The sequence below is a fragment of the Pan paniscus genome, chromosome 9 (assembly GCF_029289425.2).
Source record: "Pan paniscus chromosome 9, NHGRI_mPanPan1-v2.0_pri, whole genome shotgun sequence".
Taxonomy (NCBI): Eukaryota; Metazoa; Chordata; class Mammalia; order Primates; family Hominidae; genus Pan; species Pan paniscus.
In genome coordinates, this window is record NC_073258.2 from 135054951 (window position 1) to 135196145 (window position 141195).

Below are 141195 nucleotides of genomic sequence, written 5' to 3' on the forward strand. Positions count from 1 at the left end.
CCCTAGTTCTGAACATCCCACAAGGTTAAGGGGAAATTTTTTTGAAAACACTCAGTTATGTATATTTTTCTCGCACAAATAAAAACGAAGGATACAAGGGTGGGCCAAGGAGTTCACGGTTTTCACAACCCATGTTAAGTTTTTGCTAACGTTTGAAGAAAAATGGAGATGCTGGTATTGCTTAAACCATTTGAGAATTCCCTTATATTTGATAGATTCTGCTACTGTTCAACGTGACCAGAAGTGAGAGGATGAATGTGGGGTGCATGTCTTTCGGATGGTCCCCTGCAGGCAAAGGGGCTAGCCTTTGACAATTTCTCCACACGCTTCGGGGCTAGCTGGTATATTCCAATTAAACCAACATGTTTCCATCACAGACTTCATAGCCATCAAGCAATCATAGCCTTACCCAATGGAGAAAAGGAGCGGGCTTGGAGCGCGTCCACGGGAGTGCGCCTCCCTCTGCGCGCCTCTGGGAATGTTTGCGGTGCTTAAGTCAGACCCGGATTGCTCCAAGCCCAGCTTATCCTCCCCAGTTCTGCCAGGGTTTTTTTCCTCTTGTTTGTTCGTTTGTTTTTGCCTCTCTTTGATTTAACTTTTGCTCCTTGACTAAATATATGCTTAACGCTAGACAAAGAACACTTCATACCCAAGTCTGTGTCTTTGTTCCAAGATCTGCAATTTCATTTGGTTCCTGTCGGCTTTACAAGTTCAAAACTATGCCCCCGTTTAGGAAATGAATTCAAAGCATGCGGCAAGGGAGACATTCGACAAACCCAGATGCTCTGGAAAACGTTGCCCTTCCTCGAGTTTCTTTCAGTAAAATCTGAATTTTGTTCCCGGGAGGAGTTGGGTTTGTGATTGCTACAGTGTAAGTTGCACCGAAATACTACATCATGTTCTTTGGGACATACATTCTGTTTCAGAATAAGAATGACATTCTTCCTTTCCTAAAATGTGAGAGTTTTATATGGACCTTTTTAAAATAAAAAATTGGAAGCCCTTGGAGTCAAGGCCAGAGTAAGACTCGCAGAAACCAAAGACAGAAAATATTTGGAACCCCCCTCCTCAGACATGAACCACACTGAAATGTGTCCAGATACAATTCTTCAAAATCCTGGCTTTTCACAGGATGATTTATTATTGAAAAAGTTCTTTGCTTCAGAATCTGAATTGTTTTAAAAGATTCTGTTGGTTGCCCCTGCTTTGCGCACGCCTTTTGTACGTTCTTCCTGATGTAGCGCTGCGAGGGGCGACTTTACCTCGGCGTTTGACAGGTACGCAGCATTCCCGCACCCGCCTGCGCCTCGCGAGCAGAAAGACGGCGGACTCTGCACCGCTCCACGACACTGGGGACCCGCCCCGGCCAGACCCCTCCCCTACCGAGACCTTGTCCCCGCCCCACCCCCCGACAGAGGCCCCGCCCCCGCCCCGCCAGCCCCGCCCCCGCCACCCCCCTCTCCTACCGAGACCTCGTCCCCGCCCACCAGCCCCGCCCCGCCCCCCCCCGACAGAGGCCCCGCCCCGGCCCCGGCCAGCCCCGCCCCCGCTTGCGCGAGGCCTAGGGCTGCAGGCGCGGAGCCGCGAGCCCCAGCCAATGAGCGCCGGCGGGCCGGTTGCCCAGGCGACCAGCGCGCGGCTCCGCCCCCCGCGCCGAGGCTCCCGCGCGCGGCTGAGTGCGGACTGGAGTGGGAACCCGGGTCCCCGCGCTTAGAGAACACGCGATGACCACGTGGAGCCTCCGGCGGAGGCCGGCCCGCACGCTGGGACTCCTGCTGCTGGTCGTCTTGGGCTTCCTGGTGCTCCGCAGGTGAGAGAGAGCTTCGCGCAGCACCTGCCGGACCCCACATTCCCCAGCCCTCCGCACCTCGGGTTCTCTCCTCCCGCGACCCGCGAATCCCGAGTTCCCGGGGGGAGCAGCCCCAGCTGCTTCTTTCTGGGAGCTCCCCAATACCCCCGAGTTCCCCTGCGGCTCCAGGCACTCTACTCCTGCCTCGCGATCCAGGCCTCTGGGCGACACCCGGCGTGCCCTCGGGAGCCGGCGTCTGTGCCCCGAGCCGCCCACCCCGCGGCGCCTGTGATGCCGGGCTCTGCCCCTCGTGGACGCCCGCAGCCCTCCAGCCGTCAGAGCCCTCTCAGACGCACCCCATCGCGGCCCCGTCCCCACTGCTCCGCGGAGAGCTCCCTCTGCTCTTCCCCCAGGCCCCCCTTTTCCTCCCGAGCCTCTGGGAGGCGCCTTATTCCGCAGAGGCCCGCGCTTCAGCCTGGCAGGTATGGTCTAGCCAGCTCGCCTGGCAGGGTCGTAAGAACAATGTCCGTGGGCCTCCAAGATTCCGGGCCATGATTTATTTGCACAGTTCTAGGACTGATAGGTCGTCCCTCTCCGCTTTCCCACCATTCACCTGTTACCAGCTCACCCTTTCCTCTCCCCCTTTTCCAAATGTTGTTTATGGCAAAGGAGTGGCTTCAGTGGTACTGTGATTTACCCACAGCCTGTGAAAAAGTTTTCTGGGTGCCCTAGCCCAGCATCTTTCTAAACTGTGCTTATTTTAAGGATTCTACAGCCCTGACCCTATCTTTCAGGTCAGCACTTTCCATATTCAAAACCTCCAGTGGGAAGCCGACCAGCAGTATCGAATGAACTGAACGGTTGGAACTGGTGGCAGGCCCTACGCCGCTCGGCTTTGTCATTTGCTTCTTTTTTACTTAGAGAAACTAAGTTCTTAGTTTCTCTGCACTTCCCCTGGGAGACAGGGAAGTTTTTGATGGAGATAAATATCTGGAAGTCCTTTGTGGCCAGAAGAACACACTGACAAACTCTATGTTTACACCTTGTCAAGACTGGATTCTTGTTTCTGAGATAGTGGGGACGTCATGATATTGTTTGGGAGAAGGACGGATTTTCTTCTCATTCTGGGGCCCAGAAAACTTCAGGCATTTAACTTCCCCGGTTGTTCCCAAGATGTTTTCTGTCCTGCCTAAGATCTCTAAGCCATTCCTCTCTGAAGATTGGCCCTGGCTCCTGTGGGATGCTCAGCTTTCCTGCCTGTGCAAGGCTTACGCAAACCCCAGAAGAATTACTCAGAGCAGCGGCAGCAGATCCTCCTGCATACAGCAGGGTAGCAAGGCGCACAAGCTGCCAAGAGAAAGGCTAGCGGCTGCAGGCCTGTTGTTGATCAGGGATATAGGAGTCCGTGCAGGGGACCCAGGCAGGTCACTATTTGGGGCAGCACTGTGGGCTTGAGATGGGCTGAGTGGCACACCCAAAAAGTCCCCAGGAAAAGGTATGCAAAGGAGGCTGAGGGTTTGCTATTGTTTGGTGGGACAGAGGTGAGGTGGCAGGGAGCTGACCTAGCTGGGAAGACGCCTGAGCTTCTTTGAGGTGAGGTAACTGTGTCCCCACCTAGGTGGGGTGACCGCACTAGGAGTCAGTCTTGGGCCATTGGAGCAGGTGGAATGGCAACAGAGAATAAAGAGCTGCAACCAAATTCTGTGAAAACAGTTTGACATGCCTGGGAAGGATGTTTTTCTTGCCTCTCCATCCTTCTAGCAGGTAGAACAGAAGCTCAAGGAGCTCTGAACCAAGTTCAGGGCCGTCTCTTCAGATCCTGTGGAATACGTGTCTTTTTGGCATCTTTTTGATTTTTTCACCCTCATGGGTACATTCTGCCAGTTCCTCCTGTCTGACTTGGGCTGGACACCAGTGAGTATGAGTTGCTGTAATATCTCTGGAGGCAGGAGGGGAACATCCTCTTTGTCTTTCCCTCTTCCTGTCTTGCCCCAGCTCTGACTGGGTCATTAACTGAGTGGGAGGTGGGGCCTCTCCCAGCTGTTACTGGGCAGTGTTGAGGTGGCCAGTGGAATATAGGTCACGTGGAAACTGGCCACCAAGTTCACTCTTTGTGGAGCCGAGCTGTCAGGAGCAGCCCCTTTCCTGTAGCAGAAGGCAGGTATTTGGACAGTGGCTGGCATGGGCTGGGGGATGTTTGGCTATAGCTTTTCTTTTTTTTCATCAACTTTTCCTTGGGCTGGTTCACGGTCAGTCATAGCTGGTGGGTTACATCATATCAAAAGACTAGGATGACCAGGTTGACTTTTGGGGAGGATTTCAGTCTTAGAATTTTTATTTTTATTTTTTTAAGCGTAAACAGTGGTCTTTCTTAAAAATTACCTTTATTGGAGTTTGTCATGCAACAAACTGCACATAGTTAACATGTACAATTTGATAAGCTTTGACATATATCTAAATCCAGCTGTGAATCTATCACCACAGTTAAGATTGTGAAAACAGCCACCAGCCCCCAAAGTTTCCATGTACCTCTCTGTCATCCCTCCCTCCTACTCCTCCCTGCTCCCCAGCCCCAAGCAACCACTGATCTGTTGCTTTCCGACACAATATATTGGTTTGCATTTTCTAGTGTTGTATAGAATTGTAATCTTAAAGCATGTTCTCCTTTTTGGTCTGGCTTCTTTCACTCAGAGTATTATTTTGAGGTCTGCGATGCATGTATCAGTGCGAACCGTGCCTTTGAGCCAGTTGCCTTTCATTCTCTTCCTATTCCCACTCCATGAACACAAGAATGCCTGCTTGATATTATCTAAAGGCATGGTTCTCATTCATGATTTTTTCCTTAATATAAATGAATCACCGAGCAAAAATACAGGCAACGCTGCATCTCTCATACCTGAAATTTTAGCTGGGAAAGTTGGGAGAGGGGAAAGCCTTCAGGTGGGCAGCCAGCATCATGCTCCTAAGAGGTAAGTTCATTTCTTCTCTGAGGTCCGTCTCACACACTGCCCTGCCCTGCTGTTTTCTTTATTCCAGACCCCAAATTCTTCCTATAGAAAGGAAAAGGAGGAGATGTATCAAACTCTTTCTCCTGAACAAGGTGGCTAACTTAGCAATGCAGGTCACTTTTTTATTTGATGTGAATCATGGCCAGTCTTGTCTTCCAAGGGTGTGTGGCCAAATCATGCCTCTCCTCTGGAGCTTCTGGGAGGTAATTGATTTTATGGGCCTTGCCTATTCTAGGACTCTTCTCTGCTTGAGGCCTGAGTCATATTTCATGGAATGTTCAAACTCTTTGAACAGTGTTCCTTTCATCTTGTAGTAGTAAAGTTTTCAGCATCGGGGAAGTGTCTCTTTCAGCAGGTGATCACCTGTTGGATACAGATGTTGAGGGATGTCTGAATCACCCTGTGCTAGGAAGATCGAGTTGGCTCTGGGATTCTTACAGGACCATGCTAGCCACCAGCAGAAGGAGACCAGAGTTGTCTTGGAGCAGCCATAGTATTGGTATAGGTGTGATTCAAGGGAGGGACTGGGCTACCAAGAAGATTGGGGACAAAGAGCCTGGGCTGCAGAAATAGCAGAAAGTTGACGAAAGGGTTCTTCCCACCTTAAGGTAAGGAAGTGGCAAGTGAAATAAAAACATGTAGTCCTTGATGAAGTGGTGCAGAGTTCCACGAGGTCATGTCAGACGCTCTTCTGGGAAGAATTCAGGAGATGCTGTAGCTTGCGGAGAAAGGTTTGAGAACATTTGGACCTGAAAAGGACTCTGGGGTCTAGGCACGTCCTCCCTCCCTCCCTCTCCACCATCACACAGCAGGGGCAGGGTTTTTTGGTGTCAATGTTGGGATATTTGCTGCTTCCTCTTCACTCAGTTTTAGCTTTTGCTTAAATCTATTGCTCTGGATATTAAAGACCGTATTGAAAAAGAGTTCTCATGTGTGGATGTCTCCTGGGATAGAAAGGCAGCAGGTGTTTTTAGAGGCTCCTGCTAATGAGGTAGATATTTCTTGACTCGTGTCTGCCTGTTAGAGACTCCTTGTTGATACTCACAGCTTCTGTTCTTTGACACTCAGCAAAACAGTCAGTGGGCTTGTTCCTTTCAAGCACAGATTGTATTTTTTTCCCTTAAGAAGTTATTTTGTGAGTAGGCAATTAATGAACATGGTAAGTATTCAGAGTGTGAAAGGGAATAAGGTGAAAAGAAACTCCCACTCCTGGCCCCTAGGCTAGGCACCCTTCCCTATCCCCTATTCATATCAGCTGTTATTACTGATAATGGCTTCTTTCAGAAATATTCTATGCATATACAAGAAGATAGCTACACATATTATCCCACTTGTCCATTAGACACATAATTTATTTAAACAGTCTTCTATTGATGGACATCGATTGTTTGCAATCTTTTAGCTACTGTAAACAAAGCTGCTGCAGATATCTGTTGGATGTAGTTCTATAAGTAGAATTGCTGACCGTAGGATAGATTCATTTTAAATCTTGATAGACATTTCCAAATAGTACATTTTATTTCTGTTGGATCAATGTAAAGGAGATTCTGAGCTGAACTCGATAGGGCCAAGTCGATTCTTGAGTCTTGTAAGAGCCAGTGCATCTCTTGTATATCTTCATAGATAAGTCCTATGTGGTGAATTAAAATAAAATTTAACATAATTATGTTTTTCCGTATTTGTGATATCATTTCATTTAGAGTCTCCAAGCATCTCGAAGATCAGGGGCTTGTTATCAAGAGTAGAGGCCTTGTGTTACCTAACAGAGCTTTCTCTCTGGGTGAGACACAGTCCTTTTCCTGTTGATGATGCTGTCAGTGGTCCCAAAGTACTGCAAAAGTACAGAGTCACAGAATGTTAGAACATTTTTTGTTGTTGTTATTGTTGTTATACGGTTGATTAGAGTGAGGGGTTTTTGTTACTTTACTATTGGATCTCAAGGTTTTGGTCTAGTAAACTCTTCTTCATGTACTCACTTCCTACAGTCTTTAGGAAATAACTGCTCTCTGAACCACCAATATTGCTTCCGGGTCAGAGCCTGGATGTGAGGCCAGGGTTCCTGCCTTACCTGGGAGCCTTTTCAGAGGAAAAAGCAGAGGAGCTAGGATGGCAGGAGTGCTGTGGACCTCTTGCTGGGGACCTCACATCTCTGCAAGATGCATATACTTGCCTTGGGTATGGTAGGCCCAAGCCCTTGGGCATATTTAATGCCTCTGCCAGCAAACAGGAGTCCAGCACCTTGGGCCCAGACAAAGGAGCACATATAGAAAGCTGGGCCCGAAACAGGGACCGACTTCCATTTCCCTGAGGCTGAAGTTCTTGGAGCCCGGGGATTGGTCCAAGGGGCAATATTTTGGAGTAGAGGCATTAAGGGCACCATCTGGGCCAAAGAGTGAATAGTTCCTTCTTCAGGCCCTCAAATTCTTTTGCTGAGGGTGGAGAGAACATGGCTGAAGGCTGCTGGGACCAAAATATCCCCAAACAGACAGTTTAGGGCAGCAGGATGTCCAAGGAAGTTGAGCCTCATGGGAGCCTAGAACCGAACCAGAATCCTGAGAGTGAGGAAGTCTGCACTGAAGACACATCCAAGTGAGGAATTCCCATGTGTCTGATGTCTTTGTGGGCAGCTGAACACACTTGCCATCACATGGTGGCCTCTGGCATGGCCACGTGGAGGAGGGTGGAGGTGAGTGTTTTCTTGGTCAGGATCTTCATGGGATGCCCTGGATTTGGATTCATTTGAACCTCTGTTTAGGGAGGCCCTAATAGGGCCACAGTGCACCTAAAAATTGAATTTGTAAGCTATCGTCTCAGATGAACAAGTATGTGAACACGTTATGTTATAGCATCAAAATAACCAGCCTTTGGGGCCGGCAAGGACTTATGTTCTGGGAATCAAAGGACAATGATTGCAGTTTCTGACTCAGATACCAGCTTGTGTACGCTGGTGGCCGGCTTCGGACTGCGTGAGTGCTGCCTGGTCTCCACCGGCGGTCATCGTACTCCGGATGTTCACAGCGCTCCGGATGTTCTGCTGTGCCCAGTTGCATGGATCCTGGCCTATCTGTGTCTGGTCATACTCTGCATGGCAGACCAGAAAGAGATGACTGTGACCCCAGTGAGGCCTCCCAGCCATACCATGACCCCGGTTCCTGATGAGTGTTTGCAGGATTGACGGGTGATGCAGGGATGCCCGCTGGCATGGCAGGATGCATTTCAAGCCTGGCACACTTCACTCAAGGAGATCCTTTCTGGTGGTGACAGGATCTGGCTCACCTCCCACCCAGCCGCCCTGCAAGATCCCCTCTGAAACTTGACAGCCAGTCCCATTCCCAGAAAGAGGTGGTGACCTTGCCACCTGCTCATCTGCCCTTTTCCATCCACTCACATCCGGGAGCACTTTTTACTACACCTGGAATCTCCTGCCTGCTGGGGCCTGCCCTGTACCCTTCATCCTCAGGACCCACCTCACCAGTCAAGGAAAAATTACTCCAGAGGGCTCCACCTCCCCCTGCTTCCTCACCACGGGGCACAGCAGAACTTGGTACCTGTGTCCTCTGCTTCAGGTTTCCATTGCAACCAATTTTTGTGTCTGCAGCTTGCACAGCCTTCGGCACGAATAGTGCATGCCCCTTTTCCACTTGCCAAAGCGAATTGGTGAGGATGGGCTGTAGAGGTCTTGTTAGGTTGTGTGCGGCCCCATCAGAAGTCCTGATGTGCCTGCCTTCCTCCAGGAACCTCACCTTGGACCATGACCACGGCCACCCTCTCCGTCCAGGTGGAGGAGCAGAGCCTGACTCTGAGCAGAGCAGACCTGGGCACTGAGCACTGAATTCAGGGTCTGCTGTCCAGACCCTTCTAAGGCGGAAAAATCGCTTTGGATAAATGAAGCCAAGATACACAGGCAACAGAAATTCTAGGAGAAAATGTTAACATAAGCTCCAGTTCAAAAGAAGGCAGGTGTTCCTGGTTTCATCAAATAAAGATCCATCATGGATGAACTGCTCCCCAAGAAAAGTGACAGAAACACGCTGGGCTTCCTTAGGATTTGGTTAGCTGCTTGGTATCAAGCCTAATTTAGGAGTAAACTCTTGCTGACCTTTAAACCAACCAACTCTAACCACACTGTTGATATTTCCTTTATTTTATTATTACTGAGTTACTCAGGAAATTATGGGGTTATTCTCCGTCTTATGATTATTAGTATTAATGATCATTATCAGTGTTAATAACCATTTACATGATGCTTCATTGTTATGAAGCTCTAACTCGCATGGTCTCATTTACTAGCAGTGAATTCCTTGGAGAAACCCAACACGTATCATCCTCATTTTCTTGGTGAATCCATCTCTTTTAATAAGGTATTGACAACTTCTCTAGTAACCTACCAGAAAATTCCCATGAAGAAACAGTTGAATTCACCAGAATTTGGAATTGGATAACAGCTAGATTGTTTTTTATTCTTGTTGTTTATTTCATTCCTCTTGATATGCACTGAGAAGAACATTTGATTCTAAAAATATAGAAAATGGTGTGTTATAAAGACACTAGCAAAGACAAGCTCTATCCAGGGAGGGAGTCTACGTAGTGTCCAAGGAGAAGACGCAGATTGGGCTTCTCGAGCTGTAACCTTGGGATTGGTTAGAATGCAGATTTTGATTCAGTAGGTCTCAAGTAAGGCTTAAGGTTTATGCATTTCTGACAAGCTGCGGATGAAGACCTGGAAATCTGGTTGGTGGATAGAAGTTGTTGAATTGGGATGCCTCTTCCCAGGTGTCTGCACTTTGAGTCAGGCGGCTTTGACCCTGAGGGAGTTCAGAGGTGTGGCTGTCTATAGAACACACCTGGAGAAGTCAGCCTAGAGGGAGGTTTCCTGATCCTTAGTCATCAGCTAATCAAGGGGAGAGGTTAAAGGTGTTGGTTACTAGCAGGGACTGTGTTGGAATGTCGGTCAGAGAGGCTTCTCCAACCCTGCCTACACCTCCGCATTTAGCAGGGTGGGGAGTGGAGGCTCTCGCACCCATAAATAGACGTTAGGATAAGTAATGTGTGCTTTAATAAGAATTGGAGATTGTGCTTTTGAAGTTCTGGCTGGAGAATAAGGTTTGGTAGCTGGTGGAATGATTGCTACGTTGTATTGTCACTGTCTTTAAAAACGGTGATATTTTGTGTGTGTGTGCATGTGTGTGTGTATTTTCACCACCAGGTTGTCAAAATGCCCCTGTTTTTAAGAAAATAATCTGTCCATCCAGTTCTTCCTCATTCTGGCCTGGGGTGAGCCCAGCATGTGCCTCTGAGGGAACCAGGGGGAGAACCTGTGTTGCGGCACGCAGTTGAGTCTGGTGAGTACCTGAGGCAGGGAGGGCTGAGCAGGTGGAAGGGTGTGTGCTTTGGAGCAGGTGTGGCCTGAGCAGTTGGGAGCCTGTAGCCAAAGCAAAGCGCCTGGTGAGCAGAGCAGGGGGCACCAAAGGAAGGCCTGGACGGTGGCCCAGAGGGGCTGAGGCCTTGTCTTAGCACTCCAGGGCTTCATCTGCAAGGATGTGGGCCAGCAGAGTTTCTGGGAGAGGGCGGATCGCACATATTTTCAGCTTTGCAGGCCACGCAGTCTATCGCAAGTACTCAACTGCAAAAAGCCATTCGTAGATGTCGTGGCTGTGTGCCAATACAATGATTTATGAACACTGAAGTTCATATAATTTTTTATGTGTCCCAAAATATTATGCTTTTGATTTTTTTCCAACCACTTAAAAATGTGAAAGCTATCCTCAGCTTGCAGGCTGCACAAAGACAGATGGCAGGCTGGATTTGACCCGGGGCCCAAGTTGGCCCACCTCTGGCCTACAGGCTGTGTCGGTCTAATAGGATCTCAGTGTACGGAATCTTTCACTGTCAAATTTTAGAAATTGTCATAAGATGGCTTGGCACAAAGTTTAGCACATAAGCTATCTACCACCATGGGGAGAATGGAGAAGTTGGGATTATTCCACATTAGGGACATAAAACCCACTCGTGGCTATTCTCTCTAAAGCTTTCTCTTTGGAGAAAAAAGTGTGGTGAATAGGTTCCCATAGCTCTCTAATACGCAAACACATGCTACAATAAATTGATTTCAGATAGAGATAAGACCCTTCGACTCACAGCAGAGAGTGTTGCGTTTCTCCGGGACCCTCGCAGCAGCCTTTCTGAGCAGTTGGGACAGGCATTAGCCCCGTTTTATAGAGGAAGAAGCTCCTGCCCACAGAACTGGTGTCACTAACCCAAGGCGACAGTTCTACCAAGCTGGGGGCCAGGATTCACATCCGGATCTTCCTATTCCGGCTAGCGTTTTTGCTGTCACTCTCTCATACAGTCCTTTGGAAGAACTGTGTCCTAAAATGTCATTTGCAAGCCATTTACTAGAACATGGAAGTTTTCTCTTTAGAGAAAGAAAAATGTGGTGAACAGATTCCCAGGTTGCCCAAGATGAGATGACCCTTTCATCTGTAACACAGCAGAACCGTAGTCCTGGAGCTTCGGTGTGAGTTCTAAGGCCCTGGGGCTGTGAGAAGTAGGAAGGAGTAGGTAAAAAAGCAAATTTATTTGCCTGAGAGTGGCCCCAGACAAAATTCCCAAGAGGCTGGCGATGTCCGAGCTGTCTTCTGTCCTGTGGGCACCCTGCCCCCTCCCCGTCTCTGGCCATCTGGGCCCTCTCGCTTGCTCTGTCCCTCTGTGACACTCAGCTGAGGGGCGTCTTGTGCAGTGGGGCCCGGCTGGCCACCGCCTGCTAGTGTCAGGGCAGGAGCGAGCGCCGGTGGGGACGAAGGCACAGCCCACACCCGCTCCTGCCCCAGACTCAGCCACCCAGCACCGGCCCCTGCCCCAGACTCAGCCACCCAGCACCGGCCCCTGCCCCAGACTCAGCCACCCAGCACCGGCCCCTGCCCCAGACTCAGCCACCCAGCACCGGCCCCTGCCCCAGACTCAGCCACCCAGCACCGGCCCCTGCCCCAGACTCAGCCACCCAGCACCGGCCCCTGCCCCAGACTCAGCCACCCAGCACCGGCCCCTGCCCCAGACTCAGCCACCCAGCACCGGCCCCTGCCCCAGACTCAGCCACCCAGCACCGGCCCCTGCCCCAGACTCAGCCACCCAGCACCGGCCCCTGCCCCAGACTCAGCCACCCAGCACCGGCCCCTGCCCCAGACTCAGCCACGCCCTTGTTTCATGCCTCCAGCTTTCCTGACCTTCCTGACTTGAAATGTGGGTCTCCCCAGCTTCTCGCACGGCTTTCGGGAGACAGGGTGGGAAGGAGACCCACCCGGCAGCACCGAGTCACTGGGACCCGGCTGAGGGGCTCCCTGGGGCCGACCCCGAGGGATGCCGAGAGGAGCTTTCTCGCGGACCGAAGCCTTCCACGGCCTTCCCGTGGGGGACTCTGCTCTAGCTGGGTCACCTCTTGGGGGGTGCGCGATCTTCAGAAAACAATGAAGACCTGGAATCGGGTGGATAGGTGGACGCCGCTAACGCGGACCCTCTTTCCCGGTCTCTGCTCCTCCAGTCGGGCGGCTGCGACCGTGCCGGGGCTCGGAGGTACCGTGTGAAGTCGCTGCCGCTGTCGCGTGTAGCCGCGTGGCCGCGGAGGTGGCCATGGTGAAGCCCGTGCAGCGCCCGCCCCGCCCCGCCCCGGCCCGGCCCGGCCCCAGCAGCCTCTCCCGTGGCGTGACGGCGGCCGTGTCTCCTTTCAGCCCGCCGGCCTTCATGCCGCGTGCTGTGCTTGTCTTGCTGCTGGCTGCAGCCGCGGGGCCCCGTGCTGAAGAAAGGCCCCTTCCCAGGTTGGGCTGAGGCGGAGGGGGGAGACTTCCCAGCCACCGGGACGCAGGCCCTCTCGAGAGAGAAATGCCGAGGACCTGCGAAGGAGCGAGGAAGCTCGTCCGTCTGCACCCTGGCCCCTGCGGCCCGGAGCCTCCAGGCTCCGGAATGTCTTTGTCTTTCCAGGCTGGACTGGAGCCCCCTGGTCCCTCTGCGGCTCCGCCATCGACAGCTGGGGCTGCAGGCCAAGGGCTGGAACTTCGTGCTGGAGGATTCCAGCTTCCGGATCTTCGGGGGCTCCATCCACTATTTCCGTGTGCCCAGGGAGTACTGGAGGGACCGCCTGCTGAAGATGAAGGCCTGTGGCTTGAACACCCTCACCACGTAGGTGCTGCCCCTGTGCCCCCGGAGCCTGGTTCCTAAGCAGGGCGCCTGGTGTCTGCATGCGAAAAAATATACGAGGAACCGGCCCAGGTCCTCTGCCCAGGGCGAGAGAGCCAGGGTCTCCCTCCTCCTCCCCACCACAGAGCTCCTGACTCATGGGTGCGAAGGGACATGAAATGGATGTGAGGTCTAGAGGAACCGAAGTAGCAATGTCGCACGAAAGAGTATAGGGAAGGCGGTGAGTGCAGATTGAGGAGGTGATTCAGTGCTAGCGAATCTTTTTGTGTTACAACCAGTCTTCCCGCTTGCAGTTTATACAGCCAGTGAACGGAGACTTCTTCAGGAGAGCTGCCTGAGAGGCTCTCTGGCCCCAGTTTTCAGCACTGCTCTTGAGCAGCGGTCCTAGAATGCTGTGGGTGCCATCCCAGCCTCTGCTGTGATGATTGGCACATGGTAGGCACGCAGTAAAGTGTCCAATTTGCAAATCATTTATAAAGTGTGCTCAGTTGTGAATAACCTGGATCTTTTCATGGGTTTCCCCCCAGATTGCCAACTGATACTTGACTCTAAGTCTATGAAATAAAGGGGGTGATCAGGCTGGATTATTCCATGTTTAGGCAAAAATATGTGATTACAAATCAAGGAGATGGCTTTTCATGGGTGGTTTATGAACTGATTTTGAAGACAGTTCCTTAAAGAGTTACAGAAACGTGCCGAGCCTTGACAACGTCCCCGAAAGGACTCCTGAAGGTTGTGGGAGCGCTGCAGGCTCAGCACTCTGACCCGCAGAAGCAGCACCGACGACACTTGCTGAAAGGCAGAGCTCGTGTGTCTGGGTTGGAAGCCAGGCAGGCTCTCCTCCTTCACCTGAGAATATTCTTTGTAGTGGGCAGACGCTCTGCGAAAGCCAGCGATGGGGTGGGGCCGGGAGAAGAGCAGCTGCCATCACTGTGTCATCCATGAGTCGTCCCTTCCGCCTCTCGAGTTGAGCCTGTCCATGAGCCTGCTCCATCCCTTGTCCTGTCTTTCGAGTTGGAAGCTTCATTCTGTTGCCCGTTTTGGAATTCCGGGGCTTCAGTAAATATAGGATGATCACCGAGCTTTCCCCTTACTCCTTGTAGCTGTTTTTTTGATAAAGTTACATTTTCTTCTCCAATGGGGCGTGGGCACGGTAAGCTAACTGGGGTCAGAGCGCCTGACCTTTTACTCAGCCGGTCTTATGCTTCATCCAAATCTTGTTGATGCAGAGGGAAGAGGGCTTGCCCTCGATTCTGGTCCCTAGATCAGTTCACTTAGTTCTTGGTTCCAGTCCTAAAATCATGAAGAAACATATCTTTAGCCATCATATCGGATTTTTGGGCTAAAGAAGGTACTGTGAGAGGTGAAGTGGAATGAATGACACGCTCTAGCCTATAATTATCATTTCCGTTGCAGCTATGTTCCGTGGAACCTGCATGAGCCAGAAAGAAGCAAATTTGACTTCTCTGGGAACCTGGACCTGGAGTATGTGGTGTTGCTGCTTCTGTGAACTGGCCAGGGGCAGGGCACAGAGGTGGTTACTTGGGGTGGATTAGCAACCAAAGAGAACCAGGGAGGGACCTGGGTCTGGAGTCCTGTTCCAGGACTGTGAGAGGCCCTGCACCCAGGACCCAGACGCTCCCCAACCATGACCTGTCACCCAGAGGGACTGGGCCTGCAGCCTCTGGGCCCCACCTCTCCAATGCAGCCCAGAGGGGCAGAAGACCCTGGGAGCCACCCGACTCTGCATGGGGTCCGGCTGCCTGGGCTGGGGCAGGGTGGCCCCTCTAGGCTAGCAAGGCTATTGGGTCAGGTTCACTGTTAAGGCCCCTGTGCCCTGGCTGTCACCCTTCCTCCTCAGGCCCCCGATGGGGCTGTGCAGAGGCTCTGAGGCTGGGAGCAGCTCAGGCCACCGACCTGGTGTGGGAGTCCCCACGCTTTGGGGGTGGGGCCGAGCCATCCCTTCGCCCCACCAGGCAGCTCCTCCACCCTGTGATGTGTGTGGCCCCCACCTGGCCTCATCTTGGGCGGTTGTGGGAGAGGCTGTTGATGTGGACCTCCCTAGGGCCTTCGTCCTGATGGCCGCAGAGATCGGGCTGTGGGTGATTCTGCGTCCAGGCCCCTACATCTGCAGTGAGATGGACCTCGGGGGCTTGCCCAGGTAAGCGGGGTTGTGAAGGGTCCTGTGTGCTGTGGCAAAAAGCTCACAGAAAGGTCTGGTTTTGTTTCTGTGTTCCAGTTCCCATTCTGTACTGAATTTCCTTTTCAGGAAAAGCAGCACCCAGAGGGGATCGCTTTCAGTGATGCTGCAGTGAGTGCCCTCACGTAGCCATGCATGGGCTGCTTGTGTGACAGGCAGCAGCAGGGCTGGCCCTCCTGGCATCTCATGCTTCAGGACTCTGCTGTGGAGCTGTGAGCCCTGGCAGGTCATTCACCTGCGTGTCTGCAGTATGGGAAAAGTCAGATCTTCCCTGTCTGTTTCTTTTTTTTTGAGACAGAGTCTTGCTCTGGCACTCAGGCTGGAGTGCAGTGGCGTGATCTTGGCTCACTGCAACCTCCGCCTCCCGGGTTCGAGCGATTCTCCTGCCTCAGCCTCCCGAGTAGCTAGGGTTACAGGTGTGTGCCACCAAGCCCAGCTAATTTTTGTATTTTTAGTAAAGACAGGGTTTCACCATGTTGGCCAGGCTGGTCTGGAACTCCTGACCTTGTGATCTGCCTACCTCGGCCTCTCAAAGTGCTGGGATTACAGGCATGAGCCACCGTGCCCGGCCTTCCCTATCTCTTTCTTAGGAATGTTACCAAGCATATTTTGAAAAGTCCAAGTATTTTGATAAAGTATAAGAGAAACAAATTCTTGTTATGGTTTTGTCTTCCTATCTCGGCCCACGTGTGTCATCTTCCCAGTGCTAGTCTTGGCTGAGGTTGGTGTTCTGTGGTTGGAGTGGAAATCTGGACAGGAATTAGCTGGGACTTCATTCATTCCTCATCCTCAACATTGTGGCCTTTAAGATTTTCTTGTTAACTGGCGTAACCTTTCTCAGCCTCCCATTGTACCAGGTGGTTAGACCCAGACTGCCTCAGGGAAGAGGCTGATCCTTGTCCCCAAGCCCTCTCCCCTCCCCTGGTCCCCGGGGAGCCCTGGGCTTGTTTTCCTCCTGGTTTCCAGCATGACCGGCCCTTCCCTTGGGGGCATAGCTTCTGTCTCCACTACCCAGGGCCACTTCTCAGGCACTGATCCATCCAGCCTGGTAAGCTCACCCTTGTCACGAACACAGCCAGGGCAGCCTCTCCTGTCCCTGAGGATTAGAAAGCTGTGTGCCACCGTCAGCGATTTCCTCGGCTCAGCCGGGGCCGGGCACAGGAGGACGAAGGGTTTAACAGTCTTAACTTAGAAGCAGTGGGGAGCTGTGGCACTCAGAGTCCCCGTTCTCACCCCGCCCATGTGGCACCTGGCCTTGCATGAGAGGGGCATGTGGGCACACCTGTGGAGGGGGCGTCCGAGCGGGAGTGAGAAGGCTAACCTGTCGGGTGGGGTTAGAATGTGGGGGTGTCGGTCTGGAGGAAACTGCTCTCTCCTCACCCCTTGTTTGACCCACAGAAATGGGATAATTTCCTGACCCTGTTTAGGACTTCCAGACCAGGGCAAGAGGAGCCTCAGAGCCTTTTGTTAGAAAATATAAGTGTCTTCTCAGAACCTGAAGTGAGAAGGAAGAGCCCTGACTCCAGCTTTGGAACCAATCCATGCTGCTGTGTTCCTCTGGGGAGTTTGGGATCATAGCAACAGGGTGGAGGGAGAATTCAACTCTTGCTCACCTGCTGCTCTGGGCTGAGCTCTGCACAGCCCACGCCACTGATGCCAAAGCGTTAGCCACGTTGGCAAGGATGGGGACTGCCTCCTGCTCAGCCCCTCGCAGTCTCTGTCAGGCTTGTTTTTTGGGGTGACACTAGAAGGTTGTGTCTCCTCCTTCCACAGCCTCAGTGATTCCTAACCCTTTTGACTTCACTTTTTGAAATGGGATCATAGAGCAAGTTGTTGAAAACTAGGCCTGGAGTCCTGTGAAAAGCTTTTCTCACTGCTGGCAGCCAGGCCCTGTAGCTGTGGAGCTGGAAATGAACTTCCACCAGGCTGTGTCCCTGGGGAGGGAAGCTGCAGGAGTGCGGGTGGGTGCTCGCCCCAGAATCGGTTTGCATTGTCTCCCCACTTCTGGGCTGTGGGGTGGAGGAGGGCACAGGTCATTCTGGAGCACTGGGGGGCCTCTCCCTTCTCACGCATCAACAGCCTGCTCACAGCAAACCCACTGTGACACTAACATCCTTCCTTTCCCCCGTTTATACTTCAAGCTGGCTACTCCAAGACCCTGGCATGAGGCTGAGGACAACTTACAAGGGCTTCACCGAAGCAGTGGACCTTTATTTTGACCACCTGATGTCCAGGGTGGTGCCACTCCAGGTACAAGCAAATGGGGTCTTCTTTGATCTTGGTCTGTCTTCCTCTAGGTCGTGGATCATCCTTGGTTAGTTCTCAGACCAAGGGTCCTCCAGTGTTTTGAACACACGAGCAGGCTCTTCCTCACCGCCGGAGACTCATAACTGAGGGGCTTGCAAGAGTTGTCTTTTGAAAGATCTGTGCATTTCAGTGTTGTCTCACTTGGGTGCATTACTGAAAGGACAGACAGATGTAAGGGCTCACATTGCCACATACAGCACTGGAGAGACAGGGATGCCATGATAGCCGGGAACACCCATCCACGGGCGTCTCCGTGGTTCCAGAGAGACAGGGATGAGGTGATAGCCACGAACACCCATCCACTGGCGTCTCCGTGGATCCAGAGAGACAGGGATGCTGTGATAGCCGGGAACACCCATCCACTGGCGTCTCCGTGGATCCAGAGAGACAGGGATGCTGTGATAGCTGGGAACACCCATCCACTGGTGTCTCCGTGGATCCAGAGACACAGGGATGCTGTGATAGCCAGGAACATCCATCCACTGGCGTCTCCGTGGATCCAGAGAGACAGGGATGCTGTGATAGCCGGGAACACCCATCCACTGGCGTCTCCATGGTTCCAGAGAGACAGGGATGCTGTGATAGCCGGGAACACCCATCCACTGGCGTCTCCGTGGTTCCAGAGAGACGGGGATGAGGTGATAGCCGGGAACACCCATCCACTGGCGTTTCCGTGGTTCCAGAGAGACGGGGATGAGGTGATAGCCGGGAACACCCATCCACTGGCGTCTCCGTGGTGCCACAGAGACTGGGATGAGGTGATAGCCGGGAACACCCATCCACTGGCGTCTACATGGTTCCAGAGAGACAGGAATGAGGTGATAGCCAGGAACACCCATCCACTGGCATCTCCATGGTTCCAGAGAGACAGGGATGCTGTGATAGCCAGGAACACCCATCCACTGGCGTCTCCGTGGTTCCACAGAGACAGGGATGAGGTGATAGCTGGGAACACCCATCCACTGGCATCTCCATGGCTCCAGAGGGACAGGGATGAGGTGATAGCCGGGAACACCCATCCACTGGCGTCTCCGTGGTTCCAGAGAGACAGGGATGAGGTGATAGCCGGGAACACCCATCTATCTACCAGTGTCCCAGTAGCACTGCAGCTCAGTTTTGCACAGGGTGGAGCACATATGGATTAACCTTTGCCTATAAGACTGCAGGACTTTTTATAAATTATAAAATTCCTGTCGCTGACTTTATGAGATACTTCCCTCTGCTACCAAAAAGGTGCTGCATGGTACACACTTACTATTCAAAACATGCGTTAAAGTACATTTTTGGGGAGGAAGTATCTTAATATTTTATATAATAATTGGAAGCTGTGGAAAGCAGGAATGGGAAAAATCAACCCAGTTGCTGTGTAAAACCAGAAAGAATGACATTGAGAAATTAGTACATCAATAAAAAATTAGTTCAAGTCAGTGGTATGGAATACTCACCACACATAAATCAAAGGGAACTGCCAGATGAAACACAGGATGCTCAGTTATATTTGAGTTTCAGATAAGCAAGGAATATTTTTTTAGTGTAAATATATTCCAAATATTGCATGGGTCATACTTACACTAAAAAATTATTTGTTGTGAATTGAAATTTAACTTTATGTCCGGTATTTTTGTTTACTAAATCCGGCAGCCTTAACCATGACAGAAGCAAGGAACTGGGAAGTCATTAGCCTAGATCTTGCCGGGAAGCTGGGGATCAGCAGGTTGTAGGAGTCGGGTGGGCAGCAGGATGGCCGTCCTGGGAGCAGGCTCAGAGGCACTTGCAGACGTGCAGCGGGTCACCAATGCATCTTTTTGAAATAAATGATAATGTAATTATTATTATTTCACATATTTAAATAATCCCATAGTTATTTAATGTTTGTGACTATGGGATAGTATACGTAACATAAACTTTGCCATTTTAACCATCTTGAAATGTACAGCTCAGCGGCATTGAGTCCACCCACACTGTTGGGTGCTCATCTCCACAGCCTTAGTTCAGGCTGCCACAACCAAACACCTAGACTGAGTGGCTTACAGACAAAGAAATTCATTTCTCCCAGTTTTGGAGAGTGGGAAGTCCAAGAACAAAGCACTGGCAGATTCGGTGTCTGGAAGGGCCCCCTTCCAGGGCATATACGGCCATCTTCTTGATGCAACCTTACATGGCAGAGAGCGTCAGAGAGCTCCCTGAGGTCCCTCTTATAAGAGCACTAGCCCTGTTGGCAAGGACTCTATGCTCATGACTAATCACCGCCCAAAAGTCCCACCTCTGAATACCGTCACAGTGGGGTTAGGATTTCAACATGTAAATTTTGGGAGAACACAGTCTACTGCAACCACTGTCTATCTCCAGTCCTTTTCTGTCTTCCCCAATGTAAACTCTGTGCCGTTAAACCCTCCATTCTTCCCTCTCTCAGCTCCTGACAGCCATTCTACTCTCTGTCTCCATGCATTTGATCATTTTAGCTACCAAATATAAGTGAAATCACATAGTATTGTGACTGGATTATTTCACTTAACAGCGCCCTCAAGGTTCATCTGTGTCATAGCCTGTGTCAGAATTTCCTTCCTTTTTAAGACTGAATTATGTTCCATTGCATGTATATAACACGTTTGTTTATCCTTCATCCATTGACGAACGTTTGAGTTGCTTCTGCCTTTTGGCCACTATAAATAAAGCTGCTGTGAGCATGGGTGTACGAATACCTTTCTGAGCCCCTGCTTTCGCTTCTTTTGGGTATATACCTAGAAGTGAAATTGCTGGATCAACTTGTCATTCTACATTCAGTTTTTTTTAGGAATTGCCATACCGTTTTCCACAGAAATTGCACCAAATTACATTCCCACCAGCAATACACAAGCATTGCAATTTCCCCACATCCTTGCCAACACTTGTTATTTCCTGTTTATCTGGGGAGAGCCATCAGTGGGTGTGAAGTGGTATCTCATGGTGGTTTTGATTTGCATTTCCCTGGTGATGTTGAGCATCTTTCATGTGCTGATTGGTCTTTTGCATATCTTGGAAGAAATGTTTATTCAAGTCTTCCGCTCATTTTTGAATCTAGTTGTTTGTTTTTATGTTGTTGATTATAGGAATTCTTTTTACTTTCTGGAGATCAATTCCTTAACAGGACCTGCCAGGACTGGGTCCTTCCCTTCAAGGCAGCAGGTTCCCTTTTGGCTCAGGGTATGTCTAGAAGTGTCTGGAAGCTAGGGCCTGGAACGAGGGCCTCTTGACTCTGCCGGCGCCCTTTCCTACTGTGGTTGAGCTGGATCCAAGATGCAAGACAAAGTCCTCTTTACTCTTTGCTCTCCTCTCCTTAAGCAGAAGGAAGGAGCCACTTTCGTTGCTGTGAGCTGCGCTACCTGGGCTTGGGGGAGGGATGTGCAAGAACTCCCTTAGCCATGCCAGCTGGTGGCTCCTTAGGCCATGCGCTGTGCTAGTACACTGGCTGTAAGCTCATCCTAGCTCCAGGAGTTGCGTAGGAATTGCGGTCTTTGTGTCCTAGACTGCCTTTCATGTTTACCTAGGACTCCAGAGCACTTCAGCCCATGGTGGTGAGGCTTCCCAAGAAACTCAAGTTCCAATCACTAGGGTGGGCAGTTCCTCTCTGGCTAGGGCTGGTCCAAATGCTCCCTCTACGTGGATGCTGGCTGAGCTCAGCATGGCTTTATCCTGTGCTGTGACAAGGCAGCACTGAGTTCAATGTAAAGTTCCCCAGTCACTGTGCTCTCCCTTCCCCAAATGCACAGATCCTCTCTCCTCACCACTTGGCTGCCGCTGGGAGATGGGAGAGGGTGGCATCGGTGGTGTAAGGCTGTCTCTCTTGCCTGCCTTAATGCGTCTTTTGGTGATATGAAGTTAAAACCAGGTACTGTGACGGGTCACTTGAGTTTCGGTTTTTGTGATGGTGCTTTTCTGCGTGCAGATCACTGTTAAAATTTCGTGTTCCAGCAGGACGGATGAACGGTGCAGGCTTCTATTCCTCCATCTTGCTCCACTGTCTTTTATTTTCTTTTAGTATTTTTTTTTTGTAATGTGCAATCAGTGTACAAATATTTCACCTCCTTGATTAAATGTATTCCCAAGTATTTTGTTGTTTTTGATGGTGTCGTAAATGGAATTGTCCCCTGATGGTGGATAAAAACAATGCATTTTTGCACATTGATTTTTTTTATCCTGCAAGCTTACTGAATTGTTAGCTGGATAGTTTTTTTTAGGGGTGTGGGGATGTGCACTGTTTTCTGCATTTAAGATCATGTTGTCTGTGAACAGAGATAACTTCTTCCTTTCCAACTTGGATGCCTTTATTTTTTTCTTGACTAATTGCTCTGGCAGGACTTCCAGTACCGTGTTGAATAGAAGTGCTGAAAGCACGAATGCTTGGTTTGTTCCTGATCGTAGAGGAAAAGTTTTCAGTCTTTCACCAGTGAATATGATGTTGACTGTGGGCTTTCTGTATGGGGCCTTTACTATGTTGAGTTAGTTTCCTTCTGTTCCTAGCTGACTGAGTGTTTTTTATCATGAAAGATTGTTGAATTTTGTCACTTTTTTTCTGCATCAATTGGGATCATCATGTGGTTTTTCCTCTTAATTTTGTTAATGCGGTATATTACATTGATTGATTTTTTTTCTTTCTTTTTTTTTTTTTTTTGAGATGGAGGTTCCCTCTTGTTGCTCAGGCTGGAGAGCAATGGCGCTATCTCAGCTCACTGCAACCTCCTCCTCCCAGGTTCAAGTGATTCTCCTGCCTCAGCCTCCTGAGTAGCTGGGGTTACAAGCACCTGCCACCATGCCCAGCTAATTTTGTATTTTCAGTAGAGATGGGGTTTTACCCTGTTGATCAGGCTGGTCTCAAACTTCTGACCTCAGGTGATCCACCTGCCTTAGCCTCCCAAAGTGCTGGGATTATAGGCGTGAGCCACCATGCCTGGCCTACACTGATTGCTTTTCACATGGCAAATCATCCTCGCATTACAGGAATAAATCCCATTTGATCATGGTTTATAATTCTTTTAATATGCTGCTGAATTAAGTTGGCTAACATGTTGTTGAGGGTTTTGGCATCAGTATTCATCAGGACTGTTAGTCTGTGTTTTCTTTTCTCATAGTGTCTTTTGTTTGTAATAAAAGAAAAAAGTGTCAACTTTTTTTGACACTTCTATATCCAGCAAAACTCAAAAATGAGGGAAAAATTAAGAAATTCCCAAAGAAAAGTGAAAAGAGTTTATTACTGCATTCTACCTTATAGAATAAGGTAGGAAGTGTTCCTTCCCTTTCAATTTTTGGGAAGGGTTTGAGGAAGATTGGCGTTAATTTTTCTTTAAATATTTGGTAGAATTCACCAGTGAAGCCATCTGGTCCTGGACTTTTCTTTGTTGGGAGGTTTTTAGTTACTGATTCAGTGTCCTTACTAGTTATAGGTCTGTTCAGATTTTATATTTCTTCATGATTTAGTTTTGGCATATTATATTATATATTTCTAGGAATTTGTGTGTTTCATCTAGGTTATTTAATATTTAATTTGTTGGCGTACAATTTGTTCATATTCCTCTTCTGTAATCGTTTTTATTTCTGTAAAATCAGCAGTAATAGCCTCATGTTGTTTCTGATTTTAGTTGAGTCATATCTTTTTTCTTAGTTTAGCTGCAGTTTGTCAGTTTTGTTGATCTTTTCAAATAACCAACTCTTGGTTTCATTAATTTTTCTTTATTGTTTTTCTATTCTCTCATTGTCTATCTCTGCTCTAATCTTTATTATTTCCTTACTTCTGCTACTTTTTAGTTTGTTTCCCTTTTTCTGGTTTCTTAAGGTATAAAGTTAAGTTGTTGGTTTGAGACCTTTTGTCTTTTAAATGTATTTATAGCTATAAAATCCCCCTCTTTGCACTGCTTTCACTGTAATTCATAATTTTATTTCCATTTTCATTTTTCTCAATATGTCTTCTTCTTTTTTTTTTTTTTTTTGAGATGGAGTCTCGCTCTTGTCGCCCAGGCAGGAGTGCAGTGGCATGATCTCGGCTCACTACAACGTCCGCCTCTCAGGTTCAAGTGATTCTCATTACTCAGCCTCCCAAGTAGCTGGGATTACAGGTGCCCGTGACCACGCCCGGCGATATTTGTATTTTTAGTAGAGACGGGGTTTCCCCTTGTTGGTCGGGCTGGTCTCGAACTCCCTATCTCAGGTGATCCACCCGCCTTGGCCTCCCAAAGTGCTGGGATTACAGGCGTGAGCCACTGCGCCTGGCCTCAATATATTTTCTAATTTCTCTTGTGATTTCCTCTTTGGACTATTGGTGAAGATTTTATTTCCACATACTTGAATTTTTCAGGACTTTTTTTGGTTATTGATTTCTAGTTTCATTCCATTGTGATTGGGAAAAATAAAACTTTGTAATATTTCAATTTTTTAAATTTATTAAAGCTTGAGGCTGGGTGTGGTGGCTCATGCCTGTAATCCTAGCACTTTGGGAGGCCGAGGCAAGAGGAACACTTGAGGCTGGGAGTTAGAGACCAGCTTGGCCAACATGTTGAAACCCGTTCTCTACTAAAAAATACAAAAATTAGCCAGGTGTGGTGATGGGCACCTGTAATCCCAGCTACTTGGGAGGCTGAGGCACAAGAATCACTTGAACCTGGGAGATGGAGGTTGCAGTGAGCCAAGATTGTGCCACTGCACTCCAGCCTGGGTGACAGAGCAAGACTCTGTTTTTTTAAAAAAAGAAAAATTTATTAAGGCTTGTTTTTTTGGCTTACTATATGGTTTATCCTGGAGAGTGTTTTATGTGCCCATGAGAAAAATGTGTATTGTGCTACTTTTGGGTGGAATGTTGTGTATATATATGTTTGGTCCAACTGGTCTATAATATTGTCCAGGTCCTCTATTTGGTTACTAATTTTCTGTCTGGTTATTCTATCCATTATTGATATTCAGATATTGAGTCTCCTACTATTATTGTCTATTTTTCCCTTTAATTTTGCCACTGTTTGGCTCATATACTTTGGAATTCTGGCATTTGGTGCATATATGTTTATAATTGTTGTATCCTTTTGGTGAATTGACCCTTTTATCATTATATATATTTTATCATATCTTTGTCTCTTGTAACAGTTTTTGATATAAAGTCTATTTTGTTTGATATTAGCAAAGCCACCCCTCCTCTTTTGATTACTGTTTGCATAAAATATCTTTTTCCAGCCTTTCACTTCCAACCAATAAATATCCTTAGATCTGAAGTGAGTGTCTTGTAGATAGTATATAGTTGGATATCGGTTTGTTAAAAATCCATTCTGCCAATGTATGTCTTTTGATTGGGGAGTTTAATGTGTTTACATTCAAAGTAATTACTGATAGAGAATCACTTGCTTTTGCCATTTTGTTGTTTTCTGTATGTCTTACAGCTTTTTGTCCCTCATTTCCTTTATGACTGCTTTACTTTGTATCTAGTTGATTTTTTATAGTGACACTTTTTTATAGCGATTCCCTTTACCTTGGGATAAGGTAAAGGATATATAATATCTTAAAGTTGTGACATTCTGTTTTAAATTGATACCAACCTAACTTCAACTGCACACAAAAACTCTACTCCTTTACAGTTCCGCCCTTCCACTTTATTTTATTGATGTCACAAATTATGTCTTCATATTGGGTGTACCCATTAACTTAAATTTATAATTATTTTATGTCTTTTAAAATCTTGTAGAAAATGAAAAGCCACATTGTAAAGAAAAATTATAATAATATTTTTATATTTTTTATGTGTCTATCTTTGCTGGAGAACTTTATATTTTCATATAGCTTCAAATTACTCTCTAGCATTTTTTCATTTCAACTTTAGGTGTTTTTTCTAGGGAAGGTCTAGTGGTAATGAACTCTCTTAGCTTTACTTTGGGAATTTCTTAATTTTTCCCTCATTTTTGAGTTTTGCTGGATATAGAAGTGTCAAAAAAAAGTTGACACTTTTTCCTTTCAGCACTTTGACTATATGATCTCATTGCCTTCTGGCCTGAAAATTTTCTGGCTGAGATATCCTTTATAGTCTTATTGAGGATCCCTTGCATGTGACCAAAACTTTTTCTGGCATTCAAGAATCTCTCTTTGTCTTCAATGGTTTGATTATAGAGTGTCCCTGAGAGGTTCTCTGGAATTTTTTGAGCTCCTTAGATTTATATAATCATGTCTTTCCTCAAATTAGAGAAGTTTTCAGCTATTATTTTGTAAAAATAATCTCACTGCCCTTTTATCTCTCTTTTTCTTCTAAGAATCCCATAATTCATATATTATTCTGCTTGAAGATGTTGTGTAAGTCCCTTAGGCTCTGTTCACTTTTCTTTATTCTTTTATCTCCTCAGACCTGATCATTTCTGATAACCTGTGTTTAAGTTTGCTTTTCTTTCTTCTACCTGTTTGAATCTGCCGTTGAACTCCTCTAGTGAATTTTTCAATTTATATATGGTGTATTTCAGCCCCAGAAATTCCTTTGGTTCTTTTAAAAATAATCTCTGTTTCTTTGTTGATATTCTCTTTTTCTTCATATATCATTTGCCTGGTTTCCTTTAGCTCCTTGAGCATATTTACAACAGCTGTTATAGATCTTGCTCTACTGAGTCTGGTGTGTGTGTTTCTTCCGATACTGTTTTTGGAGATTTATTTTGTTCCTTTGATGAGTCATACTTCCCTGTTTCTTTTTATGTTTGTGTTTTTTTGGTTGAACATTGGGCATTTGAAAAAACAAACACCTATTTCAGTTTTTGCATGTTTTCAGGGGAACCCTCACTAATTAGTGGGCCCCTAAGCCCGGAGATCAGCCCAGCATGAAGACTTAAGAGCTGATATTTTCTGGGCATGTGTTCTGTCTGTATCTGTGTGTGTGCTTCCCTCCCTACCTCCCCTCCCTGGTCGCTTTCAAGGGTCTTTAATTCCCAGAGTCTCACCCCAGCTTCTTCCTGTGGCCGTAGATGCTCTTCATTTTCTTTTGCTGTAATTCCTTTCCCCCAGGCATCCAAGGCTTTATAGTCCTCTGGCAGCTTTCATATGCTGCCATCTTTAGCTTCCAGCCTGAAGTCCAAACTGTGTTGACGATTCCTGTTTGAGCTCCATGTCAGACAAGACAGAAACCAGTACGTTGGGCAGAACAAGTTAGAACATCGTGAACAAGTTAGAACATTGTAAACAAGTTCCATTTCGCTTCTTCCCCATGAGGGAGCGGGGAGCTGGGACGCGTCCTCCTGACCACACCATGCTACACTGGGGTGGGGCAAGAACTTGTGAAAACATCATACAATTTTGTACCATTTTGCATATGACTTTTTGTTTTGATTTGGTGGTCACTTGTTTGGTTAGACACTTAAATGGTTTCCAGAGCTCCTATTAAGTTATTTTAGTCAGTCTGGAGTTGTTTTCTTGATGTTTTCATGGGAGAACAAGGGCCTAGTGCTTCCTCCGCTGTCTTATTGATACTAATTTTTTGAGATTTTAGTTTTCAGTGGGATCTTTTGCTAGTCACTGGTGATGGGCGTAGCAGGGTTGGATACTACAGTTCCCCTGCACACTCAGCTCCTGGTTGTCTGTCTTTTCTCCGCAGTACAAGCGTGGGGGACCTATCATCGCCGTGCAGGTGGAGAATGAATATGGTTCCTATAATAAAGACCCCGCATACATGCCCTACGTCAAGAAGGTAAGCATCCTCTTAGTGCGTTTCTTTAGATTCCCTCCTCTGGCGTGTGCTGTGGGCTGTGCTGTGACATGTGGGTCTATGCCCTACGTCAGGAAGGTAAGAATCCTCTTAGTGCGTTTCTTTAGATTCCCTCCTCTGGCGTGTGCTGTGGGCTGTGCTGTGACATGTGGGTCTATGCCTTACGTCAGGAAGGTAAGAATCCTCTTAGTGCGTTTCTTTAGATTCCTTCCTCTGGCGTGTGCTGTGGGCTGTGCTGTGACATGTGGGTCTATGCCCTACGTCAGGAAGGTAAGAATCCTCTTAGTGCGTTTCTTTAGATTCCCTCCTCTGGCGTGTGCTGTGGGCTGTGCTGTGACATGTGGGTCTATGCCCTACGTCAGGAAGGTAAGAATCCTCTTAGTGCGTTTCTTTAGATTCCCTCCTCTGGCGTGTGCTGTGGGCTGTGCTGTGACATGTGGGTCTAATATTTTTCTCATATTAATACATCCGTATTAATGCATCCTGCAACATCATGTATTAGTGAATTTTCTCTGTTGTTTTATTTCAACAGCGTTGTCACTTATTTACCCTTGATTGAGTTTCATCTGGGAATTTCAGTACACACCTGGTATTGCAGGGGCTGGGAATAAAGGCATTGGCTTAATTGCGTGGTGATGATTAGGAAGGCTTCCTGGAGAGGCGGCTCGAATTCTAAAGTCTAAAGCAGTGGTTCCCAGCCCAGGCTGCACACCGGCTCTATCTGGGGAGTTTTAAGAAATCCCTGTGCCCAGGCCATGTACCATACCAAGCAAAGAAGAATCCTTGGGGTTCTCAGACATCTGGTTTCAGTGTGTAGGGAAGGCTGAGAGCCACTGACTCAATGCATGACTGACCAGGGAAGGGCAGAGCCACACTTAAAATAACAGGCTACATTCAGATCTGCTTTCTGTCCCTTAGTAGCTGAGACCTTGAACAAATGCCTTGAGTTTTTTCTAAACCTCCTTTTTCTCTTCTATAAAGTGTGACTAATAGGAGTATTTACCTTTCCAAATTGTGAGTATGATGTGATATCCCGCAGCTCAGTACTGTTCTAGTAAGTTGTCAATAAATAAGACCTTGATGGAATCATTGGCATTTGCTGTGGAGTACCTTGGAGGTTCGGCCATGGTGTGAGCTGAGGAAGTGTAAGTGGCCGCAGTGACTCCACCTACCTGAAGGCCGGACGGCTTTGGGCCTTGATGCCTGGGCAGCATCCCTTCTGCTACGACGTGCAGAGCATTTTCCGTCTGGAAATTAATTCAGTCCCTCCACGTGGGAGACCGAGGCTCAATCCCTTCAACTTGTGGGTTCATGCGTACTCTTCCCCCTTCTCACCTGCAGAAAGCCCTCTTAGGAGGAAGCAAGGCCGTGTCCAGGAAGGGTGGCATTCCTCAAGCTGGAAAGGGGCAAGGTCCATCCTGATGGCCATGCCCAGCCACGGCCTGGAGTAGGGCACTCCTTCAGCTTCCTACAGAAAGATCCCATCGCAGCACGGGACTTGAAGCGTCTCCTGCGATACCCCATTCCCGCAGACTGTCTCTTGGCCCTGGGGCCTCTCAGCGGTTGTTGACTCAGTTACTCAGCTGCAGAGAAGGAGAGCCCCACGAGAGGAGAGTGCAGCTCCCTCAGGGACGTCCCGCTGCACTCATGCTTCCCTGGTGTCGGGGCGGAGGTGCCCATGTGTGACTCAGGTGGGCAAAGAGAAGCAGCAGCGCCCAGCCTCTGTGGTCCGGAAGCTCTTGGGAGAATTCACCAGCCTCTCTCTGAGGCTGCTGGGAGAGTGGTGTGAGAGAACAGGTGCCTGCCCCCAGCCTAGCTCTGCAGATCTCTGGTGCTCAGGCAGGAGCAATTATCCCCTCTGGGGTGGAGTCGGTAAATGAATGCCCAGGAAATGTTAAGTGTGTGTGTATGTGGTAGGGACCTAAGTAAATGCTTGCTAAATATCAGTGAATGATAGTGTGAGGTGGTAGATACAGGACTCTTGATTAATCCCACCTGGGCTCATGGATTGAACTCTGCAGCTCTCCTGTGCCTGAGACAACAGCCCCCTCTGCTCTTTCCTTCCCCGCGTGTGGGACTGGACATGAGCCTTATTCGCCCAGCAGATAATCTCGCTGCCTATCCACTTCCAAAAGATTTCAGCGGAAATAAACAGTCTTGGCATAATATCTGCAGGGAAGATTACGAGAAGACACCTCTGTTGGGATTTTTGATCCAAAATATCCTAGCACCTCAGCACAGAGCCTTTGGCTCTGGGTTCAGGCCCACGTTGCCATGGGCCCTGTAACCTGCGATGCTTGACTTCACCCCTCCGAGGCGCGTCTCTACTGTGAAGACATTAACTGCGAGGCTTGCATAGGACAGTCTGTGTATGAGCGAAAGGCCTGGCGCGGCAGTGACTGCTCTATGGATGTCAGGGGACACTCTGAGTGGTGATTGTCATCACTGCCCCTCAAGCACAGCGTTTCTTCCACTTCACTCTCTGCTTTACAGCTGGGAGGATGCTTCCTGCTGTTCTGGGCATGGGCAGTGCACCGTGGGCACGTGACAGGGCATGGTGGGCCCTCCTGGGCCTTGCCATCCCCCAAACCCACACCGGCCAGCGTGGGGAAGGGACAGGCCTGTTGCTTGTGCTGTGAGAGAAGGGAAGGATGTAGGTGTCGTCCTGGAGGCCTGACCTACTCGCTGGAGCCCAGCAGACAGTGGCGGGTGACACGCGGCAGCAGGCTTCCCTGAGCTGGCCTCAGTGTAGACTCGCCTAGGCATGCTAGCTGGCCCACCGGGCACCTTCCAGATCCGGAGCAACCAGGGGCTGCCCCAGCTTGCCAGCCCTGCCCCTGCTGTGATGGGAATTCATGCTGATTGGAGCTGTGCTGAGCATGGCCGGTGCAGATGGCAGGAGACTTTTCTGTTTTTGGCAGAGAAATAAACGCTTTATTTGGCATCTCTCCCTCTAGCTCTTCAGGCTACCCAACTGCAGCTGTGTGTCACTGCAGACGCTCTGAGGAGCCAGGGCAGACGAGGGCTTATCTCATTTCCCCCACAGGCACTGGAGGACCGTGGCATTGTGGAACTGCTCCTGACTTCAGACAACAAGGATGGGCTGAGCAAGGGGATTGTCCAGGGAGGTAACTGCACCTGTGTTGGGCCGTGGGGGCTGGCGGCGGCCCTGGGCTGGCTGTGCACGCTCCCCCTGTGGGACTGCGACCCAAGTAGGAGTTTCTCTGGTGCCTGTTACTCTCCCGTGCATATGGCACTGGGCTGCAGACACCCTTGGGTTCCATGAGTGGGGAGGGTCTGTGTGAGAGATTGTGGTGCGTGGCTGGCTGGGTGGCTGTTCTCCCGCCCTACTGGGCACTCGGGCTCCAAGGGCATTCTGCAGATGACTGCCTCACGTGCGGGCTTCCTGTTTTCAGAACATTGCAGCTCCGTTCTACCCAGCTGCATGGGCCCCGAACCTGGTAGTGACTGTGAGCTCCTTTGCAGTCCGCCTGGCACCTAAGCCATTGTTTGCTTTATCTCCCAGTGCTCCTGGAATCCCTACAGGCCTAAGCAGTTGCCTGCTAGCAGCACCCCTGGCCTGCATTGCTGCAGTAGCATTTTCACTGTTGACTCCATAATGTGTTCTCAGCATATCAGCCTCCGCGTGCCTCTGAAAATGTCGTCCAGATTACCCTATCCTGCTGAACGCCAGGCATCTCTGTCGCACTCAGAGTGAAGCGCAGGTTCTGGGAATGACCACGAAAGGCCTCTCCACTTGGCCTCCAGGACCCAGCTGAGCTCACCTCCTGCTCCTTCCCTTTGCTCACACCGTTTCACCCTCTTTACTGTTCCTCCAACATCCGGATCCCCAGCCTTGGGGGCTTTGCTCTTCTTCCAGAGAGCTACATGGCTGTTCTCCGAAGTTAGCGAGGCTTTCTGTAGCACCACACTTGAAATTGAACTTCCTCCTTCGTGGGGCTCACTCAATCCTTCTCCCTGCTTTCTTTTCGCCCTCTCACCTTCCGGGTAGTTGATTTATGTCATTCATCTGTTTCACCCAGCAGTACTCTTGGCGGGGCTTGGGCTTTGGCTGGTTCAGGCTGTGCTCAGGGGCCCAGGCGTGGTTTGTGGCCTTGGTGAGCATAGCGCCCTCCCATCGTTGCAGCGGGGCCCTTCCTGTGGCCTCCTGCACCCGTGCTTGTGTCTGCTCTGGCACATTCCACGCTTTCTTTTCTTTCTTTTGCATCTCCTTCCACAGACCGAGCTGCTGGAAGATCTCTCTATATCCCTGCACCAGCGCCTAGCTGGCACCCAGGGAGTGAAGGTCCATGAATGGCCAGGAAAAGGCTTTTGTCCCCAGGCAGAGTTAGTCAAGGACCCAGACCTCGTGTCTCCGGCATGGGGGGGACCAGCAGTGATTCCCACAGCTTCCACGCGGTGGCGCTGTCTCCCCACGGCTGCTTCCAAGGCCTGCTCCAGGCTGCGCAGGGCTGTGGCTGTGTAGGGAGACTCCTGATGCTGGAGCGCATTTTAGCGCTGGGCGGCCTCCCGGTTTCAGGCCTTGCAAGGAAGCCCGGTAGTCGTCACTGCTTTTCCCTGTGGCCCTCCCACCTCCAGGCACCCACCTGCGTGCCCCTGTTGCCACCTGCTGCCCGGAATAACTTCTTTTTTTTTTTTTAATTAAAAAAATTAAATGGTCTAAAAGTGAAATAATCGAAAATGTTGGTAGAGAAATACAGTGTTGCCTACTCTTCGTTACATTCTCCAGAAATGACCATTTTCAACTCTTTGACTTTTTCTTTGGATATTTTCCTTCTTATTTCCAAATACTGTGAACATACAGCCCTGCATCGTTTGCTTTAAAAGTTCTGCCTATTGGCCGGGCGGTGGCTCAGGCCTGTCATCCCGGCACTGTGGGAGGCCGAGGCGGGTGGATCACCTGAGGTCAGGAGTTCGAGACCAGCCTGCCCAACATGGCGAAACCCTGTCTCTACTGAAAATACAAAAAATTAGCCGGGTGTGGTGGCGGGCGCCTGTAGTCCCAGCTACTCGGGAGCTGAGGCAGGAGAATCCATGAACCCGGGTGGCGGAGTTTGCAGTGAGCCGAGATCGCGCCACTGCACTCCAGCCTGGACGACAGAGCAAGACTCCGTCTCATAAAAAACAAAAAACATTAGCCGAGCGTGGTGGCGGATGCCTGTAATCCCAGCTACTTGGGAGGCTGAGGCAGGAGAATTGCTTGAATGCGAGAGGCAGAGGTTGCAGTGAGCCCCGATGGTACCCCTGCACTCTAGCCTGGGTGACAAGAGCAAAATTCCGTTAAAAAAAAAAAAATTCTGCCTATTGACTTCTTGTTCCAGTAGGTGATGAGTGTTCTTTCCTGCCAGCATGGCTGTTCAGCCCTGATAGGTGCCAGCGTGGGCCTCGCGGATGTGTATGACAACGGTTCACTGCAGGCACCTGCCACGTGGGTGATGCCCTGCACAGTATCTGTGAATTCTCAGGGTGCCAGCCGGCTCTGCAGTGTGCCTAGTTTTCAGTGTAATTATTCTGTTTGTTTTTCTTTTCATTTCAATTCTCTTTCCTCCCCTCAACTCCCCTGGTGCCGCTTTCTCTTTTAAACAAATGCTTTGCCAGAGATGTCGCAGATGCCTGTCGCTGGTGTTCCTCAGGTCCTGTGCCTGTCCGATTCTGCCTGGGTCTGATCCGGCTCGTCTGGAGGCCTCGCTCTCATTGTTCTGGCCTGCATGGTGGGGGGTCTGCTGCTTGGCTGCATCCCGCGTGGAATCCTGCTTGCTGGAGTTCCAGGAAACAGGATGTTTCTTGGTGCTCGTGGCTTCCCGGCACCTGCTGTTGCTGCCTCGGCACAGGGGACTCCGGCTCCCGAGCGTTTCCTGGGTCTTCTTCCTCCTCGCCCCCTGCCAAGTTCCTCAGGGAGACCGCCCTCCCCTTCTAGTGCTGCTGCGCATCCGGGGAGCTGCCCAGTTGCGCTCACCATGGTGGGCCGTGCGGGCTGTGCGTGTCTTTCGTGGTGCTCCACCCTCTTGTCCTCGGGGCTTTCGGTCATCCTGGTGTTTGTGTATTGGGTGCTCCTATAGATTGTCCACGTCTTTTCTATTCTTTATCTCTGTGCCTTTCAGCTCTTCTTTCTGGGTGACTTCCTGAGCTTTTATCTTCCAGTCCTCCCGTCATTTCCTGGGTCACGTTTTTCTTAATGTATTTCTCTTCTCATAGCATACTTTAGAAATGGATACTACCTTCCTTCTTTCTCTCCGAGGGTAGTTTGCTTTTTACAAAAGCGCTGCCCGCGTTCCTTCCCCGGCGCTGCCCGCGTTCCTTCCCCGGCGCTGCCCGCGTTCCCTTCCTAGCACTGCCTGCGTGTTTTTCTGCTGGCTGTTCCCCTCCATCTCCTGCGCGAGGGGATGCTCTGGATCAGTCGCTACCCAGCAGCTTAGGAAAGAGGCTCTCGGCTGCCACTCGGAGCGCCGGGTGTGGGAGAGGCTGTTGACAGGAGTTCTTCCCCCTGGGATGACTGGGCCGTGGGGCTTTTTCAAGAAGGGACACTCACTTGTCGGAGTGTGGGGCTATGTCTGCCACTGTTGAGTGTTTCTGGAGAAGTCCTGGGTTCTTGCCGCAGCTGTTCTGGGCCAGGCCGGCGGTGGACAGGAATGTGCTGTGGAGACTGCCTGCCTTCCTCTTCCTGCCCTCCCCTCCACCTGCCACACACCCACTCCCGCAGCAGCTCGGGCCCAGGGTTCTCAGGCAGGATGGCCCCCGAGGAGGGGATGGGCCCAGGTGGGAATGAGGACAGGGCATCATCCCATCTCATGGTGATCAGGTCCTGGGGCTGGGAGTGGGGTGAGGCCTTGGGCTGGAGCTGGAGCCGACGGTCACCCCTTCCGCACTCCTAGACCATTTACTGTCCCTGTGTCCTTCGCAGTGTTCCAGGATTTGCCAGTGTCTCTTCTTGTTGCTGTTCCTCATGGCTGTCTACCTGTCCACTCTCCGCTTGTATTTGTGAGACGTATCAGGAAGGACAGGACAGAGATGCTTGTGTTCACTTAGCCCTGTGCATCCTGCAGACTTTGAGTTCAGCCTGCTCAGTTTCAGACTGTCCTCCTGTCTTCAAAGGGCTTCTGGCTTGAGGGGAGGGGTCTGGGTGGAGGGTCCCACCCAGTGGGCTGCTGGAGGGCAGGGACAAGGCAGAGCTATGGTATGGTGTCAGGGAGACCCAGGTGTGCAGCCCCGCTCTGCCACTACCTGAGGCCAATTATTGTGACCTAGAGGCAAGTTATTTCACCTCCCCGGAGCCCCAGCTGTCGCTTGCGTTTCTTCACTGGCAATCAGAGGCTTTCGTCCTGCAGCAGAGCATCAGGGTGGCCTGGCTTGCCAGGCTGGCTCAGCCTCTCTGGTGTGTGCCTAGGCTGTGCCTGTGAACTGACTGTTAGGCAGATAGCAGGCAGGTGAGGGGCCCCAGGATAAGGCTGTGCCACTGGGGTGGGCATGGGCATGGCCGGGTGTCAGCCAAACAGAGTGCACCTTTCTTGAGCATATGTTTCACTGATAGAAAGCCACTGAAAATAGCATTTTAAATTTTAAAAGAAACATGTTATGGGGTAGAATACAGAATTAGCCCTTATCAAGAAATCAGAGAGGAATCTTTGTTTACATGATTACCTTGGACCGGATGCTTGGGGTGCCAAGGAAGGATCAGGCTCTGGTTCGTACAAAAGAACAAGGAACAGAGTGCATGCTCGGCTTGTAGAAGTCACAGTTGATCGAGATCAGGTGCCCAGGGAGTGACTGCCTCTCAGCTCTGTGCTGCTGTGGCGGAGTCTCCAAGACAACAAGATAAGTCTCCTGGCATCCTGGCTGACTTATTTATTTATTTATTTATTTATTTATTTATTTATTTATTTTTGTGAGACACAGTCTCACTCTGTCGCCCAGGCTAGGGTGCAATGGCACAATCTCAGCTCACTGCAACTTCTGCCTCTTGGGTTCAAGTGATCCTCCCACCTCAGCCTCCCAAGTAGTTGGGATTACAGGCATGCACCACCAACCCTGGCTAATTTTTTTGTGTATTTTAGTAGAGAGGGGGTTTCACCATGCTGGCCAGGCTGGTCTCGAACTCCTGGCCTCAAGTGATCCACCTGCCTTAGCCTCCCAAAGTGTTGGGGTTACAGGTGTGAGCCACCGCGCCTGACTGTGGCTGACTTCTAACTGGAGGTGGGAAACGGTGTCAGGGCCGCTTACTTTATTGTGCTGGTGGATTGAGAAGGGTTTGGGGTCACCTAGAAGGCCCCTGGCTTTGAGACAGTGCTTTGTCTGTCTCTCTCCTCTTCCCTTTAACAGTGTTGGCCACCATCAACTTGCAGTCAACACACGAGCTGCAGCTACTGACCACCTTTCTCTTCAATGTCCAGGTAAGTCCAGCCCCAGGGAAGCTGCGGCCCGCCCTGCTCAGCGGCCTATGGGAATTCTGAATGCCTGTCAGCGTGCTCAGCTTCCCCAGCGCAGGGAGCTGGACTCAGGGCTGTTGGCCTCTGGCCCCCCGCCCATGCCACTGTGTGCCTGCAAGGCCCGCTGCCCAGAAACACCTCTGAGGGCTGCTGTGTAGGCTGATGCAGTGTGGACAATCACCCACTGCCCTGAGAGAGGGGCCCTTTTGGTGCACTCCTAGAGGACTCAACTTTTGTGGCCTCAGCTAGCTCCAGACTTGCTCCCAGGGATTGAGGGGGAAGAAAAAACTTCCCTGTCCTATACTACACAGGCATCCGACCTTAACCTGTGAGGCCCCTGCAATCCTGGAAAGATTATTGTCATCAGCAAGGCAGGAAGCCTGGTCCACTCCAGGTGCAGAGAGAGGGAGGAGTTTCCAGATGTCCCTCAATATCTGTCAGACTGATGGGCATTTACGCCACTCTGTAGTTCTGACTGGCCTCTTTCTCGAGCTCGCGTGCCCCTCCGAAGCAGGTGGATGGACAGGGCCACGCTGCAGCCCTCTGCAGACCTGAGAGGCCCCAGCTGTCCCCTGGCTCACTGAGGGGCGTGGATGCTCCAGACTGCCCCCGTGCTGCGTCGTCACACTGGTCCTGGGCCTGGAGTGGAGTTGTGCTTGGATGGACAGGCATGGATGGCTGTGGAGACGCTGGGCTGCTTTCCATTCCGGCTGATGGCCTTCCAGAGCAGGGGCTGTGTCCTCAGGCACATCTGCGTGGAGCCACCACAGCCGTGTGGGGCCGTGTGTGTGTTTGATGTGGCTTCTCCTGGAGTTCAGCTGCCAGAGTAGGCGAGGAGGCTCCCAGGAGGAGGTGGGAGGGCTGGCCCCGCTCCCAGGCAGGCTCCTGTGAGGCAGATCAGGCGCGATCCAGCTGGGTCTCTGCCTTCCTTTCTTGGCATTTCCTGAGTGCCTGCCCATGTGTGCAGTGGAGTGGGGGGTGCCTCTCATACTTGTGACTGAGATGACAGGGTCTCCTGCCCTGTGCTGTGTGACCTTGGGCGAGTTACTTAACCTCTCTGTGCATCTCTCTTCTTCTTCTAAGTGGGGATGATGAGAGTACATTGCCTTATGGTGTCAACTCACAGGGTTGTTTGAAGATTAAATGAGGTAATATTTGGAAAGTGCCTAGCACAGCAGCTGATACAGCAGAATGCCTTATGTTTAGCCTTCAAGGTCATCCTTAGAGAGGTAGCCATGCGCGAGCCTTCCCAGGCCAGCTGTCCTGCTAACAGAATGGCCCTGCTGAAGGGCTTTATGTGCGCAGTCCAGAGATGTCTGTTTTCCTGAAGGAAGGGGACTTGGACACCTCCCTGTTTAAATCAAGGGCTCTCTGAATGCACAGCGCAGGCCTCCAGGTGTGCTCCATGTGGCGATGTCTGATAGCGCCTCACTCGTCCTCTGTGTCCATGACCCGTGATGGACAGAACTATGCAAGTGTTTCTTGAGCACCTCCTACCTGCCAGGGACAGTGTGCTAAGGGTGTTATGTGCACTCTCTCATTTAATTCTCCCAATAGTCATATGAGCCAGTGAAGGAGACAGCTATAGAGTGTATAAGGCACCCTGTAAGTAGTGGCTTGGGGACTGCAGCACAGTCTCACTACAGAGCTCCAGCTCTTAGCCAGTTGTGCAGTGCAGTGGCCTGGCCCATGGGTGGACACCCACCTCCGCAGCTCTGGTACCCCCAAGCCAACAACCTTGCTTCTGGCATGGGAGATTTCTGACTTGTGGGACTTTGAATCTGCTTCTCCCTTTTTAGTGATTTAAACGTGGTATGGTATGTCTCCTTTTTGGAAGGTAGGTGGCTTGTAAAGAAAACCAAGCCGCCAGTCTTGCTAGAAGAATTCTTGTAACTACTTTGGCTTTAACCCGGGTATGGCTGGTACCTTCTACTCAATGGACCGTGAGTTTGTCCCATCCCCCTGGATCAGATTTTGTTGCTGTGTATGCGGTATCCCTCTAAACATAAGGCTATCACTGACCTAGAGATACTTGACAAGCTGTCACTGAATGAGTGAGGAAGGCTCTCTCACACAGAGCCTGAAATACTAGCGTGTTAGTCTTTACACCTCCCCCAGGTGCTCTGGGCTTCTGCAAACGTGGCAGAGTGGAGCATGGTCCCAGGAATGATCTTGGCCTCCTTGGGGCCGTCCTATGCCAAAGTCAGTATTCAGAAAGAAGATTTAAGATTTGTTGAGTGGCCCAGCCAAGGTATAAATCCAAACTGTCAGTGCAGAACCTGCACCATGAATAGCTGTGCTGTAAGGCCCTGATTTTCTGGTTCAGAAAATGCTGCAAACTGCGGTTTAAACTGAGTTGGACCTTGAAGAGGGCCCACTCTGCAGCGTCTGATTTTTCTGCTAATGGAGCCAGTACCCAGGGTGGCGGCGGGGGGGGGTCTGCATCCACAGTATCCCTCTCAGATATGGAGTTGTCCTGGGTAGAACATCCCCCTTCCCTGGAAGAGGACAGGCAAAGCTTGGCTTGATCCCGGACCAGTGTCTTCTTGCTAACACGTATGCAACATTAAAACCATCAGGGTTTGCCATATCGACTTTGGGAGCTTTATCTGCTCTATACCTGCAGGAGGCCACATGTGGCAGGAGAACTGGTGTGCAGGCGAATTTGGCCCTCACCTATGCCCCACCTCCAAAGACCTCTAAGGCAGTGGGTATGCAGCCAGGGAAGAGTAGAGAGGGCAGAGATCCTGGGGCTCCCCTCCACGAAGAGCTTCCCTCTTTTTTGTCTGGCCAGCCTGCTTGTCTAACTCTCATTTTGTGGTGTCCAGGGGACTCAGCCCAAGATGGTGATGGAGTACTGGACGGGGTGGTTTGACTCGTGGGGAGGCCCTCACAATATCTTGGATTCTTCTGGTGAGTGCTTGCGGTGACTACATCCAGAATGTGTGCTACTTAAGAAGTGAGGATGAGTTTCAGTCACCTGCTAACTAATGTAAGCCACAGGGGGTGCAAGGCTGCTGGGATTATCTGTGTGCAGAAGTTGGCTTTGGATATTCCTGAGTCATTTGTCTTGACACTTTGATGAATGGGAGGGCTTTTAACATTGCTTGTTTGTGTTTTTGTAATTAGAAGGGTAATGCATGCCTATTGCAAACATCCAGAAAATACAGAAAAAGTATAGAGAAGAAATAAAATTCCCAGAGCCCAGAGAAAACACTTAGCTGTTTACCATGCAGGCAGTTCTCTCTGTATCTCTGCCGACAGCTCTATACGCACACACAGATAGAGACAGATGCCGTCACACTCCGCTGCACGTCACCTGCTTGTGCCAGTTAATGCACATACAGACAGCTTTCTGTATGACCAAATACAGATTTACATGACTGTTTTAAAGAATGTGAAGAGCCCCATTCTAAACCACGCTTTGTGGACACAGTCTCTCGGGTTGTTTCTGGTGGTTCTGTTAAGTGCACGCCATCCCGGTGGCATCCCGGTGAGCATCCCGGTGGGCATCCCGGTGAGCATCCCGGTGAGCATCTTGGTGAGCATCCCGGTGGGCATCCCGGTGAGCATCTTGGTGGGCATCCCGGTGAGCATCCTGGTGAGCATCCCGGTGAGCATCCCGGTGAGCATCCCGGTGGGCATCCCGGTGGGCATCCCGGTGAGCATCCTGGTGAGCATCTTGGTGAGCATCCCGGTGAGCATCCCGGTGAGCATCCCGGTGGGCATCCCGGTGGGCATCCCGGTGAGCATCCTGGTGAGCATCTTGGTGAGCATCCCGGTGAGCATCTTGGTGAGCATCCCGGTGGGCATCCCGGTGGGCATCCCGGTGGGCATCCCGGTGAGCATCCCGGTGAGCATCCCGGTGGGCATCCCGGTGGGCATCCCGGTGAGCATCCTGGTGAGCATCTTGGTGAGCATCCCGGTGAGCATCTTGGTGGGCATCCCGGTGGGCATCCCGGTGGGCATCCCGGTGAGCATCCTGGTGAGCATCTTGGTGAGCATCCCGGTGGGCATCCCGGTGAGCATCCCGGTGGGCATCCCGGTGAGCATCCTGGTGAGCATCTTGGTGGGCATCCCGGTGAGCATCTTGGTGAGCATCCCGGTGAGCATCCCGGTGAGCATCCCGGTGAGCATCCCGGTGAGCATCCCGGTGAGCATCTTGGTGAGCATCCCGGTGAGCATCCCGGTGAGCATCCCGGTGGGCATCCCGGTGAGCATCCCGGTGGGCATCCCGGTGGGCATCCCGGTGAGCATCCCGGTGGGCATCCCGGTGAGCATCCCGGTGAGCATCCCGGTGAGCATCTTGGTGAGCATCCCGGTGAGCATCCCGGTGAGCATCTTGGTGAGCATCTTGGTGAGCATCCCGGTGAGCATCTTGGTGAGCATCCCGGTGAGCATCCCGGTGGGCATCCCGGTGGGCATCCCGGTGAGCATCCTGGTGAGCATCTTGGTGAGCATCCCGGTGAGCATCTTGGTGAGCATCTTGGTGAGCATCCCGGTGAGCATCTTGGTGAGCATCCCGGTGAGCATCCCGGTGAGCATCCCGGTGAGCATCTTGGTGAGCATCTTGGTGAGCATCCCGGTGAGCATCTTGGTGAGCATCCCGGTGAGCATCCCGGTGAGCATCCCGGTGAGCATCTTGGTGAGCATCTTGGTGAGCATCCCGGTGAGCATCTTGGTGAGCATCCCGGTGAGCATCTTGGTGAGCATCTTGGTGAGCATCTTGGTGAGCATCCCGGTGAGCATCTTGGTGAGCATCCCGGTGAGCATCTTGGTGAGCATCCCGGTGAGCATCCCGGTGAGCATCTTGGTGAGCATCTTGGTGAGCATCCCGGTGAGCATCTTGGTGAGCATCCCGGTGAGCATCTTGGTGAGCATCCCGGTGAGCATCCCGGTGAGCATCCCGGTGAGCATCTTGGTGAGCATCTTGGTGAGCATCCCGGTGAGCATCTTGGTGAGCATCTTGGTGAGCATCCCGGTGAGCATCCCGGTGGGCATCCCGGTGGGCATCCCGGTGAGCATCCTGGTGAGCATCTTGGTGAGCATCCCGGTGAGCATCTTGGTGAGCATCTTGGTGAGCATCCCGGTGAGCATCTTGGTGAGCATCCCGGTGAGCATCCCGGTGAGCATCCCGGTGAGCATCTTGGCGAGCATCTTGGTGAGCATCCCGGTGAGCATCTTGGTGAGCATCCCGGTGAGCATCCCGGTGAGCATCCCGGTGAGCATCTTGGTGAGCATCTTGGTGAGCATCCCGGTGAGCATCTTGGTGAGCATCCCGGTGAGCATCTTGGTGAGCATCTTGGTGAGCATCTTGGTGAGCATCCCGGTGAGCATCTTGGTGAGCATCCCGGTGAGCATCTTGGTGAGCATCCCGGTGAGCATCCCGGTGAGCATCTTGGTGAGCATCTTGGTGAGCATCCCGGTGAGCATCTTGGTGAGCATCCCGGTGAGCATCTTGGTGAGCATCCCGGTGAGCATCCCGGTGAGCATCCCGGTGAGCATCTTGGTGAGCATCTTGGTGAGCATCCCGGTGAGCATCTTGGTGAGCATCTTGGTGAGCATCCCGGTGAGCATCCCGGTGGGCATCCCGGTGGGCATCCCGGTGAGCATCCTGGTGAGCATCTTGGTGAGCATCCCGGTGAGCATCTTGGTGAGCATCTTGGTGAGCATCCCGGTGAGCATCTTGGTGAGCATCCCGGTGAGCATCCCGGTGAGCATCCCGGTGAGCATCTTGGTGAGCATCTTGGTGAGCATCCCGGTGAGCATCTTGGTGAGCATCCCGGTGAGCATCCCGGTGAGCATCTTGGTGAGCATCTTGGTGAGCATCCCGGTGAGCATCTTGGTGAGCATCCCGGTGAGCATCCCGGTGAGCATCCCGGTGGGCATCCCGGTGAGCATCCCGGTGAGCATCCCGGTGAGCATCTTGGTGAGCATCTTGGTGAGCATCCCGGTGAGCATCTTGGTGAGCATCCCGGTGAGCATCCCGGTGAGCATCCCGGTGAGCATCCCGGTGAGCATCTTGGTGAGCATCCCGGTGAGCATCTTGGTGAGCATCCCGGTGAGCATCCCGGTGAGCATCTTGGTGAGCATCTTGGTGAGCATCCCGGTGAGCATCTTGGTGAGCATCCCGGTGGGCATCCCGGTGAGCATCCCGGTGAGCATCCCGGTGGGCATCCCGGTGAGCATCCCGGTGAGCATCCCGGTGAGCATCTTGGTGAGCATCCCGGTGAGCATCCCGGTGAGCATCCCGGTGAGCATCTTGGTGAGCATCTTGGTGAGCATCCCGGTGAGCATCCCGGTGAGCATCCCGGTGGGCATCCCGGTGAGCATCCCGGTGGGCATCCCGGTGGGCATCCCGGTGAGCATCCCGGTGAGCATCTTGGTGAGCATCCCGGTGAGCATCTTGGTGAGCATCCCGGTGAGCATCCCGGTGGGCATCCCGGTGAGCATCCCAGTGGGCATCCCGGTGGGCATCCCGGTGGGCATCCTGGTGAGCATCTTGGTGAGCATCCCGGTGAGCATCCCGGTGGGCATCCCGGTGAGCATCCCGGTGAGCATCTTGGTGAGCATCCCGGTGAGCATCCCGGTGAGCATCCCGGTGAGCATCCCGGTGAGCATCTTGGTGAGCATCCCGGTGAGCATCCCGGTGGGCATCCCGGTGAGCATCCCGGTGGGCATCCCGGTGAGCATCCCGGTGGGCAACCCGGTGAGCATCTTGGTGAGCATCCCGGTGAGCATCTCGGTGGGCATCCCAGTGGGCATCCCGGTGGGCATCCCGGTGAGCATCCTGGTGAGCATCTTGGTGAGCATCCCAGTGAGCATCCCGGAGCCTGTGCTCTGCGCACCCGGCTTTCCCTGGGATGAGCGGCACAGGGGCTCCTCGGCGCCGTGTAGATGTGCATGCTCGCCCCTCAGCCCCCGGAAAGACGGCAGCTTCAGCCGCTGCTGCTGAATGGGTGCACCCATTTCCCACAGATTCAGCAACACCAAGTATTAAAATAGCTTTTAATATTTGTCTACTCAGTACATCATTGTTTAGTCTGCATTTCTTTGATTTATATTGATAAAATATATATTTATTAACCATGTTTTTCTCCTTTGCTATGATCTTGTTATGTCATGGTTCATTTCCTAACAAAGGTAGAATAGGAGGTGTCAGAGTTTTCTCTCTAAGGATGCATCCCATCTTTGTGCACTTGATACACCTGGTCAGGCAGACTCACATGGAGACTGTGCTGGCTGGAAGGCCCTGGCCGACCTGGGCTGCAGGTGGTCCACATGGAGCTCAGAGACTTGACCAGGATTGACGGACAACTGGAGGCTCGAGCTCTGGGGCCATGATTCTGGCTCACACTTCCTCCTCCACCCCTAATCTTCTGTGATTGGGGTTTTATGAGAGCTAGAAGGACAGAGTGACAAAGTCGGCCTTGAGGTTTTGAGGTGGGACTGGGAAAGAGGAGAGTAGTGAAGGGACCCCAGCTCATCTCAGACTTCAACTCACTCTGCACATCCCCTTTCTCCCTCCTCCGGCAGAGGTTTTGAAAACCGTGTCTGCCATTGTGGACGCCGGCTCCTCCATCAACCTCTACATGTTCCACGGAGGCACCAACTTTGGCTTCATGAATGGAGCCATGCACTTCCATGACTACAAGTCAGATGTCACCAGCTATGGCAAGTATTCATCAGCACTGCTCTCCCTGGTCTGCCCTGCATGGGCATGGCTGGGGCTTTCTATGGAGAGGCCCTCAGGGTCAACTTCTGGCACCTTCGTGTCTTTGGCAATAGAGTACCTGGAGAAGGTACTTGCCTGGACGGTCATGTTACACTCCCAGAGGAGGGAAGCCTCAAGGCAGGTGGTGTGCCTGTGAGCTGGTCACTCTACAGAGAGGCCTCTTTGGCAGAGGTTGGCCTGAGGAAGTGGAAGGAGACCGCCCTAGGGGGACAGGGAGGGATGGTGGCCTCCCCTCCCTGCCCAGGCCCTTGAGGAGGTGTGATCCTGCCTCCTTTAGGTTGAGAGTCCCAGAAAGTAGAAATTACACCTGCAGCTAGAAATTTAGGGCCATGCTGTGATCATGGACAGTTTGTGTTTTTTTGAATTTGTGAGAGAGTTATCACTCTGACACCCAGGCTGGAGTGTAGTAGTGTGATCATAGCTCACTGAAGCCTCAAATACCTGGGCTCAAGTGATCCTCCTGCTTCGGCCTCCTGAGTAGCTGGGACTACAGGTGTGCACCCCCACCCCTGGCTAATTTTTAAAATTTTTTATAGAGGTGGGGGTCTCGCTATGTTGCCCAGGCTGGTCTGGAACTCCTGGCCTCGAGCGATCCTCCTGCCTTGGCCTCCCAAAGTGCTGGGATTACAGGTGTGAGCCACTGCACAAGCGATCCTCCTGCCTTGGCGTCCCAAAGTGCTGGGATTGCAGGTGTGAGCTGCTGTACAAGCGATCCTCCTGCCTTGGCCTCCCAAAGTGCTGGGATTGCAGGTGTGAGCCGCTGCACAAGCGATCCTCCTGCCTTGGCCTCCCAAAGTGCTGGGATTACAGGTGTGAGCCGCTGCACAAGCGATCCTCCTGCCTTGGCCTCCCAAAGTGCTGGGATTACAGGTGTGAGCTGCTGCACAAGCGATCCTCCTGCCTTGGCCTCCCAAAGTGCTGGGATTACAGGTGTGAGCCGCTGCACAAGCGATCCTCCTGCCTTGGCCTCCCAAAGTGCTGGGATTACAGGTGTGAGCCGCTGCACAAGCGATCCTCCTGCCTTGGCCTCCCAAAGTGCTGGGATTACAGGTGTGAGCTGCTGCACAAGCGATCCTCCTGCCTTGGCCTCCCAAAGTGCTGGGATTACAGGTGTGAGCCGCTGCACAAGCGATCCTCCTGCCTTGGCGTCCCAAAGTGCTGGGATTGCAGGTGTGAGCCGCTGCACAAGCGATCCTCCTGCCTTGGCCTCCCAAAGTGCTGGGATTACAGGTGTGAGCCACTGCACAAGCGATCCTCCTGCCTTGGCCTCCCAAAGTGCTGGGATTGCAGGTGTGAGCTGCTGCACAAGCGATCCTCCTGCCTTGGCCTCCCAAAGTGCTGGGATTGCAGGTGTGAGCCGCTGCACCTGGCCTTATGGACGCTTGTTGTAGTTGCCTGGTCTTTCATGTTTACAGTATTTTGACTGAATGGCTCAAAAGTGTCTTGCCTCCCCAATGGCTGAGATGAAGACCTGTGGCCCTTCCGAGCTTCTCCCTGTTCTTCGTGCTACATGTGCTGTGCTGGGGACAGGAATGACCATGACAGGGCCCGGTGTCTTGCAGACTACGACGCTGTGCTGACAGAAGCCGGCGATTACACGGCCAAGTACATGAAGCTTCGAGACTTCTTCGGCTCCATCTCAGGTACCTAGCAGACAGCAGACTCAAGTTCCAACTCAGGCCCTCGCTTCTGCTCTCAGACCCCTAAAGAGTTACTTCCTTACTGTCCCACCTCGACCCCAGTTGATCTGTCTGCAAGAATGTCCTAGACAAGGACAGGGAGGTGTGTGAGGCTGTTTCCATCTTGCCGACTTCACCTGTTACAGGTGTTAACGCTCCTTATCTCCTGTGGAGGACGGGAGAACGCCCTGGCTTTCCCCCAGGCCTGGCCTTCCTCCCCGGCCTCAGCAGGTGCTGAGAGCTGGCCTGTTGTTCCTCTTGGTGCTGGGATGCAGGAGCACATTGGGTCTGTGGATGGGAGCCGGGTGGGGAGGACAAGCAGGCATTGACATTTGGGTCCGTTGGGGGTGACCCTGTTTTCTGTGTTGCAGGCATCCCTCTCCCTCCCCCACCTGACCTTCTTCCCAAGATGCCGTATGAGCCCGTAACGCCAGTCTTGTACCTGTCACTGTGGGACGCCCTCAAGTACCTGGGGGAGGTGAGTGCTGTGGGCAGTCATCGGGAGGTGAGTGAGTGCTGGGGGCAGTCGTTGGCGGGGAGGTGAGTGCTGGGGGCAGTCGTCGGCGGGAGGTGAGAGTCGTCGGGGCAGCAGGGCCTGGAGCCCCTCCAGACAGGGGGTGTGGGGGAGGCAGGCCAGCGCCTGGTGGCTCTGGGGTCTGCTCTCCGGCCTTGGAGCTCAGAGGGAAGAGGACAGACTCATGCTGGAGTGTGAAGTGGGAGAAACAAAGGTCCCTGAGGAACAGCGGCTGGCCCCGTGGGCCTTTCCTTCCTCCAGCCTCAGAGAGGAGAGTGAGGGGCAGAGGAACGGGCCGTCCCCTCCCCAAGAAGGGGGTGCCTCCTCCAGCGGACGGAGGCTGTGATGTGTATCCCCTGCCTGCGGACTGCACTCTGCTGGTGCACACCCCTTTGTCCCACCCCTCTTCCCCGTCACCCTGGAGAGTTGTATGTTTAGTGCAATGAGAAGTCAAAGTAGAAAACACCCGCCAAACCTCCGCTTCCACCCCATGTGCCAGCCCCCAGGCAGAGTCTGTCTGCAACCCCGCTCCTCCTGAGCCTGCCCACCCTCCATCTCTTCTGTACGCAGCCAATCAAGTCTGAAAAGCCCATCAACATGGAGAACCTGCCGGTCAATGGGGGAAATGGACAGTCCTTCGGGTACGTTCTCTATGAGACCGGCATCACCTCGCCTGGCATCCTCAGCGGCCGCGTGCATGATCGGGGGCAGGTAGGAGCCTCTCTTCTAAATTCCTGTGACCTTCTGGTGAGCAGCTCTGCAACAGGCGTCTCATGCCCTCCCCTCAGAATCAGCTCTTACCAGTGTGTGACGATGGCCCTTCCGAGTCAGCTCTGTGAGCCTTCAGGGGGCATTCATGTCTGCTGTGCCCACTGGCCCCTCGTCTGCCTACAGGCACGCGCGCTGCCCTTCTTGGCCTGGAGGAGGTCCTGCTTACCCTCCTCTTGTTGGTCATGGATGTTCCTGCCTGTTCTCTTTGGCAGGTGTTTGTGAACACTGTATCCATAGGATTCTTGGACTACAAGACAACGAAGATTGCTGTCCCCCTGATCCAGGTTCGTTGTTTTTGGGAGCTGGGTGATGGCTAGCCCCCGCTGCTTCGAGGAAGTCTGGGGGCAGTCACTGAGGAAGACCTGGGAGACCCATGGCTCCTTACCCACAAGCTGTAGGTGGAGAGGGCGAGTGTGGCTTTCTGCCCAGCTGGGAAGTGCACTCCCATCCCCAGAGCGCAGGGAAGAACTGGGGTCCACAAGCAAATTCTGAGGGGCAGCCGTGGCCTCTGACAGTCATCGTTAGCCCTGTGTTCCCGGCAGGGTTACACCGTGCTGAGGATCTTGGTGGAGAATCGTGGGCGAGTCAACTATGGGGAGAATATTGATGACCAGCGCAAAGGTGGGTCCCAGAATGTGTCAAAAGAAGAGTGGCCGTGCTGGACACACAGGTGGCTATTGCTTCTCTATGCTAGCAGGCCACCAGGCCATGGAGGCCTCTTGCAGGGAGGTGGAGGCTGGGTTGTCCCATACATGAGGCCACTTCTGAGTGGGCCAGAGAAACTCCGCTGGGCTGTGGCCCCTGTCCTGTTAGCACTGCACGCGTGCATCGTCTGCGTGCTCGTGATAAACACTGTGAACACTGAGCTGGCCTCTTGTCTCCCCTGGGCTGCAGTCGGTTTCTGCAAGGATGTCTGCTTCGGGGGGCGGCAGTGAGGAGCAATGAATGTGATTTCCAGGAATCCAAGGAAAGGCACAAGACCCCTGCCTTCTTGGGCCTCCACACTGAAGTTCTCTTCTTGATCCATCTTGGGAAACCCATAGCTTATCTCAGATGTTGGGGGAGGAGGATGCGGGACATACAGCAGACAAAACACCTGTTGGCAGCGCGCCCCTCTGGGAATAGGCCGCCAATTTGCTTTATGTTTCCTGGCCTGCTAAATCTTTTATGCTTTAATTTAGCCCTTCCTTTTTTTTTTTTTTTTTTTGAGACGGAGTCTCGCTCTTTCACCCAGGCCGGACTGCAGTGGTGCAATCTCAGCTCACTGCAAGCTCCACCTCCCGGGTTCATGCCATTCTCCTGCCTCAGCCTCCCGAGTAGCTGGGACTACAGGCGCCTGCCACCGTGCCCAAATTTAGCCCTTCCTTTTTAAAAAAAATCTAGCTAAATGTGGGTGGTTTCAGGTAAGTTATAAAAAAAGAACTCAGAACAAAATGAATGTGACTGTGGTGAGCAGCACCGGTGACCTCCCAGCTCTCTTACGGTGTCTGCGTTTGTGACGGAGGAAACTTGAAGAGCTCTTATTGGCCCACATTTCCTCCGAGAGCTGTCTGGTGGCCTGCCAGGAAAGCCACGTGGCCCAGACACTGGGGCCTGGATCCTGGGGATCAGGGCCCTTCTAGATGGGCCTCAGAGCGGCATCTAGCACCACCCAGGCCCACACTCCTTCACCCTCGACAGCTCCCTCTCTGGGCCTGTCCTCACTTCTGTTGTTCTCCTGGGAGTTGGAAGGAGCACCAGCCTGACCATTGTTCCTAACTTTGCTTCCCTGAGCCCTTGTCGAGGGTCCCCTGGGCCCACACTGTGGAGTCCTGTCCTCTGGATCACAGTTCAATGTTTATAAGTCACAGACCTCCCTTGAGAAATGCGTGTGCCCACATACACCCGCACCTGCCATTTCAGAGTCTGTAGGCCCTGCAAAGCCCCTCCACAGTCCTCGGCCTCCAAATTCCCAAGCTAGCCACTCAGCAGCTCTGCAATCTGAGACTGGCAGGGCTGGCCCAGCCCCAGGACACTGATGAGTGGCTCCTCAAGGGGACACATCTCTTCCCTGTTGGATGCCCGAGGGAGGGTGCCATCTGCTCACAGTCCAAACACTCCTAATGCATAGCTTTAATCCTAGGTGGCAGAGATGACTCTGGCTGAGTTATTAGGTCTGTGTAGCTTGGGCCCCACTGAAACTGACCCTGCAGCTAGGCCAGAACCCTCTCGGTCATCTGGAACTTCCTTCAGAGAGAGGCCAGAGGTTGTTCTCGCCCTGTAACACCTCAGCTCTATATCCTTCCCATGGCAAATCTTAGGGTCTTCCTCCTTCCTGTCCCCCACAGAATTGCTAGGGAGCTTTGCTTGCAAGCGAACGGCTTCCCAGGGAGCGTACACTTCAGTACCCCTCACCCCAGCTTCTCAGGGAGCGTACACTTTAGCACCCCTCACCCCAGCTTCCCAGGGCTTCCCCTCGTGGCCCCGGCCCAGCTGACTCGGCCCCTGCCTTTGGGCTACCCACGTGTCCTGCCTCCCTCCCACAGGCTTAATTGGAAATCTCTATCTGAATGATTCACCCCTGAAAAACTTCAGAATCTATAGCCTGGATATGAAGAAGAGCTTCTTTCAGAGGTGGGTCCCTGCCCAGCACCAGCGTGTGCACTCACAGGTATAGTGCTGTGTGGTGGGGCCCAGGGGTCCCTGGTGCACCGTGGCCTGGCCCGCACCCAGGTGTGAACGCCTCCAGGGGCCAGATGGGCTGGCCGAGGTGAGGGGTGGCACCCGCACTAGAAGCCGCATTTGCAGACTAGGAATTCCCAGCATCCTACCGTGCTGCCATTCTGTGTCCTGGTTAAGAGGCGGGGGGCCTTGGATGGGGAAACGGTGTCAGGGCCGTTTATTTTGCTTTATTGTGCTGGTGGATTGAGAAGGGCCTCCTCCCTCTCCTTCCCTGTGTCCTGTCCTTAGGTTCGGCCTGGACAAATGGAGTTCCCTCCCAGAAACACCCACATTGCCTGCTTTCTTCTTGGGTAGCTTGTCCATCAGCTCCACCCCTTGTGACACCTTTCTGAAGCTGGAGGTTGGTAACGCCCTTTTCCCTGCCAGTTTCTCCCACCTGCCTCCCGCCTTGGAGGGCTCTGAGCCAAAGCCACATGAGCTTGGCGAGAGTCGTTGGTGGCTTCTGTGCCCAGAGGGTCTGAAAGGGCCGCTGGGGCCTCCCTGGGCCAGAGGAGTGGGTTCCCAGCAGAAGAACCACCTCATGCACTAGGGGGACAGGAAATAGAGCATCCCACCTGCCCACCCTCATGGCTGTCCAGACACAGCTCGCTTTGGTCTCCTGGACCTGAGAGAAGCACGCATGTATGTCTCCCTCCACTTTTGCTGTGGCTCTCGTGGTAGATGAACACCCTTCCCCTCTGTTTCAAGGGCTGGGAGAAGGGGGTTGTATTCATCAATGGCCAGAACCTTGGACGTTACTGGAACATTGGACCCCAGAAGACGCTTTACCTCCCAGGTCCCTGGTTGAGCAGCGGAATCAACCAGGTGGGAGCTTCCAGCCCCTTCCTGTTCCCCATGACGCCCTGCCCACCTGCCGTCCCAGGGAGCCTTCGGTCAGGGTGGAGGGGCGTGTCAGCGGGTTCTTCCTCCGTCCTCCTCGCTGCAGACGAGTTGTTGGTCCCTGTCCCTTCCAGCCTGGTTCCCAAACCCTTTCCTTCTGACCCTGCCACCTCTCAGCACCTCCCCTGGCTCCAGGACAGACGTCAGCTGCCCTCCCAGCCGGGCCCTCTCTCCACAGGTCATCGTTTTTGAGGAGACGATGGCGGGCCCTGCATTACAGTTCACGGAAACCCCCAACCTGGGCAGGAACCAGTACATTAAGTGAGCGGTGGCACCCCCTCCTGCTGGTGCCAGTGGGAGACTGCCGCCTCCTCTTGACCTGAAGCCTGGTGGCTGCTGCCCCACCCCCTCACTGCAAAAGCATCTCCTTAAGTAGCAACCTCAGGGACTGGGGGCTACAGTCTGCCCCTATCTCAGCTCAAAACCCTAAGCCTGCAGGGAAAGGTGGGATGGCTCTGGGCCTGGCTTTGTTGATGATGGCTTTCCTACAGCCCTGCTCTTGTGCCGAGGCTGTCGGGCTGTCTCTAGGGTGGGAGCAGCTAATCACATCGCCCAGCCTTTGGCCCTCAGAAAAAGTGCTGAAACATGCCCCTGCACCGGACGTCACAGCCCTGCCAGCATCTGCTGGACTCAGGCGTGCTCTTTGCTGGTTCCTGGGAGGCTTGGCCACATCCCTCATGGCCCCATTTTATCCCCGAAATCCTGGGTGTGTCACCAGTGTAGAGGGTGGGGAAGGGGTGTCTCACCTGAGCTGACTTTGTTCTTCCTTCACAACCTTCTGAGCCTTCTTTGGGATTCTGGAAGGAACTCGGCGTGAGAAACATGTGACTTCCCCTTTCCCTTCCCACTCGCTGCTTCCCACAGGGTGACAGGCTGGGCTGGAGAAACAGAAATCCTCACCCTGCGTCTTCCCGAGTTAGCAAGTGTCTCTGGTGTTCAGTGAGGAGGACATGTGAGTCCTGGCAGAAGCCATGGCCCGTGTCTGCACATCCAGGGAGGAGGACAGAAGGCCCAGCTCACATGTGAGTCCTGGCAGAAGCCATGGCCCATGTCTGCACATCCAGGGAGGAGGACAGAAGGCCCAGCTCACATGTGAGTCCTGGCAGAAGCCATGGCCCATGTCTGCACATCCAGGGAGGAGGACAGAAGGCCCAGCTCAGTGGCCCCCGCCCCCCACCCCCCACGCCCGAGCAGCAGGGGCGGAGCAGCCCTCCTTCGAGGTGTGTCCATGTCCGCATTTGAGCCTTGTTCTGGGGCCCAACCCAACACCTGGCTTGGGCTCACTGTCCTGAGTTGCAGTAAAGCTATAGCCTTGAATCACACCCCCTCTGGTGATAGTCTCTGGTCATGTGTGCCACTCTTGCCAGAAGGGAAGGCTGTCTGAGAGCTTGGTTTTCTCGGTCAGGTTCCCATTGGGCCCCACTTGCCGCCTGGGGGTCCAGATGGGGACCGTCCCTGGGGTGGGTGGGCCATGATCCTGGCCTCATCTTCCCCTCCTGACCCCGACTTCCCTTCAAATGTCTCTGGATTGGAAGTGCCCTGGAGAGGACAGTTCAAATGCAAATTCATTCTCATGCTGGTGGGCGGGGGTAAGAATCTGCCAGGCAGTCAAGGGCGCTCCATATGAGTTAACTGCGGGGTTGAGTTTTGCTTCACAAACTACATCTGGCATCTACTGCCAAAACCAAATTATCTCCAGTAAGAGTCAGAAAGTCAAGTAGCACACACATCCCCGGCACAGCGAGAGCTCTGGGAGCCCCGTGAAGGTGGGCTGGGGGATGGTGAGCCGTGGAGCTCACTGAGGCCAGCAGGCTTGCTGCCCGTGTGTGGCTGCCCAGGGGGAGTGCAGGGGACATTCGTGGTGTGCAGCCCAGCAGCTGAGCCGGGTCAAGGGCTTATTAAATGGAGCTTATTAAAGGGAAGCTTGTCGACAGTGGCTTGGGAACAACATGGGGCAGAGTCCCTGGTTTTGCCCAAACTCACCAGTTCTTCTGGAACTGCCTTGGAACGACAAGCATGGGGCTAAGATGTGGATGAGACTCGGGCTACTTGGGTGTGGCCTGAACCACCTGCAGGGTCTTCTGCCCCGCTTTACCTGAGTGTGTGCTTCTGCAGAGCTGTGTATGAGCTGGTTCCGTCAGAAAGTGATGGAATGGAAGGGAGCCTTCCTGCAAATCCTCCTGTAAGGTGGAGAAGCCCCTTGGATCACACTTCCATGCAGACCTGAGCAGGACACACTCGTTTCCTCAGGTGAGGTCTTCCTACACCAGCTTCTTATTCTCGCCCTTCTTTTCTGCCAGTTAATCGCTCAGCTTCTCTATCAAAGTACCTCTTGGCAGAGCTTATTCTCCAGCGTTGACTGAAGATGTTTCCATTATCTTCCACACGGTATGGCCTCATCTAGGTCTCTTTGGAGGATCCCTCTTCATATCCAGCCTCTGAATGCTGGGGGTCTCTGGCCCACTCCTTGGGCTGTTTCTTTCCTCTGTCCACACTCACTGCATAGGGTCTCACCCGTGCACCTGTGGTTTGTAAACAGGTTGGACACCCGCGCCCGCCGATGCTGGCCTGCACCTGAGCTCCAGGTGTGTGGGGGCGCATTTTCTTCTGCATGTGTCTAACAGGCAACTGACACAGAGCTCCATTTCCCCACATTACCCCTCCTGCACGCAGCCCCGTATCTGGAAATGGCAGTGCTGTTCTGTGTCTCGGGCTATTTTGGACCCCTCTCTTTATCTCCCACATCCAATCCAGCAGCAGATCCTCCTGGCTCTGCCTCCTAAACTTGGCCAGAATTTGACTGCTTCTCTCTGCCCCAACCCCATGCCCCCACTCAGCCCACTGCATCTTGGCCTGGATGATTCCAGGAGCCACGTCTCCACCTGCCCTTGCCCTCTCCATTTATCCTCCGTGGAGGAGCAGGGCAGTTCTTCTTAGAGATGGATAGATTATGTTAGTCCTCCGTACTGGACCCCCTATTGCCTTCTGCTTTCACCTGGTGCCTGGGGACTCCCTTCTCCCATGCCCACCACATCCCTCACTGCTGTTGCCCCCAGCAGCCCCCGCCCAGTCAGTTGAGCCCGATGGCCTTCCTGCTGATCTGTAAGCAGGCTGAGCAATGCTTGTTCCACCTGGGGGAGAGTTCGTTCTTCTTGGACCCAGGGAGCTGCATGTCAGGGTGTTGCTGCTTTGCTCAAGTGTCACTTATCACGGAGGCCTTTGTGGCCACCCTACAGAGCACTGATCCCTCTCCACTGCTACCTCTGTCTCCCCGACTCACCCTCACCCTCCATACAACAGATTGCATCTGAAATAATATGCATTCATTATTGCCTGTCTCCTCTCGTCAGTGGGTCAGTTCTTTGAAAATGAGAGCCTTGTTTTCTCACTGCTGTGTGTCGGCTCCTAGAATGATGCCTGTTCATAACAGGCACCTGATAAATACTTGTTGGGTAGCTAAATTAATAAATGAGAACAAAATAAGGCAGGGCTGAAGAGGATTAGGACTGTTAAAAACTGTATTTGACTTTTAATTTTGAAAGCAAATTAAATACAGTTAAATTAAAACAGACCAGATGCAGCTGCCTGGGTGCCACCCTCACCCCAGCCTCTGTTCTTAGAACTCCTAGCCCCTGGCCTCACTCCTGTGTGGTGGGGCTTGCCAGCGAGGGAGCAGGGAACAGACTGGGTTTGGAAAACAATCGTCATCATGGACCCATTTCTGATTTATAACAAACTCATTCCCAATAAAGATGAAGGCTGCAGTCCACCAGGGTTATAATTATAAATAAATATACATGCAGCTAAAAGAGGATATTAGGTGAAAACAACTGACCTAGCATCTGCCCAAAGAAGTCCCCATTTTGTTGTTCATTATCAATGTCCTGAAAATGAACCCTAGCTTTTTGGCTAAGAAGGTGGCCTCAGACCAGCCAAGCTGACCTTGGCACTCGGCTAGCTTCTGTGAGGCAGTAGAGTGCCCACACATAAGTTCACCACCTGTGCCCACCTCCTCCCTTCTCTCCTATGCCACCCCACTTGCTTCCAAGGGCTTGGTTTCCAAAGTGACATCCAGGGTGTAAGAGGTTGGGGAAAACGTCCTGCAAGGTGGCTCAGGGATCTGATTCCATCAGATGGTCTCATGAATACTGTGGGAGATTAAATCCATCTCAAAATAGGCAACCAATGCTATATTCTGAATGTTAGGTCTCTGGACTGAGTCCCACCCGCCCACCCACTCAGGAGTGGGTTCTGAATGGCCCTCAGACCTCTCCTGGTGAGTCTTAATGGGGTGGGAGGCTGTTAGTTAAAAAATAAACACCTCTTCAGTAGGCTGGGGCCCTTTCCTTTTCCTCCACTTGGGGGGAAAATTGTGCTTCCAACTTGCAGGAGAATGAGCCAGATCACCACTAGAGAGCCCGGCCGGGCCAGGGGGTCAGAGCCCTTTCCAGCGGGCCCCAGAGGCCTGCGGAGGGCAGGAGTTTGAGGCACACTGTTCTTTCTCCAGGATGGAAAGTGGACAGCTGGACATGAGGTGGGCTAGCTCTGCATGCTCCTGACTTAGGGAGAAGTAACATTTTCTTGCCCTTTTTTGTGTTTAGAATAATTTCCAAAGCAGTGTGCTCAGGCCTCCCTCCTGCTCAGTGTCCCAGCAGCCCCTGCCCCCTCTTTCCTAGCCCCTCTGCTACTCCAGAGCCCCTCCTCCTCAGACCAGGGGCAGGAGGGAGTTAGGGAATGGCCTTGGCCTCCCTCCTCTTTCCAGGCTGCAGGAGGTCCCACCTTGCCCACCACCCACTGCCTTGCCCACTGCCCACCATGGGCTCACTCCACCCTGAGGTCTGTGGCTCTGAAGAGCTGCAGGAAAAGGCGCTTTCCCTCCCCAGTCCAGTCCAGGCGAGGGGCCTAGCAGCCGAGGTGGGCGGTGGGGAGGCAGTGTGTGGACAGTGGGGCTGTGGGGTTCTTAGTCCAGGTCAGGCAGTGACCTGTGCTGGCTCTAGAGCCCACCCCTTTGCCACTGCTGGAGGAGAAGGGGTAAAGGAAGAGGGGCCGGAGGAGGGGACTCTGCTCCTGCCACAGCCTGAGGTACAGGGGGTGCCTATTAGGCCCAGGCTCCCCCCATGCAGGGCTGGGTGCCTGTTGGGATCCAAGACAGCCTTATGCTCTGTAAACATGAACCAGAGGAGAGCCACAGAGGTATGTCTGATTTGGGGGCAGCTCTCGGGAAGAGCAAGGGCCCAGGAGAGGAGCAGAGCGCTCGTGATGCCCGTGGGCTGCTCTCTGGTCTTCAGAATTCCCTGGCTGGGTGTCCTGTGTGGTCGTGCTGAGCCCAGGGACAGGGAGCCAGGGAGGGCCATGCTCCACTTGACTGCAGGGTCTTCTTATCTCCCTCCCGCCCTGCATCACTGCAGGGCCGGTGTGGGCGCCCACTGCACCTGCTCCTGCAGCCCCGTCAGTGCGGGGAGCTCTGGGGAGGTGCGCTGGAGCACCGGCTTGGCTGGTGCTGGACACCCCACCCTGGCCATCAGGTCTCTCGGGCCCTGGTCACGCTGGATGGAGAGAACAACAGGTCTGGGATTTCTGTGCTTAAATTCTCTGTCCTTTGTTCTGGCATCAGGCTGGGCTCTCTCAGAAGCCCCCAGAATAGAAAGGAGGGTGATGGTGATTCCTTAGGAGTCGGCCTTGGAGGGACCATCAGCCGTGGGGAGAGGATGGAAGGCCAAGAACAGGGTCTGAGGAGGAGGCTCCTGTGAGGGGAGAGGAGGAATGAGTGAGGTGTCGGCTGAGGGTGGGGCCGGGGAGGGAACGGCCAGGCAGGGCCACCAGGACCTCTGCAAAGCCCAGGCCCCCAGGTCCTGTGGGGGCCTTTCTGAGGGGCGGGTGGGGAAGGTGCTTCCAGTGAGGGCAGTGAGGGCAGGAGGCAGAAGTGAGGCTCGGTATAGGTGCATTCTAAGTGGCGCTGGCCAAGGTGACTGAGTGACACCCTGTGGTCCTCTGCGGGCAAACACAATACAGAGGCTATTGCTTAGCTCCAGGGCAAGAGGACAAATGTCTGTCTCAGGTCTCAACCTCTGTTTGGCATAACCTAGAGTAGGGAGTCAGGAGTACCAGCTGCTTTTAAGAGACAGGATAAGATCACAGAAAAGCCCCTGAAAATGCCTGGCTTTGCCAACCACCCAGCACAATTCACTCGTGCCAGTGTGTCACCTTGGAATATTCATTTAGCTTCTCTCAACATCATTTCTTTGCTTCTGAAGTGTAGGTGGATCCTGTGGCCTACTTCCAGAGAGGGCTTTAAAGACTTGAATAAAAATAGCCACACTGATGAGATTTAAGTGCCATGAACTGTTATAGGTGCTCTCAGCAACCTACTTCACAGATGAAGAAACTGAGGCCCAGAAAAGTCAAGTCAGGTCAAACAGTGAAGAGCAGGGGTCCTGGGAGCTGAGGTGGGCTCTGGGTCCGTGCTGTCACTCTGCGCTACCTCTCACTATGACAGCCGTGGGCTCATTGCTGTGGAGCAGCGAGTCCATGAGTCCTCACCACGGCCACGTGGTGAAGGAATCCATAGGGGAAGAGGCAGACTTGGGGGGACAGACGCTGGCCAGCGAGAGTCTGAATGGCAGTGCCTTGTGGGGTGCAGGCATCACTGCCAGCAGAAAAATCAGCAAGGTGTTTGGAAGGTGACACCCTCTGAAGAGTCTGGTGGCAGAAGGACCCAGCTGCGTGGGTGAAAGTTAATGCCTGGATACTTTCAGGTGGCCCAGTGGGAAGGGGACTGTGGTGACGCCCTCCACTCCTGCCCACATCTGCCCTGTCCTCCACAGTGAAAGCCCAAGAGGAAAAGAATGAGACAGTTGATTCGGCCCAACTTGGTGCCGCCCTGCCCAGTGTGTGGCCCACCCTCGTCATGCCCATACCTGCATCCTGAGGCTCAGATCTCCACCGAGGGGTCAGTGAAGCCCTTCTTGCCCTCATTCACCAGCACTGGCTTCTCTGTCCGTGTGTGCCACACCAGGATCTGTGTGCCCAGAGATGCAAAACATGGTGGGACAGGCCCCTGACCTCACTCTGCTGCCTCCCTGCTCCCTCCCACACTGTGTAAACATTTCTCCTGCCCCTCCTTTTCCTTCGAGAGTTTTTCAATTGTTCCATCAAGATTTTCTCAATTGTTTTTTATTTATTTTCTGTGGCTCTCGACTACCCCCTCATTTTTGCTGTTTGTACATGTGATGCCTTCGGAATACCTGCTGGAAATGGGAAGTCTAGAACTACAGAAAAGAGAAGCCCCAAGACTTCCCAAGTGTGTGTGTGCATATGTATGCATGTTCGTGTGTATATGTGCATGTCTGTGCATGTTCACGTGCATATGTGTGTGCATCTGCATATGTGTGTGTGCACATGTGTGCACGCGTAGGCATGTGTGTGTGCATGAGTGCTCAGCAGGGAGGTCCTGGAGCACGGCTGTTCTGTGGGAGGTTATAACTCCCCAGTGGCCATTGCTGTCCCTTTCCCTGCCTGTCCGCAGTGTCGCTGCCTTACAGGTGATAAACTGCCTTCCTGGGAGGGGGTTTCAGAAAGCCCAGGCTATTCTGAGGCCTCTGTTTCCTTCTCCCGATCTGTAGGGAGGGTCTGGATGTACTTGAGACATTGCATCACAGCTGTCAGTTCTGCGGAGGGTCTCACCTTGGTGCAGTTGGCTGCCTTGGGCTCCAGGTCATTGAGGGTGACAAGTTCTCGAAGGAGGCTGCTTTCCTGGTAGCCTCCCTTCACACCTCGCAGCTTGAAGTAGGCCTGGCTTCGCTGCAGAATGAGCCGCAGGTTGATGGCAAATCCAGCCATGTCTATTGCAAATGGCCGGTGGGGGTCAAACACCGTCTTCCAGCCGACCACCTTCCCTGCCCCGTTCACCCGTGGGGCCTCGTACCGCAGGCCACCCACGAAGGCGACGGGCCACACGGACACCCTCCTGGTGCTGCGCATCTACAAGGGTGGGGTCCAGAGTCAGGGCGCCGGCGCTGCAGATGAGGACGGACGCGCGTGCCCAAGGGAGGCGACATCCTTCAGCCATCTCTATCTATGCCCATGGCCAGCCGCGGCCACCTAGGGGGTGTCCAGTACAGCCGTGCCCCCAGGACCCATCCCATGGGTTGGGCACCTGAGAAGAACCTGCCCTGGGCTGCCGGGGACACCTGACCTCTCAGACGGCCTGGTCTTCCCCTTCTCAACGTGGCCCTGCTGCTGTTTTCTCCCTTGTCTAAAACCTTTCAGTCTCCCCGCTCTAGAGTGTGAAATGACTCCCCTTCTCCCCCAGACTAACACAGCCCATATACTCAGGCGAGCTCCAGCTGTTCCACCTAAGAGGTTTCTGGTAGCCACGCAGAATGACCTACTCACAAACCCATTCAGGAGATACCTCTAGGGCCAGGAATATGGTTTAGGGGCTCCAGAGCCACCTGTCTTCCCCCTAACTTGTGGGGGATGCTTTAGCCCGCAGTTCCATCCCTTTCCCTGGCTCTCTGCTGCCTGCCCCGCTCCCAGCCCGGCTTCCCGGGTTCCCCCTGCGCGCGCCTCCACACCCACACCCCCTCCTCGGGAAGCCCCTCCACTCCCCGCAGCCGGAGGTCCCGCCGCTCACTGTCGGGCCCTCCCTCACCTCTTCGAAGAGCTCCAGGCTGTAGGTGTTGTCGTCGTCGGCGAAGTAGACCACGCCAGGCTGGCTGGAGTTGCGCGGGAAGGTCTCGCGCAGCCAGCGCAGGGCCAGGTTGCGCTGCATGGTGCCCCGCGGGATGCGTGGGTCGCGGGCGTCTCCGCGCAGCTTGTAGTTGCGGGGCGTCTCCACGTGCAGGTGCGTGTAGTTGAGGCCGGTGTCGCGCAGCAGGCGCGCGGTCAGCGGCGTCCGGCGCGGCGCATCCTCCACCACCAGCCAGTGGAGGTTGGGCACGTGCAGCAGCGTGTTGGCCATGCGCGTCAGCTCCGCCTTCTGCACCGGGCGGCTGTAGGTGGGCGTCACCACGTGGATGGTGGGCAGCGTGTCGGACCATGGCGGGGGCCGCGTGTACACGTACTCGGTGCGCACCACCTCCACGATGTCGCGGTCAGACATGCAGTACTCCCTGGGGTCGGCGCCGGGCGGCGTTTCGCGTCGGGGGTCACTGCCCTCATCTGCGGAGTTGGGAGACCGGCGATGTGGGAGGAGGGCGCTGGCTATGGCCCTAGATTCAGAGCGGGACGCCACCCACCCTGCCAGGGCACCCTTCTCCTCCCCCCCTGCAGGGGCTGCTCAGACCCCCGCCTTGCCTGACCTGTTAGCTCTAAGGTTGAAATCTGCAGCCCTGGACTCCTCTCTGGGAGGGTCCTAGTTCTGATGACACAGACATAACCTCTTCCTTCCCACCTTTGCAGCCCTCTAGCTATTTGAGCGCAGTTGCCCATATTCCAAGATTGCATCCTCAGTTCCTGAATGTGCCGACTTTCCTATGAAAAGGCGTCCCGACCCTCCCCTCCCTAGCCCTACTCATCTGGAGGGAGCTGGCCACACTGCCCTGTGCAGGGCTGGGCTAGCAGAGCACGTGGCACTGCCCCGCTGTGGTGTGGACGCCACAAAGCCCCAGGGCCACAGCACTGCGGCAGCAACCAGGGCCCACTGTGGGCCCGCAGGAGCCTGAGGCAGCTCCCGGAGTTCTCAAGCCCTCCAGTCAAGCGGGTCCTCTTCCCTCCTGGCCTTACGTAAGGCATTCTCTGAATCTCGGTGCAGAACTTCCTATTTAACCGCATTTTATTCTCGTGGGTTTTGCCCATAGTTGCCAAGGTATATGTAATCTAGCAGTCCTAGCAAGAGGAGAAATCAGGGCCATTGGGATTCTTGTTTTCCATGCGTCCCTCCTCTCCAAATTCTGTCCTTCCATCGGAAGGGCTCACGCACAAATGACGGTGTGGCCCTCCTGTCCTAGCTTACCGTCGGGTGGTAAAGGTAAGAAATCCCGATGCCTGGGCTGAGACCCTGCCCACTTCTGCCGTTACGAACCCTGTGCCCTTGAGCAAGCTGCTTAGCTTCTGGCGCCTCAATTTCAGCAACTGTAAAATGGAGCTAATAATAGCATCGAACTTATCGAGTTATTATGTGGATTAATGAGTCCACAAGGGCTGAGAGCACCGCCATGCACAGTTTCCTCTCTTGCGGAAGGGCAGTGGCCAACTCTGCTTCCTTCTGGCTTCAGGCAGTTGGTGGGGACAGAACCAGCAAGTCACACCAAAGGGGAGGACCCCGTGCATCAGCTCTTCTGCTGCCTCCCTCCGGCCACCACTGTCATCGGCAGCATGTGGGGTGTGTGGCATGCTAGCGTGGAGCTCATTTGAACGGACCCAGGAGACCTGCTCGTGGCTCTTCAGGAGTTCTCATGGGCAAATGGCACACGGCACACAGCAATTGCTGAGGGTCGGGGGAGGCAACCAGCACACAGGCAGTCGCTCAAAGGGGACTGCTTAGAGGAGTTTGGGGTCAAACTGTGAGAAGAGCAAGGTGGAAGAAAGCGGGATGGGTGTCTAGGGTTCTGACCTAGATAGAGGACTTAATTTATCCTATGGGCAGTCAAGTTTTGGAAACTGAGGCCTTGAGAGGAGGTTTGGAGCCACTTTGTCCACCTCTCTGCCACCCAAATCATCCCAAGGCCGCAGAGGACCTGTGCCCTTGGACAGTCCCCATACATTAGGGCACGGCTACTGCCTGTGCTCCTGGGCTTTGCCCTTCCCGTTGGCTTCAGGGCGTCTGCAATTTTGGGTCCTAAAGGCCTCCTGGTGACCCTAACTTCACTCAGCTGCTGCTTTCATTCGCTTGCTCTTGGCATGCTCTGGGGAGACAGAATGCCAAGTCCCCAGCCTCAGGCAGCACCATCAGTGCTTAGCAAACAGCCTGACGTCTCCAGCGCTGGAGCTCTGCCAAGAACGCAATCGACACGATATCATGTCGCTTTATATATAGTAGTTTTAACCCCTCTGGAGTGACGTATTTGCAAGATAACAATGATTCTAAACTGACAAGCGCAGAGAAGAGGCCCTAGAGTCGGGAGGAGAGGATGATGTCAGGAAGACAGGTGCCAAGTGCCAGCCATGGGCAGTGGGCTGCCGCAATGTTGAGCTTGGCCCTTCCTCATGGAAGCTTCAGGAACAGCTAGGGGTTTGCAGGACTTGGTATTTGACTGTGAGGAGCAGCACGACTTCAGGCTGTGATTTTTGGACACTGCCTGCATCTTGGGGTTACAGGCACTCACCACCTCTCTCTGCATGGGCTTGGTGCTGCCTTCTTGTTTATCGCACTGCCAGGTATTATCATGCACGCTGCAGACGAACAGCTGCCTGGCCCCACGTGAGCCTGTGCATGTAAGTGGGGGAGGGGGCAGAAAAGAGCACGAGACAAAGTGCTGAATTGCTGGGGCAGCCAGCTGTGGGGTGCGTGGCAGGTTTGGGTGTGAGAGGGAAAGGTGACCCAGGACCCAGAGCCAGGGGGAAAGGAGTTCTACCCCTAGTTCTTCCACTAGTTCTTCACGGGACTTTTCCTCTCTCCAGCCCTATTTCCACCAGGTAGCACTAGATCAGGGTTTCCTACACAGGAAAAGAAGAGAGGCAAACAATATACTCTCTCTGAAAGGGTTTAAAACACACTGCAGGCCAGAAATCCTATTCCTCCCCCACCATCCACTTCAGAATGGTCGCTTTCCTTGCATGTCATGAAATGGCATGTGAAGTTGTACATGCGTGTCTTTCTGTGTATGTGTGTGTATTAATGATGTTTGTTTTTTAAGTTTTTCTGTATTTTAAGATGCGTCGACATCTTGGGGGACTTGCAGATATGGGGAGGGACTGCCCCTCCCGGGACTAGCTAATTCCTAGTGATGGTATACACCTTGCCTGCAAACACACTTTTCATATGCAAACTACCTGATCTAGAGCTCATACCCACCACCACCTTTATGGAGCTCTCCCACCCAAGCCAATCTTCCGCTGCCCTAAACCACCCCAGGGCGATACTAGACAATTAGAAACCACACCCATATCCTAAACCCACTGACTTTCTTCAGACTATGCAATTCTGGGCCAGCTCAGCTGCTGACAGTGCTTCGCCCTTCCCTTCCTATGAAAACCACTTTCCTTCCTACCAAAACCACACTAAAGACTCCCACTCCCTCCACTTCCCGCCTCCCACTCCCTTCACTTCCCACCTCTGACCTCAGCACTTCCCCAGGGGGCATGGTGTGCCCCCTCCTCTTGGGTGCTGAGAGTAACAAGCTCTTCTCTCAAGGCAGCTGTCTTGGTGTCTGCCAACCTACCATCCCGGGCGTCTTAAAACTGTGTGGGTAGCTTCCATTAGCTTCCCATTCCCAAAGGGGTGCAAGACTCATGAAGGGGCCTAGATGATCCCGTGGTTCCTCCTAGCTGCTAAGTGAGTGCAAGCAAGAACCCTGCGTGTCAGCTGTGGTCACTGTCACTACCAAGGCCCAGCTGGGCAGGCAGGGCATGCGTGCGTGCTCACCCTTATGTACCGCGAGCAGGGGTGCGAGGGTGCTCTGGTGCCAGACGGTGATGAGCAGAGTCCAGGGCAGCACGATGAGGACGATTGCTAGGATGTCCCGTCTCTTCGGCATCTCCAAGGCTGGCTGCACCCACGGCTCCTCATTACCTGAGTGGCGGTAAGTTCAGGAGAGGGGCGGCCACGGGCGGCGGCAGCACAGGGGAGAAAAGAACAGGCATGGGCCGGGCCGGCCAGGCATGGAGAGGACAGAGCAGCTGAATGTTGGCTAGCAGGTCTTACCAGCACTCACAACCCACCCATTGCGGAAGCAGGTTTGGAGAGTCCGGCCCAACTGGAGTCTGAGAAGGGGTCGCTGTCCAGGGGCAGGGGTCAGGAACCCTGGGGGGTGGACACCTGCAAGAGAGAGCAGAAGCGGATAGCCAGAGACCCAGGTATAGGAATGGATGCCAGCAAGGCTGGGCCCTGCTCTAGGACACACAGCATCGGGGGTTCCACAATGGAGCCTCAACTGTCCATCACCTGAGGACCTCTTTTGTCTGCCTGTTTGAGTGGAATGGGCTCTGTCCTTCCCACAGGCACAGGGCCATGGCGCTGCTCCATTTATGAAAGTCAGTAGGGTGCAGGGGTCAGAAGCACAGACTGCAGAGACACCAGGTTTAAATCCCAACTGTGCCACCCACAGGCTGTAAGACCTTTGCCAAGTCATTTCTGTTCTCCATGCCACAGTTTTCCCATCTATAAAATGGGGCACTGTGGATCCCTACCTCATAAGGTCATTCTCAGAATTAAACAGGGTAACTCCCGTGCAGCCCTAAAATGCCAGCTACTTATCAAAGCCTGGATAAAGGGGTGAGAGGTTTTATTTTTTTCTCTCTCTCTTTTTTCTTTTTTTTAACCATATATGGACAATGAATTATTATATTAAAAATAATTTCAACATTTTAGATTTGGGGAGCACATGTGCAGGTTTGTTACGGGGCATATTGCATGTGATGCTGAGATTTGGAGTATGATGAATCCCGCTGCCCAGGTATGAGCATAGTACCCAACAGGGCGTTTTTCAGCCGTTCTTCCTTTGAGAGTCCTCAGTGTGTATTCTTCTCATGTTTACAGTCATGAGTACCCAGTGTTTAGCTCTCACTCATAAGTGAGAACACACCGTGTTTGGTTTTCTGTTCCTGTGTCAATTTGCTCAGGATAATGGCCTCCAGCTGCACTCATGCTGCTGCAAAGGCCATGATTTTGTCCTTTTTTATGGCTGTGTAGTATTCCTTGCTGTATATGCACCATGTTTTCTTTATCCAATTCACCACTGATGGGCACCTAGATTGATTCCATGCCTTTGCTATTGGGAATAGTGCTGCGATGAACATACAGGTGCAGGTGTTTTTTTTTTGTGAAACACTTTATTTTCCTTTGGATACATACCCAGTAATGGGACTGCTGGCTAGAATGGCAGCTCTGTTTTAAGTTCTTGAGAGATCTCCAAATTGCTTTCCATAGTGGCTGAACTAATTTACATTCCCACCAACAGAGTATACGTGTTGCCTTTTCTCTGCAGCCTCACCAGCATCTAATATTTTTTGGCTTTTTAGTAATAGCCATTCTGACTGGTGTGAGATAGTATCTCACTGTGGTTTCAATTTGCATTTTGGTGACAGTCTTTTGAGGACAAAGAAGAGATGTTTCTGGGATGGGCCCTGGGGGGAAGTACGAGAGTGCCTTCCTCTTCCGTGTCAATAGGACGTCCTTGTGGAGCGCCGCTCTGTGCAGGACAGAGCACCAGGTGCTGGGCTGGGCAGCAGCAAGAAGAGGGGTCCCCGCAGGGGCTGCCACACTGACGGGAGACAGTCCTCCAAAATGACAACAGCAGGGGGCCCAAGTGAGGAGAATGAGCCACTGGGATTCCTCAGTCCTGCAGAGGGTCCACTGGTAGCATCTCTGGGAACCGTTCTCTCACATGGCAAGGACACTGGGCGAAGAGACCTCCTGACCGCCTTGGAAACTGTCATATCCTCTTCTCCTCCCTTTTCACTTCTGTGCTGAGCACCATGCATGATGCAGCAGGGACCCGCGGGGGTGGTGGGGAGGGCAGGCAGCCTCGGGCAGCCCAGCCAGCCTCGCCGTGCCCACCCGTCCCAGTGCCCAGTGTTGGATACGGACAGTACCTCACCTGGGGGCCATGCTGCCTGCTCCTGCCCCAGCTCACGTGTGCTCACCATTTCAGGCAGAGTCGAGCGCTATGGCCGAGGAAGGTTTTTAGCCCCTGAGTTTCCAAAATAGTGTGTTTTCCTCTCCTCACCGGGTCCTCTCTCCAAATAGTTCTGACGCCTGTGGAAGACCGGGATTTGTCTTCCATTAAGGAGCACTGTGGTTTCCCGGGACGGCCGGCATCCCCTCCATTAAGGAGCACTGTGGTTTCCCGGGACGGCCGGCATCCCCTCCATTAAGGAGCACTGTGGTTTCCCGGGACGGCCGGCATCCCCTCCATTAAGGAGCACTGTGGTTTCCCGGGACGGCCGGCATCCTCTCCATTAAGGAGCACTGTGGTTTCCCGAGATGGCTGGCATCCCCTCCATTAAGGAGCACTGTGGTTTCCCGGGACGGCCGGCATCCCCTGCCCACACCCCGCCATCAGAGGCCCACTCTATCCAGAGAGTCTCCCCCACCCATTCCCTGGGGAGTGGAAGACCCACTGGGGTTCAACGTCACAGGCACGTAGGAGATAGTGGACATTCTAGGCCGTGTGTGTCTGTGTCCGCCCCTAAACTCCTCTTTGCTGGCCCAGTGAGGGACAGAGCCTAGAACCCCACACGGGATGCCTGCTGGGTCTTGTGGTCTGAGATGCAAGTGACTTCATGCCACATCCCCCAGATTTAGCCTGTCCCTCCACACCCAGGCCACTGCTGGGGCTGCATGGGGTTGTGTGTCAAGACACGTTTTGGTTCTTTGGCCAAGACATGTTTGGATCTTAGGCCACATCTGATGAAGGATGGGGAGGCTGGGCCTGGCTGGGGCTTCAAAAATGTCCAGGAAGATTTCTTCTGTGTTCTCAGAGACTCTCGAAGGAGCTTTCTCAAGTGCTCCTGGTTTTGGTGCAGGTTCTAATACCAGGATGGAGAAAGCCAAGGAGAGAAGATGAGTGTCATGCCAGCTCAGTCCCTGTGGGCCACTACCTTTCTTTTGGGGCAGCCTCTCAGCCCCCGCCCACTCTGGCACCTGCTCAGCCTCCCTTGTGCCCGCTTGCACTGTTGTTTATACAAACTTCCCTATAGCATGAGAGATGTCCGAAGATGAGGCTCAGCTCTTCACATGCACCTGCTCCTGCAACATCACAGCAGCCCTGTGCAGCAGGCATGGCTGTGGTCCCTGTGGGTTCATCGAGGCCAGAGAAGGGGAGTAACTTGCCTGAGGTCAACCATTAGGAAATGGTGGAGCCGGAATTGAGTCCAGGCCATCTGGCTCTATGCTGTCATCGGGGGCATAGGATAAGAGGTCCCAGGCCTCCAAGCCTCTCGAACCTGGGCAAGGCGCAGGGTGGGTAAGGGGCACACACAGGCCAAATGCTTCCTCTGGCCTGGACCACAGCCACCGTCCTCTGCAATGGCTGCCCCCACTGCAGGGCCCTAGCACCTGCTTGGAGGCTGGGGCAGGAAGGAGAGAGGGGAGGACGGGGCCTGCGGGCAAGGGTGCCGTGGGGTGCCTTGTGCTCCCATCCAGTCTTTTTGGTCAAAACATCTATGAGAGAAAAGGGAGGGGGAGAGAGGGAGAAAACCTCTAAAAATAAACTCAGCAATAAACCCAGTTGTGCATTAATTACTCTGGAAGCCATTATGGCTTGAAAACCCCATAACTTTAATGGAGGCTATTATAAGCATAGTAGCAAAATCGTGGAGCTAATTACCAGGCGGTTATCAAGCAGAACACAGAGAGCCCCCAGCCTGGAGAACGCCAGCTGGCCGGCAGGGGGCAGGTCGTGGGACGTGATGCCTGGGCTGGGCAGGGGCCTGGGGCCAGGCAGCGGGGTGGGCTGCACCTGCCCCCAGCTCTGGGCCCCAGTCTGAGACGGGGCTGCAAGGTTGGCCAGCACTGGTCCCCTCTCGCAGCCTGCTGCTTCTGCCTGGGGCTTGGAGGAGGGCGGTGTTTGTCTGTGGTCGCAGGCTGTCTCTAACAAGGACCCCAGAATGGCTTCTAGGCCCTTGGGTCGGGCAGAAGAATCAGCACAAAGGTGCAGGAGTGGCTTGGCCACACCCAGGAGAGCCCGGGAGATGGAGGCAAGCACGGGGAAGAATGGGGTGCTGGAGGAGGAGATGGGTGGAGGCACGAGGGGGACTTCGTGGAGAGGCAGGACGCGGCGTGGGCGGTGTGCGTGAGTGTAGGGCCCAGGCCTGCCATGGTCACAACTCCCATCCTGACACTTGCACCATATCTGTGACCAACCTCAGATCTCAGGCGTCTCGGCAAGTAGAGACACAAAAGGTTGTGCCCTGCCCTCCCCGGGTGCCCTCAGAGCCTCAGAGGGAAGCAAGCACTGCCCTGTGGGAGAGTGGAGGGTGGTTCCCAGATGGGGAGCAGAAGCTGGGGCAGCACATGGGAGTGGGAGGGTGGCGGCCTGGACGTGTCCGGCAGGTGCTCCACGGGGACCCGGGTCATGCTGATTGCCCTCCTTGACCTCGTCTTTACAATAGGGAGGTTGAGCTGGAAGTTTCAACGATCCTGCCATTTTAGCAACTGGAGGTTACCATAGGGCTCTGCGAAGATGAAGGGATGTCCTAGGTGAGGAAAGTGTAGCTCAGTGGGCACCTAGGGCCCGAGGCGAGGCAAGAGCGCCAACAAAACAGCCTCCGTGCAACTGAGTCCTGACTTAAGGGCCAGCACCCATGCAACTGAGTCCTGACTTAAGGGCCCGTGGAACTGAGCCCTGACTTAAGGGCCAGCACCCGTGCAACTGAGTCCTGACTTAAGGGCCCGTGGAACTGAGTCCTGACTTAAGGGCCAGCACCCGTGGAACTGAGTCCTGACTTAAGGGCCAGTATGCCTATGGAGATCGGCCATGCTGGGAACACCTCTCTGCAGGAATTTGTGGCATTTGGTTTTGTTTTGAGAGACAGGGTCTCACTCTGTCACCCAGGCTGGAGTACAGTGCCATGATCACAGCTCACTGCAGGCTTGAGTTCCGGAACTCAAGTGATCCTCCTGCCTTAGCCTCCCAAGTAGCTGGGACCACAGGTGCCTGCCACCATGTCCAGCTAATTTAAAATTCTTTTTTGTAGAGACAGGGTGTCACTATGCTGTCCAGCTGGTCTCAACCTACTGGGCTCAACAGATCCTCCTACTTTGGCTTCCCAAAGTGCTGAGGTGACAGGTATGAGCCATGGCACCTCCAGAGAGGAATTTGTCTATGGGTTTTAGGGTGCTGTGGGCTGTGAATAAGGACTAGGGGGTGTCTGAGACTCAGATGGGAAGGCTCTGATTGACCCAGGCTGGGGCAGAACATGTGAGGCTGGAGCATGTGCAGGGGTGGTTCAAGGCTGGCCGATTGTAAATGCATGGAAAGGTTTTCTTCTGAGCCTGCAGGTGTTCAAACGAAGGCCTCAGCAATGCCTCAGTCCCTGAGGAGAGGAGCTTATTTAATTTCACTCAACAAATATTAATTGAGCGTCTGTAGCAGGCAAAGCACTGTGTTGGATTCTGTGGGCAATCCAGCAGTATGGGTGGGGAAGCTTTGCTCAGTCTGGAGGGGAAGAGACGACACAGCTCGCTCCAGTGCAGGTGACGTGTGAACGCAAAACGTTCCCAAAGGCCTGCATGCGTGTGCGTGGTAGGTTACAAACAAGCTCAGACACTGTCCGAGGTACTCATCCCTGGAGGACGATAAAGGCCTTTTTACCCAGTAAGATGGGAACAGTAGTTAAGTGGTTAATCAAAAAAGTCCATTAAGGCGAAGAATCTTTCCAAATGATACATACATGCCATACATTTCAATGTAAGTAACTCGCAGAGCCAGTTGTCCGATAGATGATGTTTCCCCAGGACTGCACAATGCATGCTAATTTTTCCCAAATCCGAACGACCCATCCTTGCTGGCTCTCAGCACTTCCGCTCAGCCGACACGGGGTCAGGGAGGTCTGTGCTGACCGTCTGACATCAGCCACGTCGCAGCGTCCCGCTGCGATCTCGTTTTGATTTCTTTAAAGTGATTCAAGAGCTGAGGAGCACTTGGTGAGCAGTCTGAGTGTAGCACCCTTTAGAATATGTAGAATGTGACTTTTCCCTGCCAGCCTTTACCTAATTTGGAGAACTTTTTTCTGGACTCACCTTATGAAATTTTCATAGAAACAACACATTTACTTCAACACGCTATTTCAACAGTTTACATGACATTCTGTGATGACAGTAGCAAGCGAGACGGTGAGTGCTGCGAACAGGCTGGGAACCGGCGTCACTGACTCTTGAGGGCGTGGGCTCAGTGGTGACAGCAGAGGGAGCCCCAGGCATCACCAGGCACCAGTCAGTGTGCTGTGCGGACCGGATGCAGAACACCAACCGGCTGGTTAAGACAGCTGCTGTTCATATCATCTCTGTCACCCAGGAACCCGAGTGCCCCCAAAGAGAGGGAGGGACAGGCTTTGCCCCACAGATCTCCAGGTGCCCCGAATGGGATCAGCGGATTAGTATTGATTCTGCAGGCGCTGCTCAGGAAACGCCTGATGCCACAGCTAATCAGCTCCCAGCCCAGTCAATCCATACTTCATTAACCTAACCCCGGCCCTCCCGCCCCCAGCACCACCGCCTCCCGGGCCCACCACAGCCCTGCTGGGGGGCAGGACACAGGCACTGACCTCACACCATATAGGAGCCACTTTCCCAGGCCCCTGCTCCTCCTTTGCCCTGGTCACCGACTGCAGAGGGCTGGGGAGGGGCCCCATAGCAGATTCCACTCTGCATCTTACATTGAAACAGTAAGACTGCCTTTTCCATAAAGCCCAGTCCCTCGATGGTCAGAGCGGCCACGGCATGAGGCAGACACACAGATCTCGCCCCATTTTGCATGTGAGGACACCGAAGCTCAGACAGCCTGAGTGATCGGCCCAAGGTCACTGCGTTAGGTGTCAGCAGAGCTGCTCAAACTCAGGCCTTGGCCTCTGTGTCCAGTGCCACCCGTGCCCACACCACGTCCCCCTGCAGACCCTCCCCTGGCCCACCCTCGTGCCCACCCACTGGGCAACCCTGCTCCAGGGCCAGAGCCCCCTGACCTTTCATCCCCTGCATGGCCTACCTCAGTGGTCAGGCCGAGTGCCCCCAGGAAGGCACTGCTGCTCTCCCCCCACCCTGCCCTCGCCATGCTCATGGAGGAAGAGTGGCAGGCTTGGGCCCTGGGATGTCTGCACTCTGCTTCCCAGCCTGGGTCACCGCGGGCTCACACTTGGGACCGCTGATGGAAGGGCAGCGTGAATTCCAGAGCTCAAACCATCTTGTTCCCTTCTAACTGGGAAAACCCAGCCAAGGACTTGGGCAGAAGGAAGTATTAGTTTTGTTCTGATTTGGTGCAGAGACTACTTTCACGCTTTGGTTTTCTTCCAGCATCAGAAATGTAATTCACTGACTTTTTTTAGGTAGTTCCTTTGTTTTTCTTTTTTTCAGAAATAGTCTTTGGCTTTGATTTTGATTATGATTCAGTAAAAAATGGAAATTGGGGTTTGGCTTAGTACAGTACTCTGCAAGTCAAAGTCCATTCTGGCTGACTGCAGGAATCTCAACCGAATACACTGTTGGCCCCGGCTGGTGTCACTGAAGTTCCCTGAATCATGTAGCTAGTGGTCTTCAGGCAGCAGTTCATCCACTCACCCCAGAGCCTCCATGCAGGACCCTGAAGCAAGAATTGGGGCTTCACCGTGTGGCGACATCACATGCTGCTGCTCTCTGCTGGGGCACGCCCGGGGGCGGGTGGGGAAGCGGGGATGGGCACACAGATGCTCTGCAGGGGGACGGACAGCCGGAGAGGGAGCGGCAGCTGGAGAGAAGGCTAGCTGAAGGAAGCAAACCTGATAAAGGATTGTGGGACGCTGGACAATGGTGAGCCAGGCCCGTGGAAGACCCCAGAGAGGAGCCATCCCACAGCAGGTCATGATGGGTGATGGGGGTGGGGGTGCTTCTGCTTGGCCGAGTGGAGGAAGGGGTTCGGCAGGAACGTGCTAACCATGACCGGACGATGGTGCACAGAGCACCACTTGGCCACTTGACCCCAGCCTGCGTGATAGGGATTACTGAGGGTCATGCTATCTTTGGGATTTGTGGGACTGGCAAGTAGTCCTTGTACAGAACCCTGGAGCCCAGCCTGGGATTGGGGGAGAAGTCTGGTATTGAAAGGTGCTCACTCCCCAACCTCCTTTGCCCTCCCTCCTTGCTACCTTTCCATCCTTGCCCTAGGCCCATTCTAAAAGCCAGGCCCACTTTTGGAAGGAAATGTACCCACTCCCAAGACAAGTATATTCATTTCCTATCCTATTGCTATCTAACCAATTCCTACACACTTGGCAGAGGACAGCCCCCATTGGCTCTCTTCAGTTCCTACGGGTCAGGAGTCCAGGGTCTCAGAAGGCTGCAAAGTATTGGCAGGGCTGTGTTCTCATCTGGAGGGCTGACTGAGGAAGACTCTGCTTCCAAGCTCACTTGGGTGGTGGTGGGACTGCGGGCCATGGCTTCCTGCTGGCTGTTAGCTGGGACTGCCCTCAGCTCCTGGGAGCTGCTTGCAGATCCTTGCCACATCGGTTTCTCCAACATGGCCACTTACTTCGTCAAGCCAGCAAGGAAGGGATCTAGAGCCAATCTGCCAGCAGATGGAATCTTACAGAGCACAGTGTAATCCTAGGAGTGATGGCCCAATGCTTTTGCATGGTCTGCTGGCTAGGAGCTGGTCACGAATGCCATCCACACCAAAGGTGAGGACTGCACGAAGGCATGGGCACCGGGGGGTGGGGCTTCCAAGGATACCTGAGAGTCTGTCCCCCACACCAAGGTAGATGGGCCATGTCTGGCCCTCAGCTCCTCAGACCCTGCCTAGTCCCATAGCTACTGAGGGTGACGGCAGAACCCAGCCACAGTCATAGCCTTCTGCCACCCCCCTGCCACCACCTCTTTGCTCTCCTCTGTCCTGGAAGAGCCACGCATGGAGGAGCCGTGCGATGCAGAAAGGTTCTGAACCCCGCAGCCAGATGACCCTGTGCACCTGCCAGCCTCTTTCTGCCTCTGCTACGGGATTCTGGTGAGGTAACCTCTCTGGGCCTTCATTTTCCCATCTGTAAAACGGGAATAAAAATACTGCTGCTACCACTAGGCTGTCAGGATAACTAGAAAAAAAAAAATCAGGCAAACCGTCTGCCACATAGTTGGGCCAATAAAGAGCAGCTGCTGTCACTGCTGACCTTGCAGCCTGGAAGGGCCAGGGAACAGGTCTGCTCGGCCTGGCTTCCTGCTGCCTCCTTCCAACCAAACTCCAGGCTGCTTGCTGGAGGGCAGATGGAAGCCACGGACCTGAAAGCCCCATGTCACCCCAAAGAAGAGGCAGGTGGAGAGAAGAGGGTCTGGGATCGTCAGAGGAGAAAACACCAGCACGAGGCCCCTGATGGCGTCCTTTGATTTCCCTTGGCCTCAGCTTCCCCATCTCTCGCACGGAGCTGCTACATCTCTTGTTGTCTGGCACGTCCCATTGTGACCTAACACACAACCTCAGATCCAACCACCATCTTTCCTCTGGAAGCAGCTCTCATCCAAGCCCCCTTCTTTCTGTCATGGTCCCGGCATGAAAACCTCAGGGCTGCCCTTGACTCCACCTTCTCCCTGCATCAGCAGGGCCTCAGCTCCTTCCACTGCTGCCCCGGCCTAGGGCTCCATCCCCTGATCCTGGGCCAGGTCAAGTTTTTACCCGCAATGGCCCTTATGGTGATCTCTCTGACACCTGCCTTTCCTCCTCAATTCAGAGTCCACACACTGTCAGACTCTCCAACCCCAGCCTGCGACCTGCTCAGATCCTCCTGTGCACTCCTGACTGCAACGTACCCAGCCTGGCACTCAGGGATGCCTGCCCTGCGCCTGCCCACCACTCCCACCACGTCCCTTCTGTTCTCTCCTGTTCCCTCCTGTTCCCTGGCCACCTCTGCCCCGCCAGCTTCCATCCCTGAAATTCCAACATGGCACGCTTTTCCTCGTCCTGTGGTGAGATGCAACGTGGCCCATGCCAGAGGGCAGTGCCCCATTCCCACCCAGAGGGTAGTGCCTCATTCCCATGCCAGAGGGCAGTGCCCCATTCCCACCCAGAGCCGCGGGGGGACCAGAGCCAGGGAGAGGGTTCTCAAGTTGAGTCAAGATGCCCAAGCGCAAACCAGGCCTGGCCATTGCAAACCAGCACCCGTCTCGTTTCCTTCCAGCTGTCAACTGCTCCCTTGCCTGGGCCTCCATGCCCTGCCTGCTCCTCTCTGCCAGGCCTCGGCCAGGGTACAGTGCATGTGGGGGTGTACCTGGGCCTGAGTGGCAGTTAGGGGGCCCCACAGTGAGGAACAGCAAGCATTGGTTTGGTCCTGGTGTCCCCTCCCCCTTGCCCAGCACTCTCTCGAGGCTGATGATTTGGGGAGATGCCAGTCTGACCACAGCGACGCAGGTGTCTGCTCCCTGCCTGCTCCCTGTCCTCCTCAATGCGTTGCTTGGAATTCGACTCAAGAAAACCCCTGGGGTTGAGTATTCTGTTCTGACAGGGCATCGAGGCTGTGCTGGCCACCACAGAACTGCCCGCCTGAGTGACTTCACAGGGCAGCTGGCCTGCTGCTTGACACCCATGTGCATGCGTGTGTGCATGTGTGATCATGGCCGGCACCCCGTGAGTCAGCACACGTGTGTTCACAGGCACGTGTCTGCACGCTCTTAGCTGGGTATCGGTGTTGCTCTGTGCCCTGTTGACAAATCCACAATTGGGTCCCTGTTCAAATAAAAGAGTAGCTCATGTGCCTGTCCTTGGCACCCAATGGCTTCGGATCCTGGAACATAGATGGGGTGATGCCAAGAGGCCAATTCTACTTTCTCTGCAGCACTGGGGTTTGCGGGGGCTGCTGCCCCTAAAAACTACTAAATACAACAGCTCACACACAATACTGATTTATGGCTTCCAAAATGATTGCACATTGGTTATCTCATTTAATGTTTAAACCCTTGTAATCCCAAAGGTTTGTTCATGTTTTACAGATGAAGAAACTGAGGCATGAGGGGGTTGAGTGACTGTCTCAAGTGTCCCAGGTCCAGGTAGAAAGCAGCCATCCCCTTGCACTCCTCTGGGCAGCAGTGGCCAGGCAGGGGTCCTTGCCGTGCCTCTGTCCCACCTCTCCTGGCCCTGGGTCCACTGCTGGCTCCCTCCCGGGCCCTCTCCTGCCTATGGCCAGCTGGCCCCCGGCCTCTGGGGACATACGGGTTTCTTCCTAGCTGTGTGCTCCGGGCAGGCCTCTGTGCTGCAGCTGCACACCCGGCTGGCAGCTGAGACTTCCCTGCCCTTGTTCATCAGAGCTAGTGTGACCTTACACTTCCTGATACAAACCAGGATGCTTTTGAAAAGGCGATGAGCTGATATGATAATGGATCAACAGCAGGTCTGTTCTGGGTGCGGTGGGTGGTGGGTTCTCCAACCAGAGCCCACTGCTACCTGCGTGCAGACTGGATGGTTTCTCTGCTTTGCTCCCTCCCCACGGGGGGCTCACTGCAGCCTTCATGAGCTGGTGACCCCAGAATGGCTCCTCTCGCCTGTATGATGGGAGCAAAGGGGTTCTCACTTGCTCCTGTTCAGAGGTTTCCCCACATCCCTGCCCGCCTTCAGCCTCACCTCACCCGCTGGAGACAGGTGGGGTAGAATCAGCCGTGCACATCATTCCAGCTCTATGAATAGACCACGCCAGGATTTGGGTCCTGCCCTTGGACCCTGGTTCCAGCAAAATGCTCTTAACACACCAACCAACCTGCTCCCGTTCTGAGAGACTCCCCAGCCAGCCAGCAATGTATGCACCCTAGGAGAGGCCTGTGGTTTGCTCAGGACACCCATGGGTGGAATGCTGCCTCCAGTGGGCACACACCCACCACAGGGCGCCTGCTCAGTGGGGACCAGGCCTGTAGGGCCCCAGAGTGTGAGGCACATTCTGCTACCCAGTGAACGGCAGGGTCCAGGGGCAAAAGCCGTCGAAGCTGCTGCTGCTAATAGCACTGACCTCCCCTTTTGCCAGGCTGCCCAGCAGTGGCAGAGGGCAGTCCAGAACCCAGAAAGGCTGGGATGCCCTAGAATCCTGGACCCTGGAAGCTAGGAGGGCTGTGACCCTCGCCTCATCTGACCCTCTCTACAGAGGAGGCCCAGCCCAAGGTTGCGCTGCTTGGGATGCTGAGTGCTGGTTGCAGCAAGGGTCTCTCGTGATGGGCTGGATGAGTGTGTCCATCCACAGCATGGAGCCTGGCACAGGTCATGGTGACTGACTTGGTACCTGCTGGAGCCCAGCACAGCTTGGACATAAGCAAGCCAGGTGACCAGGTGGGTCTGGCCCTGGAACTGAGTGTCCAAGGCTTGGGTTAGCTGAAACAGCCCTGCAGAACCTCTCAGGCTGTGAGCAAGGTGGGGACATCCCAGAGGGAGGATGTGAGCAGCCAACTGCCCCACAGTACTGCCTTCCTGCTGTCATGCTGCCCTAGGCTGCTCAGTTTCCCTTGGCGCTGTTGTCTCTGTGGTTCTGGGTGAGGTGCTGGCGAGGGGAGACTCTCCTGGGCTCTGTGCCTTTGGCATTCCCTCTCCCACTCTGAAGCCTTCCCTGGCTCTGGCCCTGCCCCGGTCTGCTCACTCAAGGTGCACACACTGTGGGACTTCCTGCCTTGGGCCCTGCCTTTTGCTTGCCGGTTTTCACATTTGCACCCTAGCCCCGAGCCAGAAGCTCCTCCGGGGGCGCCTGGTCTTACTCACCTCTGCATTCCCACACCAGGGCCCAGAGCCCAACCCAAAGCAGGAGCTATGCCAATATCCCTGTGACTCAGTTTCCTCACCTTTAACTCTCACAGGGCTACTTTCAGATCAAATGAGGGAATCAACGGAAAACACCTAGCATAAGGCCTGGCACACAATTGGCACTATGAATGTTAGATCATATAGAACACAGTGGTGAATACAAACCACCACCTCCACCTTGTTTTAAGATTCAGCGGATGGCTAGCCATGTGCAGAAGAATGAAACTGGACCTCTGCCTCTCACCATATGTGAAAATGAACTCAAGATGGACCAAAGATTTAAATGTTGTAAGACTTCAAACTATCTAAGAATCCTACAAGAAAACCTAAGGAACACCATTTTGGACATCAGCCTTGGGAAAATTCTTATGGCTAAGTCCTCAAAACCAACTGCAAAATACAAACAAAAATCAATAAGTAGGACCTAATTAAACTAAAGAGCTTTCGTGCAGCAAAAGAAGCTCTTAACAGAGTGAACGGACAACCTACAGATCTGCATCCAACAAAGGTCTAATATCCAGAACCTACCAGGAATTTAGACCATTTAAATGCAAAGAACAAACACCCGCATTAAAAAGTGGGCAAAACACATGAACAGACACTTCTCAAATGAAGACGTACAAGTGGCCAACAAATATGAAAAAATGCTCAAGATTACTGATCATTAGAGAGATGCAAATCAAAGTCACGAGACACCATCTCACACCAGTCCGAATGGCTATTACTAAAAAGCCAAAAAACAACAGATGCTGGCCAGGCTGTGGAGAAAAGGGAACACTCGTACATTGTTGGTGGGAATGTAGATGAGTTCAGCCACTGTGGAATGCAGTTTGGAGGTTTTCAAAGAACTTAAAACATTTGACCCAGCAATCCCATTATTGAGTGTCTACACAAAGGAATATAAGTCGTTTTACTGTGAAGACACATACACTCATATGTTCATCGCAGCACTATTCATAACAGGGAACTGATGGAATCAAGCTTGGTGCCCATCAGCAGTAGACTGGATGACGAAGACGTGGTACACATACACCACAGAATACTACGTAGCCATAAAGAAGAATTAAATAATGCTTTTTTTGCAGCAACATGGTTGCAGCTGGAGGCCATTATCCTAAGTGAAGTAACACAGGAACAGAAAACCAAATACTGCTCACTTATAAATGGCAGCTAAACGTTGGGTACTCTTGGACATAGAGATGGGAACAATAGACACTGTGGAGTCCTAGAGGGAGGAAGAAGCGGGGGGAAGGGTTGAAAAACTGCCTACTGGTTACCATACTCAGTACCTGGGTAAGAGGATCGGTTATGCCTCAAATCTCAGCATCACATAGTATACCCGGGTAACAAACCTGCACATGTACCACTGAATCTAAAATAAATGCTGAAATTATAAAAAATAAAAAAAAGTAAAACTCAGCTGAATCCAAGTGCCTGGAAGAGGAAGGGCAGAGGAAGGAGGCACCTTGGCTCCTTCCTCATGGCTCAGTGGCGACCAGCCTTCGGGCAGCCTTTCCAGCACATTCCTCTCTCCCCAGCACGAGGCGGTGCTGTGGCTTGGGCTCAGTGGAAACTGGGCACACCAGCATGCAGTTGTGACAAAAGGGTGTGGCCCGGGGCGGGGGGTGGGGGGGCAGCCTGACCACTGTCGGGAGGCGGGGCCCCTGGAACCTGGCGCTGTGGCCCGGCTCCCCCTGTTCCTGCTTGGAGGACGTGCCCCTGCACAGGTGGGCCAGGCGACAAGGCACTTTCTCATGCCTTTTCCTGCTGTAGCCTCGGTGCAGCCACCTGAGATGAGGTGGGCACCCATCCAGTCACCCTGCTTCTTCAGGTGGGGAGACTGAGGTTTGGAACTGACACACTGAGCTAGAGTCAAGTCGCGGGGATGCCCCAGTGTGCGGTTGCTGCTTCCCTCCCGTCACCCTGCCCAGTCTGGTCCTGTGTCTCTGCCCAGCTTCCCAGAAAGGCACTCAGGAAGGACCGGTGATTTCAGAGATTCCCCATCCCTCTTCTCTTCTCCTGCCTCCAGAGCTGTCAGAGAACTGACTTGTCCATGGGGCTCTAGGGCCAGTGAGCCCTGGGCACTGTCACTCCCTGCCCCGTCTCCCCAGGATGCAGGCTCAGGCTCCTGGAGAACTTTCCTTTCACCACCTCCTACTTCCAGGGCTCCCCCACCTCCCTCTGTTACACCTGCCCTGCCCCTAAGGTCCCTCCCTCCTCTGGGGTGTCAGCTAACCCCACTGTCTGAAGAAGAAACAATTAACATAAAATGTTGACCTGGGTCAGGCACAGTGACTCATGCCTGTAACCCCAGCACATTGGGAGGCTGAGGTGCGTGGATCGCTTGAGGTCAGGAGTTGGAGACCAGCCTGGCCAACATGGGGAAACCCTGTCTCTACTGAAAATACAAAAATTAGCCAGGTGTGGTGGCAGGTGCCTATAATCCCAGCTATTGGGGAGGCTGAGGCAGGAGAATAACTTGAGCCCGGGAGGTGGAGTTTGCAGCGAGCTGAGATTGCATCACTGCACTCCAGCCTGGGCAACAGAGCGAGACTCCGTTTCAAAAAAAAAAAAAGTCGAAGGGGCTTGGGTAGGGGACTTGCCCCCTGAGCACATGTGTGAACCAGAGTGGGCAGTGTGTGCCCTACACAGCAGAGGGGGTGTGGATGCGATGATCCCGCCGTCCTCAGTCTCAGTGCCCCCGACAGTAGAGTGTGCTGATACTATCTCTGGGTTTCCCAGGCCACCTATCACACAGCGAGCACCAGGGCGGCTACGGATCCACGGTCCACCACCGACATGTAGCCCAAGGCACAGGCTCAAGACGGGCCTCCACATACCTGGGGGAGGGGATCTCCAGGCTCTCCTGGGCTCCTATCCCCAGGTAGACTCTAGGAGTACCCGGCCGATTTCTTTCTCGGGGTCCCGGGAAGGCAGCAGGGATGAGAGCAGGAGGCTGGCATCCCTTCACACCGGTACGTTTGCCTGGGACATGCTTCCCTCCCTCATAGTCCCTCCACTTGCTGAGTTGCTTGGCCCCCAGGACCAGGCCAGGTGCACTCAGCCCAGGGGCTTCACACTCAGGGCTGGGCACCACAGGGTGCCTGGGCAGCCCTGGATGCAGGAAGGGAGCCCCAGAGGCCAGACCAGATGCCAGGTAGAATGGGGTGCCTCCTTCTTGATGCTCCCATGACACTGTGACATAGCTTCCCTCTGGGCAGAAGTATTTGCTGGGTGGCCCCTCTGCTCAGACATCTCCTGAGTGGGAAGGGCAAGTGGGGAGAATTGCCATTTATTGAGCTTTTGCTCCATAGCCTGGCATCAAATAACCTGTCAACCAGATGACTGGATAAAGAAAATAAAGAAAATGTGGAATACACATGCAATGGAATATTATTCAGCCTTAAAAAGGGAGAACATTTTAACACATGCCCTGACATGGACGAACCTTGAGGACACTATGCTAAGTGAAATAAGCCAGTCTTAAAAGGACAAATATCAAAGGATTCAATTTCTATGAGGTATCCAGAGTAGTAAAATTCACAGAGACAGAAACTAGGATGGTGGCTTGTGGGGGCTGGGATGTTGTGGAGAATGGGAGTCATTTAATGGGTACAGAGTTTCTTTCTTTATATATATATATATTTATTATACGTTAAGTTCTAGGGTACATGTGCACAACGTGCAGGTTTGTTACATATGGATACACGTGCCATGTTGGTGCGCTGCACCCATTAACTCGTCATTTAGCATTAGCTATATCTCCTAATTCTATCCCTCCCCTCTCCCCCCATCCCACGACAGGCCCCGGTGTGTGATGTTCCCCTTCCTGTGTCCAAGTGTTCTCATTGTTCAATTCCCAGCTATGAGTGAGAACATGCGGTGTTTGGTTTTTTGTCCTTGCGACAGTTTGCTGAGAATGATGGTTTCCAGAATGCGTACAGAGTTTCCAATGGCCGAGATGAGACAGATCTGGAGATCTGTTTCACAACAATGTAAATATACTCAGCACTGCTGAACTGTGCACTTGAAAATGGCTAAGATGGTAAGTCTTATGTTATGTGTTTTTTTTAATCACAATGAAAACGAGTCTGTCATTCATCCAGAACATCTGTTTAGACACAGTCAAGGACGGCACACTCCTCGGGGCCTGCACCCTGGGCTTCAGTGAGCATTCACGGCTGGGTTGGGTGTCTGTGTGTGATCTCAAGCATGCACCTTCCTGGGAATCACGGGGTGACAGGCACCAGGTATGCCTGCGGGAGGCCCCCCTCCAAGGCTCCAGGTGCCTCGGAAGAGTGTGCACGCCCCACTGACAGCCTGCAACCGCCTCGCTGTCCTCAGGCCTGGGGAGCCGCAGAGACACAGTGCTGGAGCACTTGTTCTGAGAGAGAGATTTATGTGTGGGAGAAGCAGCTAATATCGACAGGCAATGAGTTAGGAGAGTAATACTTCAGCTACCATGCAGAAACTCTCTGACCGTGAGGAAAGCAGCTCGCCCGGAGGCTGTACTTCAGCCCAGGCAGGCTGGCAGAGCTGGGCCGGGCCTGTGTCGGTCAGCTGCAGTGTGGGTGCAACTGGCCGGTCCCTTGGCCTCTCTGGGCTCAGTGTCCTCCCCGTGCCACGAGCGGCCGTCTCTCCCACTCTGTGGTCTGTGGATGAGGGAAGAGGAGGGAAGGAGAAGGGCTGGGGCAGGCAATCTGGGTTGGGGGGGTGATGATATTGTTGATATGCACCTACGGCCTGCCAGCAACACCACGGGGGTGGCATTTGCCACAGCCCTGCCTCACAGGGACCCAGCACCGGCACTCCTTGGGGGTCAGGACTTATCTTCAAGGGTGTCAGAGCAGTGGTGACCTCCTTAGGCTTCGGAAGATGCCCCCAAGGGGACACCCCATCAGCTACGGGGACCCAGAGGGCTTCAGGTCCGGGCTAGGTAGGCACCGGGCAGCCCCAAACCCAGGTCTGAAGCCACGGAGGGTCCACGGATGGTCACCCACCTGGTGAGGTCCCGTGGTCAGGGTGCGTAGACACACTCTGGCAGGCTAGCAATTCACGGGTTTCATTAGTTTGTCTGTATTTTTAATTTGCTGCCTGTGGCCTGAAGGAGCTGACCTTCCCCAGGGCTCTGTCAGGGATAGTTGAGGTTGGTTTTCCTGGGTCCAGCCATCTGAGGGAGAAGAGAGGAGGTGAGGGGCCCTGGGAGTCTCAGCGTTGTGCCCCGACCCCGGGGGTGGCAGCCCCCAGCCCCACACATCTGCCTGCCAGTAGTACCAACAATCTGCCCGGGAGGGCACTGGGGCATGCAGCCTCTGCCTTGTGTGAAATTGCTCTGTGGCCCCTAGACAGGAGCAGGGCTGCTCTGGGTGTCTGTCCCCTCATCTGTGAAAAGAAGGGAGTAGCCCAGGGTTGCACAATCCAACTTCTGGGAGAAGGCTGGCAGCCAGGTAGCCTGGGGTGTCCGGCACCAGCCTGGCTACCAATGGCCAGCTCCTGCCCCTCAGGCCAGCCCTCACCTTCCACCCCTGGTGGCTTGGTGGGCAGGGTCCCTCCCTCTGGCCTCCGGCTTGGGTCGCTCTGTGGAAGTGATTTTTCCAGGTGAGGAAACGCTCATGCAGCCCTGTCCCTCCTGTCTTAGACGAGGAAACTGAGGCCCCACCAGTGTCTGTGGCACAGTGAGTTGCAGATGCAGCTGGGACCAGCACCCGGGGGGCTCGTGGCAGCACAGTTGGCCTCTGAGACCTGCAGGCTCTGCTCCCTCCACTAAGCCCACAGCAGCCTCTGGGCTCTCGCCCTCCAGACCAGGGAGGGGTGAGCCCAGGCAGGGGCCTCTCACATCCCTTCTCCATCCCTGCTCGGCATGGTGCTGGCTGGTGGCAGCTAACCATGCCTCCTTTGCTGCTCTTATTCTGAAAGTGTGGGGGCTTAGCAGATGCTTTTTAGTGACAAAACAGAATTTCAGTGGCACTCACCTCCAAAAAGCATCAGCCCCTCTATCTGGCTGCGTCTGCACAAAGCGAGGTTGCTTTCCTCATCTCATTCTAGCTCCCTGGGCTTCAGTGAGCACTCAGTCAGGAATAATCCCATCCTAGGGGAGGAGGTGGAGGCTCAGGAAGGGTCACAGAGGTAGCCAGGACTTGTGTTGATTGGGTGGGTGGGGGGCGGCCTGGCAGAGTGGGCTTTTCAATAAGCCTTTAAGTGAATTGTTAAATAAATGAATAATAAAAACGGCTTTCTATTTTCAAATAAAAAATAAAAAAGCTCTTGCTGTTGCATGCTCTGAGTGATTAGCATGATTAACTGTAATGACTCATTTCCTCCTCAGAAACATCCTATTATTACCCTCATTTTAAAAGCGAGAAGTCTGAGGCACAGAGAGGTTAAGCAACGTCCTGAGGCCACACAGCTACTAAGTGGCAGAACTAGGACCTGAATCCAGCCAGTAGGACCTGGCACTTAGCCACCCTGCCAAAACACCTGTGCAGGCTCAGGTCCACAACACTCTGCCCACTAGAACTTTCCGTGCCCAAAACACCTGTGCAGGCTCAGGTCCACAACACTCTGCCCACTAGAACTTTCCGTGCCCAAAACACCTGTGCAGGCTCCGGTCCACAACACTCTGCCCACTAGAACTTTCCGTGCCCAAAACACCTGTGCAGGCTCCGGTCCACAACACTCTGCCCACTAGAACTTTCCGTGCTGCCAGGAACGTTCTGTATCTGTGCCGCCCAAGATGGCAGCCTCTAGCCACATGTGGCTGTTGCCCACTTGAAATGTGGCTGGTGTGACTGAGGAGCTGCTCAGGGTGGGGACGGATGCAGCCCCCCCATGCCCAGTGTGGGGCTCTAACAGTTTCTGAACAATGCACAAATGAGTAGCCCAGAGTTCAAAGAGAGACTCATGGCCTGAGAGGCCAGACTGCTCACCTGCCACAGACAGAGGAAGCAAGACGGGCAGAAGGGAAGGAGAGGACCCCGGCCCACATAGCCAACCAGAGAGGACGGGCAGAGCCAGGCCTCCAACTACAGTGCCACTGGCACTCCCCACGCCGTGCCGTCATGTCTCCACTTCCCCGTCCCTCTAGGTCTTCTTCCTGTGAGCAGAGAGCTGGCTCACATTTCCCACGTATGAGAACAGAGAGCTCCTGCCATGGCTCAGAAGACAGAGCCGTGGAATCCACAGCCCCCTGGGCAAGGTTAGTCCTCAAATCCAGTCAACTCTTGATCCAGACTCATACTCTCCACTTTTGCGCTTATCAGAGGCAAAGCCTTAATCCCTGCCAGGCACTTGGCGCGGAGGCTGCCTCCTGCCCTGCTGTCAGCTGGTGTGTGCACAGGGAGCGCAGGCTCATTTTAATATTGGCTGGAGCTAAACCTCATTAGAAAAGTAAATTTGCTGTAGCTGCAAAAAAAAAAAAAAAAAAAAGCAACCCACATAACCCTTCCAAAGCTAAACAGAAAACACTAGATTTGGACTTTTGGATTATTTGATGTTTCATGTTCCCAGCACCTGGTGCAGAGCCTCCAACACCGTAAGTGCTTGGTCAGTGTTGGTGCAAGAGAACTGAATTTTGGGGGCTCTCTGACCACCCTGTCACCTTTCAGCATGGATAAGAAGGGCTCACAGATCTGAAATTTTTGTGTCAAGATTTATTTTTTTTAGACAACCATTTGCTGATAAATTGGAAGGATTACATTTAACAATAATTAGACACGAAAGTATTATTTTGTGTTTGGCAAGGACGAACTCTGAGCCAAGGCAGGCTCTGGGTTCTTTGGGTTGGGATAAGGAAGGGTGGGTCCAGCCCAGTGCCTGGAGGTGTGAGGACTCAGGCGGGTGAGGAGGGAGGTGGGACAGCCTGCACTGATTCCAGTGGGGTGAGGAGGGAGGTGGGACAGCCTGCACCGACTCCAGTGGGGTGAGGAGGGAGGTGGGACAGCCTGCACCGATTCCAGTGGGGTGAGGAGGGAGGTGGGACAGCCTGCACCGATTCCAGTGGGGTGAGGAGGGAGGTGGGACAGCCTGCACCGATTCCAGTGGGGTGAGGAGGGAGGTGGGACAGCCTGCACCGATTCCAGTGGGGTGAGGAGGGAGGTGGGACAGCCTGCACCGATTCCAGTGGGGTGAGGAGGGAGGTGGGACAGCCTGCACCGATTCCAGTGGGGTGAGGAGGGAGGTGCGACAGCCTGCACCGATTCCAGTGGGGTGAGGAGGGAGGTGGGACAGCCTGCACCGATTCCAGTGGGGTGAGGAGGGAGGTGGGACAGCCTGCACCGATTCCAGTGGGGTGAGGAGGGAGGTGGGACAGCCTGCACCGATTCCAGTGGGGTGAGGAGGGAGGTGGGACAGCCTGCACCGATTCCAGTTGGGTGAGGAGGGAGGTGGGACAGCCTGCACCGACTCCAGTGGGGTGAGGAGGGAGGTGGGACAGCCTGCACCGACTCCAGTGGGGTGAGGAGGGAGGTGGGACAGCCTGCACCGACTCCAGTGGGGTGAGGAGGGAGGTGGGACAGCCTGCACCGATTCCAGTGGGATTGGCTCCAGGGCTGGCCTGACACTGCTACTCCAAATTCTAGAGCCATCCTCATCCTGGAAGGAAGGGGGTGAGGGTGTATAAAATAAATAGATTAAATTAAAATTCATCTAGTATTTCTTCTAAAAACTGGTGAGATGACAGTTTCCCAATTTATAGACTGCCAGGAAGCCAGGGCTTAGAGAGCTCTGTTTTTTTCAAAGTCTACTCGGCTAGCCACAGATGGAGCTGAGACTGGACCTCAGACAGCCTGGCCAAGGGCCTGTCCCCACTGCACTTCTTCCATGTCCCCTGGCTAGTCTTCAGTAGGGTCCCCAAAGGTCTTTTTGCCTGGGGACCTGGGGAGGGGGTGCATGACTTCTCTTCTTCTCCTGAGTGCCAGGTTTCCCCAGACCCCACATCCTTCCCCACTGCCCTGCATTCCAGGACCAGGAGGGCTGGGGCAGGGCCAGAAGATGGAGAGGAGCCCTTAGCACTGTGAGATGCTGAGGGGTGAAGGGTGTCCCTGAAAGTCCCTGCAAGCTCTTGATGTGCTTGACCTCATAGCCTGGCCTCCCTCTGCCTTTGGGCTTCTGTCTAAAAGACCCTCACATTCATGAGAGCCACAGGAGAGCAACTTCCTCAGTAGAATGTCCAACTGCTCTAGTGAGGGGCCTCCTGCAGGGGTGGACAATTGCTGAGGTCGATGTAGGGGAACAGGGGGAGGCCCCCAGCCTGCCCCAACTCACCACTCGGCCCGCCCTGACTTCTGCCTGTGTGCCTCCCTCTGCTGTCCGCCAGTGCGCCTCCGTGCCTTTGTCTCTTGTCTCACTGCCTCTTTCTCTGCCTGAGTCAGGCTCTCTCTCGGATTCCTCCTCCTCCTGAGCCCGTTCCTCTCCTCCTCTCCATTCTCATCAGAGAGGAACACTCATCCCTCTCTTCCAGACACAATGGAGCACCATGCTCCTGTCCACTCAGCCTTTCGGTTGGTGCATCCTCTTCCCCATCTCACACTCCCAGCTCCCGGCTGGCCTCATCACCCTGTGCTCCACAACTAGGAAAAGTATATCTGACTTGGTCCCCTTATCCCCGAGAAACCACTAAGAGAACCTTCAGGTCTCCCGAGAAGCCGAAGCTGAGGAACTGGGCTTGCCCCAGGGCATCCTCCTGTGAAGCTCCTTGGTCTCCGCCACGGGCTCCAATCCTGTTGCTGGAGCTTATCTCCTCAGTGATTTACCTGCCCCCTGCTTCTGGTGGAACAGTGAGTACCTGCCCAACCAGAAACCTACACACACATATTCAACACAGCGCCTGCAAGCTTCCAGCTCACCTGGACCTGGAGTGATCCCCAAGCATCCTGGAGTCAGGCACAGAAACAGGAACAGCGAGCTCCTGGCTCCAGTGCTGAATGGGGCACAGATGCATTAACTCTCCCAGTCCCATTAACCTTAGCAAGTATTTCTGCTTCCATGAAAAGGGGAAGAGGGAAAATGTCTCTAAGCTCTGGAACCTTCGGCAGTGCTGGGCATGCACTGGGCAGAGTGAGAAGTCTGTCTGAAGACCCTGGGAAACAGTCTTCACCCCATGGGAAGAAAGGGAAGGCTTGATGTTTGGTCCAGTAAGGCCATTAATGGTCACCAACTGAGCAGACTCTGGGAGGAAATGTCTCAGTCTCTGCAGTGGCTACCAGCAGAGGTAGGGCGACATAAGCACAGAAGACAAATCTTAGAAAACCCTAGAACAACAGTCCTGTGCAGCCACATGCCCCACAGCCCTAGTAACTTAGGGAGTGATGTGCCTCCCATTTCCACACAAACACATCCAGGCATTGCACAGTGCTAGGCCCTACGACGTCCGTACCCCAACATTTTCAACAGTGCATGCTACACAGCCCAAGCTCTAGGCCCCATTGGGCACCCCACCTACGCAGGTGCCCATGCACTGGGCTAGCAACTGTCAGTAAAGGTCCCCTTCCTGTATGTCCAGAGTCCTTCAGCTCCAGCTTCTACAAGAATCCATGCAGCTAGGCCTGGCTGGGGGAGGAAGGGGACAGGGAAGTTGGCCAAGGCTCCCATGTGTGTGCATGTGGGGGTGGTTCTTGACCTTAGCTGCTTGGTATGGGGCTGTCACCTCCTTACCCTGGCACTGTCGGACCTGGTGGCTTCCTTCTCTATTTCCTGCCTCAACTCTCAGCCTCCTTTTTCTGGAAGTTGTGTGCTCTGACTTTGGAGGGATTGGGACCTCAGACCTGAGCCCAGTGCAGAAGGGAGGGTGGTGAACTGGTCGCGCCTCCTTCCTCCTTGCTACACCGAAGGTCCCAAGGGCCCTTTGCCACCCTTGCTACCCCTGGGTCCCTCAGCGTGCCCCGCAGAACTCGGGCCCCCTCAAGAGAGTTAACTTGGCAGTGCCCAGGAGCCAGAGAGAGATCCAGAGAGGGCTGTTGGGCAGCAGGGGTGGGGAGGTGGGGGACGACTGACCCCTGACTCCTCATCCGGCCACCAGAAACCACCTGCTGAGGGGGCCAGGAACTGACGACTGAGAGCCCAGGCCAATTGTTAGAAGCTGCTGAGAACCAGCTCTTCCCCTAATCCCGGTCGACGAGGGCAGGCTGTGCCGGGTTTTGTTTCGCAGCCCCTCAGCAGCAGCGCCTCCCAGCCCGAGCTCGGTTCTCGGCCCCCTTTCCAGCTGCCCCCAGCGCGCGCAGCGCACACACACACCCCAGCGCGCGCCCGGGAGGACATGGCGTGGGCACCGATGGGGACGCAGAAAGGGGCTCTGTGCGCGGCGGGGCGCCCGCGGGGGCGCGGGGAGCACTGACCTGCGGCGACGAGTCCGGAGCGTCTCTGGTGCGGTCCATCGCGGGCAACGGCCCCTACGCCCCGGCCCCGGCGCCCCTAGACTGCTGCCCTGGGCCGCGTGCGGCTCCCTCCCCGGGGACTGTCGGGCTCCGGGCCCCCGGGGGCCACTTCATAGCCGCGGGGTCCGCGCGCCCGCCCGCCCGCCCGCCCGCAGCCCCGCCCGGCCCCGCCGCCCCGGCCCGGCTCGTTCTGGGCTCAGCGAGGCGGCGGCCGAAGGCTGGGAGCGCGCGGGAGGGAGGGCGCGGGCAGGGAGGCAGGGGGCGGGGGGCGGGGAGCGGGAAGGGGGAGCGGGGAGGGCGCCGCGGGGAGCAGGCGCGGGGGGCGAGAGGGGCGAGGGGGGCGCGCGGCCGGAGCCGAGCCGACCGGGCCGGCGCAGAGTCCCCGAGGTGGCGGCGGATGTGCCGGTGCCGCCGCGGCTCTGCCAGCGCCTCCCGCCCCGCCCCCACCCGCTCTCCGCCCCCGCCCCGCCCCCGCCCCGAGCCCGCGCCAGCGCCGGCGGGACCCGAGCTGCTAATGGTCGGTACCAACCTCGCCAGCCTAGGCGGGGGCGCGAGGAGGGAGGCCGGCGAGGGGACCCCCCCCCCCAGGGATTGGTATCACCTCCCCACCGCCCCCCACCCTCCCCCGGCACCGTCCCCCGCGGAGGCGGCTCCTGCTTCAGGCGCCGGAGCAGGGGTGGCGGGCAGGGGCCGAGCGCACCCCCAGATCTCGGCTCTCGAGAGTTAAAGCTCGGCCCCCGCCTGCACCCCCATTCCACCCCGCCTCCATCCTGGCTGCTCCTGGCGCCCAGCTTGGCAGCTTCTCTCAAAGGGTGATTGTTTCCGGCCGGGCTGCTGCAGGAGGGTGGGGGGGACGGCGCTCTGGGACCGAGAGGCCGAGCTGGGAAGCCGGTGGGGGATGCGGCTCCTTCCTTGGCTTCAGGCACCCCGGATGGGAGGTGGCTGGTGGGGGCGGACGGTGCCGTGCCGGGATACGGGGTGCAGGTGTGGGGTGGTCGCGGGGGTCCTCAGGAGGCGGCCGTGGGGCGGCCCCACCTGTGGGCTCTGCTGCCCCGTGGAAGGGCACCTCGAGCGGCCGCGCGTCAGCCTCACCCCAACCTCCCCTTCCGGGCCGGTGCACCCGGCGTTCCAGAGAGAGGGCCGGGAGGCCTGCGTGGGCGGACGGGCGCGGGGAGGCCGGGGGCAGCGGGATCTCCAGGAATTTCCCGGGCCTCTGCCGCGGTGTGTTGGTCGGCGGGGGACGGAGGCCAGTGAGTGGGCGCGCACTTGGACGTATGTGGGTGCACCGGTAGGGTGGCCCGAAGCCCTCTGTGGAGCTATATATTCCAGATACTCCTTCAGCTTGTCGGAGACTTTGAAGCCATCCTTGCACTCGTTTTAGAGGTTGGCATCTCCCGGTGCTCTTGGACACCTGTATTCAGGCCACACCCGCTGTGTCCTCTTCACAGCCCCAGGAGAAGGCCACCTCCCATGGCGGGGTTCGCGGCGGGACCAGGGACTGTCGGTACTTTCTCTAGGGTCTCCCTCCTTCCCGGGAAACCAGTTCCAGCCCCACTGCTAGGCACTGCTTAACCAGAGCTGTGCCCCCGTACTATGGGCTGGGGCTGAGGACCACGGGCCTCTTTTCCATCAGCTTTTCTGCCCTGTTAGGACCAAGCCGGGCCCTGCTCTCCCCACTGAGGATGTGCAGGTGGGGAGGGGGCAGAGACTCCAGAATCAGCCACTTTGGTCAAGATTTTGAGGGGAGGAAGGCACCTCACCGTCCGTATCATGCCACAGACATGTGAAAGTGTCCTTAATGACTGTCTCTAGGGATAACTGCTCCTCCTTGTCGTGCGCTCTTTCATTGTTGTGCTTAACAGCCCCCTTTGCTGGCAAGAAACTTCCTCTGAATCTAACCTGAGTACCTCCTGCTGCAGTACAGGAGCATTTCCCCCTTCTCTTAATGAGTGGAATCCCAGCCAGCCCTGCTCCGCCTTCTTCTGCCCCTACTACAACCCTCTCTTTTAGACTCTGCTAAGAGGCCTTTCCTAAGTCGGTGTTCTCTGGTATTTTCCTAGTCTCCATACTCTGCTTCTCCTTAGACTCCACACCAGCTGAAGGGAGGGGAAGGGCAGGTGCAGAAGCAGGATGGGCGGGGGTACCAGAGAGCACCAAGGAGGGGCCAGGCCGTCCAGGAGGGCACATTGCCTCCCTCCTCTGCTAAGCCAGCCAGCCGCAGTCACACAATCACCAAATGGGAGGACAGAAATGACCGTGAAGACTGTCTCGTTCCACACCCTCATTTTACCAACAGGGAAACACACCCACGAGGGGTGATCTCAAGAGAGCTCAGGGACATGGCGACGAGGAGGCCTGGGTTTCAGGCCGATTCTGAAGGCACTAGCAAAAGACTTCCCCTCAGGGCTGGTTTCAGTAATGAAACAGAGGGTTGGACTAAGTGGGCTGTGGTCCGACTTGTCCTGCTGGGCTGTGGCTCGGAGATGCTGTCTGCAGGGGTTCTCGGCTTTACCTCAGCATTCTGGCAGGAACAATTGTGATAATAAAGCCGCTTTCAAGGGACCTGTCTTGCATCTTAGTTCCAGGCTCTGTTTACAGAATTTTTAGTATTAATTTTTAGAGCCAATTTAAAACAATAATAGGAGATTAAAATTAGCATGATAAGGCTCAGTGAAGAGACAACAGCCTGCCATTCGTTTTGGTGGGAAGTTTTGGCAACATCCCAAGTGTATGGACACACACAAATGTACTGACATCTACGCGGGCACAAAACATGCTCATAGAGGCAGCTACACATGCAGATTCACCCACATGAACACACACACACACTCTGAAATACATCATGTGCACATGTAAACGCTTGCACACGGATGTACCTGAAGCACCTGCACCCACACAGACACACGTGTACACACACCATCCCCCGGGTCAGCCACACTCCCACCCCTGTCTTCCTGCTTGGCCTCTGCAGGACTGTGGAAATCCTTCCCTCCCATGTCTGGACTTGGTGCATCCTCACAGCTTGCCCCTTGCTCCAAACATCTGGAGCACCTCTAAGGTCTCCCTGAATGATTGATCTTCCCCTCCCCCTGCCTTCCCTGCCAGTAGTGAGCCCCTCTTCTCAGAGGCCCCCAAAGCCTAGCACCAGCACGTTTAGTATGCAAAGCCCGGGTTTGTCCTCTGGGACAAACCGTTATGTGTTTATTGTGTAGTTAAGCAGGACGGGAGCCCTGCCCCCGCTCTGATCCTGGCCCACTTCCCATAATCTGAATCCCAGAAGAGTCCTGTAAAACCGTCATCTGCAATGCAAAACCTGCAAAACATCTGGGATGGTCTGTAGGTTTTCTCCAAATCACCTGTGCCCTAATTTAATATGAATAACAATTAGTTTACTCTTATCAGTTAATTGTTCCCCTCGTGGGTTCTGTCTGCCCTGACCTCTCTTTCAGCAGGAGCTGTGGTCTGCTCCAGACTCCTAATGATACTGCCTTTTCAGCCGAGCCGTCCTTCTTAGCTACCACCCAAGACAGGCAACGCAGCTGCGCTGCTTGCCGCCCTGGCCTGTGGGGCCCAGGCCCTCACCCCACCCGTCTCAGCCAGTCTGATTGTTGGGGGCCATCCAATCTCTCCTTGCCTTCACCAGGAATCTATAGCAGTGATTTTGCTGGTGTGAGTGGAAAGGTCCCAGTGGGATTCTTCAGTGAGGAATCCCACCCCACAAGGTGCCCGTCCTCTCCCGTCATTGCCCTGGCAAGGGTGACAGCACATGCACATGCGTGGGCACACCCAGATGCCGCCAGAGAGCAGGGGGAGTGAGAGGAGGAAGAGCTGCCCTCTGCCTCGGCAGGCAGGGTGAGCTCCCCAGGGACCCAGCCATGCTATCAGGCGTGTCTGAACTGTTCCCACAGTGGCTCCTGGACGGATGTGTGTGGATGTGCTGTTTTGGGTGGTGGAGTTCATGGCCCAGATAGAGAAAGAGGAGGAGACCTTTTAACTCTTCCCTTTCATTAGGTTTCTAGTCTGAGCTTTGGATCTTGAACACCCTTGTTTGTCCATAAAAAATTGAAAATGGTCATGTGGTCAACAGGTTTCCCTCTGCCCTCCCCTGTTCTCAGAAGCCAGGCCGGCATCTTTCCTGAGCTGGTGCAAAAAGGCTGGCTCCTGCTTCTCTCCAGTCTCTGCCTCCAGGGAAAGGGCGCAGTTACATGGCTTTAGAACACTTCAGTCATGTCATTTTCTTTTGCCTTCTTTCCTCTGTGGCTGAGGGAGGGATGAGAGGTGATAGGAGCAGAGCCCTCAGACTTAGGGGAGCATCTCTGAGGCTAACCTGGGACCGTTCTTTGTACTCTTGCAGAAGTGAAAATAACCCAGATTGCCTCTTGACCTCCCCACTATCCCCTAACTACTCTGCAGAGCCCACACCTCCAAAGTCTCACTGAAGCCTTTCCCAACCTGAGCTCCGTGGCTTGTGCTGTCTCCTATAGCCCTCCCGACCCTCAGGCACCTCTGGCAGTGAACTGCTCTTCCCCTCAGTCCCACAGCACTTTATCCGGACACATCTGGAGGCTCTTACCCATCTGTGCATGCTTTCCTGTGTTCAGCTAATATTTACTGAGCTCCAGTCATATGCCAGGCACTGTGCTGGGCACCAGAGACATAGCAGTAAACAACAGCAATCAGGAGTGTTAACTTCAATTAGGCCATTTATATGTATGCAGCAGGTTAGGTTCCAAGTCTTCACGCCCGTTAGCTAATTTCATATGTAAGGTGTTATTTACAAGGTACTGTTTGTGACAAGTTTCGATTATAGTTTCCATTTATAGGTCAGGAATCTGGGGCGTAGTATTTAGGTAATTTAATTAAGGTCACATGCCTAGTAAGTGACATAGCCAGCATTTGAGGCAGGCAGCCTAGTTCCAGGACTCAGGCTCATCGTCAGAGCACAACTCAGGGATTATATGCTAGTGGTCCATAGATGGACAAATGCACAGAACAAACAGAGGTGAAGGAGATACAGGAAGGGAAGAAATAGGGTCAAGAGCTGGAGAGAGTCCTGGGAGGGTAGGATCAGGGAGAGGCTCTTTGAAGAGGCCATGTTTGAGCCAAAACCCGGGGGAATATTGGCCCAGCAAGGAGGACAGCGATAGGCGACCTGAGGGGTTTGCGGGAGGCTTGGTGTGCTTGAGGAACACGTGCAGCAAGTGAGGCTGGAGAGTGGAGAGCGAGGAGAGAGCCATGGGGAGCGGAAAGGACACTCTCTGCTTGGAGTTTGAGGATTCATGTGCGTGAGTGACCTCCTGCACTAGTGTCTTCCAGAGAGTGGCTGTTCAATAAATATGACGGATGGAGTCGTCTAATTTCCTGCCCAAACTCCCCTCCGTGGCTTGGGTGATGGGCAGACATCCTAGACCTTTGGGTATGTATTAGTAGAGCATCTGCAGAAAGGACTCCTTACCCTTTCCTTTTGGGATTTGGAAGAAAGAAAAAAGGTGCTAGGGGTCCTGCCACATGGATGTGCTGATTCCATTCATTCATTCATCCAGATTCTGAGCAGCTCCTATGGCCAGGAATTTTGATAGGTGTGGGAAAGACAGAAATGAAGGGCCAGCTCCTGCTTATGGTCCCATGGTTTTCTCCAGCCTGAGGTTTCAGTGTTTCGCTTCTACTGTCTGCCCTTCCCCATGTGCCTACCATGGATTCTTCTGCAGGGGAGAAGAGCTGGGCAGAAGGCTGAGCAGTTGAGGAGCCACACTGAGACCTGGGCAGGGGCTGCTGCAAATGTCAAAAACTGGGAGAGGCAGAGGGGTCTCCTGTGGGCAGCAGCCTTCAGAACCTTTTTGTGATCACCCAAGGGGTTGGGGTACAGCGACTTTTTGGATGGAAGAGGAAGAGAAGACCATAACACTTGTTGGTGAATTCAGACTTAGAACAGTGGTTTTTGTTCAGGCATGTTCTGAAAGAAAGGCTGCATACTGAAAGGTTTGAGAAGTGTAATTCAACATATTGGAAGATCTCGCTCCTCCATTTCAAGATGACTCAGGCCGGTGACTTTCTTTCTGTTCCCCTGGAGCCAACAGGGTGGCAAAGTTGGGAAGAAAGATACTTGGAATTACTGGACATTGATGTCCTTTGCCCAACCTGCATGTGGTCTGAACTATGTGTTATGCCAGATAGGAAAAGAGATAACTCACATCAAATACTTCCTGGCAGATTCCTGGCTGATTGTGGGAAGCTGGTGGGACTGAAGAACATTTCCCTGTTGGCTTTATGAGACAAGAAAGAGTCTGGCAGGATTTCTGGGAAGTGAGAAAGAGGAAATATGGACCCGTGAATAGAAGGCATGTTGAGTGTTAGGGACAAAGCTCCTCCCTCCTTAGATATTGAGAAAACACGATGGAGCTAGGCCACTGGAAACCCTGGGTACTGCTCTCATCAAAACATGAAACGGTTGGTCCTTCACTGAGATCCCAAAGATCGAAGTCCTGGGCCTACTGCCCAGACAATTAGCTCCCAAGCCTCTGTGGCTGCACCCATGCCTGGAGCTGGAAAAACTGCTTTTTATCTGATTATGACTTCCTGGCTGAAAACACTCAGGGGCTCTGTAGGGAACTGGTGATCTGTCCTCCCATAGCCTAGTGATAGATTAAGGGTCTAGGGAGTTAGGGAGAGCTTTAATAGGGCCCCCTGGGTTTGAGCACACATCTGACAGTTGTAATCCTCCAGCTATGTTTTCTGCAAACGGATGGTCATTTTGGGCCTTCTGGTCTCTAATCCCTCATTCAGCAAAGCAAACACCCTAAATCCTCAATAATGTAGGTTTTACAGTCTCATATATACATATCCATGTTTCAGCACCGAGGCCAGCTCCACTCATGAGTGGCATATGTTCCCGCATCTGGATGTAAGCAGTATCAGGACTCTGGAAGCCGAACTTGGGTTTGGCAGGAAGGCATTGCATTGTGGAAGCCAGGTGACATCCACACGGAGCCCTTTTTCCAGGCATTGTCATTGTGTTTCTTTGAAAGAGGCAGGACCTTCTTTAAAGTGACAGCTAGATAAGGCATGTGAGTGGAAACGGTACTATTTGGGGAAGGACTGGAGAAGGTTAAGAGGACTCATGTTCCCAAGGAGGGGTCTGAGCTGGATCTGGGATGGCAAATCAGTTTTATCCTGGATGCAGATTTCAGTAAACTAGTTGTAGCTGGGTGAAATGTACTGAAGCTACATCTGTGGTAAGGAGCACAGGGCACCATGACCAATTAGTGATGTCTGCCTTGAGTGGGTGGCAGGGTAATCACACACACACACACACACACACAGAGAGAGAGAGAGAGAGAGAGAGAGAGAGCAGGGGGGCCATTTCTGGTTGCTAGGTGATATTTAAGATCCTTTTAACTTGTCATATTATATATCTGTAAAAATCAATAGTTCTATATGTTCTCATCTTTCAGTTCCTCCATTTTTTGTTTGCTCACTTAACCACCATTTACTGGGTGCCGCTAGATGCTGGTTACTGGGCAGTACTTCTTACTTACCCTCGATGAGCTTACAGTCTAATAGGGAGAAGGGACAATGGAAGAGTTACAATGCAGGGGGATAAAGACAGTGTTCTATGGGGCTGATGGCAAGTTCCTGGTGTAGAGAAGGTATGATGGAGTCCTGGTTCCTGATCTTCAAATCATGGTGCAGGTGCAGTTGTCTCTGTGTGATGGTGGCCCAACTGGCAGAACTGAAAGCCGATTTCCATGAGTCAGTTCTGATGTGCAGTGAGGAGGTCCCCGGCTCCAGGCCACCAGTTGTTTGATAAACCTATGCAAGGCTTTGTTAAGTGACATTTGCCTGTTGATGTAGCTGGGACAATCACACAGTCCTCTCCTAGGCCTGGCCTGGTGTGGCCAGCCACAGACCACCTGGAGATGTCCACACTTGCTAGGTAGGAAGGCCCAGCAGAGCCTCAGTGTGAAACCACCGTGAGAGCTGCAGTGTTGTTTTGCCAGGGAACTGGAATGTCCACATTCTAGACTAAAGATTAGGGGCAGGATGGGAGTGTCCTGGCAGTGAAAGCACCTGGGAAGACCACTAGAGATGCTTCTGGAAACCTAGCGTGGGTGACTTCTAGGAGTCTCCAGGACAACCCACTTCTAATGACCTGTAAAACCACCATTATTATTGTAAATCTCAGCAGATTGATTTGTGATAAACCAGGCTTGAGAAACCTTAGGCAGTGGGAAAGTAGATATTTTAACTTTACAACTGGACATATTGAGGATCCCGGAGGAACGAAAGTGGCCAGGCCACATCTTAGGGCCTAGCCCTCCAGCTCCTTCCTCCACAGGCCTGGAGAGCCAGGACATGACAGCATCAGGGGGCCTCCCAAGGCTGACACTGAAACCCCATCCATTCATGCCAGTGGTGAATGGTGAATCTCTCTGCCTCTTTTGAAGATCTCACAATTAAACAGGCAGAGGAATGTATTTCATAAAATATGCACACTGTTTTCTTTGTACAAAAGCATTTTAATGTCTCTTAGCTCGTAGCCAAGATGAGCAATAGGAGGAACAATCTTTCACTGCACATGAAAATCAGTCACCAGGCAGTGGTGCCTTTGTGGAGGGATGCCTGTCATCACCGCCATCATCCCCATCACCATCCTCACCGCCGTCATCATCCCCACCACCATCCTCACCGCCGTCATTCTTACTTGCCTGTCATCACCGCCGTCATCCCCACCACCATCCTCACTGCCGTCATTCTTGCCTGTCATGACCACCGTCATCCCCACCACCATCCTCACCACTGTCATTCTTACTTTTTATGGTCAGGGCATAGTTTCACTTCAGTTCTTTGGACGTTCAGACTGTGTCTTGTTCATTAGATCGGTTGCTTTGCCTGGCACAATGTCTGCCACACGCCTGATGCCTAATGAACATTGGCTATTGTAAATGTTTATTAAAAGTCAATGAATTATGTTCTTTTTTGTCACGGAGTATAATACCATGAGATGAGGAGCAGTAGGTGCCATCATCTCCCAATCGTGTATAAGGAATCGGAGACAGACACATGTCTGGTGCACTCAGGGGCATTGACATGGGCCCTGTCTTGTGGTCTGACTTGGTAGAGATATATTATCCTGCTCTGGTCATGCTTTCCCCCAGCAGCAGAATCTGGCCCTTGTCCTCCCTGCCTCTCCCTCTGGTGCTGGCCTGGGTGCCTCTCCACCCTGCAGCTCCCGCGTTCTATCAGACCAACCTCACTCCCATGGATAGTGGCTCCTTGTCAGTGCAAGAGTCAGAGGAGCAAATTCTTCATTATTGCATGGAGCTGACAGGCAAGAACAATTGGACTAAATTGATTGTATTTTCCAAATCATCGCCCGGCTTCTAATTCTATCTGTGAGATGGACTAATGTGAACGAGAATTAGCTTCTAAATTGAGAATCCAGGCCCTTGACCAGGAAGAGAGAAGGGGCCCTCCTGCAGTCCAAAAGGAATGAGGTTTCCAGGCTTGTAGTAGATGCAGAGGCCTTTTTTGGAAATGGTCTCTGTGTGACAAGGGAATAATGTGGTCTCTGTGGGGCCTGTCACTCTCCTCTGCTGTACTCTGCCCTCCCACAATGGCATCCATGCTTGGTGATGCCATCTCAAAACCAGCGAAGATGACCAGTGGACATGAGTTCTGGCTCCCTTCCGCCCTGGAGGAAACTGAGGCAATGGCAGAGTCAGAATTTAAAAATCTTATACCCTCAAGTTAGAAGGAAGCCTGCAGGCGAAGGCATCCACACTCCTACAGAATACTCTGTTCTGTATGACGTCCTTGAGAAGTGGCCATTCTGCTTCTGCTTGAACCTGATGGCAGAGGACCTTACTGCCTTCTAGACAACCCATCCCATGTTTGGTCTGCTCTTTTTGGTGAAAAGTTCTTTCTCTTTTTCAAAACTGAAACCTGCCTCCCTTTGATACTTTGGGCTGTGTCCTCTTGAGCAGTGCCTCTCAAACTGTAAAGCACTTAGGAATCTTCTGATTCTGACTAGAGTCTGAATAAAGTGTAGATTCTGATTCTGGAGGCCCCGGAGGCTGCATTTCTGAAGAGTGCTCAGGTAATGCAGATGCCTCTGGTCCACAAAGCTCACTTGGAGTGACCAAGCTTCCTGGGCACCAGACAGGATCTAAGTGTGAAAGCAGCATCATGTCCACCCTTTGATTTCTCTTTACCAAGATAAGAGTCCTACATTCCATTAAATTCATAGTAAAGAAGTCGTATAAATTCATTGGATGTCAATTCTGGGTGAAATCTTCTCCAGAAGGAATCTTGTCTGTAATTTGATTTATTTTACAAAAGAGGAAATGCAGGCCCAAGAAGGCCCAGAGAGTTGCCTAAGGTCATGAAGCTGGTAGAGCTGAGAATAGCTAGAGTTAGGGTTTGCTGACCTAGGATCTTCTCTTAAACAGTGCCACCTTTGGATATTGGCAGCAGGAGCAGCAGAAGAGAGAGTAATTGACTGCAGTCCCCCTGCTGCTGTGTGAGGCAGGAGCACAGTGGGGCGGTCCTCTCCTGCCAGGGAAAGGGGGATGGTGTCAGACAGATGGGTGAGAGGAAGGAGGTATCCATCAGAAGAGAGTGGGATGCCCATGGGGAGTGGGACAGGGAAGATGCAAGGCTACTAGGGACTCCTGCTGAATAGGAAGAGTAAACGAAACTTCAGGGAAGAAAGTAGGGGTTTGATCCTTCACATGAATCAGAGGGAATGGGCAGCTATCCCTTCCATCCCCACAGTACTCGGCCCTTATCCTGTCTACCCCTGGCCCTGTGTGCAGAATTCCCTGTTGAGTTCCATGTTTTCATACCTGCATCTTGAGGGCCATGTTTTGTTCACCACTGTTTCCCAAGCACCTAACCCAGGGCCTGGCCTTCAGTAGGTACTTAATACATATTTGTTGAGTGCAGGAGTGCCTAAATAAATCATTAGAAGTAGGCAGTCAAAATCCAGGACTGTACAGCCTAATTAAGAAAATCTGATTACTGTATACATAGCAAATGCCTTAATGGGAAAATGTGGTAATTAGACCTGGGATAACCAAGACTTGGGTTTTGGATGTGCATGGTGAGGGAAGTCAAGGACTCAAGGGCAAGGCCTAGGTTTGTGCACTGGAGAAGGAGGGGAATAGTGGGAGGAATAATCAGATTTCCTAGGAAAACCCAAGGGTTCTGTTTTGGATGTTAAGTTTGAGACGAATATTAGCTAATTCAGGGAAGATTCTAAGTAACAGTTGGATACAGCTGGTCTCCCTGGACCCAGAGAAGCTGCGGGAGGTGCTACGGGTGGGCTGAATCCCTCCCCACCGCCGAAGCTGAGAGAATGCTGCGGAGGCTACCAAGGCGTAGAAGCAGAGTGGCTTCATCCTGGAGTCCCTGTGGAGGGCGGGTGGCTTCCCACGAGGACTCACAGCAATCACAGTTCGCTGCTGCTCGAGGGAATTCAACAGCCTGCCAGGGCCCAGAAGGTAAATGTGGGGCATCTAAGGAAAATAAAACACACCAATGGGGACCTTCAGCAGGACAGAGGAGAGCGGCTGTGGGGACCTTCAGCAGGACAGAGGAGAGTGGCTGTGGGGACCTTCAGCAGGACAGAGGAGAGCGGCTGTGGGGACCTTCAGCAGGACAGAGGAGAGCGGCTGTGGGGACCTTCAGCAGGACAGAGGAGAGCGGCTGTGGGGACCTTCACCAGGACAGAGGAGAGCGGCTGTGGGGACCTTCAGCAGGACAGAGGAGAGCGGCTGTGGGGACCTTCAGCAGGACAGAGGAGAGCGGCTGTGGGGACCTTCAGCAGGACAGAGGAGAGCAGCTGGAACACAAGAGTAGGTGGCTCTACTCGAGGACACAGAGAACAAACTCTAACTGTAGTGATTATGAAACTAGAGCACGAGGGAGGTTAAACCACAGCACAGTGAAGACTTTCTGGAAGACAAAGTCCTGCTTTCCAAGTTGGAAAATTCAGTAGCTATGTTAAAGGAGATGGCAAGTACAGAGAAGTAAATCAGTGCCTTAGAAGATCACGTGGAAGACAAATCTCAAATATGCAGCAAAAATGAAGAGTTGGAAATTAGGAGGAGAAATAAGATACTTGGAGGACAGATTCTGGAGGTTTCATATGTAAATAGTAGAGGCATTCCAGAACGAGAAAAGTGAACAGATGGAGAAGCAATAAATAAAGAAATAATACAGGAAAATCTTTTTGGGTTTGCCAAATACTTGTGTCTGAAGGTTGAGAAAGCTCACTGAGTTCTAGGTGAGACTGACATAAACATACCGCAGAGGCGCAGATTGGAAAATGCACAAAGCATGCCTTCATCCTCTCTGGTCTCCCTGTATCCTGGAGACGAGTGTCTTTATCTAGGTATGTCAAAACTCTTAATACAGGTTGGAGAGGAGCTTGGGGAGAGGTTCCATGGGTCCCATCACTGGGGTGATGGGATGATGGGGGACAGGAGGGGCTTCAGACCACAAGCTGCCAGGAGTGACTGGATGCGGGTTGATATCCATCCATCTGTCCACAGAAACACACAAAAAGCCAAATCTCAAATGCACGTTGGAGAGGAAGATGTGTTAGGAGCCAGTGTCTCGGTTCAAGCTCAGTCTCGGAGGACTGGGAGCCATGGGCTTATTCCAGACACCCGGGCCTCTTCAGCAGAGGGCAAATTTGCTTCCAGGTGCATGGCTGCCAGTGGTCCTGAGTGGCCCAGTAACACATCACAGCACTGCGGGCAATGGGGCTTAAGAGCTGAGCCAGGATTCCACGTGCCGGCCCATCGCGGTTAATGTATCAGGACAGAGACGCCACAGCATCAGTTTGTGTCTTTCCTAATATCAAGGTACCAGGCAGAGCTCTTTGGAACAAAATACATGGGGATCACAACAAATTTATCAGACAGAGCAGGGCCTTTACCAAAAGCTCTAGTACTGCGGACATCCTGAGAGTGATGTAGCTGCTGACTACCCGGGATCTGTGTGTTCCTGCAGCCCAGAATGATTGACGGTTTCAGGAGCAGGAGTGTAATGTTAACTGGGGACAGATAGAGTTGGGTGCTATGGTGAAAGGATCCCTTGGCTGGGCATTCAGAAGTATCACTGTGGTCTCTCCAGCAGGAAGACTTGTGTTGACCCAAGGGTGGCCTTCTGCTGTGCTTTTCACTGAGCTGAGAGCATCAGGGCAGGTTGGGTGAGTAAATGAATACTGACACGCAGTAGTACGCAATCTGGCCACACAACGCAGACTTGGACAGCCTGACAGAACAGAGAGGTCATCTGATCTACCACCCTCCTCCACCTCTTGGACTCACGTACAGGGTTCGCAGGCATGTTGGCTAATGTACATATCAGCCCCTACAGTTTAGAAATCACTATCAAGAACATTATCTATTACATCCTTGCATTACTTCCATGAGAGAGTAGGGGTGGGGATTACTGTGCACCCATTTTATAGATGGGATAATTGGGAATTGAGAATCTTTTGCTGATAAAGGAAATAAGAAACTGTAAGGATGAGTGGGCCCCAGTTCTTCACTCCTCTGTGTGTTGGTCCACATCCTTTGACTCTGCGACTGACTGTGCAACTTCCTTTGGACATTGCATGGGTGGAAGTGACCACGAGCCTGTTCTAACATCAGGCCCCAAGGCCTCCTGGGTTTCCACCTTGTCTTCCTCCACCTTTGCTGTGGGAAGAGTTGTTGTGCCCTCAGCCTGGGACCCAGAATAAATACACGTGGAGCAGCCCCCAGCCTCCTGGCAATCCAGGGTCTACAGCTGGAAACTGAGCTGCCTCTGCTTCCCTGCTGATCTGTGAGAACAAACGACTATTGTTTTACACTATTGAGAGTTTCTGAGTTTATTTTTGTTATGCAGAATTTTTATAGCAATAGTTAACTGAGGCTCTTAGAGACAACATGTCACCTCACCCCTTGTGTGCAAAGGAATCACCTGAGGTACCTACTAAAACGCTGACTCATTGGGCCCTAGTGGGTTCTGATCGCTAACTCTGGAGAGGGATCTGGAATCCTATTTTGTGTTGCTCATCTGTGGTTCTTTGAGGTTGTTTGCCTCCCACACCGAAGGGGAAGACCTGTGTTATTTGTCTCACATTCACCAGTGGCTGGTGGGTATGTGGCGCACTTTCAAGAGCAGGACATTTGGCAGTCAGAGTCGAAATATTTCCCCCGTGGCCAGGCTGCAACAGGTGGAGAATGAGTGCGGTGGGGGATTGCGAGTGCGTATAGCCTGAGTATTGAAACTTGGGACCCTCTATGTGCCGTGAAGGGCACAGCTCTAATCTCACAGATTGTTCCGAGAACTTGGTTGATGCTGTTCTCTCAACTGCTTGCAGCTGCCGCTTCCCGGAGTGTGCCACCCCTCCCTGCACACACACACGCCCGCCCGCTCGTGCATACACACACAGGCAAGATGGCACTTTTCTTTCTGCAAAGATCAAATTGGCCTCCTTGTTGCCGGCTCAAAGCAGCTGTTTATTTGTTGTTTTCGTGTTTTCAACTGTTGTGATGAGCTTTGCTTCCTTCTCCTTTAACTGAATTACGTGTCATTTAGCTCTTCAGCGCAAGCCACAGATTGAGCTGGAACCTTCTGTCATGTGGGGCTTCAGATTTCTCCTCCTCCTACAACCCAATTAGATCAGCACAGCCATCAGGCACTGGGGCCCTGAGGCTCCTCACATGGTGTTTCTTTGGCTAGGCCTGTTGTCCTCCCTCCTCCCTGGGAGCTCAGCTTTGCAGGGAGGACCAGGCAGGAAGCTGAGGTTGCCGACAGAAGCATATTCTCTCTCCCAAACTTGTCCTCAGACCCACAGCCTGTGGGTGGTGAGGAATTCAAGAACCTAGATCTGATTTGCCTTAGTTTATAGGTCCAGTGGTGACATTTAGTTGGACCATGTTAGTGTTTAGTTGGGTAAGTGAGAAGGAGAAACGAAACAGGATTGCCAAAGACATGGTGAGGATACATACATGGCTGGAGGCAGCGACATGGACCAAATGTTTTCAGAACCTTTCTTTTACGTCTTGGGACCCAAGTTCCATCAACACCAAGTTGGAGGGGCCAGAGAAGCTAGCCATGGGCACGTGTTCATTTTCCTGCTGCTGAGCCTTGGACTTCACACCTGCCATTGAGTCCTATTTCTGTCTCTCAGCAGGACTATACCTAGACCATCAGTTGGGTGTGGAGAAATCAATATTGCTTTTATAAGTGATTGGCTTGCTGTGTGACCATTGGCAATCATTAACCCTCTCTGAGCCGGAATCTTTTTAACTCTGAAATGAGGTGGGTGGGCTGGATGAGCTAGGTCTAAGATTCTTGCTGCCTCTAAATGCCTGTGATTTGCATGCATGGCTGTGTCTAAACGTAGTTACTTCTTAGTTATTCTGCAGTGAACTAGTTTAGCATCACTGTGATAAAGAACCTTGATCCTAAGGTAAATGAGGCATAGTGCTGGGCTTGATAACATTCAAAGGGAACTGGGCAGACTCTGGAACCAACATCCTTAGACCTCAGATTTATTTGGCAGCTGGTGTGCCTGGGGACTGTGGGGTCGGGAGACTGGGAATTGCAGGGAGGGCATCAGGGCAGGTTTCAGCAGCAGGGAAGCCAGCCAGATGGATTGCCAATGCTGGGGAAAGTTGGGGTAGGCTAAAATCTTGGCAGGTGGGGACTGCTTGGTGCAGAGGCACCCAGGAGAAGGTCAGCCTGGCAGGCAGCGGTTGCAGGAAGGCCAGGCAGCTGTGAAACAGGACCTGCCATAGGGACTGAAGTTTCCTAGTCTGTGGAAAGGTCACAGTAAACGTGAGGAAATGAGTGCTGAGCAGCGAACAGAGACGGGGCTCCCATGGGAGGATGAGCATGAGCTGCCACAGGTCCACAGTGTCCATAGTGCATTGGGCCTGCAGGTCCCCCTATCCCCACCATCCCAGCCTCTCATGAGGCGAGAGCATCTTTAGGTGTGGGGACCTCACACTCTCCAAGGCAAACATTTTGATGGCAAGGCCCAGGTACCTTCCCTTTCGTGGGTGTCTGTCGGCCTGGGGTCCCCCGGGCGAGGCAGGACTGGTCCTCCCTAGCATGCTGGGTTAGGTCTGCAGGGGCATTGGACATTCTCCTCCCTGGCCTCCCCTGCACCCAGCACTTCAACAGGGGCAGGGAAGTGTCCTGCTAGGAGCCAGAAGCTCACTGCACTCTGCTGAGCCCCACCTAGGTAAATTGCAGCTCCTCACAGCAGGATTAACTGATGCAGGAAGATCATATACTTTTCCTTCTTAATGAAAACTCTGTGAAGAAATAAACCCCAAACAGAATTCTGAATAGAGCAGTGCTATTTCTTAGAAGCAGAAGCCAGTGCTTTCTCTTTGTAGCAGGAAAGGAAGGAGGTACATCCAGGCCGCTGTCCGTGGTGCCCCTCCATTCCCTGGGACTCATGTGGAGCTCAAATGCTCAGGACAGCCTCTCCGAGGGCCTTCAGTGGGTCAAACTCATGTCCAGCCAACTGAGAGGGACCTGAGGGAGATGAGAAAGCAAATTTCTTCTCTCTGTGGAGCCCCTGGAGCAGGGGTAAGGGGCTGCGAAGGAGCCTGTACCCTTGTGGCCCACTGCTGTAGGTGGGGTTGCACGGTTGCTGAGACCCCAACTGGTGGTGAGGACCTGGGGTTCCTCGCAGAATGTTAACCGGCGACACTTCATCAGTTTTGCTGAGGGTCGGTTTACAGCCTGAATCAGAGCACCAGGAAGTTCACTGTCTGCCTCCGCCCTGCTCCACAGAGATGCCTTTTCCTCTTGGTGGAGCTACAGGTGCTGCATATAAAAGGCTCTGTTGATTTCTCATGATTGTATTCATTTCAATAAAATGGATTCCTTAGACAGGACACCATTTTCCAAACTTTGGTCTAGAAAACATGGTCACCATAAGTAGAACTCAAAATTCAGGAATTTTCTGGCCCAAGCAGGGCCTTGGCCCTCCCAAGGTGAGGTGGGTGCCCCTAGGTTCGCCCCTCCTGCTCCCTCCTGCTCCGTTTTCACTCCCAAAGCGAGTCCCAGCCACTCTACCTAGGTCCTCAGCACATGGACATCCAGTGGAGCTTGGGTTTGCTGGAATTTGTTTTCAAGGTGAGTGTCTACTATGAGCCAGGCACTGGAGGCCCAAACAAGAGCAAGATTCAGTCCCTGCCCCCCAGGAGCTCACTGTCATGTACGGAAGAGGACTAGAAATGGAGAGATCATGCAATGTGGCAAATTTGCAGAGAGGCTTCTGAGCACCTGGAGCTGAGTCTTCAAGGAGCAGCTATACTGGAGGGGGCCTGGGCACAAGAGTCCTATGCAGGGGGAATGACAGATGCAAGACCCATAGACCCAAGGGGCATGTCATCTACATTTAACTTATTTTCAGAGAGTCAGGGAGTGCATCTTCCACCTCTGATCCTATTTTCCTAGAAAATAACATTGCAGTGAAAAAAAACCATCCCACAAGAGTCCCCTGGTTCCAGCCCAGAGGCGGCTGCCCAGCTGTGAGAGGCAAAGCCAAACCAGAAAATAGCTCGTCTGCCTGCTGCCCAGTGATGGAGAGCACCCCGGGGAAGGTTAGCACGGGAGCATCATCATTAGATCAGCAGACAGTGGCTCCGCTCCCAGGCCCAGGCAGCCTGCTGGATCCGCTCTAATGATGGGAATTGGGCAACTAATTACCATGAAGTCACCCCGTATGCAGCCACACGGCAACTGCAGGCCCCGTGGAATCAGTAGACAGGTTCTCCTCTCCTCTGTTCTTTAACAATGACAGTCTTCGCTTGCCTTTTCACGACACTTTGCAGTTGATAAAGAACGTTCATGACCGCCGATTTCTTATTTGCTGTGGGTATTATTTTTCTCATTCACTGGTGAAAAAAGGAAGGTTCAAGAGGGGATCAAATTTACATTGTTAGGAGATGGGGGAGCTGGGATTCGACATTGTTTTTGGACCACATCTCTTTCTGGTTTATCTCTGTGTCTGGCTTGGAAAAAAAGAAAGGAAGAAAATTACACGTATTGACTACCTTCCATGTGTGAGGCACTTTACCTCTGTGAACTCATTTAATTAATAACACCCATTTTATAAGTGAAGAAACTGAGGCTCAGGGAAGACAAACGATGTGCTCAGTGTTGCACAGCTGGTGAGTGGTGAGTGGAGACTGGGCTTCAGGGCTGTCCGACTGCACCTTTCCTCTTCCTATGACATCTCCACCCAGCTCTCCGCCTGTGGGTTGAGATTCTATGGAGCTCTCTTAGGTCTGTGCAATTGAGCCTTGCAGGGGGGTCTGTGATTTTATTTCCTTCATCCAGCACCATACTTGGTGGGCCCTCTGCAATGTCTTGTCTGCTTGGGTGCATGGTGGTCTCAGAATTAGAATTCACCTCTGCAGCAGCGAGGACCCTTTTTCTGGACATCCCCGTGGGTCTGCTGCTAGGATTTGTCAGGGCGTGCAGGCTCACCTGAAAGGCCACTGGCCTCCCTGCAGTGTCCATGGCTAGGGCCCTTGTTATCCAGCCTTGATCCCAAAGACCCGTAGCCAGCAGGAGACCCTTTAGACTCCCCCGTCTTTCTCCAGCTTGTACTTCAGTATTGGGAAAAAGCACCAGGAAGCCGATTCAATGTCTTAACAAGTGTCTCATCTCCTGCAAGTCTGGGATATTCGGTTTGACCTTAGAGCCACAGATAGTAATGCAGAACTCAGATTGTATATTATATAATTGGAGTTATACAATTGGGCCAGTAAATGAGGCCTCCCAGAATTTGTTAGTCAGTAAGCAAATGCAGACATGATAGTTTGCAAATTGGCTGGTAAAAACCCAGAGAAAAAAGGAATTTCGGGACCACCTGGTTTAAACTCTTCACTTGGCAAATGCGAAACTGAGGCCCGGAGAGGGGAGGGGGTGCTTCTGCATGTGCCGGTGACACACAGGCAGGCTGAGATTAGGGCTCATGTGTATGGGTGTCTTTCTTTCTTTATTTGAAAAAATTATGCCATAATGTTGCTACTGTCTACATCTTGCTTCTCATCTTCATTTTGGCCCAATTTACCAAATTAATTCAGATCAAAATGTTCATTCAGATTGTAAATTAGCTGAATAATTGCTGTATGGATCTCATCCTCACAGCTCTGTCAGAGAATCCCACAGCTTCAGAGAGCCCTCAAAGCCAGCATGGGCATACTCTGCCTCCAGGGGTAAAAGCCCTGCTGGGAAGGAAAGGCCGAGTGCTCCCCCATTACCCACACATCCCACCCAAACACCACCCAGCACATGCAGGGAGAGCCTGAATAACAGTGGGAAAGGAGAAAACTGGAGATCGTGAAGATGTTGATTCTTCCAACATTAACTTAGAAGTTTAACTTTTCCTTAAACTGTTTTTTTTTTTTTTTTAGGAGGACAAAAAGATTTGAAAAAATAAATGTTAAGTTTATCTAAAAAATATATACGTGAAAATAGCTAAAAATTATGACAGAGGAGTTGAATGAGGGGGCTTGCTTAAACATATGTCAGAACATATCATAAATCATTACTGACCATGACAGTGTGGCTGTTCAGAGAGGTGAGAGATCTATTGAGGGTCACCCAAACAACCATCCTTTATACAGGCAGAATGGCAACTCAGTGGGAGGGAGGGGCCCCTGAATATGTACCACAGGGAAAAATGGCTTTTTCTTTGCGAATAGAAAATTTTAGGACCCTGATTCATACCACAAAGCAAAAGGGACATAGGGGAGAAAAAACATATTAAAATTAGAGGTGAGAATTTAAGTCAATGCTTGCCTCTAGGTGTAAAGGACATTCTAGGCACGAACATGATGGAATTAGTGATGGTGAGCATATTTTTAGCATATTTTTTTCATATGCTTGTTGGCTGTGTGTATGGCTTCTTTTGAGAAGTGTCTGTTCAGGTCCTTTGCCCATTTTTTAATGGGGTTGCTTGTTTTTTGCTTGTTAATTTGTTTAAGTTCCTTATGGCTTCTGGATATTTATTTACAACAGATTTGGCTATATATTTTTTTAAAAACATCAGTACATCAAAAGGCTCCTACAATGAAAAGGCAAAGATTACAACTATCAAAGAAAAATAATAAATTATGAGAACGGTTCTTACTTATATTCATAAGAAAAACATTAAGGGCCTGCTATAGTTTGGGTGTTTGACTGCTCCAAATCTCATGGTGAAATTTAATCTGTACTGTGGTGGTCTTGGGAGGTGGGGCCCAGTGAAAGGTGTTTGAGTCAGGAGGGCAGATTCCTCATAAATAGATTATAGCTCTCCCTGGGTCAAGTGAGTCATCCCTCTGTTAGTTCCTAGCAGAGCTGGTTGTTAAGAAGAGCGTGGTATCTTTGCTGTCTCTTTTGCCTCCTCTCTCTCCATGTGATCCCTGCACTCCAGTTCCCCTTCACCTCTGCCATGAGTGGAAGCAGCCTGAGGCCGTCTCCAGATGCCCGATCTTCCAGCCAGCAGAATCCTAAGCCAAATAAACCTATTGTATTTTCAAATTACCCAGTCTCAGGTATTCCTTTATAGCAACAAAAATGGACTAGGACAGACCTCAGTAGGAAAATGGACAGAAGATTATATATATACAATTTGAAATGCCAAGGACTAAGAAACATAGTAAAAATGTAAATTCTTTCCAGAAACAAATGTGTTAACAATGAGAAACTATTTTTATGTACAATATTAGCAAAGATTTAAAAGATGTACTTTTAATTGGTTTCAAGTGTTGAGGATTACTAGTAGTCTTCTCAAATGGCAATTGCTGATGGAAGAATAAATCATTGCCTTTAACTGAAACATTATGAACACACATGTTGAAGCTTTTATACATGTTCAATTTGATTAAATAATTCTCCTTTCTTTTTGAGATTCATCCACAAGAATGTTTACCACAGTGTTATTTATAATGGCCATATGTTGAAAACAATCCAAATGTCCATGCCTTCTTTAAATAATTTATTCAATAAATACCAAGATCTGTTATGTTCTAAACACTGCATTAGACACTGGGGACACATTGGTGAATAAAATGTATGTGGTTCCTGCTGTTCGTGGAATTCATCGTTTAGTGGGAAATACAAGCAGCAAATGAATCAACAAACAACAATTGTCCAAAAATTATGGTTGAACAATGGTATTATTGTTCAGTATGTTTCGTCATGTTATATCCTTCTAATAAAATACTATGGGACCATTAAAAGTGATGTCCATAAAGAATGACATCTGTCCATCCATCTATCCCTTCATCCATCCAACAAATGTTTATTGAATACTTAATACACAGCAAGAACTAGGGCAGGCACAGAGGATGCAATTGTCACCACAAACACAGCCCTCACATAAGCAGGAAACCATGATCCTGTTGCTAAGGACTGTGATGGAAGTGACAGATTTAATCCAAGAATAAACTCCTAACTCTGTGGTCACAGTCCCAGGTGTCCTAAACTTTGGCTCTCGTTGACCTTGTCCTCTTTTGGAATATGCTCCCCTTTCCACAGGTTACTCCTTACGACCTCCCCTTCTTCATGTAGTCTTTCCTGATCACCCCAATTCAAACAGGCGTTCTTCTCCAAATTTTCTGGCATTTACCAACTGAAACACTCATTTGACATTTATCACATTTTGTCCTTTATGGCCAGTTATTTGTTACTGTGTTTGCAATGCCCTTGCCAATGTGATGATAATACTGTCCTCTTTCCATAGAACACTCTCTTCTCCCCTTTCCAGCTGTCCAACTCCTACTGAACACTCCCAGGCGCAGCTCAGTAGTCACGCCCTTCCCTGGGCACCCACAATGGTTTTTGTGTATCATAATTTGAGTCAATCAACCAGAATGTATTCCCTATAAGGCTAGAAAATCTATCTGCCTTGTCTTAGCATCTCTGGAGGTGTCTAGCTCAGTGTTGGGGTCAAATAGGTGAGGCCATCAAATATGGAGTCAATGAATGAATAAGGAATGAATTGAGGGCATTTTGAGGATGTCTTTAATGTGTTATAGATTACAGGTTGGCCATGTTATGCTTTCTTTTCATATTGCATACAGAGTACTATGCACATAGCAGGTGCCTAATAAATATAAATTGCTTTATTAATTGTGGTATATGTAATGATAACTTTATTAACATTATTGTTCAATACTGCCATCCCTGCAAGTAATCTGTCACAAAGAAGCAGGGGCTTGGTCCATTTCCCTCTCACCCTTAGAGAGGAGAACTTCCTTCTGGGGCCGTGTCTGTCCAGAGAAGACCCTTGTCTGCATCTGGGGGCAGGGCCCCTTACTTTTGTGCAGACTCAGTCCCCAGGCGGGCGCCTTCATGACACACCTCACAGGAGGCATGACTCCCACCCAGGGCGTCACTCCGTGTGGCAGCCGCAGGTGGCAGGGGCAGACGCCTGAGTCTTCCTACCGTCTGTGCACCTGGATGGCACGTGTACCTGTGGCCCGTGGAGATATATTGGAGCAGCAGTCAAATACCTGAATAGTCCTAGAGGGTGGAGAGCCCATTACTAATGGAGAATGCCTATTTTCCCATCCGACTTACCTGCTAAGACAGGAGTCTGAGCTCAGGACCTAGTATCAACCTAGGTGGTTTCTACCGACTCTTTAGCAGGAAGCAACGGCTCCTACTTCCCTCCTCCTGCAGAGCGGCGTGGTCTGCACCCCAAAGTACCTCCTCCAAGCATCTCAGCAAGGAGAGAAAAAAGGCACAACAAAACAATACCCAAAGATCCAGTTTAGCAGAGCCGCGCTGTCCAACTGGCTGTATATATCCTGACTATTTCGGTCCCTTGTCTTTTCCCCCTGAGTAAAGCTGTTCTTTTGATCCCAGCAACTCTGAGAGCAGCATGGCACTGAGATAACTTTTTATAAAAGTTGCTGGGGCATCATAGCCACAGAGAGGTCCAGCCTCTAAGACAGCGATCCTGCTGAGAGAACGTCTCCCAGGCTTTCTCTTCCATCCCTGGTGCATGGGGCTTGGCTCTTGCGCCTGGTCAGAGGCAGTGTGTGAGGTGGGTACAGGTGCCCAGGGTTCCCAGGGTGGTCCCTGGGTGGGACCTGGCTGGTGGTCTCAGCCCATTCTGCTCCTGGGAAGGGTTTGGGTCATGCAAAAAAATCCTGTTGGTTGGGGGCGGGGGGTGGGCACCGTGGCTCATACCTGTAATCCCAGCACTTTGGGAGGCCGAGGTGGGTGTATCACCTGAGGTCAGGAGTTTGAAACCAGCCTGGCCAACATGGCAAAGCCCCATCTCTACTAAAAATACAAAAATTAGCTGGGCACGGTGGTGGGTGCCTGTAATCCCAGCTACTTGGGAGGCTGAGGCAGGAGAATCACTTGAACCCAGGAGGTGGACGTTGCAGTGAGCTGAGATCGCACCATTGCACTCCAGCCCAGGCAACAGAGCAAGACTCTGTCTCAAAAACAACAATAACAACAACAACAAACAAAACAAAAAAACCCTGGGGATATATCTGGGGGCCACCAGAAAGGGGCTCAGGGTAAAGGAATGAGGAGATGGAGTGGGAGATTGCAGTGCCTGGGTGATGGGAGAGAGCAGGGGAGGGCGGGTCGGGGGAACCACTGCTGATTTCATAGGGAAGCAGCTGGGATGGGGCAGAGGAGCGAGAACTAGGATTGTCCCATATACAATACAATTGCATATTGGACATACAACCCAGACAATTCCTTCTTCTATCAAATCCACCATCCTGGAGAGTAAAGCTGAAAAGCTGATGACATAAAGTCTGCCTGGGATCAGGCATGATTCTGGGTGCCCAAATGGAGCACAGATCCCTTCCTTCCCAGGGTTCCAGGCTGGCTCCTCAGCCAGGCTCATGGTGTAGGGAGCTGGTCTTTCTTGGCCCTCACTGGGACCTGGCTGTCCATGAGTGGGCGGAATTCTGAAGCCTAACTCTTCTGGATGCTTTTGGCTACATCCTCTGTTCCTGGGCCATGCCCTTCCTTCAAAGCCTTCAACCTCACACAGATCTGGGCTAGAACACAGGCTTGCCCCATATGTCTTGGCAGCTCACCGAACCTTTCTGAGCTTTTATTCTCTTACCTATTTAATGAGAGTGGTGTGTGAGGGTCCACCAGGTAATCTGAGTGACGCCCCTCGCTGCCTCTGTCCCCTGGGGGTCATTCTGCCCAAAGGGGTGCATAGCGTCAGGACCACCAACTCCTCCCAGAGCACTGAGGTCCCTGCTGCCCAGTTAGTGGGTCCCAGGGAAGCCACGTGGCATTTGGAGTGGCATTCCAATCTTGCACTTTGAGGGCCCCCTCTGTGGTTCTGAGAGGAGGAAACAGCTCTAACCTTGGAGATCCCGACTGTGCTGGGCCCTGGGTTGTGAGGCAAATGGAGGGCAGAGGCCCTGGGGGAGGACACGTCCCTCACCACAGTCACTCCCCAGTGCAGCAGTCAGGGTATTTCCCAGGGTGCACCGGGCCAAGGGGCCGGACTCTGAAGTCCATGGGGTTAAGGTCTCCCCGCCAGCCAGGTGACGGCAGCCTCCTCGCCTTGCCCAGACAAGAAAGCCTCGATCTCATCTCACTCTGAACTTTTCCCAAGGCTTTTGCTGTGCTTTGCTGTAGCTCCAAAGCCGCATTAGTGAGCACCATGCTCCTTTATAAATGGTCTGTGACCCCAGAGGTCTGCTCGCTGAGGGAGCTGTCTATTTCGGGGATTGTGGGTGGAGGGGGCATCTCATAGGCTTCTGGAAAATTCCTGATGGGATTGTGTCTGTGTTCTGTCTCAAGCCTCCAATCAACAGATCAGACAGCTTGTACTCACAGGCCAAGGACACGTGGAAAGAGACTCAATTTTCTAGATGGGTGGTAACAGGCATGATCTTCTGTCCTCTGGGTCCCCACAAGCCTGGATGAACTCAAGATCTGACTCAGTGGCACAGTGAGGAGACCTTTGAGGCCTCAGTGACCATCCTTGGACTTCACCTCTCACGGCTTTCAGGCAGAGAGGCCCTCCCATGCCCACAACAGGCCGAGCCCAGCCTTCCTCGGGGCTTGCCTCCAGGCCTGACTTTTTTACTCCCCTAAGTGGTAAGTAGCTTGGTGATGGTGGATGAGAAAGAAACAGAGAAAAAACATGCCTCACAGGCAGAACGGCCATAGTTCTCAAAAGACCAAAGTCACAAGGGCCTGTGGGTGCCTGCACGGCTGCCCAGAGGGAGGGTGACGCCAGCCACAGGCCCATTGCCTTTGTAGGCCAGGGTCCTGCAGTGCTGGCCCGCAACGCTTGATGGGAGGGGGCGGCTCTGTCTGCGTGTGAAAAGCCCAGGGTGGCTGTAGCTTGCAGTGGATGGCAATTCTCAGTTTGCCCGTTACTCACCAGACAAATCTCCCTCTGGCCCCTTTTCCTTTCTGTCTTCAGTGGGGGTTGGGAGGCGGCAGCCCCAAAGACCTCTCCTTACCACCTTGTCTTTCCCATGGAGGTTCCCATGCAACACTTGTCCCTGTCCCTGAAATTTCAGACTTCTTTCCACAGCGCAAAGCCTCGGGCCTTGAGAAACTGCAGTGAGCAAGGGGAGCCCCACCCCCAAGCTAAGGCAAGAATGCTGGCTCTTCCATCACTCCTAAGTTCCAGGCTGACCTCTTCCTGCAACTCAACACATTCAAAATGAAACCCAGCATCTTTAGCTCACCCTCCTTCCCCACTGCCCCTGCCAGGGCCATGGCCACACTGACCCACGCCCCCCGGTCACACCTCCAGGCCTGGCAGTGATATTGCCTGGACTCCTTGAGAATTGCAACCAGATCAATCTTCCCAGAGCTCCGCTTTGATAATATCGCTTTTATAGACACATGAAAGGAAGCATTTAGGCAGTCAGTCATGCTAAATCTTAACCACCTTTACAGATTTTTTAGTGCAGCCCATCAAAATTGTCACCAGTCCTGAAGGTCCCACACTTATGGTGTCCATGATAACACCTCCTATGCCAGAGGCAGCAGCACTTGGAGGTGGTGCAGAGCTGGCACTGCAGGAGCTGTCCTCGCCAGGCCTGATCTTACAGCCAGGGCTGCTTCTCCTGGTTCCGCACAAAGCCCATGGTGACCTCCTGCACCTCCCACTCCAGAGGCGTAACTGAGCAGTCTGTCTGGGCACCATCAGCACTCCTCTGCGAGGTGACAGATCACAGCTCTAAAGATGTTGGGCCGTTGGGCATTACCTTTCCAGTCGCTGGGTGCAAAGGGGCCTGGGAGTCCTTGGCAGGGGCTGGCATGGGCAGGCTGGTCGGGCTTCAGCAGCAGCTGTGGGCCAAACAGCATGGGAACAGTTGTACCAAGGCAGAGATTGGACTAGAGGGGAACAGGAACAGGACCAACAGTTTTGATTCACGGGCGTTGCGTTCCAGGTGGTTGTTTTCTGTGAAAGCCCCATTGATGTCACAATCACGTATAGTAATAATTAAAAAGACAGCACTTGTAAAGACACAGAGACAGTGATGAATAAACACAATTTGATGAGTTTTGTGGAGCTGGACTCCCTGAGTTCAAAACCCAGCTTCAACACTTACTGGCTGTATGACAGCCCGACCTCATCTCCATTTCCCCGGGAAGCCTTCCCTGCCTGCCTTAGTGTGCTGTCAGCTTGGTGTCTTCTGGTCTCCCAGGACTGACCTGTTGGGCCGTGCACTTGGTGTTTTGTGTATGGCTTCTGTGGTTGCGTATACACTCACGTGCATAAGACGTGTTTTCCCAACTAGTTTGTCATCTCTGAGCGCACAGACTTGATTTAAATTTCTTCTTGACCCTGCAGTGCTCCCGGGAATCCTGTCTGCTTGTTGCGATTTACTCCCGTGGCCTGTGCTAGCTGCCTGCTTGGCCGTTGGGACTGAAGGGATGCTCATCCACTTGGCACACTGACCGCAAGCCTGGCACCGGCCTTGCCTTTGTTCTCCCACGAGTCCTCTTGAAGGCAACCCACTTGTGGTAGGAGGCGTAGAGTCCAGCAGGGCTCTTGCCCCTTTTGCCCTCCTGAATCATGGAGGAAGAGCTCGGTTCCTCGTCCATAGAGAGGGAAAAACAAATGAGCAGTTACCTTGGGCAGAGTCCACAGTCCAGCCTGCTTGGCTGCCCGGGGGGAGATGCCGACTGCAGAAGGCATGAGCCCTTCCAGGTGTGGACTCGGCCCCTGGGCAGTGCGACCTGTGGCCTCCTTACCAATGAAGAGGAGTGGAAAAGATGCTCTCTCTGCTGCTCACGGCAGCCTCAGCCCACACAGGCTGCTGGCATTTCTGTGCTATTAAATAATTAACTTGGTACTACATGGAGTGAAACACGCATTGGTCTGGTAAAAGGCCTCAATTAATTGCTTTCATGTTAGCTGTGTACTGTGTCTCCAGGAGGAGATAAGAGGTGGGAATGTGGGTTTTGAAGCCAAGCTGAGAGACACCCTCACAAAAGGTGACAAGTACCCCTCTTCCCATGTAGCTGGGTCTGTTCACTGACGCAGTGCAGAGGTGGCAGCCGTTGCCAGCTCTGGCTCTGGTTGTCTTTTGGGGAGTAGGGAGGGGGACGTGGGACCCAACTCCCTGTTGATGGATGGTGTATGACTGGCTGCCTTGGATGGGCCGACCCAGGCTGTGACAGGTGGTGGCAACATTGGGCTGCTTTTCTGCCACTGCTCTTGGAAAATGCTCTGAGTCATCACATGCCTGCCTTCTGCGCCTTCTGGAGGCGGCCTTTGCTGACTGCATGTGGCTGTGAAGGCTGGGGACATTCAGGGCGCCTGCAATGCCACCTAACACACACAGTGATTGGGAGGCGTGTCTCATGGTAGCTTGCACTGTGTGGATTGGTGCCCACCCCACCATGCTGCCCTCATGTGGTGTAGTGTCCACCTCCCCACAGGATGTCCCGTCCTCAAGGGCAGAGACTGCTTGATTCTTGTGTTTCCTGCCCCAGCTCAGGGTCCAGGGCCCCTGCCGCTCGCCAGGACTGTGCCGAGCTCCTGCAGGTGGGGGTGCAGCGGCCCTGAGAGTAAGCGCTTAACAATGACTTCAAATAAATGATGGACGTTCTCAGATGTGCCTGAGTGCCCCTTTGGTTTTAGGGACCATTGTGGGCAGTGGAGTTACAGTTAGACCAAGACAGACCAAAGCTCCCTCATAGAGCTTAGATTTTGGTGAGAGGAGATGTGCAGTAAACAAATACAAAAGGAAGAGACATAGGATCCTAGGTGGTGATCAGGAAAGGACAATAGAACCAGAGGGCAGGAAATGCCAGGGCATGGGGGATGGGAAGGAGCCGCTGTTTCTTTTTAATATTTAATTTTTGTGGGTACATAGTAGGTATAGATATTTACGGGGTGTGTGGGGTATTTTGATACTGGCATACAATGAGTAATAATCACATCAGGGTGAGGGGGGTGTCCATCCCCCCCAAGCATCTATCATGTATGGACTGATAGATGGGTGGATCTATCTATCCATCCATCCATCCACTCATCCATCCATCCATCCATCCATCCATCCATCCATCCACTCATCCATCCATCCATCCATCCATCCACTCATCCATCCATCCATCCATCCATCCATCCATCCATCCATCCACTCATCCATCCATCCACCCATCCATCCATCCGTCCATCCATCCATCCACTCATCCATCCATCCATCCATCCATCCATCCATCCACTCATCCATCCATCCATCCATCCATCCATCCATCCAGCCACCCATCCATCCATCCATCCATCCATCCATCCATCCATCCATCCACTCATCCATCCATCCATCCATCCATCCATCCATCCATCCACTCATCCATCCATCCACCCATCCATCCATCCATCCATCCATCCACTCATCCATCCATCCATCCATCCACCCATACATCCATCCATCCACTCATCCATCCATCCATCCATCCATCCATCCATCCATCCATCCTTCCTTCCTTCCAATATTTACTGAGCCCCCACTACACGCCAGGAGGTGTTCTTAACACCAGGGACACAGCCTTGAACAATGCAGTTATAGTTTCTGTTCTCAAGGGGATAGCATTCTAGTGATTTGATTCAGTGATATGAACCAGAATTTAAGTTAAATATTTTGGATGTTGATTACCTCAGAAAATGAAAATATCAAGTCTACAAGGAGCCTTAAAGATCATTTAGTAAAACCCCTTTGTTTTACAAGTGAGGACTCTGAGGGCAGAAAAGAAACACTGGGTGGCCAGGGTTCCCCTGGCTGGACAGTGGCCCAAACAAGATGCAGCCCAAGTCTCTGGCTGGAGCATTTCCCATCGTGTGGGGCAGCCCCCACAACCTGTGATTTCCGGGTTTACATTTGGCATCTGTGGATGGGTGCTTTATAAGGCTGATGTGTACACACTGAGGTCACAGTTGGAAAAGGGAATACAGAGACATTTCAGGTGGCTGAAATATGGGTGAGAGGGAGCACTTCTAAAATAGAAACCCTGTATATGGGAGGGACACGTGGTCATGTCTCAGGGAGGGGTGTCTGCAAAAGCCTGGGAGCATTGTCCCAAGGGGGAACAGCAGATAGGTACAAGCAACTGGCTCTGCAACGTTCACCAGGCTCCTAGGCAAGGCCAACAAACCCTACATGCCTCTGTCCCCACCCAGGCCTGCTGGCTTACACCGCCCATGACTGTGCCTCAGGGTCATGCCTCTGCAGCCCCCTGCTTTTCCCGCAGTGCGGCTCCCACCCGGGGGGCTGCTCCTCACACGCAGGCTCTCCTGGGAAGGCTGTTGAATCGCAGCTGTCCTGGCTCTGCACATGCACATCATCTTTTATTCATTTCTCTCTGATTCCACAGAGCTTCCCAAGCTTGCTGCTTTTTCATGTCATGGCATGCACAGAAAACAATATTCCAGGGTTGCACTGCAGCAAAGTGGAGGGGACCTGGGGTTCTGTGTGGGACCCGGTCAAAATATTCATTACATTTTTTTACATTAAAAGGTTGGTGAAAAATGTTAAAGCACACAGTTTAAAAAAGATATTAAAAATAAATTTGTGTGAGAGTTCTAGAAATCTATAAAAGTATTTAAATGAGAAAATTGAGGGCTTTCCTGAGCATAACCTTTTTCAAGTACCCGTTTTGATGCTTAAAAAATGCCTACAATGCAATTTATGCCTCAGACTTAGTGATAATTTGTTCAATTTCCTGATAGGCACCATTGACTAGAAACTTTGTTCACACAAGTGGGTGAGAAATTTTTGAAACCATTTTTTTAAACAAACATTCAGAGATTTATGACAGTTGAATTTATATTTAAGGTCTCAAACAGTTCTTCCTTTTCTTTGGCCAAGAAAAGTAATGTCGAAATTTCTTGTAATGGATTTCTTATTGGTCTTTTTTATATTAAGTATTTTGAAATAGTGAATGCATGTGCACTGTGAGGGCAGTTAGTGTGCTCCCTGCTGCCAGCTCAGACACCACCAAAGGGCACATCAGACAGACACAAGCAGGCAGATGGACCCAGGGTGTGGGTAGGGAGACTAGGGCCTCTGTATACAGCTGCACCTGCCAGAAGCCCCTGTCAGCCCCACTCACAGGCTGGGCCCTTGGGTGCTGGCACAGACTCCTATGTTGACCAGGGGCCCAGCTGCTGGAGAGGTGTGGTGGCGGCGGAGCACCCCCTTGGCCGCACATGTTGTGCTGGTGGGCCCGTTGTGCCGCAGTGTGCTGAGCCACCCTGAGATGCCACAGCGGGGCCGCTAGAGCTGCAGGTGCTGACCAGGTCCTCTGTCCTCAGGGCTGGTGGCTGACAGTGCTCTGGCCCTCTGATCTGCCCCAGCTCCCCGCTGGGAAGCTTTCCTTAGCATATCGCTCACAGGGGTCTCCACAGCCTCCCCAGGTTGCTGAACCCTCTAGCACTTCCCCACCTGCTGCATCTTTCAGCAGATGACGTTTTTCTGCTGGTCATCTGCAGAAGTTGAGATTATTCAGTAGAACCTCCATTTCTCTTCTTTTATATCTCAAATTCTCTATTCCTCACTTCCCTCCCCTCTCTTTCTTTCCTTCCATTTTCATTTGCAGGTATTTGCGCACCACCCTGTATTTGGTGGTGGGTGTGGGTGTTGTGGATGAAGAACAGGACAGATCTCTTCTGCTGGGGACTGCCAAGCCTGCTGTGGGAGGCAGCTGGGACTCAGCAGACTCCCCTTATGTAGGTCCTCTCTCTCCAGCACTTCCCACACATCACTCCCCCACATCTCCCCTCTGACACACTCCCCGGATCCCTGTTGTCTATACAATCTCTGTTGCCCCCTTTTATTACTTTGCTGCTGCTCCCTCTAATTCACTGCCTGGGTTCCTAGTGCTCCCTGTGGTCCTTCTTGCCCCCTCAGCCTTCAACTTTTCACCATCTGGGTCCTGCACTCCCCACAAAACAGAAATTGCCTTCTCAAAGGTCACCAGAGACAGAAACGCCAAGTCTACTGCATGTCATTGGCCCTCCTCTCCCTCAGCCTCTCTGTGAGATCGCACCCTGATGGTGGCCTTTATTCTTGCCACCTTCCTCCCTGTCTTGGGGATATCACCTTCTCCTGGCATCCTCCTGCCTCGCTGGAGTTTCTTTTCATCACTGTGGGAGAGACAGGCCTTGAGAAGCAAAGGTCACTGTGGTAGGAGTGCAGGCCTGGGCTAGGGGAAGGCAGGCACCAAGCCTTCCACATACCAGGATTGTGGGACTTCTGTGAGTCACTGTCAATCTTTGGGTTCCCCTTTGGTTTTCACCTCTCACCATTACTGGTAGTGAGCACCCTCAGGCAGCAGAAATGTGCTTCATGTTTGTTTAAGAAGCAGTAGGGAACAGGTGAGGGGCCAGATCCTGTTTTCCAGGTCAGTCATTTGGATCAAATTCGAATCTCCAGAGGCAGCTCACAACATGGGCTGTCCCTAGAGTCTCCAAGGTAGAGAAGCCACACTCATCTGTCTGGCAATCCGAGGCCCTCTTGGAAGAAGCCTTGTCTGCACCAGAGCAATCCTCCCTCTCCCGCCTGATAAAGCAGGCTGAGCAGAGCCTCTCTCTTCTGCCCTCCGCTCCCTCTCTGACATCCCCCCTACCCCAATGGCTTGAGCCTTCTCTTCTCTGCATTTGGAATCCTAATCTGTAACACTCTAGTCCTTGTCTTATCTAGGTTTTTCCCAAAAAGGGCCCAAGAGAAGGGCTTGGCAACAATCCATTTATTTGGACACTGATACCAAGCAACTGGAGTGAGGGCCTGGGGCAGTGGCCAGGCAAGGAGAACTTCTCCAAGGGGACATCGCTGAGCTAGCCATCCTCAGGGCCTCTGTGTAGGGTGCATCAGAAAGCCCCCTAAAGAATAGGGTAGAGAAGTCCAGAAATGCCCCATGGGCATTAATATGCTCCCTGAGTGATTAGAGAGTGTATTAGTCTGTTTTCATGCTGCTGATAAAGACATACCTGAGACTGGGCAATTTACAAAAGAAAGAGGTTTATTGGACTTACAGTTCCACGTGGCTGGAGAGGCCTCACAATCATGGCAGAAGGTAAAAGGCACTTCTTACATGGCAGCGGCAAGAGAGAGAATGAGAGCCAAGGGAAACAGGTTTCCCCTTATCAAACCACCAGATCTTGCGGGACTTATTCACTACCATGAGAGCAGCATGGGGGAAACCTCCCCTATAACAAACCAGCAGCATGGGGGAAACCTCCCCTATGACAAACCACCAGATCTCGTGAGACTTACTCACTACCACGAGAGCAGCATGGGGGAAACCTCCCCTATGACAAACCACCAGATCTCGCGAGACTTACTCACTACCAGGAGAGCAGCATGGGGGAAACCTCCCCTATGACAAACCACCAGATCTGGTGAGACTTACTCACTACCATGAAAGCAGCATGGGGGAAACCTCCCCTGTGATTCAGTCATCTCCCCCTGGGTCCCTCCCACAACACATGGGAATGATGGGAGTACAATTAAAGATGAGATTTGGGTGGGGACACAGAGCCAAACCCTATCAGAGGCTTAGGACTTTGAGCCCCTGTGAAGGGAAGCCGGCCTGGAGACTCATCTTGGTAAAAACATTTTTTTTTCCTTTTTGAGACATAGTTTGTTCTTGTTGCCCAGGCTGGAGTGCAGTGACCTGGTCTGGGCTCACTGCAACCTCTGCCTTCCAGGTTCAAGCCATTTTCCTGCCTCAGCCTCCTGAGTACCTGAGATTACAGGTGCCTGCCACCATGCCTGGAAAATTTTTTTGTATTTTTAGTAGAGACAAGGTTTCACTACGTTGGCCAGGTTGGGCTTGAACTCCTGACCTCAGGTGATTTGCCCACCTCGGCCTCCTGATTACAGGTGTGAGCCTTGGTGCCTGGCCTCATCTCGGTAAAAACTTGAGCAACATGATTAGATGAGCTCGCAGGCTGCTGACCATGTGCAGGTGCTGGAGAGGGGCACCCAGAGAGGGTGCAGCAATGTGCGTCCTCCACAACCCCCACACCTTGTGCACCTCTGCATCTGGCTGCTCTTCTGTAGCCTTTGTAATTGTGAACCAATATTCAGTCTGTATAATCAACTGGCAAACCTAAATAAAATGTTTCTCCGAGTCTGTGAGCCGTCCTAGCAAATGATCAGATCCATAGGGGGGTTGTGGGGTCCCTGATTTATAGTGGGTTGGTCAGACACACAGGCCCCAGCCTGGCACTTGCAAGTGGCATCTGAAGCAGGGCAACCCCGTGTGACTTAGCCGGAAACCTGCGGGATCTGATGCTATCTCCGGATGACAGTGTCGGGATTGAATTATTGAACACCCAGCTGGTGCCCACTGCAGAATTGCTTGGCATGCAGGGAAAACCGCAAACACATCTGGTCACAGAAGCATTCTATGTTGAGTGTGGGAGAGTTCGTTTTTCCCTTTTCACAAAGTGACTTGCCCAAGAACCCATTTCAGTAGCCCAATCCTGTCGCCTACTCTGGAACTCACTGGGTGAGACAGGGCCAGCAGTTGGGAGAGAAAGGGCTGGTGGTGGTGGTGGGTGGGAGGACAACCAGGTACACGTTCAGTGAGCTAGGTTCAGAGAGACAAAAGCGGCTGCACTTGCAGAAGGTGGGAAGGCGAGCTGAGCCTTTGACAGGTGTCGGCGGGTAAAACCATGGTATCAGCAGCTGTGCTTTGAGTCTGCACGAGTGAAGGTGGAGGAGAGGGTGGCATCCCAGCATCGTGCAGTCCACCTGGGTCTCCAGAAGAGGTCCAGATGGGATCAGAGACGATGCTGCCAAACACAGGGCTTGAGAGGGTGTTCGGTAAATACCAAAGAAACATTCTACATAGTCTTAGTGAGGAAGAACTGGAGCTGGCACCACAACCATACGGTGTCTTTATAGTCACTGCATGTCGCCTTGTGGGAGAAACTATGTATTTCCCCTTACAGAATGTGGCCTCAGGCATTCTCCAGAAACCCTTTTGCTATCTCCCTAAAGTCCTGAGTTCAACAGCCCCTCTAATTATTATGATCCATAGACCCCTGGGCTCCAATCCCTACTGGATAATGAGTCAGGGTAAAAATACTGAGAATTTTTTTTTTTTTTTGAGATGGAGTCTTGCTCTGTTGCCTAGGCTGGAGTGCAGTGGCATGATCTCAGCTCACTGCAATCTCCACCTCCCGGGTTCAAGCGATTCTCCTGCCTCAGCCTCCCAAGTAGCTGGAATTACAGGCGTGCACCACCATGCCCAGCTAATTTTTGCATTTTTAGTAGAGACAGGGTTTTGCCATGTTGGCCAGGCTGGTCTCGAACTCCTGACCTCGTGATCTGCCCGCCTTGGCCTCCCAAAGTGCTAGGATTACAGGCCTGATCCATCGGACCCAGCCAAATACTCAGAATTTTAAAGTAAAACTGTAATTTGTAAGGACTGCATTTGAAGAAGGGAGAAGTATCCTCTCCAGTCAGACTGTGAGGACCAACACATACCCGCTTCTGAACGCATGACGATTACAGGCTTTTGCTCATACAGAAGTTCAGTTTGAGACCCCTGCAGGCGTTCCCTGCAGTCAGCTGTCGTGAGAGGCCTTGTGACACTTGGGCTGGAGAGGAGATGACCTGTGATACTCATCAGGTGAAAGGGAGATACACTGTCATTAGCACATTTTTAAAGGGCCACTTGAAAGGCTTTTTGAAAGATATAATATTTGTCTAGTAACATCTTTGAGGCCGATAATGATTTCATAGTGTTTATCCAGGGGAACAAAACATGCATACCCTTGTTGTTAGTTGGGACTTTGACTTTCTTTCACCTGTTTCTTTTTACTATTTTTTTTTTTTTTTTTGAGACGGAGTTTCGCTCATTGTTGCCCAAGCTGGAGTGCAATGGTGTGATCTCGGCTCACCACAACCTCCACCTCCTGGGTTCAAGTGATTCTCCGGCCTTAGCCTCCCAATCAGCTGAGATTACAGGCGTGCACCACCACGCCCAGCTAATTTTGTATTTTTAGTAGAGACCAGGCTGGTCTCAAACTCCCGACCTCAGGAGGTCCGCCCGCCTCAGCCTCCCAAAGTGCTGGGATTAGAGGCGTGAGCCACTGCGCCCAGCCTAGAGACTTTGACTTTCTCTCTCTCCTACTGGTGTGAAGCCGTGCCTCATTCAGGGAGGTATGTGTGCCAGTTTCCTCTTCAAAGGATTCCTACACCCAGAAGAGGAGAAGCAGAAGCAGTCTTCAGGTTCTCTGCGTGCGAGCTGACGCAGCTTACTTTGGGCCAGGTGCACTGGATGCGCCCTCGCTCTCTCCGTGGGGCCCTGGTGTCGGAGCCCTAGCGCAGCCATCTCACAGGTAGAAACGCCCGCGCGGGGCGCTCACTGCCTCGGACTCGGCCCTTCTGCTGCGAGGCCCTGCTGTCTCGGGTTCCCCCATCAGTTTTGGGTAGGATTATCAGAACTCTTCCCAGGAGCGCGCTTGGAGCGCTGTGGACACTATCCTCTCCTAGCACAGGTGGTGCAGTGGCTTGGGCCGGCCGGCTTGGGCCACTTGCTCGCTTCATTCCCTGGCTGGTGTACACCAGGGCGAGCCGCTTCACCCCTCTGCTCCTTCTCATCGCACCTGCGAGATGGGCACGATGGCAGCACACCCTCGATATGTTTGTTGTGTGGGTTAAATGTGATCACTTGTGTGGGGCTTTAGGCCAGTGGCCACCACATGGCAAGACCTCAGTAATCACTTGGTATAAATGTGTTTCCTTAGTTTGGAATAGTCATTTCCTTCCCGAATTTTAGTACCTTTGCAATAAGAACATGCCACCACTCCTCACAGTGGCTTTATCTAGGTGTTGGCCATGAAGAGTGCCCATTGCTGGCACTTGAGTAAACATCAGAGGCTCCAGCCCCAAAACTTGCAGAATGGGTGTCAGTGGCCTAGAAAACCACCTAGAGGACAATACAGGTGGATTTTCTAGGCCCTAGCAATCAGACAGCTGTGGGTGATAGTGAATTAGGCATGCTTAGTAATATTCCCAAAGCAAGAGTCAAAAGTAGGCTAGCTCTACATAATTGCAAAACCCACTTAAGTGCTCCCAGTGGCTTCTAGTTCTCACATTGTTTCCTATAAAACACGGCACCAGCCAGACTTGTGATGCAGAGACAACATTGAGTGGAAAGATCTGAACATCACCGGCTCTGAATGCAAAAGTGGTACAGCAGACTTTGATTCTGAATGTGAACTTTTAAGAATATCTTACCTTACTTTACAGATATTTTTTCCTTTTACCTATGTAGAAGAGTATATATAAGAAAAAGTTGGCTCACGCCTGTAATACCAGCACTTTGGGAGGCCAAGGCGAGCGGATCACAAGGTCAGGAGATCGAGACCATCCTGGCTAACATGGTGAAACCCCATCTCTACTAAAAATACAAAAAATTAGCCAGGCATGGTGGCGGGTGCCTATAGTCCCAGCTACTCGGGAGGCTGAGGCAGGAGAATGGTGTGAACCCAGGAGGCGGAGGTTGCAGTGAGCCGAGATCGCGCCACTGCACTCCAGCCTGGGCGACAGAGCAAGAGTCCGTCTCAAAAATAAAAATAAAAAAAAAAAAAAAAGAAAAAGAAAAAGAAAGAGCATTACCCAAATAAGCCCAAACAACTCTTTGAATAAGTATAAAATAAAAATTGTCGTAAGAATGCCTCATGTCCTACTTTAATTGGCAATCTCTTTTAAAATAAGTAGCATGTAAAACAATACAATACATTTGTAAGTGTCTTACAAAAAGAATTCAGGCTGATATGCTAATGTTTCTTTGGGAGTTTATTGTGTCAGCTTGGCTGGGCTATTGTGCATGCTGTTTGGTCAAACACTGGTCTGGATATTGCAGTTGGATATTGTAGTTGTGATTAACATTTACAATCAGTGGACTGTAAAGAAATAAAACAGATTACCTTCCATAATGTGGGGTAGGGGACCTTATCCAGTCAGTTGAAGGCCTTAGGAACAAAACCTAGGGTTTCTTGAAGAAGGAGGGATTCAACGCTTACCTAAATTTCCAGCCTGCTGGCCTGCCCTGTGGATCTCAGACTTACAACCCCCTGTAATTGCTTGAGCCAATTCCTTAAAATTGTTCTGTTTCTTCGGAAACCCCTAATATAACCTTTTTAAATAGGTTGGTTAGAATTGAGCAGTGTGACCCATGTAAAACAAAGTTATATTTAGAGATAACTTGCTTTTCTTAATGCAGACTATCTTTTGCACCAGCTTTCTAGGTGGCTGGTTGCCGCCTACCTAGTGACTCCCACTGTCAACTCAACCTTTTCCCTGTGCTCATGTGACTGGCTTTTGCAGCCCCATGTGCAGGACCTTATATCCACCCCAAGCAATTTCCTTTTCACAAAATTTGATCAATTACTTTGGCCATCCTTCACTACTCAGGGGGACATCCTCTGGCGCCACCTTCCTGTCTGTGGCAACGGTGGTACCTGGAAGGACCCAGGTATGTGCCCCTGCAGGTTCAGGTGAGGTGGTGCCACTGACATCGTCACTACCAGGCATGGAGCAGTCACCTCGGGTCCTTGCAGTGCAGCCCAGGGTCTCCGGAGTCAGTGGCTCTGGGCTCGGCCGCACATGGGCAGCGATGAATGAGCAGTATTAGTGGTTCTTCCAGCACAACCCATCATCCCTCAACAATGCATTTCTGGCAATTAATTAGAAGCCACACGTGGAATAATGAACACCATGTTTAGAATTACAGTCTATCGCTAAACGACAGATCAGACAGCCCATGGCTGCCCATAACCCTGGATGTCTTGAGTGTCTGCCCCCAGTGCCTGTTGAACCCTCTTTAGTGACTAACCTGCAGAGTGGGTCTGGATGGCTTAATAGCTTCTGAGGCTGGGATGCTACCTGGGCAGGGGCAGGAGCTAACGGAAGGAGGAAGCGGACTCAGCACCTGGAGAAGGGAAACTGCTGGTGCCTACGGCAGCAAACCAGTGTCTTTCCCTGGTATCCAACGCTCCGACAGGAAGCCTTCTGCCGCGTTCTTGTTTGGGGGCAAACCAGGTTCCCTGTGTTTACTCACACAATGGGACACCCTCAGGGCCTCTCTGTACCCTGAGGTGGCTTCTGGGGAGCCTCCAAGATTAGAACCCAGCTCCACAGCATTGATTTACCCTGGCTCCTACTCACTGTGGGAAATTCAGCTTCCTCATCTATAAGAGGGGCAGAAACCACTGTATATTTCTTTGATTGCTAGAAGGGATAAATAATGTAATCATTTAAAGTCCTTGAATAATTGCATAAAGTATCCTGTCTTACACACAGTAAGTGATCAGTAAATTTGTTCCGTGTGTGTGTGAGAGAGAGAGAGAGACAGAAAGCGAAAGACACACACACACACACACACAGAGTTCACTTTTGTGGTCACTCACCTTTTTTTGTTGTTGTTTTTTTTTTTTGAGATGGAGTCTCACTCTGTCACCCAGGTTGGAGTGCAGTGGTGCGACCTCGGCTCATGCAAGCTCCGCCTCCCGGGTTCATGCCATTCTCCTGCCTCAGCCTCCCGAGCAGCTGGGACTACAGGCGCCTGCCACCACGCCCGGCTAATTTTTTGTATTTTTAGTAGAGACGGGGTTTCACTGTGTTAGCCAGGATGGTCTCGATCTCCTGACCTCATGATCCACCCGCCTCAGCCTCCCAAAGTGCTGGGATTACAGGCGTGAGCCACCATGCCGGGCCAGTCATTCACTTTTATCTGTAGTTTCCCCACCACAGGCGGAAGCTGCATACTTGGGGGACAGGGCACCTTCCTTTTATGCCTTGGGGGTGGGTGGGACATGTTTACAGATTCTATTCTAGTGGACAGAGCTCTTCACTGGCCTAAGGACAGTGTGTCTCTAAATAAGTTTAAGAATAGGTAAGAAAACCAGAGTTTATTTTATTCTAACCACTCAGGCTTGGGAGCAGGTTGCAGGGAGGGCCGTGGTATACTGATAAATGCTTATAACCTGGCAGGCAAGAAAAGCCTTGGTTTAGAAATGCTGGTTTCAGTGGTGTAAATACCCTCACCATGGCTGACGTTGAGACCTTGGGGTTGGGATGGGCACGATGCTGGTTTCAGTGGTGTAAATACCCTCACCATGGCTGACGCTGAGACCTTGGGGTTGGGATGGGCACGATGCTGGTTTCAGTGGTGTAAATACCCTCACCATGGCTGACGTTGAGATCCTGGAGTTGGGATGGGCACGAGCGGCTCTTCTGAGTGGGTCTGAGTCTGCTCCTGACACCCTGGGGAGGGTGGATGCAGGGTAAGTGGGGTCTGGGCTGCTTGGCTGGCTGAGTTTCCCTGTATGAGCTTCCTCCTGCCCCATGCCAGGCTGTCAGGCCACCTGGAAGCTAAGGATGGCTCCTTCTCCAGTTGTTGCCTAAGGCCCCTGCACAGGTCTGCTTGATAGGCCCACGCTGCAGCCCCAGAGTCTCAGAGCCTGCCTGGCTTAGCCTGCACGAGATTCCCCTGCTGGATGGCATTTTACCCACCTTTGTAACCGCATTCCCCACCCTCCCACCCTCTTCCAGCCTGCAGCCTGGCATGGTGTAGGCGTTTTGTGAATGCCTGTTCAGTGCAGACGTTTTCAATCACGAGGCACACGTGGGCACAGGCAAGAAGAATTAAAGGCCCTTTGAAGCTTCCCTTTGCCTGAGTCCTGGAGTGGTCTGAGGGCCTTTGTCTATCAGCATTTGTGGGGTTCTCACTCAGTGGCTGTGCTTGTTCCTCTCCGTATCTAACAGCAATGCACAACTCAGAACCTCTCTGCTCACAGGCAAGCTGAGTGTAGAGTGGTTCTGCCAGACTCACCACACTCCCTGTTTGTGGAGGGAAGGATTCACGGGCCTTTCCCAATTCACCAGACCAGGGCCTGACCCAGAGAAGCCTGCTGAGTGGACGGGGCTCCGTTCCCAGCTCTTGGCTCTGCCAGGCAGGAGGAAGACACACTTGAATGATTCACAGTTGCAATGCCTTGCTACGACTTTATGAATAAATTGGGTGCTTTGCAGAGAGATCACTGTATCTCCGATGCAAATCCCCACAAGACAATAAATATAGATTCCTTTGTCGTAATCACAGCAGCATCTTGATCTGCCTGCGGTGATTAAAGTGTAACCAAACTGCCATTTAATTTCATTCCAGGCCATTTCAAATTGTGTTGTGTTAAGCTATCCTGATGCAGAAATACTCCCCGCAGCTCTGGCCCTGTGTGAGACTCCAAGCTGAAGATCGTGGCTTCTGCTGAGGAATATGCGTAGGTTGTATGTGAACATCAGCAACCTCCATCTCCTGTCTTTGGCTCTCTCCACAGAGGCCATTTTTGGTCTATGGTTTGGAAGCCATCTCCATCCTCTTATCTACAGATGAGGAAGCTCAAACCTCAGTTCAGAGAAGCTCAAGCCCTCGCCAGGTCTGCTGAGTGCCTGCTCAAGAACTGCTTTTAGGAAGGTCCCATGGCTTTGCCCCCAGTGGCAAAGGCCATTGAACAGGGCCTATGAACAGGGCTCTTTCTGGGACAGCCGAGCTTCTGCAGAGACTGCTTCAGCACCGCGTGTCTTATCCATGCCAGAGGGAGAAAGGCAGAGGCCTCTGGGCAGAAGGGAATTTTAGGCTTGAGCTAGGAGGGATGCAGAAAGGAAAGCAGGGGAGGAGGCTACCAGAGCGGCTGGTGAGGGTGAGCCCATGACCTCTTCCAGCAAATTGGTGGGGCTGGCCTGTGGGTGCTGCTGTAGCTGCAGTGGCAGCCAAGCAGATTAATCTGATTTCCTGGCAGTGATGCATCCAAAGTCACGAGGCCCCAGCTGCACGGCGGCTCTGGCCAGCACTGTGCCAGGGGTGTTGGGAAGGGGGCCCCAGTTAACTTGTGTGTGTCTACAGGTTGACTCAACATAATTGTGAGCTCCCAGGAACATCTTTCCACCCTGTTGGCACTGGGAGGAGATGGAAATGTGACTGTGGTCTAGGCGGCAGGAGAATGCGATGGGCTGGGAGGTGGGGGTAGGCTGGGGTGCTCCTGGGCTGTTACAAGCTTCTGTTTGTCCATTCAGAAGAGGTTGCTTTTGATTATGCAAGGTCCTTACATATCTGTGATCCCATTATTTTTAGCCTGGGCCCCAAGGCTTCCAAAATAGGGAGCGAGGAAAGAGGGTGGTTAATAAACAGGGAAGCACATCTTTTGAAGTTGCTATGTGTTTTAGAGGAGAAACTGTCCCTGCTTCTGCTGCTGCTGCTGCTGCTGCTGTGTGTGTGTGTGTGTATGTGTGAGAGACAGCATGCACACAACTAGGTGTGAGCACTCTAATGGAGACAGCAGGGACAAGAGTTTGGTTGCCTGGGTCCAGGATGCTGGGAGGGTTCCATTCTGGAGTTGCCACCTGCAGTCCAGGACTGAAGGGAGGTCTTAGGGGAACTCTGGCCATCTTATTTATGCAGCTGCAGCACCTCCCCTATTCCTAACTGCCTTCTTTCCGGGCTCACCAGCAAGGCATGGAAGCTCACTTACAGCAAGACCAGGCTACACAGGAAGGCTGAGGAATGGCCCTGGACCCAGGACCACCAGGATCCAATGGCAGGGAGGCAGCCACCCAGGCCACGGAGCTGAGGTCAGCATGGCAGGGAGAGCAGGTTCAAGGCTGGCTTCCTACTAGCTGGGCAGTCCTGAGAGACTGTATCTTCTAGCCTCTCTGCAAAGCACCAGCTCAGGGAAGGGCACATGGAGCTGCTCAGCAAGTGCTGGTTGAGTGGACGGAGATCCAAACTGCGGGTCAGGCAAATAACATGTTGGAACATCAATGTATGTTCCTTCCTATCTTGGTGAACAGTCCTGCTCTGTACCTGATCACCGAGGGCGTCCTTTTACTCCTCTCCCGCCACACCCAATAGATTTCCGATACCTACTGATTTGACATCCTGAATGTTCCACAAATCCTTCATGACTCCTATCCCTAGCATTGTCACTCGGGCTCCAGCCACCACCATTCCTTGCCTGTTTGTCACAGCAGCTTCCTAATAGGTATCTGTCATCCTCCCACCCATTCTCTGTGTTGCATTTTTGGTACCTTTAAGTTTGTGAATCTGCTCATGTCATCCATTTGCTCTAGTTCCTTTCATGGCTTCACATTGTCCACAGGATAAAGGCCAAGGCAAACCTCTAGGTCTGTCATGACCTGATATCCAATATCATTTCCCTCTCTCCACCGCCCAGGCCTCCAGCCAGGTTAAACTCCTTGCAGTTCCTGGAAGTGCTGCCCTCTCTTTTGTGCATGGACATTTGTGTCTCTTGTTCCCTCTGCCTGTCATCCCTTGAATCTCTTGCCTTGGCTAAGTCCTCACCTTTCAAGCCTCCCTTAGACATCAGCTTCCCCTGACAACTGCACTGGCGTCCCTTCTGGGTGCTCCTAAAGACTCTGTGCATCTCCCCTCCAGCCCTTCCACATAGCTCGTGATCACCCCACCTGCTCATGGTCTCTTCCATTGGCCTGTGAGCATCCTGAGGGCAAGAACCACCCTGGTTCTGTCAGAGGCGTTTGAACCACAGCAACTCCATCTTGAGTAGGGCCTTGCTGAGACCTGCTGGGCTGCACTCCCATAGGTTAGGCATTCTAAGTCACAGGATGAGATAGGAGGTCAGCACAAGATACAGGTCATAAAGGCCTTGCTGGTAAAACAGGTTGCAGTAAAGAGGCTGGCCCAAACCCACCAAAACCAAGAAGGCAATGAGAGTGATCTCTAGTTATCCTCACTGGTACACTCCTACCAGCACCATGACAGCTTACAGATGCCATGGCAACACCAGGAAGTTAGCCTATCTGGTCTAACAAAAGGCGGAACACTCAGTTCCAGGAATTGCCCACCCCTTTCCAGAAAACTCATGAATAATCCACCCCTTGTTTAGCATAGAATCAAGAAATAACCATAAAAATGGGCAAAACTAGCAGTCCTTGGGGCTGCTCTGCCTATGGAGTAACAATTCTTTATTACTTTTTAAATAAACTTGCTTTCACTTTATTCTTTATTTCTTTACTTTTTAAATAAACTTGCTTTCACTTTATGAACTCACCCCAATTTCTTTCTTGCACGAGATCCAAGAACCCTCTCTTGGGGTCTGGATTGGGACCCCTTTTCAGCAACAGTTCTGATACCTCACACAGTGCCTAGCCCAGAGCAGACACTCAAATGCTGCACTGTATTTTCTTGCTTCTAAGGAAATTCCATACTGTAATACATTCCATCCACCTGCATTTTAGGAGGAAACAGAGGTGCCCCATTAAATGTATGCCAAATTTTTTTAAATAGTGAAATTCTGCACATGTGTGTAGGCCAATGCATGTCTTTTTTCAGAAAGGGTTGAGATTAGTGGTTGGATCTTCCTTCTCTGCACTTGGGGTGGGTGCTTCTCCAGGGGCTGCAGCAGCAGTTCTGCAGAGCCTCAGATGGCCACTGCGTTCCTCTGGGCATGCTTGACAGGGACTCCTAGAGCACTCGAGGATTGCCAAAGTAATTTCGAGCATATTGAAAAATGCCATGATTTCTTCTGCTTTTGCCGCTTGATTAAACTTAGGTTTTCATTTTTACCTATATTGACTTATATTGCTGGAAGTAAAACAGAATCTCAGGAATCAGTGTGATGCGTTTGACAGATGCTGTTCTGCTGCTGAGTGATAGTCCCATGAGAGCTGTGCACTTTCCCCTTCCAACCCCCCTCTCCTACCACCACGCTGTCTCCAGGCTCAGGAAGGGGTTCTGTGGTCTTTATCAGGAATGGAGGTACTGCAAGGTCTGGTTTTCTAGCCTGATGCTCCATTAACTACCAAGAGTGAAGAAACAGCCTCATCCTGTCACTTAAGTCCATCTTCTCCCATGGGATTTCTTCAACTTTTGAGGAGCTCAAGCTCTGTGGGCCATGCGAGCTCTCCTCCTTTGTGAGCATACATGTTCCCTCATTTGTCAATATCCACTTAGAAAGGCGAGAGGGGTCTTTGTCTTTAGAAGACAATGCTGGCAGGCGGGAGGAGTGGGGGTTCAGAGGCCCTTCTGTTAGTGCGTGTGGGAAGGGGCAACCTTCTTTGCAGTGTGAGAGGTTTGTATTCTTGTCTGTTACAAATCTTCTCTCTCACCGTGATCATAAATGTAGCCTGTGCATAGCCTTCCCTTCTGTTTCTCTTCTACCCATCTCTAGTTGGTCTATTTTCAACGTATTCCAGGACATGAAAAGGCCTCAGTGAGTGGTAATGTCTAGGAGTGCAATGTGACCTAAGGGACAGAAAAATCACTTAAGGGATAACCTGCTTGAAAAACAAAATAAAGCTAAACAAAAAACCAAAACCACTGCTTCACTGTGACTCAAACCTTGGCTTTAAATGGCTATCTTTCCTCCTAAGACCTTTCATAAGTGTGCTGTCATACCACCCTTGCATAAGGTCTCTGTCTCTGTGCCGTCACACCACCCTTGCCTAAGGCCTCTGTCTCTGTGCTGTCACACCATTCTTGCCTAAGGCCTCTGTCTCTGTGCTATCACACCATCCTTGCCTAAGGCCTCTGTCTCTGTGCTGTGACACCATCCTTGCCTAAGGCCTCTGTCTCTGTGCTGTGACACCATCCTTGCCTAAGGCCTCTGTCTCTGTGCTATCACACCATCCTTGCCTAAGGCCTCTGTCTCTGTGCTGTGACACCATCCTCGCCTGAGGCCTCTGTCTCTGTGCTGTCACACCATCCTTGCCTAAGGCCTCTGTGTCTGTGCTGTCACACCACTCTTGCCTAAGGCCTCTGTCTCTGTGCTGTCACACCACCCTTGCCTAAGGCCTCTGTCTCTGTGCTGTCACACCACCCTTGCCTAAGGCCTCTGTCTCTGTGCTGTCACACCACCCTTGCCTAAGACCTCTGTCTCTGTGCTGTCACACCATCCTTGCCTAAGGCCTCTGTATCTGTGCTATCACACCATCCTTGCCTAAGGCCTCTGTCTCTGTGCTGTCACACCACCCGTGCCTAAGGCCTCTGTCACTGTGCTGTCACACCATCCTTGCCTAAGGCCTCTGTCTCTGTCCTGTCACACCGTCCTTGCTTAAGGCTTCTGTCACTGTGGTGTCACAGTATTTTTGCTGCCGGAAAACACAGATAGGGAGAGAACTTGTAAAGATAACCTCAATAATAGTACACACTTTGGCTGGGTGCAATGGCTCACACCTGTAAACCCAGCACTTTGGGAGGCTGAGTCGAGTGGATCATGAAGTCAGGGGTTTGAGACCAGCCTGGCCAATATGGTGAAAGCTCATCTCTATTAAAAATGCAAAAATTAGCTGGGAGTGGTGGCACGTGCCTGTAGTCCCAGCTGCTTGGGAGGCTGAGGCAGGACAATCACTTGAACCTGGGAGGTGGAGGTTGTAGTGAGCCGAGATCACACCACTGTACTCCAGCCTGGGAGACAGAGTGAGACTCCATCTCCAAATTAAAAAAGAAAAAATAGTACACACTTAGATAATTATTTTCAGATTGCAAAACACTATTATTCATTATATAATAAGTGTTCCTCACAGCAACCCATTCATTGTAATTCTCTTTTTACAGACCTGGATTTGGTAAGTTATGTTGATTTATTCATTTAGGTATGTGTTCATTCATCTATCCAAAATATATTCCCTGAGTCTATAATATGTGCATATTATTGAGCTGAAGTATATCAAGGATGCCCTCTAAGAGCATGTAAACTTGTGGTATTAATATTAATAATGTAATAATTAGTAATATTATATGAATAATATTTCATATTAACATAATAATATGAAAATGTAAAACTAAAAATAGTATAGCATAAGAAGTGTTGAGGTGGAGTTTGCTGTGGGATTGCACAAAAAGGGGAATGAAATCAGGTGGGAACTGTGAGAAATGTTTATAGGGTGTAGGACTGTAGTACTGGGTTTGGACCTAGGGTTGTTCAAGGGTGGGCTGATGAGGCTAAAATGTTCTGTGGGAACTGTGAGGGAGCAGGTTTTGAAGTGCCAGGCTCGGCATGTGTCATACTGGCTTGGAGGATGCTTGAGGGGAAGCCAGGGCCTGACCCCCTGGGGCAGCGTGGGAGAAGTAGGAAGTGAGGATGGCCTGGTGAGCTGGCAGCCCCTAGTCAGCTGGTGCTGGGTGAACATGGAAGCACAGAGTGTGTGCTTCTTTCCTCTGACCACAGCTACCTTGTTCTTGGAAAGGTCCTGTTTTATAAGCAGGGACATGGAGGCATGGGGAAGTCGCGCAGCTCCCACCATTGCCCTGGGCTTGGCAGCAGTGAGACATGGCCAGCAGCCGCCCTGCGCTCTGGCCTGAATGCCCAGCCTGTGCAGACGTGCAGCAGTAGTGCAGGGTCAGTGCCCTCTCATGGCCCCCTCGCAGGAGGCTGCTTGCTGAGTGGTGCCAGCTCAGCCAAGTGTTCTCTGGGTCTTTGCACAGGCTCTTCTTTCTCAGAGGGCTGGAGGAGGTGGATGATGCAGAGAGCTTCCCTGTGGCTCCCGGCCCTCCTCAGGGCCTGCCCGGGCAGGGAGGTGACAGCAGTCCCTGACAGATCCCACCCTTCTCCCACACAAAGCGGGCCAGGGGTGAGGGAAGGGGTCCCTCCAGCCCTTACCTCTGAGTACTTGCCCTGCAGAGCTGCTGCTATTATCTGTCAAGGCTGATTTCTCTGAGGTGACAGCTTTGACTTCAGATCTCCTTCTTTAATTGAGTCTTTGTCACTCCATTGATGGTAATTTACACATCCAATAACTATTGCTAATGTGGGATGGAGGTGTAGGGATGTTGGCTGGGGCGAGGGAGCTGCTGAGGCTGAGACCTGATGGGAGGAGCCTTGGAGGCTGGGCTGCTGCAGGCTGTGCTGCCCCAGGCTCAGGCTAGGGTGCTGCACGGTTCTGTCTCTCATTTGCCAAACATTTTCTGAACTCAAACTCAGTGTAAGGAGGACGAGGATATAAGAATGAATGATAGAAGGTCCTTGTTTTCGAGGACTTTCCAGTCTCATGAGAGAAAGAGACATACACAAATAACTAGATTGGAGACTGCATAGGTGGTCAGTCACAGGCGCGTCTGCACGCTGGGTTCTGGGAGCCGAACAGCCACCTGCAATTCAACTATATTCAATTTAATTGAACCATCTGTTCTGGGCACCTATTTCTGGGTGAGCCCAGTGGAGTGATGGGCTGGGGGTGGGGAGGAGCAAAGGCACAAAGACTGATGCTTCTTTCCTCCCTGCTCTCTCTTGCTCTCTGTCTCCCCACCCCCTGCTCATTCTCATCACTCTCTCTCCCTGTCTTCCCTCCTGCTCTCTATCTGTGGCATGCACTCTACTCTCAGCTCTGTGCTTGTCTCTGAGGCCAGAATGGTGAGCTGAGACATTGTCTGTCCTTGTGGAACTTACTGAAGTGTGTGGGAGACACAACCATTCATCAAATAAGCAACCGTGAATGTAATGGGGAGCTGTGCTCAGGAGGGACTCAGGGAGCTCTGAGCATGACCCACGGGACCCAGGCTCATCTGTGGGCCTCAGGGAGCTGGACATGCACCACAGAACTGTGGAGCAACTGAAGACCTCTTATTTCTTATTGCAGATATAAATATTATATTTATACATTGGTATATATATACTTTATATATATGTGTATAAATTAAGTTGTAACCTACAGAATAGGCCTTCTGGCAATGAGAATGTATCTGCTCAAAAAGCTGAACAGCCATGGAAAATGGAAATTCACTCTCTGAGATTTTACATATTCAAAGGAGTCCGGAAAAATACTGAACAAAAACATGAATGAATATTTGTATAATCTTTGGTGGCTAAGGCCTTCCAGAAGCACGAAGGAAGATAGATCATTCTGATCACATAAAATTGTAAAGCTTTAGAAAACCACAAACAAAGGTGGAAGACCACTGAGAACCTGGAAGCCTTCTGCCTCACACATGGCATGCTGGTGGTGATGCCAGGCTGGTGAGGGCTGCACAGTTTGTCTTCGAGTTAGAACATGACAGCCCCCCCACACCAGCTGGCAGACAGCTGCCTGTCTGAGTCTCCCAAGGCTGCGGACCCTGCCACTGACTTCCCTGGGACCAGCTCTACCTTTTCCCACATTCAGGAATTTATAGATTAATGTCTGCTGTGGTTTGAATGTGTCCCCCAAGGTTCATGTGTCGGAAACTTAATCCTCAATGCGCACTTTTGAGGGATGGGATCTTTAAGAGGTAATTAGGTCATGAGGGCTCAGTCTTCGTGAATGGATTAATGCCATCATCTTGGGAGTGGGTTAGTTATCCTGGGAGTCTGTTTCTATCTCAGGAGTGGGTTAGTTATCCTGGGAGTGAGTTACTTGTCTCAGGAGTGAGTTAACTATTCTGGAAGTGAGTGAGTTATCCTGGGAGTGAGTTACTATCTCAGGAGTGGGTTAGTTATCTTGGGAGTGAGTTACTTACTTCAGGAGTGTGTTAGTTATCCTGGGAGTGAGTTACTTGTCTGAGGAGTGAGTTAGTTATCCTGGGAGTGAGTTACTCACCTCTGGAGTGGGTTAGTTATCCTGGGAGTGAGTTTACTTATCTCAGGAGTAGGTTAGTTATCCTGGGAGTGAGTTACTCATGTTGAGAGTGGGTTACTTATTGTGGGAGTCGGTTACTCATCTTGGGAGTGGGTTAGTTATGATGGGAGTCGGTTACTTATCTTGGGAGTGGGTTAGTTATTGTGGGAGTGAGTTACTCATCTTGGGAGTGAGTTAGTTATTGTGGGAGTCAGTTACTTATCTTGGGAGTGAGTTAGTTATTGTGGGAGTCAGTTACTCATCTTGGGAGTGGGTTAGTTATCATGGGATTGGGCTCCTGAGGAAAGGATGAGTTCAGTCCCCCTTCTCTGTCTCTTGCTCTCTTGCACTCTCTTGTCCTTCCACCTTCCACTATGGGGTGACACAGCAAGAGGGTGCTTGCCAGATGAGGTCCTCTCGACCTTGGACTTCCCATCCCCCAGAACTGTAAGAAATGAATCTCTGTTCTTTATCAAAGACCTAGACTGTGGTATTCCATTGCAGCAGCACAATACAGACTCAGACAGTGACTTCAGGATGCTGCTCCAGTGCTGCAGCTGATTTCCCTCCTAATGGGTTGATGTCCATGCGACATAATTGTCAAAACACCTTGACTTTCACCCTATCCTTAACATAGTATTATTGAATACTTACTATGTGCCAGGCACAGGCTTATGGATGTTGGACTCGCTAACACATATAATGCTCACAACTCTAAGAAGGAGATATCATTACCATAATTACTATCCAAGATTACAAATGAACAAACAGAGACATGGAGAGCTCAACTCTTGCCTGGGCTTATGCAGATTTAAAAACGTGACAGGAGGTTGAACCTGGACAGTCTGACTTTGAGCTCATGCTCAACCACTGAACATCATTTCTTCTTCCAAATCAGTAAGAAAAGAACAAGAACAACCCAAAAGAGAAAAATGGGTGAAGGGTTTGAACAGGTAATTTGCACACACAAACATACAAAAGAGATACAAATGTATATTTAGCCTACGCAAAGATACTCATCCTCACTAAAAATTAAAAAAATGCAAATACCAACAATAATAAGATATTTTCTCTTATTGTATTGAAAAAAATTTTAAATGGACAAAACCCAGTGTTAGAGGTGTTGTGAGGATTTGGACAATCTTAAGTGCTATTAGGGAGAGTTGTCATATCATTTTGGGGGCAGTTCGGTACTACGTATTAAATATAAAAGTGTTTACTCTCTGAATCAATGAGTCCACTTCCAGGTTTACCATAAGTAGAAAATTACAGCGGCATAAAGAGATGCATACTCAAGGATGTTCATTAAAATATCATTTATAATTGTAAAACAATGGGAACATTGAAAATGCCTATCAATAGTGAATTGGTAGAGCAAATTATTGGAGATCCTTACAATAAAACACTAACCCTTAAAGATAGTGATGAAAATGAAGAGACTTGAATGCCATTTTTCATGAAACAGAATAATAGAACGGCATGTATAGTATCCTATAGCCTGGACAGTATCCTGCAATGCCCATTGTATAGTAGGGTATATCCATGTCTATATGTGAAAGGGAGTATTCTGAAAGGGAGGTCACTAAAAAGCAAGTGGTGAGTGTCTTCAGGTCTGAGAGAGTTTTTTTCCTCTTTTTTGGGGGGATTTCACATGTTTGAATTTTTACATGGAAAATATGTCATTTTTATAAAAAGAGTCAATATATTTAGTTAAAAATAAACTACCTGTATGATATCGGCCGTGGCGTCTCACTGAGTCTCCTGGAAGGCTTTGCGTTTCTTTAGAGCAGCTTTTTCACACTGCAGGTTAAAACCCATGACTGCTTGTGAAATCAGTTTGGTAGGTTATAGACAACATTAAGAAACAAAAAAATGTATAAAATTGAGCGTTACCTTGTGAAATAATAATAATTTGATAAATACGTCTGTGAGTCCCATTTGTGAGGTAAAATGCTATCCTTTTCTAGGGCCAGGAGCCCTGCTTTGGAGTTTGCTAAAGACGTCCTTCTGAGCAGCCAGGTTCCCAGGGTACACTGAGGAGCCCCTCCACCCCTTGAAGTAAGGAACACAGGCGCCCGCAGGGATGCTGGCTTTCTCCTCATGGCTTACGGCGTCCACACTGGCACTCACGTCTCGCTGTTTCTCCTTTCTTTTATCCAGGGCATTGGATGAGCTGTGCTTGTTGAAACTGTAGGATAGAAACACAGCTTTCCATGCCCACCAGCTTGCTGAGGGCCGTGCTGCTGGCACCACAGAGCCACACCCTTGTGAATGTTTGAGGAGAATGTGCAGGGCCCCCTTGTGAGGTTCTGTGGAGGATTCCTTAGTGCTTCCTCTGGACTGAATTTAACATTATGTTGATAATGATTCAAAAGAAGGGTATAGACAGGAAGACCATGTATAGCAATAAGACTAATGACACTACTCATAAAACACTTTATAACTCAAATGCAACATGACCACTGGAAAACGTTTTATTAATTATGTTTTTATTTTCTGTATTTTATGATGCCCTTGAGGACCCAGAGAGAGACTGCCTCTCCCAGGGTTTGCTAATTCCTGGAGATCACCAACAACTTGCCTGCCAGCAGGTCTTTGATATGCAAACCCACCAGGCTGGAGCTCCCGTGATCAGGATCCTGCAGCCTGGGACACTATCTCCCTGCCCTAATCATCCCAGGGCCAGGTGCCGGGCAGCTAGAGACTGCCCGTGTAACCAGAGCCTTCCGGAATCCCAAACTACCCAGGCCTGAGCCTGCCCAGCCCTCCCCCTGCCTCCCCATTCCTTTTCGCCACTCCCAAGGATTTTGCCCAAGTTCTCCTCTCGTCCCCACCCCTGACTGAGCCTGGTGCTTCTCCACGTGGCCCTGAGCGGGGTGGTATGGACTGCCCCTCCTCTTGGGAACTGTAGCAAACTATCTTTTCAAAGACAAGCGTCTCCTGATCTGTTGGCCTTGTCGTGTCCAATTAAAATAAATCCTGGGTACATTTTAAAATCAGGGTCGGTCACCTCCAAGCTTTCAAAATTCCCAGATTATTCAGAAATATGAACAGCAGGCTCAAGTCACTGAGGATTTATATCCTCATTTTGCTAACAGATTTAAGACCACAGAGAACTTATTCTGTGAGCAGAGGGGCCACCTGGAGGGTGAATGGCATTTAAAACACACCATAATAAAGTCCTGGGATGGGATAGTCATGGCCTTAATGTTTCCTATGAGAGTTAACTCAAGAGGTCTGGATGAAGATGCTCTTCTGTGCTGCCTATTTGCAAGAGCGTTCATTTGTGGCCCTGAATGCAAGGTAAGAATCACCTCTGCCTGGGATGAGTTGGGAATGGAAGCGACACCCTCTAGATAATCATTTCTCACAGGCCTCTTGCTGAAGGTGCTCGGCCTCCCGAAGCCCTTTCCTATCACAATGAGCACATACCTGGAGCTGTGTCATGCATGGGCTGTGTGTACTCTTTCACGGAAAAGCTTCTCATCTTCCTTGCCAAAGGATGTTGTAAAAACTTTCAGGCCAGTTCACACCAGGGAGAGTCTATGCTGGACGCATTCATGCTGCTAGAACAATTCGACAACAGGAAATTGTCAGCTGATTTCTTAAGCTCCCGGGAGCTTACAAGGGGAGTCCAGGATCCCTCCTTCTGGATTCAAGCACTATACCAATTCACTTACAAAAGAGAAATGCTCTAGGAGAACAGGAGTTATGTACTGAAACATCACAGCAAACAAGGTAGTCAGCACTTTCCCATGTCTGTGGGCTGGTCCTAGTGGCCCTTAGGAGGAGATGCTTGGTGGATTCCGTAAGTGCCCTGTGAAGCTCTCCTGTTTCCAGGCACGGCATGCTGGATCTGCTGGGGCAGGAGGGGTGGGTGGGGTGGAGACCATATGACACTGTATATGCCTATGCCTAACAATAGAACTTCTCTAGACCCTGATTTCCTGAATTTTTGGAGAAGCCATATTTCAATTACGTCTCAATGATAGGTGAAGTAGGGCGGTTGTAGGGAAAAACACATGTTGAGAATTGTCCCAGCAAAAAACAACCCCTGACCTGCCCTCCCAGTGTCAGGCCTGCATTCTCTGTGCTCCGTAGCTGCCCACACGTATGGGGGGCTTACCAAGTGCTTAGTTCCACCCATGTGTCGCCTCTTCAGTCCTTACAGTGACTGTGTCAGGGTTATTATTACAGCTTATTAGCGTGGAGCCTTACCCAGAGGTTGAAGAACTTATCTGAAGTAAGCGCAGTGAGGGTAGGGTATGGATTTGAGCCTGGTATGTGCCACACTGAAGCTCACACTCTTAACCCAAACCACATTGCCCCAGTGGCCCCATATCTAGCCAAAATTCACCACGCGTTCCTTCTACGCAGTGAGCAGGAGGGTCAAACTAAAAGATTTGTTACAGTTTGTTACAGTTCCCTCCTGGAAGCAATTCAGTTTCAAGCATATTTTCCTCTCCGCAGAGGCAGCCATGACTGGCCACTTCATGTGCTCCTGGAGAAGGCTTGCACCAGCCGTTTTCAGGAAAGTCAAGCAGCTGTTGACTCCTGAGTCTGGGTGAATTTGTGTGAAGAGCATAAGGCGCTGTTTCTTAACCAAAACGCTTCCTCTTGCAGTGCAGATGGGATGTGCTTCTCCACAGGAGGCCCCACGGCTTCCCCACCCCTCAGAGGAGCGCCCGGTGCCTGCGTCTGTGTGGAGGATTGGCAGCTTCTGCAGTCGGCCCTTGGTCCTATTTGGCGACGCCTCTGCCTTCCCCTTAATTACACAGTCATGAGCCGCCCTGGAATCATGGCAGCTCCGGATGGAGCCTGGATGCCAGAATGCAGCCTCAGCACAGGGCTGCAGGACAGGAGTGAGCGAGGGGCTGCAGAGCCGGCGGCCGCGGTGGGCACCATGGAGGGGGCTGCCCTGGGCAGCATGGGCATGAGTCTCAAGGCCCAGGTTTGAGTAACAGGTGTTGAGAGCTTACTTACTTTTCCTGAGACACAGTTTCCTCATCTCGAGAGCACGGAAAATCATTCCAACTTCAGAGGATTGTTGTGAAAGTTAAATGAGATTAAAGAGGTAAAGCCCATAACGTGCTTAGCTCGTGCTTGGCTCTTGGTCAATGCCAGTTAGCACTGCATTTTCTCCCCTCTCCCTCCCTCCTTCTCTCTTTCTTTTCTTCTATTCTCCATTCCTGTTTTCTCCCCCACCCCGCTCCCCAAAGCTCTGCGTTGAGAACCAGATGCTGTCTGGTGGGTTAGGGCCAGAGGAGGAAAAGCTGCCCGCCGT

At 52.1% G+C, this 141195-nt stretch overlaps 2 protein-coding genes across 6 annotated transcripts; one reads left to right on the forward strand and one right to left on the reverse strand.

Annotated features, from left to right (window-relative positions):
- The first annotated feature begins 1556 nt into the window (after positions 1-1556).
- On the forward strand, positions 1557-52447 carry GLB1L2 (galactosidase beta 1 like 2). 2 transcript variants are annotated; one of them, XM_034934092.3, is made up of 19 exons: positions 1557-1810; positions 12772-12969; positions 14404-14472; positions 15053-15148; positions 17329-17437; positions 27075-27167; positions 30232-30313; positions 35523-35593; positions 38458-38542; positions 43166-43303; positions 44927-45007; positions 45415-45521; positions 46128-46268; positions 46541-46612; positions 46871-46949; positions 48854-48941; positions 49278-49389; positions 49737-49853; positions 50107-52447. In XM_034934092.3, the coding sequence occupies exons 1-19, from the start codon at positions 1725-1727 to the stop codon at positions 50191-50193; spliced, it is 1911 nt and encodes a 636-aa protein (XP_034789983.1). In that variant the 5' UTR covers positions 1557-1724; the 3' UTR covers positions 50194-52447. The 2 variants fall into 2 exon arrangements, with proteins under 2 accessions (XP_034789983.1, XP_054951104.1); XM_055095129.2 differs by lacking the exons at positions 35523-35593; positions 38458-38542 and having other exon boundaries at positions 1608-1810.
- Positions 17542-86961, reverse strand: B3GAT1 (beta-1,3-glucuronyltransferase 1). 4 transcript variants are annotated; one of them, XM_055095130.2, is made up of 8 exons: positions 86806-86961; positions 81448-81563; positions 62734-62847; positions 62455-62601; positions 58582-59090; positions 57612-57908; positions 56846-56946; positions 17542-17647 (listed from the first exon to the last, which is right to left on the reverse strand). In XM_055095130.2, exons 2-7 carry the CDS (start codon positions 81458-81460, stop codon positions 56860-56862), a joined length of 1167 nt encoding a protein of 388 aa, XP_054951105.1. In that variant the 5' UTR covers positions 81461-81563; positions 86806-86961; the 3' UTR covers positions 17542-17647; positions 56846-56859. The 4 variants fall into 4 exon arrangements, 3 of the variants coding, with proteins under 3 accessions (XP_054951105.1, XP_008971489.1, XP_003819884.1); XM_008973241.4 differs by lacking the exons at positions 17542-17647; positions 81448-81563 and adding an exon at positions 53429-55672 and having other exon boundaries at positions 62751-62847; positions 86806-86960; XM_003819836.5 differs by lacking the exons at positions 17542-17647; positions 81448-81563 and adding an exon at positions 53429-55672 and having other exon boundaries at positions 86806-86851.
- Between the last annotated feature and the right edge of the window lie 54234 nt (positions 86962-141195).

Coding starts and splice junctions, on each gene's coding strand:
- GLB1L2 (XM_034934092.3), top strand. CDS start 1,725: ATGACCACGTGGAGCCTCCGGCGGAGGCCGGCCCGCACGCTGGGACTC. Junction 43,304..44,926: donor GTCAGATGTCACCAGCTATG/GCAAGTATTCAT, acceptor GGTGTCTTGCAG/ACTACGACGCTGTGCTGACA. Junction 45,522..46,127: donor CCCTCAAGTACCTGGGGGAG/GTGAGTGCTGTG, acceptor TTCTGTACGCAG/CCAATCAAGTCTGAAAAGCC.
- B3GAT1 (XM_055095130.2), bottom strand. Junction 62,602..62,733: donor TGGGTGGGTTGTGAGTGCTG/GTAAGACCTGCT, acceptor ACCGCCACTCAG/GTAATGAGGAGCCGTGGGTG. Junction 59,091..62,454: donor CCTGCTCGCGGTACATAAGG/GTGAGCACGCAC, acceptor CCAACTCCGCAG/ATGAGGGCAGTGACCCCCGA.